Source organism: Alnus glutinosa, chromosome 11 (genome assembly GCF_958979055.1).
Source record: "Alnus glutinosa chromosome 11, dhAlnGlut1.1, whole genome shotgun sequence".
Lineage (NCBI taxonomy): Eukaryota > Viridiplantae > Streptophyta > Magnoliopsida > Fagales > Betulaceae > Alnus > Alnus glutinosa.
The window spans coordinates 15,474,644-15,618,822 of NC_084896.1; the positions used below are offsets into that span (position 1 = coordinate 15,474,644).

General features: G+C 39.1%; 3 protein-coding genes and 1 long non-coding RNA gene across 9 annotated transcripts in view; 2 read left to right on the forward strand and 2 right to left on the reverse strand.

Moving 5' to 3' along the window:
- The first annotated feature begins 16,891 nt into the window (after positions 1-16,891).
- Positions 16,892-88,807, forward strand: LOC133881687 (copper-transporting ATPase PAA1, chloroplastic). Its single transcript, XM_062320687.1, has 17 exons — positions 16,892-17,363; positions 17,462-17,515; positions 18,407-18,560; positions 33,103-33,177; positions 33,322-33,599; positions 35,574-35,807; positions 36,023-36,121; positions 36,319-36,468; positions 38,536-38,682; positions 47,774-47,824; positions 47,923-48,095; positions 53,713-53,845; positions 66,820-66,917; positions 74,550-74,790; positions 84,208-84,411; positions 85,731-85,811; positions 88,345-88,807. Exons 1-17 carry the CDS (start codon positions 16,977-16,979, stop codon positions 88,570-88,572), a joined length of 2,787 nt encoding a protein of 928 aa, XP_062176671.1. The 5' UTR covers positions 16,892-16,976; the 3' UTR covers positions 88,573-88,807.
- Positions 88,808-99,201: 10,394 nt separating this feature from the next.
- Positions 99,202-99,682, reverse strand: LOC133882604 (uncharacterized). The gene is made up of 2 exons (XR_009902693.1): positions 99,625-99,682; positions 99,202-99,535 (listed from the first exon to the last, which is right to left on the reverse strand). It is a non-coding gene; the product is annotated as an uncharacterized LOC133882604 (long non-coding RNA).
- A 2,114-nt stretch (positions 99,683-101,796) lies between these two features.
- LOC133881881 (potassium transporter 7-like) lies at positions 101,797-135,616 on the reverse strand. Of its 6 annotated transcripts, none has more exons than XM_062320940.1 (10): positions 135,118-135,616; positions 134,072-134,300; positions 133,664-133,912; positions 133,419-133,469; positions 112,799-113,059; positions 111,209-111,261; positions 110,934-111,048; positions 110,455-110,709; positions 102,942-103,464; positions 101,797-102,755 (listed from the first exon to the last, which is right to left on the reverse strand). In XM_062320940.1, the coding sequence occupies exons 1-10, from the start codon at positions 135,385-135,387 to the stop codon at positions 102,215-102,217; spliced, it is 2,547 nt and encodes an 848-aa protein (XP_062176924.1). In that variant the 5' UTR covers positions 135,388-135,616; the 3' UTR covers positions 101,797-102,214. The 6 variants fall into 6 exon arrangements, with proteins under 6 accessions (XP_062176924.1, XP_062176929.1, XP_062176926.1 ...); XM_062320945.1 differs by having other exon boundaries at positions 102,942-103,323; positions 110,455-110,511; positions 135,112-135,616; XM_062320942.1 differs by having other exon boundaries at positions 110,455-110,511; positions 135,112-135,616.
- A 7,929-nt stretch (positions 135,617-143,545) lies between these two features.
- Positions 143,546-144,179, forward strand: part of LOC133881135 (uncharacterized) — a 1,562-nt gene continuing 928 nt past the window's right edge. Inside the window, exons 1-3 of the mRNA XM_062320090.1 lie at positions 143,546-143,646; positions 143,748-143,846; positions 143,929-144,163. Coding sequence (XP_062176074.1) covers positions 143,546-143,646; positions 143,748-143,846; positions 143,929-144,163 — 435 coding nt within the window. The remainder of the gene's footprint in view (positions 143,647-143,747; positions 143,847-143,928; positions 144,164-144,179) is intronic.

Genomic DNA, 144,179 nt, shown 5'->3' on the forward strand with positions numbered 1-144,179 from the left:
CTTTGCCTGAGCGTTTCAGGATCAAGGTGACTACTATTGAAGAAAGCAAAGATCTAGAAGAAATGAAGATTGAAGAGTTGGTGGGATCTCTTCAAACTTATGAGCTATCCCTGCCCCCGGTCAAGAAACTGAAGACCATTGCTCTGAAAGCTTCCAAGAAAAGGGTAGAAGCTTCATCTGAAGATGACTCTGAGGAGGAAGAGAAAGTTGTGGCTATGTTGGCCAAAAATTTTAGAAAACTTATGAGAGATGACAGATTCAAGAAGAAGTTTTCTGAAAAGATGAAGAATGCTCCCAAAGAAGCTGAACCTGAGGAAAAAGAAAATAAGGATCCCAGAGGCCCCAGATGTTATGAATGCTCAGGTTTTGGGCATATCCGAGCTGATTGTGGGAACCTCAAGAAGGACAAGGGAAAGGCTTACAATGTGACTCTTAGTGACGAGTCAGAAGAAGAAGAAGCTCCTGAGTCAGAGAAATTTCTTGCCTTCGTGGCACCACATGTTGAAGAAGAAGACTCGTATTACTCAGAGCATAGTGATGATAGGGAATAACTTAAGGAGGCATACAAAACTCTCTATGTAAAGTATGAAAAACTGAGGGAAGGTCACAAGCAGCATATTCATGATCTGAACAGTTTACAAACTGAAAAGAGTTCCCTACTGCAGAAAATACAAGAGCTAGAAGAGAAGCTGCTAGAGACTCAGCTTCAATTAGAAAGAGTCACTGATGAAAAGTTGACTCGCATGCTGTCTATACAGAAGAGCCTATCCAACAAGATTGGTCTCGGGTATGTAGCTCCTCTTTCTGATACTCCCTCTACCTCCAGACTGTATTTGTTAAGCCTACAATCCCAGAGCCTCACCCACTATTGAAGATAAAGGGAAGGACAAGATTGATGGAGATGCTCAAGGCACCCAGAAGCCCTCGTCCACAAGAAGATCTCCTATATGCCATCACTGCGGCCTAAGTGGGCATGTTAGACCCCAGTGCTCCCTTTTGAAAGCACAAAAGGCAAAGGCCAAGAAAGAAGTGCCCAGACAAGCTCATCATGGCACTAGACCACTGACCCAGCACCAGACTCCATGGTATTAGGCTCCTTATCATCAAGCACCAAGATATCAAGCTCCTTGGTCTCATACACCACGATACCAGGCATCTCAGCATCAGTGACCTCAGCAGTAATTTGTACCTGCCAATCACAGTGGCAAATCCAAGATCAAATACAAGCACACTAAAAGGTCGCAGAAGGTGGAAGATGATCAATACTACAGAGAGCCGCCTGTTTGGATGCAGAGTATGATGGAGTGGATGGGTCAGCAAATGAAGTCCTGCCAGCAGTCACCCACAGAAAGGCAGGCTTGGGTCAAGAAGAAGAACAACATCCACCCCATAAGGGGGAATGGACGCATCTAGCAGGAGAAGGTGTTCATGCCTAGGATTCGGTTCCTAATCCTAAGGCATCAGGTTTGATTGCTTGCACTTTTACTTGTTATATTTTGTGCTTACTATGCAATCTAGGAACCAGTTTTGTTTGCCCCATATTTCTCTTTAGAGAATATTGTAGGTACTATAAGGGGAAGATAGAAAAAGCAGGTCGAGCGACTGTTTTTCTGTATTGGCATCATCGCGCTTACACAAGTTTGATCATGCCTTGCATATGATGTCATTTCCATATAGCATTTTTTTAAAAATTAAAAAAAAAAAAAAAAAAAAAAAAATAGGGAAGAAATTGCAAGAATTTTTTCTTTTCTTGGCAAATCAGATATTGCATGTATTTTCATCTGATATCTCAATTCGTTATGCATCAATCTACTTTGCTTAGATATGATTGAGAGTTTATGACTAGATCTGCCAAGTGTTTTCCTGTATATGCAAAAGTTGGATAGCCTCTTTCCTCATGTGATGAAAATGTACACTATCCAAGATTTTCTTAAAGGTACATCTTTCCTTCTCTAATTTTTTGTTTCTAGAGATTTTTGATAAGATGGTCAAATTGACCAAATGCTAGTTGAACCTAGAACCTAAAAATTCTAGCATTTTCTCTAGGTTGCAGCATCAAAAGAATCAAGCAGTTACCTTCATGAATTCTGTGTTATATATGCATATTTTCTGCTTATGTGCTAAATTGCCTTGTCCTTCATGGTGCAAGTAAAATATTTACCTTGTCCTTCATGGTACAAGTAAAACAATTGGATGCTGCATCTTAGGGGGAGTGTATCAGATGAGGGTGGCTAGGCCCTAGTAAGTTATAAGGTTTGACTTTTGACTAATCTTTCACTGATTTTCTCTCTTGTCTAGAAAAATCTGGTTGCTCTTTGTCATATCATTGAAAGTCATACCTTGTGGGAAAAGTCTTCACACACACACGCATTGCATGAGTTGAGTTGTCAATTTAAATTTTCTGTTTACAGGAAAATCTTTGTGCTGGTTGAACTCTCAACTCTCTTTTATATCTCTGCTTAGTTTTGAGATGCTATCTGATTGTTTTATCAGTTGATTATACATGCGTGTTCTGAAGCTAACTTGAGAAAAATTCATTTCTGCCATTTTTTTTCCTCAGTTTTATGTCTTTTCAGTGTGAAGAGTCCGGACGGCTACTCTTTGCGTCCGGACAAGTGCAGCTCAGACGGCCGGACGGTTGTGTTACACGTCCGGACGCGCGCAGGTCAAACGGTCGGATGGTAAGGTTACACGTCCAGACACGCACGACCTGTCCGCTGGTTTCTGAGGCAGCGTGATGTGTGTTTTAATGAGTACTCGCAAGCGCACGAATCGTTTGCAATATAGTGTGTGCAAGTGCGAGGTCGAATCCACAAAGAAATGGTCAAATGTTGGTGTCTTGTTTAATCAACCTCATTTTAACCTAGTTCCAAAGGTTTGAGGATTGATTCAAGAGCAAAAGACTAAATAAAAGAGATGGAATGAAATATGCAAATTAAAAGGAACTAAGGCTAAGGAATCTACCAAACCAAATCCAACAACTCACACTCTTGGTTTCCACTTGAACACCCAAAGAACATTAAGCTTAGGGTGTCATTCAAGTTTCTCAACCACATACTCTAGAACCATTAAATGAATCCAACTCAAAGATAAATCACAAAGAGTACCCATTTGAAATCAAATCATCCAATGTATCCATTCAATGAACAAATCACAATGGATATCATCATTCAAACTGATAAAACAATGTATCCATCGGTTGAAACACATTAAATGTCCTATATCTACCAACAACCACATTCATTGCAAAAGATAAAGCATTTAAATGAATGGAACTTGAATAACAAATATGATATATAATCAAATGTGCAAGTATTATAACAAGAGTCTGAGTGTCATCAATGTAAAGGTTTCATCCTCAACCTTAGTTGAGGTTACTAGCCTTCCATGACTAAGAACACCACAAGAAAATGAAGAACAACCATGGAAATAAAAGGAAAGCTTTACAAAAAGAAAGTGTCTAAGAACAAAAGCTACTGGAATACACTACAAAATGCACGAAATCAAAACCTATCTACTGTTCTCTGAACTCTCTCAACAAGGAGGTATGGCTATGGCTTTTATAGAGGGAAATTAGGGCTAGAAACCCATGTAAAATGACTCCTCTAACCCCCTCTAGGGTTCCTCTCTTGCTAGAGACAACCAAGGTCATGTAACCAGCGTGTTCTGCTGCGAAAATCAGAGGGAGAACTGCTTTTTGTCATGGAGAAGCTCCTGATTGGGTGTCCTGGCGCGCTTCTGCAAAAGTAAGTTCTGGGAAATTTCAATCGATCGACTTTTATTCGATCGATCGACTTCGGGCAAAATTCGATCGATCTACTTTTAAGTTCGATCGATCGAGTTCTTCATAACTTCCGAATTTTCCAAGCAATTCCACATGAATTTTGCCATTCCTCACTTATTAACCTACAAAACATAAAAACACAAAAACTAACTAAAGCATCAGAAAATAACAAGGCTAAAGGTCTAACTTATGTAAATCAAGGGGTCCAAATAGACAATATTTGGCACTCATCACAGCGCGCGTTCGGACGAGATTAATGAGCCGTCCAGACGAGGACACCCCACAGCTTCTATAAAAGCTCCTGCCCGCCGCATTTTCTTCCTACCCCACACAAAATCTCTCTTTTGTCTTCTAATGAGTGATTTCTCACGAGATTTTGCCTTTTCTCGTCCTCTTGTGTCTTTTTGTGCATTAATCTCTCATTCCAGGTATTTTTCTAGCCTATTTCTTTTCAGTTTTTTTTTAACTATTAGGAAATTGAGTTTTTTTTTGGAATGTTGTTGAGATTATAAGCTGCATATTTGTGATATCTACTGTGTTGGGATTATTTGGTTTGATATTATTGTAGACTGCATTGAGATGTTTTTTATCTGTATGTTTGGAACAGTCTCTTTAACTGCCGTTATAATGCCGAATTTTTTATGTGACCTAACAAGAATCTTTTTGGATTATATTTTTGGCAAATCTTATTGGTCTCTTTTGCAGAATCATGTCTGCAAGCAGTCCCCAATGTAATACCCCGTATTTTAAGATATTGAATAAAATATCTTAAAATATGATTTAAGACCTAATAATAATGAAAAAGAATAAATATGAATATTTATAGAAATAAATATTCATTTAAAAGCCTTTATAGTTTTAATTTGATAAAAACTCAAATGGACCTTAAACTTTGGAATAACGAAAATAGGGTCAAATGAACTCCGTTTTCATCGATTCAAAAGCCAGAACGCTCGTCTCATAGTCCTCTAGCTACCCTCCAAATTTAATAATTTTTGGACTCCATTTACAACCCGAAAACATCCACGAAAAATTATACCTCTGAATAGGACGAAAATTCAGTTTTATTATTAATGGGCTCATTTTAATTTTCCTTAAACCCGGCCCATGAACCCAGCACCCAGCCGCCCAGTCCACGTCGCTTATCCAGTTCACATGCACTTTCAGTTAGTAGCTTATCCAGTTAGAAACCAAGTTTCTTAATTAGTTAGAAATGAACTAAGTAGTTCGTTAGGGATGATGAATATTAGCATATAATGATTATCTTATCCCTTTGCTGCGATGACTCATCGAATAGGTTAGATGAATTATCCCCCAGCCGTAGATCAGTTTAGCCCACATGTGTTAAAAAGAAAACAAATTCTAGTTCATAATTCATATACACGTTCAGATGAAACTGTGGTAGATTGTAGATATTTTCTCCTCACTTGCCAAGACTTTCACATCCATTGCCCGCCGTCCACATGCGTGCTTCCCACGTTTTATGCTCAACCTTTGATCAAGATTCCTCTCAAGCAATCCCAACCATCCAAGCTCTTATAAATAGAGGAGAACAGCCCCCTTCAGACCACACTTCTCCTTCTCTAAGCTTTCAAAACTCCCTCGGTCTGCTTTGTTTTTCTGCAACTTTTGTCTCTGTTTCCTGCAACTTTCCTTCCTTCTATTTTTCTGTTTTGTCCATTGCAGCAAACAGCCCATCTCTTCCTATTTTGCAGAAAAACAGCAAGACAAAACCAGAGGAATACTCTCCCCCTCTCCTCTGTATTTTCTGCAGAAGTTTACCCAAGTTTTCTCTCTCAATTCTCCCTCTCTGTTTCGAGTTTCGGTAAGAAAAGGGAGAAAAAGAGAAGCAGCTTCTTCTCTCCTTCCTTCTTCTTTCTTCTCTGTTCTCCTTCTTTCCCGTTCTTCCCTTTACTCTCTCTTGCCGAGAGAGACACAGGGAGACTGAACGAGAGAGTGAGAGACCGTGAGATGGAGAGAAGAAACTGAGTGGGAGACCCAAAACCGACCCTCCCTTCTCTTTCGGTCACTGCTTAACCAAAATAAGAACAGAAAATCTGCAGCATCACTTCTTTTAAAAGCTGCAGAAATTCCCTCATCTTCCCCTCCCTTTGATTCTTTCGGCTCATGTGAGTTGCTGCAAGAGAGAATTCTCTTGTATCTCTCACGGTTCAGAATCAGAAAAAGAGAAAAAGATTCTCTTGGTAAGTCTTCTTCTCTCTCAAACTCTCTCTTCTAGTGGCCGTGGGAGTGTCTTTAGAAAGAACAAAAAAAATAAAAGAAATAGAAGCTCTCTTTCTCACTGTCTATAATCTCTCCCAACCGGGTATCTATACAAAATATATAACCTAGTGATACATTTGGTAAGTCATTTATAAGGTTTTGTTTTAATGTTTTATAAGTGTCGTTAAAGAAATCTAACGTTATAAGTTGTGTTTTAAATAGGGCTTTTTAGGTGGCGCAAATGATTTATAAATCACGTTGTTATAATGTCCAAATAAAATATGTATTAGAATAAATAACCTATTTTATGCCATTATAATATTTAAGCGGCATTATAAATCGGGTTAAGTGGTTTAAAAGTCGAAAATGATAAAAACGTCAAAATAAGTTCTTAGTATTTTATACTAATATATTATCAAATGTATATAACTGTGCAGTCATTATTCCTGTGGATCTTTATTTGTAGCAGAAAACGGTGAGTATTTCTTACTCACTGAGGGTGATGCTGAATTTCCATAATGTTGTGGTTTCTGTTTTATTTAATTGTTTGCGCATGTGGATTTTGCATATTTTGTTATTTTAATTAATGAATTTAATTATAACAAAGTTGGGAGTGACGTCTGCCAACGGATCAGGGAGTGACGTCTGCCTGAGCCAAAAATATTTAATAAAAAACAGAGTAGGGAGTTACGTCTGCCTACGGAACAGGGAGTGACGTCTGCCTGTGCCAAAAAGATAATAATTATTAGAGGAGTGACGTCTACTTAGACAAATTGTTAGAGGAGTGACGTCTCCTTAGAACGCGCTAAATGGGAGTTACGTCTGCTATCATTCGCTAAACGGGAGTAACGTCTCCTATAACACGCTTGACAGGAATTACGTTTCCTAGACTTTATTAAATGGAATTACGTTTCCTTGAATCTATGTGTTAGAGTTACGTCTCTAAAGATTGAACGCAAGAAGCTCATGATTTATTTTATAATAAGACTGTGCATATAAAACTGTCATTTTATTATGTCATTGCATTGTGATATTTATTTCTAATAAATCAGCAATTATAATATTATTGAAAACAGTGGACTCACTAGGTATTTTTGTATTATTATTTCTCTCTATATTATATATTAATACAGGATATGAGGATGAAGAATATCAGGACTATCCAGATGCTTAGATGGATATGAGTAGCAGTCTTTTTTTTAGGCTAGGTTACATTGTGTTGTGGTCTCTTGGATGTGATGGACTACCCTGCTTAGTTTATCCTTTCATGTACATATGTCAAACTCTTTTTATGTTCCTGATGCTATAATATTTTGGTATTACTGATACTTTATTAAGTGCCGCTTGTGGCACATATGTTATTATTTTGGATGTAATTATTATATCAGAACAAAAGGTTATTATTTTTATATATTGAGGTTATTAGTCAGCTCTGATGTGTCATTGTTAAAGAAAAATTATATTCCGCTGCTAATTTATAACTCTGATGAGTTAGTAATGTCACGTGAAAATCGGAAAAATTTCACTTACGCTTTTTATAAAAGGCGGGACGTTACACCCAACGCAAAGTTCGCCAGAGGACAGAGGGAGATAGGGCAGCCCTCAGAACCAAAATCATGGATCGGCTAGTCATTGCCGAGAGAAATGTGGTCCGCTCCGACATTATGGTGGCTCCTCTGGATAGTATCCATGACACTATTCAGACATATCATTGGGGATATCTTCACAGTTGCACATGTGTTGTATACACCAGGCTGGTCAGACTCTTCTATGCCACCCTCGAAGTAGTTCAGGATGATGATCGAGGGATGGTACTTCAGTCCACTGTTGGAGGGCATACTATTACTATTGATCCTTAGATCATTGGTCAGTTCATAGGAGTTCCTATCCTCCAGATGCCTAGCAGCCCTTATAATGAGGTGGTTATTCCTCCCTCTCTAGATGATCTCAGAGAGTTTTTCCATGCAGTTCCACAGGGAGAGGAGCGTGCCACCACCATCAGGATTAGTGCATTATCTGTCCCTCACCGCATGCTAGCCAAGATTGTCCAGCACAATCTTTGGCTCGTTGTCAGGCGCAGTGACCTAATTTTGAAGAGGGCCCAGTTCGTCTACGCTATCCATCTTTGCTTGCCTTTCTGCCTATACAAGCACATTTTGGGCGTTATTCTGGAGGCCATGATGAGGGCAATACCGGTCTTCTGTTCGACTGTCTGCTCACACAAATCATCCTACTATCAGGCATCAATATTGTCGACGAGCCCAAGATGAAGATCCAGGATCCAATCAGCAAGCAAACACTGTTGAAGTCCAATGCCCAGTTGCGACGAGATGATCCAGATGACGATGCTATGCCCCCACCTCCTCCTATTCCTGTAGGCATACCGTGTGTGGCGTCTTCCTCCTAGACTACTCCGCCATCACAGCCGGATGTCAGTTATTCTCAGATTATGGAGGCCCTGGCGGCTATTCAGGGAGGCATGAGCATTATGCAGCTCTCCATGTCATCTATGCAGCTCTCCATTTTGGCCATGCCGCAGGAGGTTCACTCCATTAACCTCCGAGTAGAGCAGAACCAACTGGATCTCCGGGAGTTTCTCAAGTTCCACCACCCTTCCAGCAGTGACGATGAGGATGATGCGCCGATGACAGAGGATGCTTGAGCTTATTTTGTTTTGTTGTTTTAGTACTGTTTTGAGACATTTATGTTTATATTTTGCTACTCTTGTCAAACTCCTGGATTATATTACTCTGTTTACCCTGGTCCTTCTGAGACCTTTAGGGGGAGTAATTTTTTATGTGTTTGGTTTTTATTACTCTATTTTTCCCTTTGTCCCTTTGTGACAAGAAGGGTGAGTAATTTTTATTTTTGGACCGGGATTGTATTTTTAACCGGTCAAGTGATTTTTGTCCCATAATGGCCAAAGGGGAGTTTGTTAGTTTGTAATTGGCTACATTCTGTTGGACAAAATCACTTCGTTGTAATGATGCTTTTTAACAGGGATTCCGCTATTCAGAAGTGCTTCCAGAAGATTCTGCACAGTTTGCAAGTCAGAAAATTCGGTTCCTTGCCAGCCGTCCGAACGACGTGTCATACCGTCAAAACGCCCAGCTCTCCATAGCATCATCGGTCCAGACGACATGGATTTCCGTCCGGACCTTCCCCTGTGTTGAGAAGCTTCGAACTGCTCCAGCTTGCATCCGTCCGGACGTTTCAGCAGCCCGTCCGGACGACACTCAGTGTTCAACCAAGCTTCAAGATTTCTTTCCAAAACACAAATATGGGAAGATTGTTGCAACCGTCCAAACGACGTGGATTCCCGTCCGGACGTGCTAAATCCATAAGGCAAGTATCGCATTCAAAATCCAGACGTCCGGACGCCAGTCATCATGGTCCGGACGCACGAGCATCAGATATGGAAATTGCGTGCATCAGATCAACCGTCCGGACGACCATCCTCCTGGTCCGGACGCGCGAAGCCTCTTTATGGAAATTACTTGCAGCGGACGGTGGGACAGGGCAACACCGTTCGAACGCGGCTCTCAAACAGAAAAGATTTTCAGCGAAATTTTTGGAATTTCGGTCGCACAGTTGTTCGTCCGAACGGCCTATGACTACCATCCGGACGACACCCAGTTTTATCAAGCCAAACGCTCATTTGAACCCTCTACCTATAAATAGAGGCCCCTACACTTGAGAACTGCAGGAATTCGGTATTGAATTCCATTAGTGCTTAGAGAGCTATATTGTGAAGTTATTGAGCTTAGTTGATCTCTCTTAAGTCGTTGCTGTGTGTGCTGTTCCTGCGCTTAATCTGAAGTCTATCTTAGGGGTTGGCCATAAGGTAAAGGATTCCATTGAAGACCCATTCAGGTAGGAGACCTGGTTGGGAGGCGTTCGTGTTAGGCTACACGTTAGAGTGTAAGGTACGATCACTGCATCAGGGGTATGTGAGTGTTACATCTTGTAACTAGTCTTGTCTTCTGAATAGTGGATATCCTGGGTTTGGCTGTCCCGGAGTGGTTTTTCTCATCTTGAGTTTCCACTTCGTTAACAAAAATCTTGTGTTATTTTATTTTCTGCATTATTTTGTTAACACGTTGTGCACACACACACTTGCTATTTATTAGAAGTCAATTTACATTTTTCACAATGGTTTGATTGTATTTTAATTTGGGATTTCTATATACATGATGGTTGTATAACTGTGAGAATTGATCTTAATGTTTATATTCAATCATTATAAAATTTCTTATCTTGTCTTATAAAGTCTTTTATATTGATTGAACTCAATCCTTCATATTTTCTGTGATTATGTGAATGATTGTTATACAACGGTTTTAATTGACATATGATCAAGAGGGTTAGATAGACCATGCCTAGGGAAGACACATTGTACTACACTCTAGTTTAGTGTAATTTAGGTAAACAGTTCGTAATAACCGAAGATGGGTTTACTTTTCCATTGATTGTGTGTATCCTATTAAAGACGTAGCTAATCCATACCTAGGGAAGACAGGTCGTACCGCATCTTAGTGGTTAGGTGGACGGTTCGTGCCAACCGAAGATGGATTATACTTATTCTGTAGAAGTAATTTCTTGACTACTCGAGTGAGACGAGCCCTATAGCATGCATAGTATGAATTTCCCTTGTTAATTTATGATTGACCATTGTTATGCGGTGAGTGGTGAAATCAATCCCCTATTCTTTCTCTCATTACTACTTCTTTATTTTTATGTTTTTACTTTTATGTATTTATTTTTAGAAAACAAAATCAATCAAACATCTTCTAAATTAAGTTATATTTAATCTCGAAAAACTTGATAACAATACCCTTGCAGTCCTTGAGGTTTAACACCCTCTCTATAGCCTTATCCTACAAGGATTCGTTCTATTGCGAGTGGTTAATTTTATTATTGATATAATTTGGTAAACAAGACGACCACATCAATTTTTGGCGCCGTTGCCAGGGATTCTTGAGATAAATGTCTCCTATGGGGCGGGACATATTTATCAGAAGAAGGTTTTGCGATATTTCTTTTTTAGGAGCAACCTGCTTATTCCAAGGCCTGTGAGATTTCAACAAATAACAATTTGGTCTAATATGACCAATCTTCCCACAATAATGTCAAATAGGAACAAACTTACCTTGTGTTCCTGATTCCTTGGACTTAGGCTTCACATCATCAATTAAGCAAGAATTTTCAAAATTATCTAAACAAGTTGTATCTACTATTACAAGCTTAATAACAATAGAATCTAATTCAGAATTAGAAGCATGTGAAGTAGAAGAACTCAAATCATCAATAATTAAGTCAGGCTTGTTAGAAATATCTGTATGAATACAAAGCATGCTTTTTAAATTATCACTAGAGAATTTTTTTCAAGAGATCTTCATATTCTTTTAATTTATTCTCAAGTGTATCAATAGTGTTAAACATCATGGTATTCTCAGATTTCAATGAGTCAATCAAAGCATGTGATTCAGACAATTTAATGATTAAAGACTATTTTTCTTGCTTAACATTTTTGAGCTCTTTATTGGAATTTTTAAAAAAATTACTCAATTTAAGAAAATCCTCAAGTAGCTCATGATCAAAATTCTCTTAAGATAACATAAAAGAATTCATGATAAAAGAAGTCAACAAAAATATGGATCACACTTAGGAAATTAATCCAAACACAAGTGTACCCGCTCTGATACCAATTGAAATATAAAGAGACTTCTAATTTACCCCGTGTGTGTGTAAACAATGTGTAACAAAATATCAAAGTGTGGAATTTAAATGAGAGAGATATTTTGTTAACGAAGTGGAAACTCAATTAAGAGAAAAACCACTCCGAGGCAGCCAAACCCAGGAATTCCACTATTCAGAATATAAAGCTAGTAACAAAGCAGTAACACTCACATACCCCGATGCAACGATCATACCTTGCACCCTAACACATAACTCAACATGAATGCTTCCCAACCAAGTCTCCTTTTTTAGAAGGATATACAAATAAAGCTTTTACAACACTATCTCTCTCACTATAACTCTTGTATGAATTGAACTTGAATGGCTCAAATGAACTTGAATATATGAAAGAAAGAATGCTTTGAGTTCTAAGCTTGTTTGTTTCTCACTTGATTGATCGATATAAAAATGAGAACCAAGGTCATGTATTTATAGGTCTAGCAAGAATATGACCGTTGGAGAGAATTTGAATTTTGCTAGCTAATTTTCCAAGTTGCAATCACATTTTCAAAGTCAGAAATTGTTGCTAGCTAACTTTTCAAATTTGTAATAAGATTTTCAAAGTCAGAAATTGTTGCTAGCTAACTTTTCAAATTTGCAACTAGATTTTCAAAGTCAGAAATTGTTGCTAGCTAATTTTTCAAAGATGAAATCCGATTTTCAAAGACAAGAATTATTGTTAGCTAATTTTCCAAAGATGAAATCTGATTTTCAAAGACAAGAATTATTGTTAGCTAATTTTCCAAAAATGAAATCTGATTTTCAAAGACAAGAATTATTGTTAGCTAATTTTCCAAAGATGAAATCTGATTTTCAAAGACAAGAATTATTGTTAGCTAATTTTCCAAAGATGAAATCTGATTTTCAAAGACAAGAATTATTATTAGCTAATTTTCCAAAGAATGAAATCAGATTTTCAAAAACTCATGTATGCAATGTATGAAGGGTCCTAAGGTCATTCTAGGGTAAGGAGCCTTAGGAGTTCAATCATATAGGAGCTTTACAAGAATACCTTAATAAAATACGGATTCTTCAATCTTGAGTTCTTCAGTGCTTAAGGGCTTCTTGCTTTGAATTCCAAATGCCTTTGATTCTTTTTGGTCCTTTGAGAATGTGTGCTCGAATGTTTCTTGCAACTATCATACTTGAAGTAAATACATTAGAGCAACAAGATATAATTTGTTATCATCAAAATATTTGCAATATAATCGGATTGACGCCATAGGGCTAACAGGTCCCAGAGCAAGTGTATACCAAGACTATCAGGAGGTGACCAAGACATAGGATATGCGGGACCTTTATCCCAATATACTAGGAGGGATTCGCGGGGAGAATCCGCCCTAAGATCACCAGGAGGGTTACAACGAGGTCTCAATCCCGAATTCTCCGGGATGAGCCCTTACCCCACACAATTTGGGATAAGAGTCAATTTGAATTCAAATAGAGAATAATTCAATTTGAATCAGACTCCAAGTCGATTAGGACTCTCTACCTATAAATAAGCTCATACCCTAAGTATAAAAACAACTATGATTATTGTGCTTTCACTACTCCATACAAATTGTCTTTAAGATACTGATTTAGGCATAAAAGTGAGACCCCGCCGTCACACTCGGCAAACTCTTTTCTTGGATTTCTTTGTCTTCCAGCACATGGAGAAAGCATCAAGAAAGGCGTATATCACTAAACCAGAAATTGTCCCAACACTTTTTTTTAATTGCAAGAACAAATTTGAGTTTTCTTTTAATTAAAAATGCATGTGCTTTTCACATCATATTTAAAAGACATATATTTCTTACATACAAATAGACATATAATACTTTTATAGATTAGGTTGGAGTAGTTTCTCTGATACGTATTTGTTTGCATTTTCCTTCGTATTTTTTTTTTGGATAATTGCACCATTGGTCCCTGTGGTATGCCATAATTATTTTTCACTCCCTATGGTTTAAAAAGTTCATGGGAGGTCCTTGTGGTAAGCAATAATTACAAATCGATCCCTGACGTTGAATTCTATTAAATTTTTTGACAGATTCTGTTAAAAGCCACGTCAGCACCATGTGTCACCAATAAGATGGCAACACGTGTCCATCTTAATAAAAAAAATAAATTTATTAAAAAATAAATAAATAAACTTATTTTTTTAAAAAAAACAAACAAAAAAAAAAAGAAAAGAAAAAAGGGAAGGCAACGGGTGGCCCAGCCACCCCTTGGCCACCCTCGGCCAATGGGGGTGGCCGCGCGACACCCCCAGCCTCTGGGGAGGCCGCGGGCCACCCATAGGCCATTGGGGGTGGCCCGATGGCCACCCATGGCCATTGGGGGTGGCCGCGCGCCACCCCTGGCGGCCACTGGGGGTGGCCCAGCCACCCCTTGCTTTTTTTTTTTTTTTGAATTTTAATTCTTTTTAAAAAATAAGTATATTTATTTTATTTTTATTAAAATGGACACGTGTCGCATTTTTATTGGTTTGACGTGGCGTTGACGTGACATTTAACAAAATTTGTCAAAAAATTTAACAGAATTTGACACCAGGGATCGATTTGTAATTATTGCTTACCACAAGGACATTTCATGAACTTTTTAAACTATAGAGAGTGAAAAATAATTATGGCATACCACAGGGACCAATAGTGCAATTATCCTTTTTGTTTTTTTTTTTAATGGTTAAGGTGAAAGTGTCAGAGAAAAGAAAAAGGAGAAACTTCACAAAAAGATATCGAACTATAGGCCGTTTTGACGGAAGGATACTAAACTTCAAAAACTGTCTAACCCGAGCATTTAATTATCTGAAACCCTCACTTTAGGGTATTCCGTCTGGTTTCAGTGTTTAAACCAGACAGAATCTCAATCATGTGCACGCACATGATTTACTTAAGTTACAATACCCGTTATCCCCTTCAAAAAATACATAAAAAGGACAATAAATAATAAAATGCGGGCTCCACTCATAATGCAACTGGTGTGGACGATTGGACAACGACCATGCGCTTCTTTACCACCGTCTTAAACAACAATACCCGTAAATCACGTGCAACCTTATGCCGCCTCCAGCCAGTAGTCCACGACCCAACGCCTCTCTCAAAGACTCCGATGGTCTCTCTCATGCATGTCCAAGCTGCTGCACCTTGAGGAGCTGTGTGCCGGACTTGACGCTCTGCATGAGCACCACCTTCAAATGATTTTATAGATGTCACCTTAGTTCATGAACATCGCGGTGTGCCAGATGTGAACGAGCGTCCATAGCACTTGTCAAAGAAGCTAGTGAAACAAAAGATATACATATATTTTCATCAAACAGATTCATATATATTATCTTTGACAACGGATTAATTCATGATATTTTTCTTCATGTTTATGTTTGATTTCCAAAGATGGAGAAGAGGATAAAAAATTAAGAGAAAGTGACCTAGAATAAAGCATCATTTGGGCCAAAGCTGACACCTAAATTTTGGTTCTCCATCCTCACAGCATACATGATCTTCAAGCTGTCAGTTGGAAAATCCTGAGCTTCCCATCTTCAGCCTTTCTCAATCAAGCATACCTTTATTCCCGCCATTGACATCCGACAAGCAGCAACAAAACCACCATATCCAGACCCCACGACAACAGCATCATAACCACCTTCTTCTCCATCACCAAGCAGCCTTCTCATTAACTCTCCTTGTTTCATGATTTTCTTTGAAATAATCCCGACCAAGTTATTGTGTATGGTCAACTCTAGTATCCCATTACAAAGAGTGCTACGGTAATATAATGTTATCCAACACTGATGCTCATATGTCAACGCATCATGCTTCTACTTTCTTTAGACAACATGCACGCATTGGACTTCTAGGAACTTCTACTTCCAGCAAAATCTTCTATTTCCTTCTAATATCTACTTCCAGCCAACAGCTTGGCCTCGCTGTCCTCATAAAACTCCTCCAAAGCACCTTCTCCGATCTGATCTCTCCTCTCTCTTCAAAGCTTTAGTCCCTCACCGTCAAAGTCCCAACACAAAGATTCGCCTAAAACTCTCTCCTCTAATCCCATTGGTCGATTATTTTATTTTCCAAATTTCTAACATTAAAGAAAAAATAAAATAAAAAGTAAAACTAAAAGGGAAAACACACAGGTCTCCTTTCTTTGGACTTCAACAACACTCATAATCTAGCTATCTGTGAAAATCTGCCAGATTTTGCAGATATGGTCGAAATAACTGGTACAATATGGGTACATGAATATACATGAGATGGAGCACACGAGGAGGTTCAAACTTCAACCTCAGTTCTCTCTGGCTCGATTGTCTCTTTGCGATTTTACGTAAAACTGAAGCATGTAAAATAGTAAATATATACTGAGCTCTAGCATTTTGTTTAAGACAGTGAGGACTGAGGAGTGGCCATTTTTTACTGTATTTTGTAGATTAAATGAACGTTTCTATAGTGTGCCATCTGACGGTGGAGCAGAGCCCAAGCCTAAGCCTTCGTCTCGTGGTGCTTTGGCGACGATGGCGACAGAGCCCAAGCCTAAGCCTCCGGTGGCCAAGAAGGTGGAGTACGTGATGGAAATGTTCGGGGACGAGAGGATCGACAACTACTACTGGCTCCGCGATGACTCCCGCACCAATCGGTCATGGCTCCTGTTCTTCTTCTTTTTGCAGAGAGAGAGTTTCATTGAGACGCGTGGAGAGCATTTTGCATGGAAGTGAGGGATATAATGGTAAGATTTGTATGTACAGAAATGGCCGCAGTGGTTAGAGAAACAGCAGGAACAGAGAAACAAGATAAAGGAGGAGGTTGTTGGGTGGAAGGGAAAGACATGCAAAGATGTCAATGAGAGAACGGCGTCGTTTTTATTTATCAGATGGGCAAAACAGGTAGTGTGGCTTAAGTAAGTCACGTGTATGTCACGTAATGCAATTCCGTCTGGTTTTAATGCCTAAACCAGACGGAATACCCTAAAGTGATGGTTTATGATAATTGAATACTCGGGTTCGACAGTTTTTGAAGTTTAGTGTCCTTCCATCAAAACGGCCTATAATTCGATATCCTTTTGTGAAGTTTCCCCGAAGAAAAAAGAAAATAGAAAAAAAGAAAGGATATTCTTGGTAAATGAGTCAAACAAGCAAGAGTCAATTTTGACCATGCTCCCGCTTCAGTCCTGCTTAAAGGCGCAGAAAAGATAAGCGGAAACAAAGTCAGAACCGAGAGGGAGTTAGCCTAATCGTTTTCTCTCATTCGCTCCAATGGAGTCCGCATTGCCCTTATCAGGGACCACGATAGCGCTCTTCACGGTCTCCGGAGCCCTAAGCCGCCACCGCCTGTGTACGGCTCCTCTGACTCAACTCCTAACTCGCCGACTCAGATGCACTAGCGCTTTCGCTTTCTCGTCAACTCCGAGGAGTCTGTGCGCCGCGGCGGCGGTGCCTCATGTACGACGCCGTCCGCAGTGCTTGTCGAGCTCCGCTGCTTCCTTCGGGTCTGGCGGTGGCGGGTTCGGCGGAGAGAGCGGAGGCGGAGGTGGTGGTGGTGAGAATGGATCGGACGGTGGGAATGCAAAGGGGAATTTGGTCGCCGGAGGGCCTGAGGAGGCCTCGGCGCTCTCGTCTGATGTGATAATGCTCGATGTTGGAGTATGAACTCTCTGTCTCCTCTCTATGGCTTAATTTAATTTTTCATTTTCTGCTATATATTTTGGTTAATTGATTTTGTTTCTGTGCGTGTATGGTAGGGAATGACTTGTGGAGGATGTGCAGCGAGTGTGAAAAGAATTCTAGAGAGTCAAGTAAGTTATTCCTTTTTTTGTTTTTGTTGAATTTGGTTTTATTTTATTTTAATTTTTTAAAATTTTTACGTGAAATATTGACATCGTTTTGGGGAGTTTTGCCAAGTTGAAGAGCTGAAAAATGTCCATATATTGTTTTTGATTTTTTGAGGATTTTAAATATGTTTCGTATAAACGGAATTTCTTGTCCTGGATGGACGCTTTTTTGTTCATGCGAAAATAGATGAAAGAAGACTTATTAAAAAGCTGCATTTTTTTGGCATTGGAGCGAAATTGAATTCGATTTCAAATTTTGAAATCTGTTGAATTTGAAAATATATTACTTCGAGTGTGGAATTATTTTTATTTTTTGAGTATTTTAAATATGTTTCGTATAAACGAAATTTCTTGTCCTGGATGGACGCTCTTTTGTTCATGCGAAAATAGATGAAAGAAGACTTATTAAAAGGCTGCATTTTTTGGCATTGGAACGAAATTGAATTCGATTTCAATTTTTGAAATCTGTGGAATCTGAAAATATATTACTTTGAGTGTGGAATTATATTGTGGATTTCGAGTCGATAGGAGCTGAAGGCTGAAAGTCCTGTGGTGCTGGGAACGCAAGATAGCAAGAAAATATGGAGAACATAAAAGAATTAAACAGCCATGGGATGAATAAATAACTATAATTTAGTGGAGGAAAACCGCCCAAGTAGTGAGATCAATTTAAACCTTGCAATCCAATTCCATGTAATCAAACACAATTTAAGTAGCCCTCTCTCTCTCTCTCTCTCTCTCTCTCTCTCTCTCTCTCTCTCTCTTTTCTTTTGTTCAAGTTATTTGCATGTGAGAAATTTACTTTCTTCTTCAAACTAATTCTGTGTGCTTCATTTTGATTTTGATCTGGTACAGCCACAAGTGTCGTCTGCTAGTGTGAATCTGACGACAGAGACAGCTATAGTATGGCCTGTATCTGAAGCCAAGGTTACACCGAATTGGCAAAAACAGTTAGGAGAGGCACTGGCAAAGCATTTGACTAGCTGTGGTTTTAAGTCCAACCTTCGAGGTAAGCATATCAGTATATCATCACCACCATCAATATTGTTATTGTCGTTCATGTTGTTGTAATTGTGATAACTAATATTGTGATTGTTATTATTATCATTGTCATTGTTGTCATTGTCATCATTGTCAGCATCATCGTTATTATAATTATAACATTAATCTGAACAACTCATGGTTCTTGTAAGAAAAGAAAATTGTAGGCTGGCATGGTTAAGTTTATTTAATTGTTTGTATTGTGCCTTACTTTTTATCAGGCAAGATTTGAACCTAAATCACTAGCTGACCGCATCCCATGTTTGTACCTTTTGAGCCAACTTTCATGGGCGTGTCTGCTTATGCTTTATTAAGAACAATATTTGAGTTTATTGAATTGTTTGTATTGTGCCTTACTTTTTATCAGGCAAGATTTGAACCTAAATCACTAGCTGACCGCATCCCATGTTTGTATTTTTGAGCCAATTTTCATGGGCGTGTCTGCCTATGCTTTATTAAGAACAATATTTGCCTTACTCATAAAAAAAAAATAGAACAATATTTGAGTAAAAGGGCTGTCAAGAATTGGTGATTTTTTACGATGACATTTGGGATGGCTGTTCAAATCATTTGGAGACACGACGAGTCTTGTATCATCAGGAATGTTGCAAGTTCTTGAAAACCTTGAGACTTTAACATGGCATTGTTGAGATTCAACCACTAGTAGTATTGCCTACAGTGAGATTTTCAGTAATAGTTGGCTTGATGTTGGGCATTCTGTTAAATATTTCTTAGTTATTTTCTATGGTCAGTTGCACCACTTCTAGATGAGTATTGGGATACATGCCTCATCTATCTATGGTAGCTCTAAGAGTTCTTGTGAACCGTTCTTATGGACCTTCTTGTTTCTTCAAGTAACTTTCCTGGGTTATAATGTAAAGACCCATGAAAAAGCTCTAGCCACATCTGCTCTATCACCTTAAAAGGACTAGTTTATTGTTTTGGAGATTTTCTGAAATCCCTTATAAAGTCCAGTTTCACCTAATAACTAGGCAATGTGTGACTTAGCACTCATGATTATTGAAAAATAAAATTGACTTCTAATTTACCAAGTGTGTGATGGTATGCAACAAAATATTTAAATTGCGGAATTTAAAAGAGACATATTTTGTTGACGAAGTGGAAACCCAGTTAAGAGAAAAAACACTCTAGGGCAGCCAAACTCAGGATTTTTGTAGCGCCCCAGATTTTAAGACATAAGGTTTAATGTCTTAAATTAGGTTAAGAGGTCTCGGCTACTTCTAAACGTGGCACAAAAGGCAAAAGGGAACTCAAAAACTTTTGGTCGATTCAAAAGCCAGAACGCTTGTCTAGAAGTCCTCTAGCTACCCTCCAAATTTCATAATTTTTGGACATTGTTAAGGCCACAAAAACAGCCGTGAATCATACTGCCCTTAACTAGGACGAGAATTCAGATATATATAACATTTGTGGACCAATTTCTATTTCTTAAAGGACCATGTGTAGAACCCTTATTCATGTTCTCTACTCTTTGTGCTTTAGGGAAAGGCTAATGATTAAGGTGACTTGGTGTTCCTCTTTGCTGTTCTTATTTTATTAATAACAAAATGATATTTGGTGCTTCTCCTTGCTAGAAAGTGATGTGCATGTGCTGCCATGTTTATTTTGATGCTTGTTGTCTTCAAAACAAGTGGGACACATTCCTTCAATTAAGTGGACAGCAGCTCCTTCACGCATGGCTCCTTCTTTCTACTCATCACACCCCACCATCACAACTCATCACCTAGATGCAGAGAACCCACCCCAGCCATTAGATCATTTCCAACTCAAATGGATCCAAGCCATTCGAATACTCTATAAAAAGGAGAAGCCCTCTTCAAGTCTCACACTCAATTTCTCTCCTTCCTCTCTGTTTTTCTGCATCTCCCTCTAGCTCTCCCTCTCTATTGCAGCAACGAAATTAAGCTACAAAAGCTTTTCCCCTTCCTCGTCTCTCTTTTAAAACTAGAAACTTTGACTGACTAGAACTGAACCATAACGAACTCGGATTGAGTCGAACCAAAAAGAGAAAGTGTTTGTCTTGAAGTCTTCTATCTACCCTCAAAATTTCACGTCAATCGGAGTAGGTTTGACCATCGAAAAGTAGGTCGGAGTAAGCTGCCCTCCATTTGGACGGAAATCCTGAATTCAAATAGATAGGACTTTTTGGTAAGTTGTTAAATAAGACTTTAATTTATTTTATATATAATTTCCATGTTACTTGTCTTATGAGTTGTGTAAAGACCCAATAAGTTTAAGAGATAAAAAGAATTAAAATAAAAAGTAATATAAACAGCTTTTACATTTTATGTCCTCATGACTTCATGAGTTGATCGTATTTACTCTTATTGTCTTTATAATATATTTTAATCCTTCAAGTTCATATTTGGTGGTATTGGTCATATAGCCTCGTCATCAAATCATGAACTAAGGTTTTAAGATTCTTATAAATGATCGTCTCAAACATAATGAAGTGATTGATAATAATAAATATAAAGAGATGAGGGTCTATAAACAATGATTTGTTTGTTAGATAATTAATATATATATATATATATATATATATATATATATATATATATATATATATATATATATATATATATATATATATATATATATATATATGGATGGATTTATATGCAGAAAAGAAGGCTAAGAAACTACACTAAGGAGAGTAAGTATCTTTATACTTACTGAGGACGAAGCTGGTGGATTTTTCCATAATATTGTGTTTACTACGTTATTTAATTTGTTTGTGCATGTGAATTTACATGTTTTATATTTTAATTAAGCTGATTAATAACAAAGCTGGTGTATATAGCGGTGGGGTTGAAGGTATTGCCAGTGGGACTGTAAGGTCCCTTAAAGTTAATAATTGAATGCTGTAACCGTAGGTTTACAGGCCAGCTGTGACCTAAGGTTCCTAGCCCAATTAATTAAGCTTTAAGTCTCGGGACCGTAGGTTCCCACAACACGTTGATACGGACCGTAGATTCCATCACGAGAGGAGTGCTAAAGATGATAATTAAACCTTGCATACAAAACTGTCATATCATTGTTTTATGGTTATGTATATATTCAATCTTTGACTGTGATTAGCTACCATGGATCATATATTGCATATACACGTGATTATAAAGCCATATATGCATTATGTTGCATTTATTAAATAAATCAGCATTCATTATATTATTGGAAACAGTGGACTCACTTAGGTATTTTGTATTGCTGTTTTCCTCTTTATATTACATATTATTACAGGGTATGAGGAAGAGGAGTATCAGGATTGTCCAGATCTTTAGGTGATCTTGATAGCACTGTTTGAGGCTAGGATGCCTCCCACTTTTTGTGGACTACTATGTCTAGTCCATTATTATTATCATATTTGGAAAACGATATTTACATATTTATTGATTTGTAATAATGATACTCTGAGTGATTGGATTGTAAATTATTTGTGCCATTCATGGCACAAATAATATTTTTTTATGTGTAATTATTCAATTACACTCTTTCTATATATATTGGAGTATTTTTGTTAGAAGCTCTGTTGTGTTATTTAATTTCAAGTTTTTGGATATATTATATTCCGTTGCCAAATCTTAACTCTGATGATATTGTGGTAATGTCTCGTGGAAATTGAAAAATTTTCACTTATGCTTTTTTTTGTAAAAGGCGGGGCGTTACAATTTTCACTATTCAGAAGACAAAGCTAGTATATAGAAAGTAACACTCACATACCCCGATGCAGCGATTGTTCCTATTACTCTGACACGAAACCCATCGTGAATACTTTCCAATCAAGTCTCCTACTTGAAGGAGTTTTCAATGGAATCATTTACCTTAGGACTCCTCCCTAAGATAGACTTCACACGAACAGTTGAGCACACACTGGCAACGGTTAGAAAGCTACGATTCTTTAGATCTCCCTAAACACCCTCTCTAAGCACTATGGAATTCTATATTAAATTCTTACAAATACAAGCCTAGAGCCATCTATTTATAGGCTTACAGAAAACCTAATTCTGATCAATTTCGGACTCTGGCAAGTAGCGTCCGGACGGTCTTCTGTGATCGCGTTTCCAGAATAGCACAATTCTTCCCAAAACAGGACCGCGTCCGGACGGCTTGACCGAGTGTCCGGATGGTCAACGCTGTCACTCCTTTCTGCATCCGTAAAGGAGACCCGAAATATTCTGGAATACTGGGTAGCGTCCGGATGTCTAGCAGAACCTTCCCAATTAGTGTCTTCTAAAATTCAAATCCGTATAGAACTCGGAGTAGCTTGACCTAGCGTCCGGACGGTGTAGCTCGATCGTCCGGACAGCTGCAACGGCTGAAGCTTCTAGACAGTGAGGGATGTCCAGACGCCTTCAAATGCCAGTCTGGACGGTTGCACATGAACTGACTGTTTCTTATTTGGAAATAGCATGGAATCTTATAGACATTTTCTAAAAGCTTGTGAATGACACATGGCATGAATTGAGACACTGCCCATATTACTTGAAGACTCTGAATTGAACCAATATTCCTATTAAAAAGCAATATTTACATAAAGTGTTTTTGTCAATCTAAATGTTGCTAATATAAAATACTAACAAACTCACCCTTTGGCCATTATGGGATAAAAATCATTTGACTGGTTTGGAAATACATTCCCGGTCCAAAAGTAAAAAATACTCCCCCTTTTTGTCTCAAAAGAATAAAGGGTAAACAGAGTATTAGAGAAAAACTATAATTACTAAAATTCAAAACAACAAGAATAATAGTAAAGTGTCTCATCAAAAAACTATAATTACTAAAATTCAAAACAACAAGAATAATAGTAAAGTGTCTCATCAAAAGCTGAAATCAACATAAGAGAAAACCAAAACCTCAAGATATTACATCTCCTGAATTTGAGCCACTTCGGCTTCTTGCTCCTGAAGCTGGGAAACCATAGACTGAAAATCTTCAGTCACTTGAGTCTTCTAGCTCGAAACCGGTCATTTGTAGAATGAAATCCTCTAAACAAGTGGTCTGCAAGACGATAAAGAAGATTCACCACTGAATTTCTAGTTGGTGCAGATCTAGAGGAAGAAGTTACGGAAGACTCTATATTGACAAAATATTATGTGAATGGCTTTGAATGCATACTCATCTAGTGAGCGTCTATTCAGTATATAAAGAGATTACATAGAGTACAACATAACTTCTAACTTCTAGCTTCTAGCTTCCTGATCTAATTCTATCTCTTCGAGATAAACTTATCTAATACAAAACTGTAATCAGTAATCTAAACTAACTTAAATACAATACAAGTAAAACTCTTTCACTCAATACAAGTAGGACTCTTATCGACTCTTATCTCTAGGAGTTGTGAACAATTATGGACAGCACAGCTGTCTATTGACAGCCCCCCTCAAATTGATGCAGGGTGATCAACAAGCATCAATTTGCCACTTAGGAAGCAATGTCGATGACGAGTGAGAGCCTTGGTGAAAATATCCGCAATTTGGAGATCAGTGGAAATATGTGGAAGAGTGATAATCCTAGCTTCAAAGGCTTCCCGGATAGAGTGACAGTCCACTTCAATATGCTTGGTGCGCTCATGATAGACAGGATTGGCCGTGATCTGAATAGCACTGGTATTATCGGCATGTAGAGGTGTAGGGTCGGTCTCAAAAAAATCTAACTCAGCAAGCAAACCACGAAGCCAAATAATTTCTGAGCAAGCAAGAGACATAGCGCGGTACTCAGATTCCGTAGATGACTTAGAGACTCTGTCTTGCTTCTTACTTTTCCAGGAGATCAAGGCATCACTTAAGAACACACACCAACCAGTGATGGAATGTCGAGTATCCGCACAACCAGCCCAATCAGCATCACTATAAGCGGCAAGGCGAGGAGAATTGCTGGCAGGAAAGAATAAGCCACGGGCAGAAGTACCGCGAACATAGCGTATGATTCTTCGGACAGCAGTCAAATGTAGATGACGAGGAGTCTGAAGAAACTGGCTGACTTGCTGAATAGCAAAGGCAATGTTCGGTCTAGTAATGGTGAGATAAACGAGGCTTCCCACCAACTGCCGGTATAGGCTGGGATCAGCAAGTAAGTCACCCTCCTCTTTGCGAAGCTTGATATTTAATTCCATGGGAGTATCAACAGAAGAAGCCTCTTGAAGACCAGCTGTAGCCACCAAGTCACTAGCATACTTATGTTGATTGAGGGCAATACCGGAGGGACCACGATGCACCTCAAGACCAAGAAAATATGTGAGAGACCCAAGATCTTTCATATGAAAGGACCCCAAGAGATGAGTTTTGAGCTGGTCAAGTAAAAGAGAATCAGAACCAGTGATCACTATATCATCAACATAAACCAATAGAAGAACAATACCCATGTCCGATTTCCGAAGAAACAAAGAGGTGTCATACTTGCCCTGCTTGAATGAAAATTGTAATAAAGTGGTGCGAAATTTATCAAACCAAGCCCTCGGAGCCTGTTTGAGACCATAAAGGGAGCGACGAAGCTTACACACATGTGAAGTCGGAGATGAAACCAAGCCTGGAGGTGGCTTCATGTAAATACATTCTTTCAGATCCCCATGGAGAAAAGCATTCTTGACATGTATGAGCGGTGGAAATGAGCTCATTTGAAATCTGAGACCTTTGGAATTTTGAACATACAACTTCAACACTAGTCAGTTTTCCAAAGAGTCCTCTGTCTGATACTATGCTGGAAGCCGTAGAACGACATATTCCTAACAAGATTAGACAGAAATACCAATTGTTTTCCTTTGTCCACAAGAAAATATTAGATCTTGTTAGTTCAAAAAGTATGTGGTATAAAGACGGCTATCAATTGGATGCACAAATGAATGCAAAAATAGAGCAATCCAAAAGACACAGATATATCAATATCCATCCAGTACAAAGACAAAAATAATCATGCACAATATCTCAAATCAACATCCCAAACAAAGATTATTCCAATTTTCTAAAAAGGACCAAAGCTTAAAAGAATAAGAGAAGTTAAAGAAAATACCTGGGAATGAGAAGAGATGTGCAGAGAATGCCAAAATCTCGGGATAAAATCACGAGAAAAACACAACATGAAAAAAATAAACGAACAATGCAATGTTGTGCTAAAGGCAAGAAGTAAAAGGGACACGAATATTACTCAGAAAAGATCCCGTCCGGACGAAACACTAGCTTGTCCGGATGCCTACTGTAAGAACAACATTCGAGAAAAAAATGCGTGTGTCCGGACATAGCAAAACATCGTCCGGACGTGAAAGCCATACGCGTCTGGACACAGAAGAAGGTCTGTCCGGATGTTTCACATAGGAAAGCTGAAACTAGAGGAAAATTTGCAGAAAAATAATTTTCCTAACTTTTGCTTCAGAACACACATGTATAAATAACTGATAAAATAGTTCAATGGCATTTCAAAAATATACCAAGATATAATTGAGAGTTAAGAATCAATAAGCACAAAAATTTCCCTGCAGATAGAAAATTTTCAATAGTAAACTTAACTCATGCTATGCATGTGTATGTGAAAGCTTTTTCAATAAGGTATGATCTTCGCTGATATGAATTAAAGAAACTGAATTTTCTAATTAAGAGAGAAATTCATAGTTAGATCAGTCAAAAGTCAAACCTTATTTTACTAGGGCCTAGTTATCCTCATCTGATACTCTCCCTTTGAGAAGCAACACTATTTTAGAGAGCTCAATATCATAATTTTCTTCAGATAACTGAGAGAAATCCATGATAAAAGGTGTAATAAAAAAATAGAAGTCACAAAGAGATAAGGATCGCACTAAGGAATTAAATTCTTTAAACGGAATGTACCTGCTCTGATATCAATTTAAAAATAAAATTGATTTGTAATTTATCAAGTGTGTGACAGTGTGCAACAAAATATTTAAATTGCAGAAAACTCAGTTAAGAAAAAAATCACTTCGAGGCAGCCAAACCCAAGATTTTCACTATTTAGAAGACAAAGTTAGTACATAGAAAGTAACACTCACATACCCCGATGCAGCGATCGTTCCTATTACTCTGATACGAAACCCATCGTGAACGCTTCCCAACCAAGTCTCCTACTTAAAGGGGTCTTCAATGGAATCATTTACCTTTGGGCTCTTCCCTAAGATAGACTTCACACGAACAATTGAGCACACACTGGCAACGGTTGGAGAGCTAGCGGATCTTCAAATCTCCCTAAACACCCTCTCTAAGCACTATAGAATTCTATATTGAATTCTTACGAAATACAAGCCTAGAGCTATCTATTTATAGGCTTACAGAAAACCTAATTCTGATCAATTTCAGACTCTGGCAATTAGCGTCCGGACAGTCTTCTGCGACCGCCTTTCCAGAATAGCACAATTCTTTCCAAAACAGGACTGTGTCCGGACGATCAACGCTGTCACTCCTTTCCGCATCCGTAAAGTAGACCCGAAATATTTTGGAACATTGGGTAGCGTTCGGACGTGTTGCTACGTCGTCCGGACGTCTGGTAGAACTTTCCCAATTAGTGTCTTCTGAAATCCAAATTCGTATAGAACTCGGAGTAACTTGACCTAGCGTCCGGACGGTGTAGCTCGGTTGTCCGGACAGCTGCAACGGCTGAAGCTTCTAGACAGTGAGGGGCGTCTGGACGCCTTCAAAGGCCCGTCCGGACGGTTGCACAGGAACTGGCTGTTTCTGATTTGGAAATAGCATGGAATCTTAATGGACATCTTCTAGAAGCTTGTGAACAGACACATGGCATGAATTGAGACATTGTCCATATTACTTGAAGACTCTGAATTAAACCAATATTCCTGTTAAAAAGCAACTTTTACATAAAGTGTTTTTGTCAACTAGAATGTTGCCAATATAAAATACTAACAATTATCTCTATTTTTATAAACCACTTACTGTATGTGGGCTGCTCATCTTCCCAGTGTGGTACAGGGGTGTTACAAACTCACCCCTTAAACCCCTTACGTCCTCGTCAGGGCTCTATTATGTGGTACTCTAGACCACATGTCTTAGCGTTACTAGGTGACTTTGATATTATTTGTAACGACTTAGAGAAAAGAGCTAGCCACATTTGTGCTAGGGTTGGCAATTTTTGACACGATCCGCGAACCCGGCACGAACACGATACGAAAATACGAGGTTTGGGTTTATGGTAATCGGGTTGACCCAATTATGACCTGGTTATAACCGTGTCTAGCGGGTCAACCCGCAGGTTGACCTGCTAACACGATTATAACCCGTTTCTTCAAAAAAAAAAAAAAAAAAAGACTTACAAACCTAGCCACACCCGCATGCCCGGTAACCCGCATCACTTTTCTAAGTTTTCTTTTTAGTATTCACGTCTCCTTCACACTGAAAATGGACAAATCATTGCTTTGTCGATGCCGACGATCTCGCGGCCGACGATCCTTACAAAAGTGACATGGGTTTCTGTTGTATGATAGGTTGAATGTTCTTAGCTTCGTCGCTGACATGTTCTTTTCTGCCCTCGATTTCGCTTTCAAGCCCTTTTGATTCTCGAATTAGGTCGGACTTCAACCTCCTTTTGCGTCGGGTATCCATGAAAAACTGAATGTTTGGGCTAAATTGGTGGTTTCACGAGTAGAAGGTCCTTTTTTCTGCGTGAAATTTTCAAAGCCAGAATCAGAGTTTGCATGACTTCCTCTGTTTTTGCTTCAAACTGAATAAAGAGATTGATGGATTTATTTCACGGGTTCCCTTATGAAGCTTTTGCGGAAAACCCACTTTAATTGCTAAACATCAAAACATGGGTTCTGTGAAAGGAGTTTTCTACCCAAAGATGGTTCTTTTTGCCGGCTTTTTCTTTGCCTCTGTTTCTAGCTTGTTACTCACTCTGTTTGGTTTTCTAAACAGAGCCGTCCTCAAGTATATGCTTTGAATTATAACCCTTTTGGTGGCAGCCATTAGCTTGGATCTGGTTGTTGTGGTCATTTTGACATGGGTTTCTGTTGGGTCATCAAGACGAAGACGAAAACGAACCCAGATTCAGCTTCAGCTTCATCTTCTTCTTTAGACAAAGACGATCTTTTTTTGGATGGAGCTTCTTCTTCTTCAGAGGAAATAAACGTGTCAATCGGGTTCGTGTCGGGTAACCTGATTTATAATCGGGTCGTGTTCGGGTCAGAGGTTCCAACCCGATTAATAATCGGGTTGGGTTCGTGTTATACCTGTTTATGTAATCGGGTTAATCGGGTTGACTCGAATTCGACTCGTTTACCTGAATTACCAACCCTAATCTGTGCTATCACTCCAAAAGAAGTAATCAATTTTTGGAGCTTCCCTGTAATTCCTTATAAAGCTTAGTTTCACCTAGTAACTAGGCAATGTCAGACTTAACACTCATGAAGACTTTCAATTGTGCTCTTCTAGGCAAATGGCTATGGCGTTATGGGTTTGAGCGAGATGCATGGTGGAGAGTTGTGATGGATTCTAAATATGGCAGCCTAAGGGGTGGTTGGTGCTCTCTCGAGCCGACAATAGCCTTTGGGGTGGGGGTATGGAAAAACATCAGGAAAGGCTGGGATTCGTTCTCTCGTTACACTAGATTCGTCGTGGGGGATGGCTCCAAGATTAGTTTTTGACTTGATTTGTGGTGTGGTGACACAGCCCTCAAAGCAGCCTTTCCAACTTTATTTGACATTGCTCAGTAAGGACGCTGTTGTTGCGGATAATCTGGAGCGGTTGGGTGACTCATTCCAGTGGAATGTGAGCTTCGTTAGGGAGGCTCACGATTGGGAGGTGGATGTCTTTGCCTCTTTTCCAATTGCTACATTCAGTTAAAGTAAACAGAGACAATAAAGATAGTTTGTGGTGGGTCCCCTCCAAAAAAGGAGTTTTCAAAGTCAAGTCCTTCTTTTACTCCTTAACTAGTGCTGGTGGCAGACGCTTTCCCTGGAAAAGTGTTTGGCGTACTCAAGCTCCTCCTAGAGCTGCTTTCTTCGTGTGGATTGTGACTCTTGTTAAGATCCTCACCCAGGACAACCTTAGGAAACGGCATGTTATTGTGATCAACCGTTGCTGCATGTGTAAGAAGACCGAGGAAACTGTGGATCATCTCCTTCTCCACTGCGATGTGACTTCTGTTGTGTGGAATTCTCTCTTTAGCCGTTTCGGTGTGTCTTAGGTTATGCCTAGACAGGTTATTGACTTGCTTGCATGTTAGTGGTCATCTAGCAGATCAAGGAGTGCTGTTGTTTGGAAAATGACACCTATTTGTATCTTCTAGTGCCTTTGGTGGGAAAGAAACAATAGAAGTTTAGAAGACTTGGAAAGAACCTTGGAAGTGACTCTTTCTTTGTTCTATTATTCTTTGTATTGTTGGACTTCGGCTTATGTCCATCATTTGTTTATTTCTTTTTCTGACTTTCTCTCTCGCTTTTCTATTTCTAGTTAGGTGTTTTCCTTGTATACTTCCAGTGTACCAAGGGGCGCCTTATGCTTTTCTAATAAATTTGATCTCTTACCTATCAAAAAAGATCTTTATAAACCATCCACTCGATGTGGGTTACTCCTTATCTTTCGAATTTGGGACATGGCTGTTACATATAATGCGGAAGAACCTGTTTCTTTACTAGAATACACTATATATGCGTGCGTGTCCGAAAAGTTCTGCATCCTTTCTATGATCAGATATGCTTGTTTTCCCTGTGAGATATTTGATGTCCATTGAGTTCATTGCAGATATATGTGGTTAGTGTCTCAAACCTTGACGATGAACTTCATGTTAAGCTTAAGCCTCTTTTGAGTTTAAGTGTAATTAATTTGTGGAAGTTGTGACCATCCTTGTCACCAAGCTTCATCTTTGGATGATGGAAGAAATACTTGTAGGAATTATGATACTTTTGCGTATGATGATTGTTGCTTTGTTTGTTCAAATGAAAATAGAAACGTAAGTGTGCATATTTAATCTTCAAAGAGATGAATTAATGCAGCATTATCTAGTTGTCTGTTAAGCACCTCTAACTGTAAATCAGAATAGACATGGTCATATTCAGGTTCATGTAATTTATGTGAAGGTTGGTGGGTTAAGTGGCAGGTCAGGAAGCTATTGAAGGAGATATGTCACCATAAAATTGCAAATGATTTCTTGTAAGGAGCAACCATAATTCTTTATGGTATGTCTGTAAATTTTTCGGTTTTTAATTCCAGTGACTTGTCTTTATGAACAGAACCTTTTAAATATCATCTCCACTATATTTGATATGAAAGGAAAAGGCTTAAAAGTCATTATTGACGTTGTAATATATCACTTCAATAGGTGAGTCTCAGCGGCTACTTATGGTGGATTAGTCAGACAGCCATTTCTGTTACTGGGGAGCCCATTCGTTTTGGAGAATTTGCTGTTGCACATTCTGAGCTTTGCAGTTTTTTAATTAGTCAGAAAACTGAGGACTTCCTGTCTTATAAGTTGTATTTAATGTGTACGATAGTTGAGAACTGCATTTTGTGTATCGCTTTGGGCATTGTTGTTATCGGGATATTCTTGCTACACCTAAGGAGCATTCTGTAGGTTCTCTTCATTCTGAGGTTTTATACTGTGCTTGTTCTTGTGAGGGCTTTGTCACAAGAATTAGTTGTATAACAAGGAGTCATATCAGTTCTTGATGTACTTGGGTTGTGCCCTTTGGTTTTTTATTTTTTTTAAAAGAAAAATAATTGTTTTATTTATCAAGAAAAAAAAAAAGAAGTCATATCAGTTCTTGATTTAAGCATTTTAGTTCTTTGTTCTGAGGCTTATGTGGATAAGTTCTATAACTTTAAAAGTGTTATTTTCTATTTAGCTTGGCCTTGTGAATTACTCATATTGAATGGTTTTCATATTCTTGCCCCTTGTTATTCTACTAACTAAACCTGTATGTTTTGGGATGCTGGTTTTCTGGAGGTCTCCTAACAATTTCTTGATATAAGAGTAAGACAAATATAAAGAGAGTTCATTTGAAGTGTTGTAGAATGTAAAGAGAGTTCATCTGGGATGTTAGATAAACATAAAGAGAGATCATTTAAGAGTGTTGTCAAACTGAACCATGTTCATGATAATCAATGTAAATTTCAAAAGTGGATACATCCTTGCAAGAAAATTTTCAGTTCATGCTCAGCAGTCTCATGGATCTCCACCATATTCCAATTTGGAAATTGCAAAGCTTTGCTTAAGATTCAGTCTACCAAAGTTAGCATCAATGGCCAAAGTTGAGTATCAATACAACTTCTTGTTCTGCCTCCATCCTGCCAAAGGAAAAAGGGGGAAAGAAAGAAAGCGATTTCAGTTGACATACCTCTGTGCATATGGCTGAAGGCATGTATCATGATGGAAATTTGAATGATCCTTACCCTTTTCTTTTTAATCACCTACTTACAGAACAGCTAGTAATTTACTATCATTTTGTTGATTCTCCAGTCCTGTTTATTAATACTTGTCACTTGTCATGCCTGTATGTTGTGGAACTTTGTGCTTTTCTTGACCTTTTTTGGTTTTCTTTGCTCCAGTGATTTAGCGTGTAAAGATGGCTTAGATATTTTCATAATTGGAGATCATCTGATACACCAAATGAAGTTTACTGTGTTTGTGTCTCAGAGGATGAGATTCAAGAATACACTTTCTTGAACTTTAAAAATGTAGTAAATAGGATAGCTAAAGCATGGAGTATGGATTCTGACTAAGAATAGTCTTTGTTGTCTCTGACTCAATTTTGGATAGGGATAATATATACATGTTTGTGAACAAGTATTTCTTTTTTTATTTATCTGCAAAGTGCTTCTGTTAATGGATGTCTCATTTTACATTTAATTTTGCTCTTTTATGCGTCTTCTTCACTCATGAAAACAACGCTAATGATTCCATCTCTTGCTTGTCTTCATTGCTTTGAATTTATAATCTTCTTTATTTTCCTGTTGTATACCTTAACTCCCCAAGATAGAAAATGCACCATCCAATTGTGAGCCAAAAGTTTGTGTCTCATTTGAAGGAGTAGGTTTTCATATATGTTCTGCCTTGTGTAATGGAGACATGGTTTTCTAGTTCCTAATACTGAAATAAGTGTCCTTAGGTTAATTCTACTTAAGCTGCCTTCTTCCAGAAATTACTTGCATTTTTTTTGGAGTCACCAAAAGTTACAAAGTCAAAGCTTAAATCTGTGACATCTCGGTCTCATATTTTGGGAAGATAAGTAGCTTACATAGGGAGTTTGTAGTTTATAAGAAATGGCAATGGGTGCTAAGTCCCACATTGCTTACTTACTAGGTGAAACTGAGTTTTATAAGTGATTATAGGGAAGCTCCAGATTGACTAGTCCTTTTGGGGTAATAGCGCAGACTAGCGCTTTTCTCTAGGTCGTTACAAAATCATAGATTGAGCTTAAGTCATTTGATCTGCCTTTAATCTCAACTGCAAGTGGTCTTAAATTGTAAATATTTGCAGTCTTATGTACCAATCTACATGATGGCTTGATTACTTGGCTGCTCCTATATGTGCAGATTCAGGAAGAGACAATTTCTTCAGAGTATTTGAAAAGAAAATGGAAGAAAAGCGTAATCGCTTAAAAGAAAGTGGTATACATCTTTTTATGACTTTTTATAAAATGTTAGAAGTTGTGAATTCTTAGTTTGTTACATTTCTATTGGGTATTTGAAATTTGCATGTGCTGATGGTTCATTTGCTGTGAAATGTGAGTCTGATTACTTATGCTTCCTTAGGTCGTGAGCTTGCTGTTTCCTGGGCTTTATGTGCTGTCTGCCTCTTTGGCCATCTCTCTCATTTCTTTGGAGCTAAGGCTTCATGGATACATGCATTTCATTCCACTGGTTTCCATCTCTCCTTGTCTTTGTTTACGTTGCTTGGTCCTGGGCGTCAACTTATCATTGATGGTGTTAAAAGCCTTTTCAGAGGGGCTCCAAACATGAACACATTAGTTGGTCTTGGGGCTTTATCATCATTTACAGTTAGTTCGTTAGCTTCCTTAATGCCTAAACTGGTAGGCTTTGATCCTTATCTCTGATATGGCTATTCTTCCATCTATAAATTATACTGCATTTCAGTGGATGAAGATATAGTTTCTACTAAATTGTATGTCTTGGTTTTAGATACCAGATTGTTTAATTGTGTTATGGATACTTTGTATTTTTGGATGTCAATGAAAAGTTATAATCTACGCTCCTCTAGTGGCGAGGTTTGCTTGTAAGATAGAGTGCTGCATATATTTTTTTTCCTTGTTTTGCCTAATATCGACTGCATATTTCCTAGGAAGGGGCTGATAATTCTATTAACGCCATGCATATTCCTCAGAGTAGTCTTTTTATTTTTCTTCGTTTTGTTGAAATTGTAATTTGACTTATCTTTGTTGAGGAATACTGGAAACACTACTTTCAAAAGCCTTTTAATTCCATTTTGGGGTCCTCAAAAGTATAAAAGAGATGGAAGAGATAACTCTTTGTAATCCTCTAAACTGAAAGGAATCAGTCTTTCATTAACCTTACCTGATACCTACAAGGAATTGATTTCGACTGATGAAACCCTTTTTTCATAAGTAATGCATATCATTAATAAGCGTATAGGGGCACAACCCTACTACACTAGTACATTCTCTTTCCCGTTAATGGCTAAAAGAAGACCAGAAATCCTCAAATTCAGAAAAGTTAGAAACATGAGAAATATTATACATCCTTGTCCAAAAATAAAGCGATTTGACCAAATATGTTCTTGAGCTCTTCCATTGACTTCTCATGATCTTCAAAACATCTTGCATTCTGCTTTCTCCATATGCTCCACATTAAGCACAACAGGGATATCCTCCAGGCGGCTAAAACTAAATGACTTCCCACCTGACTCGCCAACGAGAAGAAGATGATCTATAAATTCCCTCACTCTTACACATACAACACCATTCCATCACTATTACTTGGTATCTACAAATAGGTTTGATTGGCCCATTATCTATTCCAACTCTCCTACATAATCGTATCATATTCCAAATGTCCTATATTACTTCGGAGAAATTGTGATTGTTTTTGTTAATTTGTGAAGTTAGATAAGTGCTACTTCACACATTTTGATTTAGGTGATGAAGTCATGACCCATTCTCTACCATATATACTTTTGATTTCTTATTTTTGACTCTTTGGGGTGAAGGTGTCCAGCTATGGAGTCGGTTTCTTGAACACCACTGAAGTCTATGAATGTTTGCATTCACAATCCTAGAGTAGGTCTTTGATGCTATGTTGTATTGATATTAGGTTGCTCAAGTGTATTACCACTAGGACTGAGAATTGCGAGTCTGGACTGCTAGTACCAATTATGACGCTGTTGTGTTTGACTGATTCTTGTCATGTGTTTTCGATTCGCCTAATAGTTTCTTTGAGTGAGGTGTCTGGCCAAAAAAAGAAAACATTTAAGTGAGTTTCCATTTCTATTAATTTCAATAAGATAGGTGAGATAAAATTTAAATATGCAAATATCTAAGTCCATGATAAACATTTTGTGCTTCCTCTATCATGTGTATCTAAATTTTGTAACATTTTTTTTTTAAAAAAAAAAAACTTAAATATGTCATGATTTCTTTGATTACTTACTGCCCGTGACATATGATTGAACATAATATTATCCTGTATGGTCATGTTATCATTGTGGAGTATTTTTGTGCCGGTACATTATTGTTTTATAAGTGAAAACTATAACCAGTCTTGATGAATTGAACTCTTTAAATAAAAGATATCACCTTCAATCTGGAATTGCAAACACTCAGATCAAAGTATTTTTTTATGCTTGGTTAAAGTCGATTTCCTCATCTCATTCTTTAAGATATAAGTACTTCTTTTGCCTTTTCTTTCAAGAAATTATTATTCATAAAAAAAAGGATATAGGGTACTTCTTGCTGTCATACTAAGAAACTAGGCATGTGGATGATTACTAATGGATTTCTTAGCCTGTTTAATAGATGCTTTATGTGCAGGGTTGGAAGGCTTTCTTTGAAGAACCGATTATGTTAATAGCATTTGTCTTGTTAGGAAGGAATCTTGAGCAGAGAGCCAAAATTAAAGCAACCAGTGATATGACTGGACTTCTCAGTATTTTACCATCAAAAGCTCGTCTTCTGGTCAATGATGATGCAGACGGGTTGGGCTCAACAGTTGAAGTTCCTTGTAACAGTCTCTCTGTTGGAGACCAAATTGTTGTACTTCCTGGAGTAAGTAAAATGGACTCTTGGTTCCATAGATTTGATTTTTAGTTCTTGCATCTTTTGTCATGAATCATTGTTTATTTCCAACTAGTGGTGCAAAAGTTAATACAACTGGTTTTCAACCACATCCAGTTAATTTTTTAAAACATAGTTAACATTTATCATTTGCCCCCTCCAGCTATCATGTGAAGCATTTAATACATATTCTTCCCTTATTTTAGGATCGTGTTCCAGCAGATGGAGTAGTCAGAGCTGGTAGAAGTACCATTGACGAGTCTAGTTTCACAGGGGAGCCACTGCCAGTGACCAAATTACCTGGGGTATAACTATTTGTTGACACATAAATATTTCTTGTTCTCAAGATTCAATTCCCATCTAGTAGTTATGTTACAAACTAGCATGCTTATTCCTAAGCAATAGGTGTGTTTTTTGCTGTGTGGATCATTCTCACTTCAGTAATGTAGAAGTTGTCTACTTTCATATTGTCGAGCTATAGTGAATCTTATGTCTGTTCTAGAGTCAAGTTGCAGCTGGAAGCATAAATCTTAATGGAACTCTTACAGTTGAAGTGCGGAGGCCAGGTGGTGTGACCGCAATGGGAGACATTGTTCGTTTGGTAGAAGAAGCACAAAGTAGGGAAGCTCCTGTACAGCGGTTGGCTGACAAGGTTCTTTCTGATTCTTATAATGGTTCCAAAAAGGGATTTCTGGTCAGATATTAAGTACCTTTATTTATTTATTTTTTTCATAAGTAGAAATATATAAGAGCGAAATGGCGCAACCCAAGTACAGAGGAAATATACAAGATAAACACCTAACTAGAAGAAGGCAAAAGATCAAGAAAATTTGGAAAATTAGAAATTTGTAAACAATCATATACAACTGTCCATTGGATAAAAACTAAAATGCTTTCTGTGCATTATTATATATTAGATTGCTAAGCAACCATCACTTTCAACTTCAGGTTCCCTTCTTTTTCAAATATTTTACATAGGTGTTAAGAAAAATTTTGCAATCTTAGCAATCTTTGCAAGAAAATTTACAAATATCAATACAAAGACACTAACCCATGAGACTAACAGTAGGATCAATTTACACAAAATTGAAAACAATCTTGTTGCCATGCTTCTTACCAATAAACAGCATATCCAAGAAATTGTCAATGCTATTTGGAATCGGCTTTGACAACAGAGAAAATAACTGTGCAATCCACCTCCTGGCACTGATAGCAATTGATCGAGTTCCTAGGCCATTCCATTTTCAAATACAGTTGGGAGACTAGATAGAACATGACAATAAGTTAATTCAACCTTCAGTCTTTGCAAGCTTGGCATCATCTTGCTTGATCTGGTAGGAAGTTGATGAGCACAGTGGAGTAAAAAAGTGTTCACTGGAGATGAGACGGCGGATGATGTCTGCAGGTAAGGAAAAAAGATTGACAGAAGAAGAGGGGGAGGACAAAGAGGTTTGGTTTTTTTTTTTTTTTTTTGATAGGTAAGTTAAACATGCACTGTGTAGCTTATGATAGCTACACCCTCATCCTCCATCATATTCTTATGAGAGGAGGAAGGTTGGTTTGATCTAAAGCTTATTGGCTATATAGAGAGGCTTAGATTCTAATAGGTGGAGATTGTAATTGACTTAAATGCCATTGGGTTTGCAAGCCTATGAGCCGAACCAACCTTTGGGCTCAATTGCTACATGAGCTTGCACTCTGCTTGAGTTTGGCTTGTTTGTTTCACAAGCAAGCCAAAGACAGATTGCTACTGGACCCGAACTCACAGAGCTTAGAGCGGATCAACTCTTTTGCAGCCCTCAACTCAACTAAGTTTTGGCTTTCCTTTGAAGTCTCTTGAGCAAACTATTGCCACAATCAACTATTACCTTAGCATTCCTAATGTGGTATTATTGTGCCATGGTTTAGCAAAGCTAAATCCCTTATTTTCCCTTCTTAGAAGACAATATGAAAGATATTGGATGGAAATAAAATAGGATATGAAGTTTTGAAGCAAGAAGGGGAATGACCAAATCACATCAGAAATCCTATGTAAATAGACCACGAAAGGAAACTTCAGTGGTGCATTTGAAACTTCCATGTTATAGTTACTGAAAAATCTATATGAGCTATATAAGCTTACCCCCTGCTGTGTTCTAGTGTGGGGCATGCGGTGTGGTGTGTAACTGTACGTGATCTGTATGTTATGATGGCCACATTTTAGATAGCATATATTGAGCATATATGATCAGTTTTACTTGGTTAATATTATTTTTAAAATTTTTCCTCACAAGTTGCAGTTGGAGGGAAGTTGATGTATGTGTCAATCAAGCAACTAGGAAGTTTGAAGGCTTGGTTGAACTCGCTGGTTCTTCCAAAAACATTCAATGCATAATTTGAATAGGCATGTGTAGCTTAATTGTCATTTAAGCGTAATATAGGTGACCTTGCAAATATTTGAGGAACAAATAGCAAATAGAGTTGTCATGTGTCACTCTTGCGTCCTTATAACAAATATATTTCACCTTATTCTTATCCATCTCATAATTTATTGCTGGTAGTTTTCTGTGTAGTCATAGTGTTCTTTTTTTATTTTTTATTTTTATCTTTTTCCCCTCATGGTCTCTAAAATAATGGTCATAAAGCTAATTGCTGTCTGCACTGGTAGTAGTGGTCAATCACATTAAAGAGAAGGGCTACTTAGCCTTTTTTTTTTTTTTTTTTGGGTTGGTTTCAACAGGTTTCTGGGCATTTTACTTATGGAGTAATGGCACTCTCTGCCTCTACATTCGTGTTTTGGAATATGTTTGGTGCACACATTCTACCTGCTGCGTTTTATAAAGGAAGTTTGGTCTCATTGGCATTGCAGCTCTCTTGTAGTGTTCTGGTATGATGGTTGAAAGTTGTATTTGAACCTCAAGTATTCTATAAATTTTTCTTTGGTATTGATTAAGCTCTAATACGTACTTGCTGCTGACATTCTCCATATGGCTATTTTGATTTATTACTCTTCAAAACATGAAGCACATATAATTTTCTAATGATTTAGGAAAAACACTAGTCACATCTGCACTATTACCCCAAAAGTACTAGTCAATTTGGAGCTTCCATAAATTCACTTATAAAGCCCAATTTCACTAAGTAATGTGGGACTTAGCACCCATGAGTATTTTTTATAAACTATTTTTTTGATAAGTCGAGAATTTTATAAAAGGCGCCCCTAAGCATACAGGAAGTATACAAAAGGACACCAAAATAGGAAAGAGAGGGGAAGGGGAAAAACACCCGAAAAACCCAAACAGAAGGAAACCCAGAAAACCCCTACAAAACCAGCCCACAAAACCCCGAGACTAATACATCACATTAGGTCGCTTAGCCTTGCACCTACTAGAACCAAAATCTCAAGCATCATAATTAATCGAGCACTCTAAATTCTTCACTTCACGACTCCCTTTAAACTTAGAAGAGGAAACTGAAGTCTCTAGACGATGCTCTGCATCAATAAGAGTCATGAAGTCTAAAAAGCCCTTCACATTCCCCTCGTGGGAGACCCCTAAAGTATTAACACAGAAGCTAAGATCAATCGCTGCCTTGGGAGGATCACCAATCGCTTCAAAACCACCTCCCCGTGAAGATTTGCCCACCTCTGAGAAAGACATTAAAGGCGGGCACCCAAGCACAGACTGGACCGAAGAGAGTGGAACCACTCCCCCTTTTGACAGAGGAAGAGCCGCGCCGCTTGGGAGAAGGAAGCCACACTGAAGGATAGGCTGATAGCCCTCGTCTTGAGCAGCTGTAGACTTTGCAGGAGCTGACAAGGGCTTGGAGACAACCCCACAAACTGGCCTGGAAAGCTCCTTGGGAGCACTAAAATTCTTAAGAGCCTCTGCAATTTGCCAACCTTGTTCTTCCGAGAGTATGAAAGCATCGACTTGGATTCCGACGGGTAAATAGGCGCACCAGACTCTAACATCACAGGGAGGGAGTAACGCAGCCTTTCACCTAGAGCCTCCGCTCCTGAAGAGCAAACGCCGAGAGCTGGATCATACCCAAAGAGAGCCGGAGAAGGAGCCATCTCAGACGAAGGGGACAAAGGAGGATCCCCACCCAGAGCCGACCTCACCAAAGCAGAGACACCAACGCCATCGGAAACAAAAGTAACGGCCGATGACGACACGTTAGAAGCTTCAAAACTGGACGGAGTAGAGGACTTTTCCCCGAGAATCTCTGTGGCAGAAGAAACCGGAGGAAAGGGAGAGGAACGCTCTTTTAACTCCGGAAGAGAGGCTGAAGAAAAACCCACAACTTCCGGCGTTGGGGCACCCAAGCCCAAAGGAAAAGAACCCATACCCGCGTTAGATCCATGAACCGGAGCTAACCCGCATTTCTTAGCCTTCTTAAAGTAATCCACTCTTCTTAGACCCAACTTCCTGGTCTTTTTAGAAAAAGACCTACATCCCACCCTTCTTGACCTAGCCCTAAAACGCATTCTGCCCAACCCAAGGCAACACTTAGTCCTGCCCATGCTCCGCTTCAGCCCATCAGAGGAAACCCAGCCCAAATGAGACCTATGCGCACAAGCCCAAAGAAGCCACTTTTCAAAAATATCAAGAAGCTTCCTGAATATCCCCAACTCCTGCACTGCGACGTCACCTGCAGCCTCAGCAGCATCGATTGCATCCCGCTTCTTGGAACACGCAAGAAGGTCCTTACCCAGAGGACTGGGAGAGGAACACTCCAGAGCGTAGCAGTCGACCGCAAGGCCTTTACCCAGAGGACCGAAGGAGGACCTTTCCAAATCGAAACAATCCACCGCCTGCCGGAAGGGCTCCCGCTCCCGATCCAACGAAAAGATCTTCTCCGCCTCGCACCAGACCACCGCCGCCTTCTGAACCAGAGGCTCGCCAACAACCGGCCAGCCCACCACCTCTACGAACGAGAAAACACCCGTGGCCTTGCCCACACTCTTCCCCACCGGGACGCCACTAAAAGAAGACGACGCCACCGAGGTACCAAAGAAAACCAACACTTTGCTCAACTCCCCAGAAACTCGCCCCCAACCCCGCCCGTCACGGCCTTCAGGAAATACAATCATCCCTCTCCGACCCCCCACAGCGTACACCGCCACCTCCAAGAACCGGCCGGAGCTATTCCCACCTCTCCAAACGATGGTCACCTTCGAGCCCTCTCTGAAAGATTTAACAAAATTTTCGAAGCTTGGATTTTGCAACACCTCTTCCACCATCGACAGTAACCAAGCAACGCATCCCGAGCCCAGCCAAATCCACCCTGAGAATCCTTTCCTCTTCTCCGCCACCCTCAACTCAAAAGACCCTTCCACCACCGAGAAGATGAAGGACTTAGCCTCCACAAAGAATCGGTTCTCCATGCCCTACCTCACACGACAACCCCCGAAGGGGTTCGCAATAGCCCACCGCCACGCCTCACATGGCTGAAATCCAGAGAAACGCAAGCTTCCTAGAAAAAGATCTCTTATGGATGCAGAACCTCTCTTTATGTCCAAACTGTGAGGTTGCTTTGCCAAAACTTGCAAGAGACTTTTACCCACAAACACCTGACGCTCTCAAGCACCTAACTCTGGCGAGGCGAGAGAGGAGCGTTTCCGGAGAAAATGGAGAACTTTTCTGGCAAAAACGCATATAATCAATAAACTCTTTCTCAGATCGACCAAATTTTTCTTATAAACTATCCACTCTCTATATGGGCTACTTATTTTTTCAATATGGGACTTGGGTTTTACAAACTCCCCTTCTTAAACCCCTAACGTCTTCGTCAGGGCCACAACATGTGGTGCTGATAGTATTGCATGGCATTACTGGGTGGCTTTGATACCATTTGTAACGATCCAGAAAAAAACGCTAGCCACATCTGCGTTATCATCTCAAAAGGACTAGTCAATTTGGAACTTTCCTTTGTTTTGTGGGTTCTAGGCTTCCCGTAGTTACCATCCCACACTTGTTCGTAGATGATACATTGGTCTTTTTTGAGGCTAACCCTAGCCACCTCCGCTACCTGCGTGTTCTCTTATTATGTTTCGAAGCTGTCTCTGGCTTAAAGGTCAATCTGGCCAAATCCTTCTTGGTCCCTGTTGGCAATGTGGATAATGCTGCTGAGTTGGCTGTCATCTTGGGCTACAGGACTTCCTCTCTGCCCCTGAAGTACCTTGGTATGCTGCTTAGGGCATTTTACAAGGCTAAGTCTATCTAGGATGGTGTCGTGGTTAAGATGGAGTGTCGCTTGGCCAGTTGAAAAATGTTGTATTTGTTCAAGGGTGGCTGTGTTACCCTTATCAAGAGTACTCTCTCCAACCTTCCTACGTATTTCTTGTCTCTCTTTCCCATTCTTGCTTGTGTGACCAATTGCATTGAGAAGCTCTAAAGAGACATTTTATGGGGTGGGATAGGCGATGTATTTAAATATCACTTGGTTAGCTGGGATAAGGTCTGCTCTCCGGTCTCTTTGGGAGGGCTGAGGATCAGAAATTTGAGGGCGTTCAATTGCGCCCGGCTAGGCAAACGGCTATGGCGTTTTGGGTCTGAGAGAGATGCGGGTTTTCACCAAGTGGTTGCATGACATGGACCCCCTTCGTTGAGTGGTACAATTTATCGGAGAATAAGAGGCTCAGGTTTGCTAAGATGAGACTTATTGGGAATGCCCAACTATTTTGGGAGAGTGTCGAGGAACTCATCATTAGGGGGAATGGGCCTCCTATTACCAACTGGGTTGATGTGAAGCTTAAACTTAAAGAGAAGTACTTACATTGGCCATATCGAGTTAACCTTTTGGACCAATGGAACAATTTGAGGCAAGGAAATAGACCTGTCATTGACTACGTTGCACAATTTATGAGTATAAGATGAGGAGTGTTGTAGTCAAGGATGAAGCTATGACCCTGATTAGGTTTAGGAGAGGCCTCAATGACGACCTTAGGAGGAAACTTGTTCTCTTAGGTATTACCACCCTTGACAAAATGTATACCTTATTCCAAGTTATGGACTTTTAGATGCCCCTAAGGTTGTCCAATTATCTAGTCTTCCCAATCTACCTTATGACCACATCAATTGCTCTATAGGTGTGAGTCTATTTGAAGTTGTTCATTGTTATAAGCCTAGGAGACCTTTAAACCTCTTGATGTCCCTGCTTGCTAGAGTTTCCGAGTCAGTTGACGCAGTTGCACAACATGTTCATGACTTGCATAATGAGATCAGTAAACAAACTCAAGTAATTAGTGCCCAATATAAAATTGAAGTTGATTTATGTAAGCATCTTTTTTTTTTTTATAAGTAAGAGAATTTTTATTAAAAAGCGTAAGGCACTTATAAGTTCAACATAGGGTGATAGAACTAATATATTAGGTTGTTAAACCGTGCTCTATAGATAAGCTTTCATTGAATATATATAGGAGAATTACAAGAGATTGTCATAAAAAAGAACTCCTATACATAATTGATCTAGGACTTCTTTAGCTCTCAACTAGCTAGAATACAATTGATCTTAGAACTCTAACTTCAGACTATGACTCCGGATAGAATTAGGACTCTTCTCAATAGTCTTCAAATTGTATTGTGCCGCACAAGACTCATAGTTGGAATTTGAGTCTTGTGGAGTTGTGTTAATACCCTCCTTCAAGATCAACAGGGGAGATCGCACGTTGAGCTTGTAACAAAAGTGATGAAACTTGGCAGAAACGAGCTGCTTTGTAAGAACATCTGCAATTTGATCTAAATTGGGAACAAAACGAACAACCAAAGATTTATCAGCCACACGGTCTCGGACAAAGTAGAAGTCAATTTCCACATGTTTCGTATGGGCATGAAAGACTGGATTAACCGCCATGTAGGTGGCACCAATATTGCACACCAAAGAGTTGGTGGATATTGTTTCTAATAGTTTTCTTGCCTTTGGCTACATAGCATGCTATATATCTCTTAGAAGATACTGTAAACCCCTCTCTCTCTCTCTCTCTCTCTCTCACACTGCCCTAGCGGCGGCGCGTTACTCTAGGGGTTTGCCTTGTTTCGCCTACTAGACGTCCGGTTGCTGTGCGGGGATAGTGCTTTGAGCATCAGGTGTCTGTGGGTTGCGCTAGTAGCTCGCGTAGGGGCGTCAGCCGGTGGGTCTCGCGCCTGTGTGGCTCTTTTCCGTCGAAAATGTGAACATCCTCTGGGTCGGCAGCTTGGGTTCTGGGTGTTTTTTGAGATGGAGATAAGTTTTATCGTGGAGTCGAAGACCTTTGTCTTCTCGGTTCTGGATGGGGCGTTGACGCTGAGGGTGGGGGAGAAGAGAAAAAGCTTCTCCGGTGAAATTTGCATTAGTTCTTCGTGTTTTGAGTGGTTGGCTTCGACGTTGGAGAATCTCGTGGGTTATCCGGAAGATCAAGTCTTCATCAAATCTTTCAGGAAAGGATCGAGAGTCTTGATTGCTCGAAGAGGGTGTAACCAAGCCGGCCGTTTCTTAGAGGCAGCATCATTCGGAATGGGTGGCCGGAAAGGGTTTATACTGATCCCTGAGGGACATGGAGGGTGGGGTTGGATCAAATTCTCCTATGAGCTGAGAAAGGCCGCAGCTTTCTTCTCTGCTTCAGTGGGCTGGGGGTCTGGGTCCTTGCATGAGTCAGTGGAGAATAAGGGGAAGGAAGTAGAGGCATGGTTGGGTTTGGTTCCTTTCACGAAGGGGCCCTCCTTTGTGGAGGTTTTGAAGGCTGGCTCGGCCGCTTTCGTGAAGAAGGTGCCTATCGTGGGGGATCGTTTTTCCAAGAGAAAGGTTACGCCGGTGGAACAGTGTGATCTTGACCTTCTACCGGCGGTGAGGGTGTTAGATGCAGATCTGAGGTCGGCGTTGGACTGTTCTACCTTGGAGTCTTCTTCGTTTGATCTGTTGGGTAAGGACCAGCCTCTCCGTCTGCTGGGTAAGACATATCTTCCACATGCAAGTTTGAAATTTGTAATTTCAAAGTTGCGCACGTGGAGTAAGCGGGTCATAGGGTTCAATAGCTTCTGGGCTGGCTTGCAAGGTACGGACTGAGACGAAAGGGCTTGCGTTTGGGTCGTCTCATGCCAAAACCCAGTTCCTCCCGTTTGTCGAGTTTCATGCCGGAGATGACGCTGGTGGCCTCTTCTGGGCTGTGCGAAGACATTCTGCCAGAGTCGATGATGGAGTTTCCCTATGGGGATCCTTTGTGCGAAGACAAACCTAGGGGTGGGTCGCCTCTGGTTAAGTCGGCTCCTTCGTTCGTCTTCTCACCTCTGCCGACTGTGGAGATGCTGTCTCCGGCGACCTTGGTTGCTCCTCCGGCGTTGACTGGGCTTTTGTGTGGTGTAGAGCTCTCCATCTCAACTATTCCTTCTCCTACAATGGCCTCTGAGTTGGGGAAGAAGATTCGTTCTTCTCCCTCCCCCTTGCAGCAAAGTAGCCCTTTTTAGCATTATTACAGGAGGGCTAGGGAGCTCAGGGTAGGGCATTCTGTGGTTTGGAATGATGGGTTTTTATCAGACTCTTTGGAAGCCTCGAAGCTATCTGCAGGACCTGCTCTTTTTAAGGATACGGGTGGAGAGTGTCATGCGAAAAAGAAGACAGAGACTCCAGCAAAATAGGGTCTATTTAGGAAGGGATTTCTCAATCTTCCCCTGATTGTTTCTGTCCCTCCCGTTTTGCCGCGGGAGGTCAAGGACGTTGGGGTAGCAGGTCCTCCTTCTCCTCCGAGTGGTTGCATCATTCCTTGTTCCGTTGAGGGTAATGGTTTCTCCCAATCTCGGAATTGGCCTGTCGGTTTTGATCATAACAGGGAGATCGTAGTTTGGGAGGGATTGCCCTTGGATTGGGCATTGGAAGGGGCTTTTGGGGAGGAGGCCTTGGCAATTAGGGATGCCATGGAAGAAGATTTTCAGTGGGAGAAGATGATTGCGCGCCAAAAGTCTAAAGGAAAAAGGGAGCTACTTAATTTGCATAGTTCCATCAATTATGGTGTTGCGAAAGATCCTTCTAGGAGTTGGAAAGGCAAGGCACACATGATATAGGTTTGTGTGCTTTGGTGCGTGGTGGGTTGTTTAGTGTCTTTCTTGGGTTCTATTGTAGTTTGTTTTGGGGTTTTTCTTCGGTTTCGAGGGTTTGGGTTTTTGCGGGTTAGCTTTGGTTGTTCCTGTGTACGTAGGGCGCCTTACGCTTTCATTAATAAAGTCTTTTTACTTATAAAAAAAAAAAAAGAGTTGGTGGAGTTGAGTGAGGGATTCCAAGTTCGTGAAGAAGTGCACGAATCCAAAGTAGTTCGGCTGTAGTATTGGCAACAACTTTATATTCGGCTTCAGTAGATGATCTTGAAATAGTCGGTTGTTTGCGTGAGCTCCAAGAGATTAAATTAGAACCAAAATAAACACAGTAGGCACTTGTAGAGCGACGATCATCGAGACATCCAACCCAGTCTGCATTGGAGTATGCTTGTAATGTATTAGAAGAGTTGTGATGAAGGAGACCTTGAGAAACTGTATGCTTCAAGCATCGAAGAATTCTTTTAACTGCTTGCCAATGAGGTTTGAGAGGACGGTGCATGAATTGACACACAAGGTTGACTGTATAACTGAGATCTGGCTGAGTGAGAGAGAGATACTGTAAGGATCCGATTGTACTACGGTAGAGAGACGGATCTTCCATTAGATCACCTATAAAAGCCGAGAGAGATGAGGAAGAAGCCATTGGAGAGGTGATCGGTTTTGCTTCATGCATATTTGGTTTCTTCAAGAGGTTCATGACATAACGACGTTGAGAAAGTAGAAGTCCAGAGTCTAGCTTGAGTACTTCCACACCAAAAAAATAATGAAGATCGCCTAAGTCTTATTAAACAATGTAATTTGTAATAAAAAGGTAATGTAAAATAAAGATAATTTTTTATTTGAATGCATAGCCCAATTAGCTTGAGTTGACTATGCCTCGTCCAGTCAGATATTGCAAGTTATTAACTTCCTTAGGCCTGAACCTGGCATTGTCAAATATTCAATGGAAATCTCGTTGCAATTCACTTCACATCTGCTGTTGTAAATGAGGATTTCTAGAAACAAATTTCCTTTAATATTTCTGCCATATCACTTTTCATCATTGTGATTGGTTTTCATATGTGCTTAAATCTCGTAGCTTCTCTATCTCGTAAATTTGTGTTAGAGTGGCACATGATTAAGAGTTGGAATTCTTTGCTTCGTTCTTCAATAAACTAAATTCCTATAGATTGAGATAGGATGGTGTAGACATGCTTTATTGGATCCCTTCGAAGAGAGGGCGGTTTGAGGTTAGTTCGTTCTATAATGGCTTAATCCCCCCATGATAGCACTCATTTCCTGTGGAGGTGTATTTGGTAGAGTAAGTCTCCTTTGAGAGTGGCTTTTTTCGCTTGGTCAGCCACTTTAGGTAAGATCCTTTGGATAACTTAAAGAAGCGGCGTATCCTTTTGGTTGATGGGTGCTGCTTATGTAAAAAGAGTGGAGAAACCGTTGACCATCTTTTACTCCATTGCGAGTTACCTAGTGTTATGGAACTCTATCTTCGGCTTGTTTGGCTTAGCGTGGGTCATGCCTCGTCGAGTGAGAGATCTCTTCGCATGTTGGAGAGGGAAGTTTGGTAGCCCTCAAAGTAAAGTTGTTTGGAAGATGATTCCGCTATGCTTGATGTGGTGTGTTTGGAGAGAAAGAATTGACCGAAGCTTTGAAGATAGAGAGAGGATGGTGGCAAAGTCAAAGGCTTTTTTCAACCACCATTTTCATTGGATGGCTGCCAACGATTGTTTTCATATTTCTAGTTTCCGTTGACTTTTTTTGTTTTTGTTTTTTTGTTTTTTGTTTTTTGTTTTTGTTTTTCTGGTTAGGTGTTTCTCTTGTATACGTCATGTGTACATGAGTGCACCATTTGGTTTTTAATGAAATTCGATCACTGATAAAAAAAAGAAAAAGTAATTCTCTATTTTCTTAACACAGGTAGTTGCTTGCCCTTGTGCACTAGGCTTAGCCACACCGACTGCTGTGCTGGTAATGTCTCTGCAAATGCTGTACTTCCTTATTTGATAAGAGATTTGGTTGAACTTATATGTGATATCACATTTTGTCTGACATGGAACGTTTTCCAGGTTGGAACATCATTAGGAGCAACAAGAGGACTGCTTTGGCGTGGTGGTAATATATTAGAGAAGTTTTCAATGGTCGACACTATTGTATTTGACAAAACAGGGACCCTTACAATTGGCAGACCTGTTGTGACAAAGGTTGTGACTCCTGGACATGTTGGAAGCACAGATGCAAAGTTGAGTATTGATTTTTTGTTTAAAATACAATAAAATATTGGACCATTTAAGTGGAGAACTGCTCTTTTTAACATTATGTGCGTGATGTTTGACTTAATTATCAATTTTTGAAGAAACAAAGCATATATATATATTTGTGAGTATGAATTTGATTTTTAGAATGAAAAGTTAGTTTGAAGAAATTGAAGCTACGCAGGATCAAGCAATAGCTGAAACTATGGCTATGACTACTGCAGTATCAAGGGTGAAAGGCCAACGGGAGATAAAGCGGTTGGATTGGTCCATCAACTATGATAAGAAGGGGGATCAATCAAATAGAAGGAGAGGAAAGGGTAGGGGCTTTTCTTGTCTTAATGAAGCCTAAAATACTAATTTGGAATGTAAGAGGGCTCAATGAACTGAATAAAAGATTGCGTATTAAAAGGCTCATTAGAGAATGGAAGGTAGATCTTGTGTGCTTGCTGGAGACAAAAATGGAATTCATTACTAGGGCGGTGGTTTGAAGTTTATGGGGATGTCAACATGTGGATTGGTGTTATATGGGGGCTTGTGGGGCCTCAGGTGGGATTTTGATTATGTGGGATAGGAGGGTAGTGGAGAAGATGGATGAGTGTGGGTAGATATACTATAGCTTGTTCCTTGCGTAACACCGATGACAATTTTATGTGGGCGTTTGGGGGGATGTATGGGCCTAATGATATGGGGAGAGGAGTATTTTGTGGGATGAGATGGCTGGGTTGATGAGTTGGTGGGATATGCTGTGGTGTTTTAGGGGAGATTTCAACGTGGTGCGGTTTCCTAGTGAGCGATCGGGTGCGATTGGATTCTTAGCAGCTATGGAGGAATTTTCGGAGTTCATCTTTGTGCAGAGACTGGTGGATATTCCTCTTCAAGGAGGTCAGTTCACTTGATCCAATAATTAGGTATGGTCTAAGATTGATAGATTTCTTTTATCTCCGGAGTGAGAAGAACATTACCCTGAGGTGTCACAATGAAGATTGCCTAGAATTTTATCACATTTTCCGTTGCTGTTGGATTGTGGGACGCGAAGAGGGAACATGTATTTTAAATTTGAAAATATGTGGCTCAAATCTGATGGTTTTGTGGAACAAGTACAACGTTGGTGGGAGACATATGAGTTTCATGGCTTGCCGAGTTATGTGTTGGCAAACAAGTTGAAAGCTTTAAAGGTGGATTTGAAGAAATGGAATGCGGAGGTGTTCGATGATGTGGGGAAGAAGAAGAAAGAATTATTGGAAGGTATTTGAGAATTGGAGTGTATTGATGAAGATCAGGGGTTAGTGGAGGAGGAGCGGGTGAGGAAGATAGACATGATTAGGGAACTGGAAAAAACGCTCCTCTTTGAGGAGGTAAATTGGTGACAGAAATCTCGGGCTTTGTGGTTGAAGGAAGGGGACAATAACACTAAATTTTTGCATAGGGTGGCTAACTTGCATTGCAGATACAATCACGTGGGAGCATCGAGGATAAATGGGGCTATTTCTAGTGATCCGGTGGAAATCAAGGAACATACTATAAAGATAAACTATACATCGAGTAGAGTACGTGGCGGCCAAGGGTGGATGGGCTCTCTTTCTCTTCCATTGATGCAGAGGAGCATATCTGGTTAGAACGTGATTTTGAGGAGCAGGAGGTGTGGGAGGTGGTGCGGGATTTGAATGGTGATAAGGCACCAGGTGCAGATGGGGTTCACTATGGCATTTTTTCAAAAGTGTTGGGGGGTTCTGAAACAAGATGTTATGGCTGTGTTTTTAGAATTCCATAATAGTTGCCAATTTGAGAAGAGTTTTAATGCAACATTTGTTTCCCTTATTCCTAAGAAGGCAGTCGCTGTGGATGTAAATGATTTCAAGCCTATTAGCTTGGTGGGAGGGGTCTATAAACTCATTTCTAAAGTCCTTGCTAACAGGTTCAAATCAGTGTTGGAGAAAATTATTTCTAGCTCTCAGAATGCTTTCGTTGGTGGACAACAAATATTGGATTTAGTTCTCATAGCTAATGAATGCCTGGATAGCCGAATGCAGTCGGGGGAGGCTGGGTTGTTGTGTAAATTGGATTTGGAGAAAGCGTATGATCATGTTAATTGGCATTTTTTGCTCTATATGCTTCAGAGGTGTGGATTTGGGGAGAGGTGGAGGGATTGGATAAAATTTTGCATTTCTACAGTAAAATTTCCCATTTTGGTGAATGGCACCCCATCTGGCTTCTTTCAGAGTTCTCAGGGGATTAGGCAAGGTGATCCGCTTTCGCCTTTGTTGTTTGTGGTGGTTATGGAATTGCTAAGCCGGATGTTGAATGCGTCTATGCTCCAAGGTTTGTTGAGAGTCTTTTCTGTGGGAACCAGGGATAATGAAGAATTATTGGTGAATCATTTGCTGTTTGCGGATGATACTTTGATTTTTTGTGGCGCACAGGAAGAACATGTTTGCAATTTGAGGTGTACTTTCTTATGTTTTGAGGCCGCTTCAGGGTTGAGGATCAATTTAGGTAAATCCGAAATTGTTCCCATAGGGTAGGTGGAAGATGTTGATTTTTTGGCACATATTTTGGGGTGTAGACTTGGGTCGTTGCGGATGACTTATTTGGGTTTGCCGTTGGGGGCTTCTTTTAAATCTATTTCTATTTGGAACGGAGTTATCGAGAAAGTGGAACGAAGGTTGGCTAGTTGGAAGAAACTTTATTTATCCAAGGGTGGTAGGGTGACATTGATTCATAGTACTCTTTCTAGTATTCCTACTTATTATTTATCTTTGTTCCCCATTTCTGTGAGTGTAGCCAAGAGACTGGAGCGTCTTCAACGGAAGTTTTTGTGGAGTGGCATGGGGGATGAGGCTAAGTTTCACCTAGTAAATTGGCATAGAGTTTGTACTCCAATCAAGGCAGGTGGCTTAGGAGTTCAAAATGTTATTAAATTTAATCAAGCTTTATTGGGGAAGTGGTTTGTGGAGGTTTGTTCAGGAGCGCAAGGCTTTGTTGAGATTGGTGATTAATGTGAAGTATGGGAGTGTGAGGGGAGGGTGTTCTTTACTGGCGGCAGGGTCTTATGGTGTGAGTGTTTGAAAGTATATTCGAAGGGGGTGGGATACTTTTGCTCAGTATATGCGGTTGGAGGTGGGAGCTGGGCATCATGTTCGTTTTTGGCATGATTTGTGGTGTGGAAATAGGCCTCTCAAGCTATGTTATCCAGTTTTGTACACTCTTGCTAGTTTTCCAGATGCTTTGGTGGCTGATAATTTGTCTATGGTAGCCGGAGTAGCTCATTGGAATGTTGTCTTTACTCGGTATGCTTAGGATTTGAAGGTGGAAATGGTTCTTTCCTTTTATGAGCAGTTATATTCTACTCGGATTCGGCATGGGGAGGTTGATAGGTTGGTGTGTAATCTTTCTAAGAGGAGCTTTGAAGTAAAGACTTTCTATAGAGCCCTAGCTTGTCAAGAGGTGGTCTCTTTTCCTTGGAAGGGTATTTGGCGTGTTAAGACTCCGAAGCGGATGGTGTTTTTTGTGTGGACAGCGGCATTAGGAAAGATTTTGACACATGACAATTTGCGTAGGCGTCATATAGTGGTGGTAGAGTGATGTTGTATGTGTAAGAAGAATGGGGAATCCATTGATCACCTCCTTCATTGTGACGTGGCACGGGTTGTTTGGTACTCTTTCTATAGTGTTCGGGGTGGAGTGGGTCATGCCAAGAAGCGTGCTGGATTTGTTGAGTGGTTGGGGCACATTGCTGGGTCGTGGTCATGTTACGTGTCTTTGGAAGCAGGTTCCCTTGTGTGTAATGTGGGGTCTTTGGCGTGAGAGAAATGCAAGGCTATTTGAAGATGTGGTATTACCAGTTGTGGACTTGTGTCGAAATGTGCTTAATATGTTTTGTGTTTGGGTCTCGATGCATAACTTGAGTCGTATTATGTTCATTGAGTTTTTACATTCATATTCTTTTGTTTCCTCTGAATATGGGCACTTTTGTATACTTCCTATGTATTAGGATTGCGCCCCTCTGCGTTTTTTTATTGAATTTTAGTACTTATCAAAAAAAAAAAAAAGGGGGAAAAACAATTCGTATTTTTTCTGATTCTTTTCAAAATATATCAAGAATGTAATCAAGCAAGATATGGAAATTGCAAAAATGTGTATAAGGGGTTCAACGAAATGAGGATGACCACCTCTTCGTTGCTAGGGGAGGTGAAACTGATAGGTCCTAAGAACGCCCTATCACTCTCACCTGTGAAAGGAGACAAAGAAATCTCATATCTCTCTGTTTTATGATCCACTTGTATTAGTACTTCAGAATATAGTATCATATTAATTCATTTCATGTTTGGAATCTAACTAATCACGATGGGTCTAGTGTCAAAGGAACAGCCAGTGCAGTAAATTTCAATTAAGCATGAATACATTGTTTATTCCTTTGTAAATGATAAATTACCATTGTACCAAGGCTAAGCTGATGGGAAGGGAGAGATTTGATTACTTTATTGTTTTAACACTCCCTCATAAGTGTGTTTAGAATTTCCTTTGACGAGTTAGGTCCAACGGTCCAATACGTGGGACTTTTAACTTAAATGAAAGGTAAGTAGAGATGAGCAAGGTTTAACACAGGACCTCCTGTTATGATACTATGATAGATTACCACTATTCCAAAAAGTTCAAGCTATTAGGCAAGGGTAAATTTAGTTGTTTTAACTGTAAAGTAAAATGAAAAGGTACCTAGGTGGATTGAATCACTCTTCTGCTTTTATTGTAGATAAAATCTATTATATTATTATTATTATTTATTTTTGGTGATCTGCTTATGTTATTACTTAACTAATTATGATATAGTACCGGCAAAAAGGATTGAGACTCGTTTGTGCACTCAAAAAAGGTGATGTGTATATAATCAGCTCAACTAAGTCTTTGTCATTTGTTTCTATCTATTATATTGCTCAAGAAACTAGTTTCTCGATTTCTATAATTTATGGTTACATTTCACTAAAACGTGATGAGAAAAGTAAATTTTATATGCTTTTTTGAGGCATAAACCTTGAATACGTTCTTTTAGGATTATTTTCTTCAAATAAATCTTATTATACAATGTTAATTCATTATCACTTTTCGTTTTACATTTTCCTGTACCCAATCATAAGCTTTAGAACCATTTGACGGTTGATTTTAATTTATGAATTAATAAATAAGTTATGATGTGCTTATGGTCACTTGTCTTGTGGCGGTGAGTATTTTACTGTTTCAGTTAGGCGTCCAAATAGCGATAATGATCGAGTATTTCCAACCTGTTTGGTCAATTTTCTTTGATGCTAGCATATTACACAAGGACCAACTGAACTCCATAGTGAATACGTCTTTAGAAGTTTCTGGGGCTAAGAATCACTGAAAGGTAAAAGAAAACTGCTAGGCTTGTTTAAAATATAAGTGCATTCTATAGATACATATGGAGTCACTTAATATCGCTAAGAAATAGCTTACCTCTCTATAGATGAGAAGCTCAAGCGCTAAATGTTCATTGAAGAGAGATGATACATCTGAAAGTAAGGAGAATGTCATTGATCACTAGGTTTTACCAATTTAGATAACAATGAGCTACTTGTTCTGATACAGAGAAAATTCCCATCATACCTGGTCCGAAGTTGAGGTTCTGAAGTTAGCAGCTGGTGTAGAGTCAAATACAGTTCATCCAGTTGGGAAAGCAATTGTGGATGCTGCTCGGGCTGTTAATTGTCAGAATGCAAAGGTACATTCTTATGTGGCTTGACGAACGTGTGTTTCCATTTATCTTTCTTTTTAACTTCTTTCTAATTGTAGACCTTATACAGTCCAGCTTGATTAAATTCTTTTTAAATGTGTATCATATGTAGACCGTGCAACTGTTGTTTAATCTTTCAAATTCACTTAGTTTGGAATATTATGACGTGAACCATAAATTGCTAGACTTGATCTTCTTTTAAGTTTATCTATTGGCAGCAGTGGACAATATTATAACATCTTGTTAAAGCACACGGACTCTTATCAAAGAGTGAGTGCTAAAGATCTCTTATCCTCAACCAAAGATAAGAGATAGCTTCGAGTTTTTAATTATAAACAAACCGGTTAGACTTAGAGTAGAACTCTAACCGGTTGTATTTGTTTAGATCAGAATAGGTTTAAATTAATCCTATCCTATAGTGTAATTCTATCTCTGTAAACTCTTCTCGATAGAAACCTTCTCTATCTCAAACTCTTGTAACCGATTCTCTATATATACAAGTGCAAGCAACCAGTGAACAACACGGTTGAAATACAATTCAGATAAATCTTTTATGGTATCAGAGCTACTAAAAGACTAAACGTCTATCCTTTTTTTTTTTTCTTCTCTTTTCTCCGTCATTGTTCAATGGTCGAATCTAGTGTTACCACTGATTCCAACTCTGCTCAACCCGCTCCGATTTTCAATATTCCGCACATGAATCACTCTCCCCAATCAAACTAGCCGAAGGCAACTATATGGCCTGGCAGTTTTATCTTCTGGCGTATCTTCGCGGTCAAGATGTTTATGGTTTCATTGATGGCACGATTCCTGCTCCTGCTCAATTGATTGTCAATCCCACTACAGCTCCTGGCTCTCCTGCCATGATTGCCAACCCAGATTATCTCTCATGGTACCAAAAGGACCAGCTTATCATCAGCATCCTGGTTTCAACATTATCCGATTCTTATGTATCTCATGATGTTGGCTGCACCACTTCTCGTGCACTTTGGGAATCACTGGAGAAGATGTTTGCTTCTCAAGCTCATGCACGCATCATGCAGGTGCATTTCCAGCTAGCTACCTTGAAGAAAGGTAATTCTTTTGTCACCGACTATTTTCATAAACTGAAAACTCTCAATGACTCTCTTGCTGCTTGTGGCCAATTCCTCAATGATTTTGAGGCTGTTTCCTTCATGCTGGCCGGTCTTGGATCTGAGTTTGATCCCCTGGTTACCTCCGTAACTACTCGCATAGACCCCATGTCTCGTGATGATATTTACGGCCTTCTCCTGGCCTATGAGATGCAACTCGAGCAACAAATGGCCACCATGGATCTCTCCAACGCTACTGCTCGTGTCACTACTCGCAATACTAGCCATTCTGGCCAGTGTGACCGTAGCTTCAATGCTGCCCGTGGTCGTGGTTTCCCCAATGGCCATGGCTACCGTAGTACCTTCCCTGGTGGACGTGGTCCTCCTCTGGCCGACGTGGCTATGGCTAGCATTTTCATGATGCCAATTCCTCTAGACCCATCTGCCAGATTTGCAACAAACTTGGCCATTGCCAGCACATGCTACCAACGATTTGACCAAACTTCTTAGCATGATTCTCAGTCTCCACTGCAGGCTTTTTACTCATCTCCCAGTCTACCTACTGATGATAGTTGGTACCCGGATTCAGGTGCTACTCACCACCTCACTCATGACTTAAACAACCTCACCATCTCCTCAGATGCATACACGGGTTCTGACCAGATTCGCGTGGGAAACGGTACAGGTTTGTCTATAAATCATATAGGTTCTGCACGTATCTCTTGTCCACGTCGTCCCTTTGTTCTTAAAAATTTACTTCATGTTCCTTCTATATGCAAAAATTTACTCTCTGTCAGTAAATTTGCTTATGACAATTCTGTATTTTTTGAGTTTCATTCTTCCTTTTTTGTTATCAAGGACTACCGAACCAAGTCCATCCTCCACCAGGGTCCTCTTAAGCATGGCCTATATCAGCTGCTGCCCTCACTCACCAATTCCACATCTCCTACTACTCTTCTTGGTGAAAGGACCTCTGTTGAACAATGGCACAAACGCTTGGGTCATCCTGCTCTCCGCACTATGAAGCACGTGATATCCAAGTTTTCCCTTCCGATGTCATCCAATAAGTCGGCTGCTTCCTGTGCTTCCTGCCAGCAAGCCAAATCTCATCAGCTTCCATTTCTAACATCTAGTTCAAGTTTTACTCGTCCTTCAGAACTTTTATTTTCTGATGTTTGGGGTCCTTCCCCCATTGTTTCATCAAATGGAAATAAATACAATGTTACATTTATTGATGCTTTGAGCAAATTCACTTGGTTATTTCCCATTCAATGCAAATCTGACGTTTTCTCAGTTTTCAATAAATTTCTTCTTATGGTTGAACGTCTATTCAATACTAAAATTCAACAAGTTCAAACCGATTGGGGTGGGGAATTTCGTTCTCTCAACACCTTTTTTTCATAAACTTGGCATCATTCATCGTGTGTCATATCCTCACACACATCAACAACAAGGTTGTGTCAAACGCAAACATCGACATATCATCGATACAACACTTGCTCTTCTTGCTGAAAGTCATGTTCCCAAACCTTACTGGGATGAGGCTTGCCAAACTCCATGTTATCTCATTAATAGACTTCCTACCACAACTTTGCAAAACAAATCTCCTTTTCAATAACTTTTTAATCGCAGTCCCGATTACAAGTTTTTAAAAATCTTTGGTTGTGCATGTTTTCCCAACCTTCATCCTTATAATCAACATAATTTGACTTCTGGTCTCAGCAATGTGTTTTCTTAGGATACAGCCACAATCGTAAAGGATATAAATGCCTTCATCCTCCAACTGGCCGTATCTATATCTCTCGTGATGTTGTATTCCATAAATCAATCTTTCCCTTTTCTTCTCCTTCCTCAGTGTCTAATCCTAACTTGCAGCCCTCCTGTACCGTCTTACCATCTTCATTAACTTTGCCAAAGCATTCTGTCCGACTTCCGTATACTGAATCCACTTCTGCTTCTAGTGTTGTATCTCCTACTTCCGGTTCTTCTTCTTCTCCATCCAGTGTTGCCTCTAGCTCCTCAGCCTCTCCTTCAGTCTCTAGTTCACCTATTTCCCTATCTCCCTCTCCCTGTCCTGCTATTCACCCTATTGTCACCTGTGCACAGAATCAAGTTGTGCTCCCAAGAGTTTTCACAGATGGCAGAATAAGATATCCTATCTCTCGGGCTTTACTGGCTGTACAAGATTCTGAATTTGTAGAACCTACTTGCTATTCCAATGCTGTCAAAATACCCGAGTGGAGACAAGCTATGCAGACAGACTTGGACTCTAGTTCCTCCTCAACAAGCTACAAACCTAGTGGGCTGCAAGTGGGTGTTCAAAGTTAAGAGAAAGGCGGATGGATCTGTTGAACGGCATAAAGCTCACCTTGTAGCTAAAGGTTTTCATCAACTGGCTGGCCTAGACTATGGAGAGACCTTCAGCCCGGTTGTTAAACCTACAACCATTCGGACAGTGTTGTCTTTGGCTTATTCTCATGGCTGGGACATGCGTCAAATTGACATTCAAAACGCTTTTCTACATGGTTTTCTCGATGAAGAAGTCTATATGTCTTGAAACAAGCCCCACATGCCTGGTTTGCCCAACTGAGCACCAAACTATATGATCTGGGTTTTACTAGTTCTAAGGCAGATTCATCTCTTTCTATTTTTCGGATGTCCTTTGCAGTCAAGGATCTTGGCAAGCTCAACTACTTCCTCGGTGTGGAAGTTGTTCCACTAAAATCTGGTCTCTTACCCTCCCAGAAACGCTACATACTTAATCTCCTCAAGCGTACAAATATGCTGGAAGCTAAGCCAATTTCATCTCCAATGTCTTCTTCAAGTTCTCTCTCAGCATTTGATGGTGAGTCTATGGACGATCCTTTGCTCTATCGTAGCACCATGGGATCTTTGCAATATTTATCTCTCACGCGCCCAGACTTGGCCTTTGCAGTAAACCGAGTATGTCAATTTATGCACAAGCCCACTAAACTTCATTGGCAAGCTGTCAAAAGGATACTATGCTATCTAAAGCACACGGTCTCTCATGGTCTTCTACTCACTCGATCAAATACATCTACACTTGAAGTCTTTTCCGATGCGGATTGGGCCGGATGCCCCGATGATTGAAAGTCTACTGGCAGATATTGTGGATATTGTGTTTTTCTGGGATCCAATCTGATTTCTTGGAGTTCTAAGAAACACCCGACGGTGTCCAGATCGAGTACAGAAGCTGAGTATAAATCGGTTGCCAATGCCACTGCCGAACTGCTATGGATTCAGTACCTTCTTCGAGATCTTGATGTCCATCTTCCTTCTCCTCCAAAGTTATGGTGATATAACATTGGAGCCACATACTTGGCAGCCAATCTAGTTTTCCATGCTAGAACCAAACATGTGGAAATTGATTTCCACTTTTTTCGGGATCATGTTGCTGCAAAGACTCTACAAATTCTGTTCATCCCCAGCAAAGAGCAAATCGCTGATGTTCTAACCAAACCGGTTGCTTCAAATCTGTTTGCATGGTTTTGCTCCAAGCTCAACGTACAAGCTTCCCCGTTGACCTTGAGGGGGGATGTTAAAGCACACGGACTCTTATCAAAGAGTCCGAGTGCTAAAGATCTCTTATCCTCAACCAAAGATAAGAGATAGCTTCTAGGTTTGAATTATAAACAAACCGGGTAGACTTAGAGTGGAACTCTAACCGGTTGTATTTGTTTAGATCAGAATAGGTTTAAATTAAGCCTATCCTATAGTGTAATTTTATCTCTCTGTAAACTCTTCTAGATAGAAACCTTCTCTGTCTCAAACTCTTGTAACCAATTCTCTATATATACAATTGCAAGCAACCAGTGAACAACACGGTTGAAATACAATTCAGATAAATCTTTTACATCTCAACTTCTATAATTTTGAAATTGTTTTGAGGTAAACTTATAAATGATTTTGAGAAATTCATATAAGTTGTTTCGGCTGTATTTGGAGAATGCTTGTAAAATTATTCTTCCGGATTGGGGGAGCAGTTATTTTTATTTTTTATTTTTTTCTTTATTTATGTAATGTGTGTGTGCATGTCTTTAATGATGTAGACTACAAGAAGCCTACCAGGCTTGGGACCATATGATTGTAAAACCAAGAAGGAAAAGGTTTTATGACCCGACACATTAGGCAAACATATGAAACGACAGAAACCCCATCTAGCGACAATTAGAACCCAAGTATACTTTCTTGTTCGTTCATTTCCTCTAATTAGGGGCTCTTTTTGTATACTTCCTGTGTACTAGGGTGCCCAAGTAAAATCAAGAAATAACAGAACTAAATCCAGAATTTACAAAATGGACAGAAATCTTTCACGATATGCGCTATCGACCCTTTCTTTTTGCTGTCTTCTTTTTGTTTGTTTTCTTCTAAGCGCTCTTAGCTATATCATTTATCTTCTTATTCATAGTCATTTTCTTTGATAAAGTCATCTTCCTTATTATGCTATGCTGTGTCTTTGTTCTCTTCTCTACTGGTCTCTTCTTTTTTAACCTCAGTATTATTTTCTTCAAAAAGGAGGAACTTGATTAGGCTACACCCAATTAATTGCCCTTCCACTGCATTTTTGGTGTCCTTCAGAAGTAACTTCTCTGATGATTGAACCTCATCTATTTCTATATGTGCCATTATTTTCTCTCAAACCTATTTTTAATGACCTTTTGTATTTTATCTGTGATATGTGTCCGTGCACACTTTGAGCAGTATATTTTTTAGGCTTCCAAAATACTTCCGTTGGGATTTAACCTGAACATTGTCCCTGACAATCAGATCTGAAAACCTTCAGGCAGCTACTACCAACCTTAATCTCCACTTGAAAAATATAATCTTATTTTCTTTCCTGAAGGTTTATCCACCCACAAAGTCATTGCAATTGCACCATCTGGCCACCACCAGGATCCAACATTCCTGTTGAGTATCAAATGATTTTAATTTATGAATTAATAGATAATTTATGATGTTCTTATGGGTAAGCTGAAAGCTTTTTTTGAAGCCTCGGTTGGGTTTGGGCGTGTTCCTTCTTCTCCAGCGAAGAAGAAGTCTGGGAAGAAAGGTGGGCCAGGGGTGGGTTTGCTGCACTTACTGGAGGGATTGGGACTATCGGTGAAGCTGGTGCGCCATCTTATGCGTAGGTGATGAGGTCGGAGGAGGCACCCACGGTATGGCTAGGGGACCCGTTGGGCAAGGATCTTATGGACACTGATTATCTGCTGGGTCTGCCTCATTTTAATGCCAAGCTTAGTTCCTTTGCTCGAGGCAAGTTAGCTTGCCATTCTAGTGTTGAAAACGTGGGGGAGGGCAGGTTGATTGGAAAGGGGAAGCTACAATCTCTCCTTTGGACGTGGAAGGGACAACTCATGAGTTTAGAGACTGAGGTGGATCGAGCTATGCTGAGTATTCTAGAAGGGCTAGAGAAGTTTGGGCTTGCCAATAAGCCCAATTGTGCTGGGCGTAAGAGCATTCACAGCAGCTTCCCAACCATTTTTCCTAAATATAGTGAACATAACCACTTTTTGATTCCCTATCAAAATACACCCTACAACAGATTCCCTTTACATTTCTCTATCTCATTAAATTTATTATTATTATTATTTTAATTTATTCCATAAACTAATTTTTTTTTTTTTTTTTTTTTAATTTTCTCTCTTTACTGTCTTCATCTTTTTCTTCTTCTTCTTCTTCTTCTTCTTCTTCTCTCTCTCTCTCTCTCTCTCTCTCTCTCTCTCCTCGGCCTTCTCTTGTCTTTGTCCCTCAAGCCTCTTTCTTTCTCTAGCTTTTTTATTTACAGAGTCACAGAGCTCCCAGCTAAAAATCCCACACGCTCCAACCCCACCCATCGTTTTTATATCAGCTCTTCCTTGTCTCTCAAAATATACCCCACCGAATCTGATCCCCTGCTCTCCCCCCTGTCATACCGGGATCTCAAAAACCCTAGCGGCCCGACGAAGAGCTCGTATATCGAGCCGTCGGCTTATGCCAACGTGATCTTCAGTCCGTTCGACGATGATCACTTTAGGGATGTTAACGGCGTCAAGAGCCCTAGCTAGAATTCGGACAATTCCCGGAGGTTTTCGAGATCGCTGGGCTCCTCGTCCTCGGCGGCGTCAAGCTTGGAGTACATTAAAATCACGGTGTCGAATCCACAAAAAGAGCAGGAGGCTTCAAATTCGATCGTGTCGGGTGGTGGTATGTACGTGACGTACTTGATCACGACGAGAACAAATGTGCCAGAGTTCGGAGGATCCGAATTCAATGTTCTCACAAGAAGAGTAAGGAAAATGGTGGGTTTGGACGAAGAAGAGTAACGGACGACCATGGTGGGTTTGGACGAAGAAAAAAAAAGAATGAAGAAGAAGAAAGGAGATGAGGCAGAGTGAGAGGAGAGAGAATTTTTTTATGAATTTAATCAAGGATGGGAATGCTACAATGCTTCCCAATGCATTGGGAAGCACTGTTGCATTCCCAAGGAACAAAAAAATATAGGGAAGCTGCTATGGGTAGCTTTTTGTAACTTTCTTAAAATTTTTCCTAAAATTTAGAGAACAGAACCCTTATAGGAAAGCTGCTGTGAATGCTCTAAGAAGGTAGGGAAGAGATAGGTCTCAAGAGTGAATCTAGGCCCTTGTGTAATCCCAAACCCAATACTGAGCTTGTGTCCTTGCTGAGTATGGGCGTGAGTTGCGGGGTCACTAGCTCTCCCAATTATTGTTCTGTTCCGCTGGAATTTCCGCCGGAGGTGGTTCTTGTCCCAAAGACTGTTTGGTGATGTTTAGCTTGATGGGTCTTCTCTGGCAAGGCCAGAGGGTGCCAGTGGCCCTATTTTGGTTATGCCGTGTGTTAAGCCCGTAGTTAGCCATTGCAGAGGGTAGTGGTTGTCTCGGCGACTATGAATCTCAATGTCTGGCAGGCTAGGTCTTCTTCGGTGAGGACATATATCGCTAGTGGTCCTTTCTTGCTTTTGCCGAATGGTCTGCTCGGAGCCCATACCTTGCCAGAGGGAGTCCTAGTCACTACGATCGCCAGTGTTAATGTTCAGCAGGCTGGGTCTCCTTTGCCAAGGTATGTTCCCGCTGGTGGTCCTATAGCACAGTCATTCCAGCCGTGGGTTCCTCTTTGGGTATTACTCGGGTAACGGGGCATGATTCTTTCAAGGGTTTCTGGGCTGAGTTTGAGTTGGTGGAGTCCTCTTCAACCTCTATGGTGCCAGACAGTGGGGATTAGCTAGGCTCGCAAGATAAGATGGGTTTTGAAGAGGGCTCTTCAACCTCTATGCTGACTTGAAGCGTTTCCCCGGCAACGGCGCCAAAAACTTGTTGGACCACAAATGGTGCAAACCCAAGTGTAGGTTTTCGCAAGTAATAATTCTCGGTAAGTACGAGGTCGATCCACAGGGAATGGTAGATACTAAGTAAAATTCCTATTATTGTGCAGAAAAGTAAATTGACTTGATTTTTCCACTAAAAAGTGAAGCAATGGATAAATGATAAACTAAACTAAATTAATAAAAAGAAAAATTAAAAGAAAACACTAAGGTTTCAGGGATCCACCTAGGAATTTATTACATATTCTTGAGACATAAAATAAAATAGATCAAACATGGGTTGGTTGAGAATTTGATTTCATAAACATGACACAAAAAATTAAGCATTCAATATATTTTTGAATCATAACAAATCAAACAAAGTAAGCATTTGATATAAACAAAAATCATAATGAATCAAAATAAACTTGTTTCATTAAATTACTCTCAAATAAAAATCAACCCCAAATTTAATCAATAATATAAGAGTATCAAGAATACATAATAAAAATACTAGGCTTCACCCCTAGCCTTAGCTAGAGATTTAGCCGCTCAAACAATAAAATCGGTTTAGAGCCTCCATAACTGCACTCTCCTCTGGCTTCTCCCCCCTTCGCTTCTTCGCTTCCTCCTTCGCTTCTCTCCTTTTTTCTAAGACCAAAACATGGTATTTATAGTGCTTGCGAGGTCTTTTAGGTACTTTCTTGGTAGTCCAGCTAAGGAAAGAATTAAGTCTTGCTTTAATTGCACAGCAGCCCGAGTATGGAAATAAATCAGATCTTGAATATGTGTGACTTGGTAAAAATTATGGAAAGATATCATGTAAAGTCATTCTAATTTGTGCTCCACCACGTCCATCACCAGGTATATATGGAAAGAATATGAACTTGTGCATGGAAGGCAATTGGTTTGGAAAGAAATCTGCTTGATATGGTCCCCTTGTTGTACAAATCCTTTGAAATTCCAATCCAAGTAGGAAAAAAACACCAAATTCGCACAGATTTGCGCTCTTTTATTGCGGGGCAATTTGGGCATAGTAAAAGTCCGAAATAGGAAAAACCTATTTCAGACTTATTTGTTGCATTTTTCATTAGCTTTCCAACGCCACCAAATTCAACGCAATCCAATATTTGAGCTGAAAGTTATGATGAAAATAAAGTGACGTACTCAATCTGGATTTTTTTCCTAAATAAAAGATTTTGTCGACTTCTCTTTTCTTAAAGTCAAATTTGATTTAGACTTTAAATCTTTCCAAAGTGAGAATGCCGACTTCATTAAAATCTTGGAATTTGAAGGATTTTCTTCCAAAACCTTTTGCCAATAATGTGTAGAGCTGCTGCCTCAATCTTATTTTCCAGCTTCTTTGTCAATTCCACCAAGTGGTCCAGTCGCTTGAAATCTACAACAATTCCTACAAAAAAGAAATACAATTCATTGCATTTATATCAATTTAAGCTCAAATTTAATAATTAAACATTATTCCACAATTAAGTATTAAATGCAAGAATTATGACAAAACATGGTATGATAATGCTTATTTTAATAGAGAAAATATGCACTTTTAAGCACTTATCACTCATGATCCCTGTATCGTGTCTCTTGGGCTGCTCTTTGTATTGGCTTCATCTAAAGAGGGTGATCAAATTCTTGAAGAGGAAGGTAGCACTGGTACTTTGTGCCTTGGGGATGAGTCTGACAGGGATGGAGAGGAAGGTAAAGTTGGTACTTTGTGCCTTGGGGATGAGTTTGATAGGGACGGAGAAGGCTATCTACTTTTTCTTTTGGGTTCTTATTCTCCATATTTAGTGGGTGAATCGGGAAACTCTGATTGGGGTGTGTAGTGTGTGAAGGTGGGGATCTTGTGTGAGGTACATGAGGATCAGCTTTTGGCCCTCTTGACCTTTCTTGAAGAGGAATGCTGGCTCGAGGTAATTGCTGCCCTCTCCAAACGTTGTTCGAAAGCTAGAAGGGAGCTCAAGAATTTGGAGTCTTCAGTTAACTACGATGCTTTTGGTAGGTGCTCTAGTTGTGGTAAAGGCAATGTGAGGGTATGTCCTGTGTTTTTATCAAGTTAAGGATTCTTTCCTGGAATGTTAGAGGTTGAATGAGGGGAGTAAATGTCTGAAAGTTAGAAATTTGCTCAAAAATTAGAAGGTGGGCATTGTTTGCCTTCAAGAAACCAAGCTTGATGCTATGTCACTTAGTATTGTACGCAGTTTATGGGGTTGTACTCATGTGGATTGGTGCTGTTTGGATTCCAGTTGGGGCTTCAGGGGTATCATGATCATGTGCGAAAAAGGGTGGTGGAGAAGGTTGTTGAGTGTGTGGGGGTCTACTCCCTGGCTATTTCCTTCAGGAACGTTGCTGGTCATTCCACCTGGGCCTTTGCAGGTGTTTATAGCCCTAATTTGGATAAGGGATAGAAGGCTTTTATGGGATGAACTAGCTGGCTTGCTCTATTGGTGGAACTTGCCTTGGTGTATTGTCACTCGCTTTCCAAGTGAAAGGTCAAGTGCGGCTCGTTTATGTTTTGCCATGATGGAGTTCCTTGATTTTATTTCTGATCAGGGTCTGATGGACCTTCCTCTTGGTGGTGGTGCCTATACATGGCCGATTTCATGTGATCTCCCCGTGTGGTCCAGGATTGATAGATTCCTTATCTCTCCAGAGTGGGAAGTTTTGTTTATGAGTTTAAGGTTTGTTCTCTGATCTCTGAGGGAGGGTTGGGTATCAGGAATTTGATGGTGTTTTATCGTGCTCTCTTAGGTAAATGGTTGTGGCACGATGGGCTTGAGAGAGAGGCTTGGTGGAGAGTAGTGTAGGACTCTAAATTTGGCAGTTTATGGGGAGGGTGGTGCTCTCTTGAGCCTGCATGAGTCTTTGGGGTGGGGTTGTGGAAGAATATCAAGAAAGGGTGGGAAATATTTTCCAACTTTACTAGATTTGAGGTGGGGGATGGGTTCATGATTAGCTTTTGGCATGACCAGTGGTGTGGGGAAGCGGCTCTAAACGTAGCTTTCCCGGTTTTATATGGTCTTGCTTGTGCGAAGGATGCCTCTATTGTGGCTAATTTGGAGTTTTTGGGTGGTTCCAACGAATGGAACATGGGCTTCACTAGAGCAGCACATGGTTGGGAGGTAGGTGTCTTTGCCTCTTTTTTTTCAGGTGTTGCATTCCATTAAAGTGAGAAGAGGATGTGAAGATAAGCTATGGTGGAATCCTTCCAAAAGAGGATTGTTCAAGGTTAAATCCTTCTACTGCTCTCCGGCTTCGTATGAAGGTAGCAGCTTTCCCTGGAATAGTGTTTGGCAGACTCAGGCTCCTTGGAGGGCAACCTTTTTTGTTTGGTCGGCGGTTCTAGGCAAGATCCTTACCTTGGATAATCTTAGGCCGCAACACGTCATCGTGATGGACAGATGTTGCATGTGCAAGAGGAATGAGGAATCTTTGGACCACCTTCTTCTTCATAGCAATGTGGCTTCCGCTATTTAGAGTTTTTTTTCCAATTGCTATGCCTTGAGGTGTTATTGATCAGTATGACTGCTGGTGGTCCTTTGGCAAGCCAATGAGTGTTATGGTGTGGAAAGTTGCGCATACGTGCCTCTTTTTGTGTTTATGGAGGGAAATGAATGATAGAAACTTTCAGGACAGGGAGAGGACTATGGGGGAAATTATTTCTATGTTTTTTGTATCTTTGGATGTCAGCGTATGTGTCTCATTTCTCGATTTGTTTTAGTGACTCTTTTTTGTTTTGCCCTTTCTAGTTAGGTAGTTCCTTTGTATACTTCCTATGTACTTAGGGGCGTCTTACGCTTTCAATGAGATTTTTTTTTTACTTATCAAAAAAAGATTGGGAGGTAGGATATAATATGCTTTATAGATGAGTTGAGTTGGGAGCATACTTTGAGGTACTGGAAGTTGAGCAGCATTGTAGGTTTTTTATGTTCAATTTTGCAAGAGAATAATTTTCTGTAGAAGAGCATTTGGTGTGCAAGAACTCGCTCTATGATCTCTTTCCTTGGGACACAATTTGACGGATGATAATTTGCATTACACGAAGAGTTGTATTCTTAGTTGGTGTTACACATGCAAGGATGATCGAACTGATGATCATTTGCTCCTCCATTGTGCTGTTACTTGTGACTTTGGTCTTTGGTTTTTAAACTATTTTGGATGCATTCGCTTATGCCTAAATCAATGCTGAATTAGCAGAAGTTCAAGGGTGGGTGGAGCCAAGTGACAAGCAGAGAAACCTCTTCATGTCTTATGTAGTGCATTTGTTGAGGGAAACAAAAGGGCTCTTGAAGGTTTAGAGAAGGCCATGGGAGAAATCAAGTCGATTTTTCAAAAAAGTTCTTCTCAGATGGGTTTCAGTCCACCTTTCATTCAGCTGTTTGGTATCTTTGTTTTGTCTCTTTTTTTTCTTTTGGCTAATTGTCACTACAGGGTTCTAGAACAGATTTACGTGGTTTATAGGACATGCATTGTTGGGTTTTAAGCTTTAGTCGGTCATCATTTTATTTTATGAAATCATGCTTGTTTATTTATTGTCTAAGAAGCTATTTTTGTAGGTGGTGGATGGAACATTCATGGAAGAACCTGGGTCTGGTACAGTAGCCATTATTGGAAACAAAAAGGTCTCTGTTGGCACATTGGACTGGATTCGAAGGTAGTGTAGTCATTTGTCCTTTCTATTACATGTGGCAGTGCTTCGCTGTAGAAAATACCGCAATCCTTTTCATTGCATTCTGGTTTATAGCAATGGATATTCATGTATGACATATGTCCTAGCCCTGTATGGATTCTGCACTGCGTGCCATCTGCTATTCTGCATCTACTGATTGCTTTGTGACGTTTGTTTCTTCTTTTCTTCTTCTTTCTCTCTCCCTCTCTTTCATTTTTTTTTTCTTTGCCTTGCAAATACTACTATTCTGTCACATTTTGTTTGTCCATCTTTTAGATCCAGACTATTTTACAAGACCATTCTATTATTGCATTCAAATGACACTGTTAAAGTTCTTTTTTAAAGATTTCTTAACCTGTTCAAGTTCAAATAAATTTTCTATTCCTTCTTAAATATAATGGGGAGCTTGGTAAGTTGTCCTGGACTCGTCCTCTCTCGTCTCTCCCTTCTTCACTCTCTCTCTCTCTCTAGTGGCGGCACGTGAAGTCGCGTTCAGCTACGTCTCAACGCCGGTTCGCCTCCTTTCAATGCGTAAGGCACTGGCAGTCAGGGATCTATTCATCGTCTCCTTTCTTGCGGACTGGCTCTACTCGCCGGTGTTGATGTAAGCGGAAGCCCCTCCATTTAGAGAGCGGCAGGCTCTGGTCCTCAGTTCTTGGTTCGGTTCTTGGCGTGAAGGGTAGGCTTCTGTTGGTGTTCTCACGGTTTCGTCCTTATCACCGACATCGATGTGAGCGGCGTTGAAGAAGCGCTTGGAGCGTCTGGGTTTTCTGTGTGAAGGGGTTATGGAGTGGTGGTTTTTTGTGGAGGCAAAGACCTTTGTCTTCTCAATGAAGGAAGTTGATGTGGTGGTCCGGTTGGAAGAAAGAAGAAAGGGCTTCACCGGAGTAGTGCTTTTGGGCGTCCAGTGCACTATTTGGCTGGTAGAGATGGTGGAATTAGCACTGCGAAATCCTGGGGTGCAGAACTTCGTTAAATCTTTCTGCGAGGGTCTGCAGGTCTTGATCGTGAGGTGAGGTGGTAATAGGGCTGGTCGTTTTTTGAGTTGGCGGTATTTGCAGAGGGTGGCCGGAAATGGTTCATTCTCCTGCCCAAGGGGAGGGGTTGGAGCTGGGTTGCATGGGAGCTGACCAAGGCGGTGGCCTTTCTTGAAGCCATTATTGCTCCCTCGGTTACGTTTGTATCTCCTACGGCGGTGAAGAAGTCTGGGGCTGAAGGTTTGGCCTGAGTTGGGTGGGGGGAGCTCTGTCGTTTGCGGTTGTGCTGTGAGCTGAAGCTAGGATTAGGATTACTGAGATTGAAACTTCAACGGCAGGAATTGTTAGTCCGCTGGGTATTAAGCAGTCCTTTGATGGAGTTCTGTGGGGTAATCTGTTTGTTTCTTGTTTGGGGTTTGCTGAGGGTTACGTTGCTGTTGCAGATTTTGGCGTGTCTTGCTCTCTCGAAGCTGAAAATGCAGGGGCTGGCAGTGCTTCTGGAAACAGGAAGAAATTCCTTCCTTTTAGGGCTAGAAAGGCCAGAATTTTGGACTTGAGGTTGGAGGTGGAGCAGGCTGTGCTTAATGTTTTGTGTGGGCTGGAGGAGTTGGGCAGCTTCCGTTGTGGGCCTCCTCGCAAGCCAAAAGGCCGGGTTTTCCCTCTTAAGCCTAGATTGGTTTTTAAAGCCAAACCCAAGTCGGTTTTGGTCTCTGCAATTCCGGAGATGGGTCTTGATTCTGCAGTTCTGCGTGTGTCCTTTGCAGGATTGTTAGCTCTCTTCACTGGAGACGTCTCTGAGTTAGGCATTTTCCGGTGGTTCTTCTTCTGGGGAGGCAGAGCTTGGTAATAGACTTCGCCTCTCTCTCCCAGTGATGTCGGAGTCCAGGGTGACTACATACCCATGGGAATCCAAGCCGCTTCTGAGGTATCAAAAGCTGAAAGGTACGCAGCTGAACATGTCCTTATTCGCAGAGTCTGTGGCAGCGATTAGCGTCCCTCCTTCGTCTATGGGTCAACGTTTTCCCCCGTAGGCTGGGGCCATGTCTGCGCCAGTGCATCTTTGAGTTGCGATAAGAAAGCCTCTTCTTCGATGTGGCTTCCTTCTCCCAAGCGGTGTGGCCCTTCCTACGACCGGTCAGTCTTCGCTTGGTGACGTCGTTGGTCCTCTATCTTCACCTGGATTGGGGAGGTCTCCCCAGCCCCATATGAGGATGTGAAGATGATGGGTTTAGGTGCCCCTCTTCATCTGTCGCTTTCTTTTGAGGTAGGTGAATCCTCGAGTGGAGTTAATTCTAAAGGAGTGGCTTGTTTTCCCGGGGCTGAGATAGATGCTAGGTTCTGCTATCAAACTCTGGGCGTCTCCCACAAGGGGAATGAGAAGGGTTTTTTTGAAATTCATGGCTTAAGTTGATGAGGAGCAGCGTCAAAAGGTTTTAATTTCCATTCCTAAGGTTAAAGGGAGAAGGGAGTTGAATAACTTAGAGTGTTAGGTCAATTTTGATGCTAGGGGCTATGCTTCTAGCTGGGGTATAGGCAAGAGGGCCCGTGCCATGTTGTAATGTTGTCTGGGTTGACGGTTGCTCCCTGTTGGGGTGTTTGGGTTTCCTCTCTTTTTGGGTTTTGCGAGTGTTCCTCTTTTTCTTCTCTTTTTTTTTTTTTATTTTTTCTTTTCTTTTCTTTTCTGTTTTGGTGTCATTTTTGTATACTTTTTGTATGCTCAGGGACACCTTTACGCTTTTTATAAAATTTTCTGATTACCTATCAAAAAGCAAATATAATGGTGCTTTTGGATCTATAACAAACTTTGCACAGTTGACAAGCACTCTGAGACATCCAAAAAAGCAATGGTGAACAAACAAAATGGGACGGAGGGAATTTTGGAAGTTCTATTTGAAGCTCATTCTAACTTAATCTTTACAACTTTTTCTTGATTTGCTACCTGAAGAGTGGATGTTCTTCAAACAGCAACAAACTTGGATGGCCAGTTTTAGGTTCTTCGATTTGTTTGGTGTCGGGATAGTGAAATGCAGTGATTTCACGGAATAAATTCTTTGTTGTGTGGTATAATCATTGAGTTACCCATTTAATTAACTCAAGCTATGGGGAGTTGGGGAGCGGCAATGGGGAGTGGTCAAGCTATAGAGGCTTGGCGTTTAGCTCCTTTGTGCTTGCTTTGGTGTATTTGGAGGGAGCGGAATGCTCGTCTGTTTGAAGATGTAGAGACATCTATGGTGGAGCTTCGGAAGCGGCTGATCGATACTTTATATTTTTGGATAGTGCCACACCATAGTTTGAGTGTATTTACTTATGTAGATTTCTTAAATTTATTTTCTGTTCGACCCTGTTAGGGGCTCTCTTGTATACTTCCCGTGTATAAGGGTTGCGCCCCTCTGCGCTTTTTAATAAATTGCTATTACTTATCAAAAAAAAAAAAATAATAATGTTAAATTAATCGGTTTCATTATGTATGAGAGTGATCCAGATCCTTTGTCATCCTATTAGTGAGCAAACTTTTATTATGCTCGTCATGAGTTGGATCTATATGAAACTCTTTTTTGAGTTCCATGCGTGTGCTAAGTTCGAGAAAAGTTTGAATGAGACTATTTATCTTATTCTTTAGACAGTAGGGGTTGTTGAGGTTAAAAAATTTCTCCCTATTAGTCTAGTTAGTGGCATCTATAAAATTATATCAAAGGGTCATGCTAATAGATTGAAAATTGTTTTGGAGAACATCATCTCAAAGTCCATGCGCATGCTAAGTTCGAGAAAAGTTTGAATGCAACTGTCATTTATCTTATTCTTAAGAAAGTAGGGGCTATTGAGGTTAAAAAATTTCTCCCTATTAGTCTAGTTAGTGGCATCTATAAAATTATATCGAAGGGTCTGGCTAATAGATTGAAAATTGTTTTGGAGAACATCTCAAAATCTCAGAATGTGTTTATTAGAAGTCGTCAAATCCTAGATTTCATTCTCATCGCCAACGAATGCTTTCATAGTCGTCTCAAATTTGGAGAGCCGGGAGTGTTAATGCAAATTGGATTTAGAGAAGGCCTACGACCACCTTAGTTGGGGTTTCTTGTTATATATGTTAAGGAGAAGTGGATTTGGGGAGAAATGGCGGAGATGGATTGCACACTGCATATCCACTGTTCGGTTCTCTATTCTGATTAATGATACTCCCAATGGCTTTTTCAATTGCTCACGTGGTCTAAGACAATGTAACCCCTCTGTCCCCCATCCTTTTTGTGATTGTTATGGAAGCTCTAAGTCAGTTGATGTTTGTTGCTATGAATGGGGACTTCATTTCAGGTTTTTCGATGGGGGCTAGGAATGATGACTCTTTATCAGTCTTTCATCTTCTATTTGCGGACGATTTCCTTTTCTTCTGTAGGATTGCACTAGATAATTGTTGGTACCTAAGATGTGTTCTCCTTTGTTTTGAAGCTGCTTCCGGACTTAAGATCATTTGGCTAAATCTGAATTGGTCCTGGTTGGTATTGTGCTGAATGTGAATGGCTTGACTTGTCTTTTGGGTTGTAGGGTTTCGTCTTTGCCCCTGAAATATTTGGGTCACCCTCTAAGTGCTCCTTTTCAGGTCAAATTTATTTGGGATACAATTATTGAGAAAATGGAGAGAAGATTAGCGGGGTGGAAAAGGATCTATTTGTCTAAGGGTAGTTGGTTAACGTGATCAAAAGAACACTTTCCAACCTTTCCACGTATTTCATTTCTCTTTTCCCTATCCTGGTAAGTGTTGCTAATCAATTGGAAAAATTACAGAAGGATTTCTTGTGGGGTGGATTGGATAATGATTTAATGCTCTGTTTGTTTCGACGTAAAATATTTTCCATTAAAAAAAAAATTTCTTGATAATATTTTTCGGTGTTTGGCTCGTACAAAAAAATTACCAATGGCGAAAAACCGTTGGTGACGAAGTTCCAACAATTGTGGTCGACATCTGGCAGCACTAGCCAAATTCCGGCCAATTTCACCGGAATCTGGCTACTATTGCCAAATTTCAGCGACAGGGCCTGAATTCGACGCAAATGGCCAGATTTCGGCCACTTTCATCGGAATTTGGCGCAGTATAGCTGGATTCGCTGGATTCTGACGACAGTGAGCGGAATCCGGCAAAAGTTGCTGGATTTCGGGGACAATGGCCAGAATCCGACATTCTATGTCACCGAATTTCGGTGCCCGGATCCCAAAATCCGGAAACCTTTGGAGCAAATTCAGGCCACCAACAAACTCCAATGTCTGGCGGCAGCAAATTCTCACGAACTTACATGCAAGAATGGAGAATTTGAATTCAGAAAACGATTTATGGTTTTTAACCGTAAATCGTTTTCCAAAAGTTAAAGAACGGAAAATACTGAAAATGATTTTTATTGACCATCATTTTTAGTTGCACCAAATACCGGAAAATACTGAAATTATTTTCCGCCCAAACAAATGAAGCATAAGTATCATCTTGTTCATTGGAAAAATGGTATGTACTCCCTTTCATCTTGGAGGATTGGGAATAAGGAGTTTGCTCCCTTTTAATCAGGCTTCCTTTGCAAAGTGGCTGTGGAGAGTGGAGACTTAGTGGAGATAGATAGTGGATAAAAAAAAATATGGTCGTCAGGCAGGTGGTTGGTGTTTTCTAATGTTGTTTCCGGGCCATATGGGGTGAGTCTTTGAAAACATATTAGGAGAGGTTGGGATGCCTTTTCTAGTTTTGTTAGGATCTAGGTGGGTAATGACACGCTCGGACTAGGTTTTGAAATGATGTTTGGTGTGGGGATCGTTCTCTAACGAAAACCTTACCGGAGTTATTTTATATTGCAAGGGACATGGATGTTTTGGTGGCTAACCACATGGTTAGGCTTGGGAATTTTTGACACGACCCGTGAACCCGGCACGAACCCGACACGAAAAAAAAAAAAACCGGGCTTGGATTTAACATAATCAGGTTGACCCGATTATGACCCAGTTACTTCAAAAAAAAAAAAGGAAAAGAAAAAAAGAAAGTGAAATGTAAACAGAGAAGTGAGAACCCTAGCCGCACAAGTTTTGAGTTTTGGCCCTTTCCCTTTTCCTCATTTCTGCCTTCATAGAATCACAGCTTCATTCGTTCACCGTTCACGCAGCCGGCAGCGGCAGTCACGGCCCACGACACCTCACCGGCTTCAGCCTTCACGCGGCGCCCTTCACGTTTCAGTTCACCAGTTCACAGTCATGGCTTGGATGCGATCGCGATGGGCTTCACAGTTCACGCTCGTCTTCTTCAGATGAAGACAAAGCTTCTTCAGAGCTTCTTCAGCTTTGTGGGTTTAATTGGAGGGTTTGGTGCGAAGGACGCCAAGGAGACGGTGCAAGAGTGCATCTCTGAGTTCATAAGATTCATACCCAGCGAGTACGAGATCGATATTCATTTTTGGTTTTATTTTTAGTTTTCTTGTTTTGTGGGTTTAATTGGAGGGTTTGAACTTTGAAGACTACATCGATCCACTGGGTGCTGAGAGAGAACAATGAAATGCTTATCCTAAATCATCTTTCAGTTTCTGGGTTGTTTGGACATTTGATTTGTGATGTAAATTCTTCAAAGTTCTTCTTCTTCAGAGCTTCTTTAGTTCTTCTTCTTCAGACGGGTTACCCGGGTCGTGTTCGGGTAACTCGGTTAGCAATCTGGTCGTGCTCAGGTTTAAGGATTCAACCCGATTAATAATCGGGTTGGGTTCGTGTTGGACCCGATTGTGTAATCGGATCAGTCGGGTCGACACGAACCCGACCCGTTGACCCGAATTACCAAGCTTACACATGGTCGCTCACAATTACAGAGTGCATTGGGACATGATTTTTTTTTTTCCTATTGGATTATGATTGGGAGTTGAATTTTGTTTCCTCACTATTCAATGCTCGGTATTCCGTTAGGCAAAGGAAGATAAGGTCTTCACTTGGACAACATCCATAGAAAAAAAATCTCACTATGGATAATCTTCACAAGCGTCACATGATAGTGATGTATTGGGGTTGTGTGTAAAAAAAGTTGAGAAATTCGGGATCATCTTTTTCTTCATTGTGATATTGTGAGAGAGTTGTGGAATATGGTGTTTCAAATGTTTGGAGTAGAGTGGGTAAGCCTGGATGGCTGGTAGAGCTCTTGATGTACTGGAAATGAAGATTTTGTGGGAGTGTTCTAAACATTGTATGGAATGTGATCCCTTCTTGCTTGATAGAAGATGAGTTTGGAGCTACAACTTTGTTTTCTGAAATCACTCTTTGAGTGGATCTGTGTTAATGTCCTTCTCAATATTTCTAACTTTGTAGATTAATGTGCTCTCTTTCATTGTTCTTGATCTAATTTGGGTGTTCTCCTCTTGCATACGTCGTATGTACTTGGGTTGCACTACTTGTGCTTTTAATGAATTTGCTAATGTTAATAAAAAATAATGTGTGCCTGAAATCTAGGATTTTATAATTAGAATGAAGATACTATTTAGCCATGATCATGATCCAGGTGTTGCTACAAGAACATGATATGAGATATGGAATCAACTTAACTTTGTCATCCTTGGTATCTTATGTGTATAGAGAGACACCCTCACAGTTTGACTTTTTTTGGATTTTGAATCACGTAATATTTTTTCTCCTGCAGGCAAGGAGCTAATGAGAATCCATTTCAAGAAGTGGAAGAGCCTAAGAATCAGTCCTCCGTCTTTGTTGGAGTAGATAACTCTGTTGTTGGTCTTATTTATTTTGAGGATCAAATCAGGGAAGATGCTGGATTTGTGGTTGAATCTTTGTCTAGGCAGGGAATTGACACGTACATGCTGTCTGGGGACAAGAGAAGTACTGCCGAATATGTTGCATCTGTTATTGGTATTCCAAAAGAAAAGGTAAGAATATTCAGTTATCCTTCTTAACAACTTTCCATGACCGAGTACCTCGGTGTACAGGTTGAGATTCTGGCAATAACTTCTACCTGTTAGGATGAATGTTGATTTCATAGTCTAGATGGAGGCGGATTATTGAGCCTTATTTATGAGAAGATACCACTCAAAGAGCTAAATGACATATGGGAGCAATAATTAATGAAATATAATGAGATTGCATCATAAGGTGAAAGTTGGAATTTTATGCTATCTCGCAACAAAAAGGTCTGGGGTTCAATCTCATATGTATGAGTTATATATGCCTATGAGAAAAAGAAAGGAAAAAAGAAAAGAAAGCCCACAAAATTGCTTAGTCATTAAGGAAACCAGCTCCCTAGCTGGAATAATTAATCTCATAAGTATTAACTGCTAGATGAGACAGAAAACATACCTGCTTGATCATTTTCATGTTAGAGATAATGTTGTCCCATCTGACTATTAAGTGCTAGATGAGCCAGAAAACCTTCCTGCATGATCATTTGTCATGTTAGAGATAATGTTGTGCCATATAACACAACCTTGTAAGTCCCACGAGGATATTACCCTTTTTTTATGAGTGAGTTTAAAGCAACAAAAAGAATAACACAACCTGCAAAACAATCCCAACAGAAGGCAGGCAATCACACTTGAACCAATCAAACAGGAAAAAAGGGGACATAAATAATTCACATCTTGAGAGGCAACAAACAACCAAACTAGAGGTTGAGCCATGATGTGGGAGGCAGAGAAAGAAATAAAAGTCCACAAAAGTTCAACAAGGAAAAGGCTAGTTTCTATCAATTTCCACAGCGGGAACATATCCACAAACACCTGATCTTCAATGACCCCGGATGTTGAGAAATCCTTTAGAACTACGGGACTCTAAAGGGAGTTTTTGTTTTAGAGTAATGTAGGAGATATACCCATGCCATTGCCAAGGTAGGTGGAAGTATCCAATTGTCCTTAAGGCATGACCGCAGGGATTTGAGAACCATATTGATTTGACACATTCAAGACTAGCCCACAAGTTTGCAATATTAGCCATTAGAGAGGAAATACCTAAATTATCCCCTTCTTGACTTTCTTTGGAAAAGCCTAGTAAATTGGCTTCTCTGTTGTGTCAACTTTCACTAAGCACCCTGGTGGATGGCACTTCATGAATACTCAGACTAAACTATGTTGTGACAATTCACCCATTAGGTACATATAATTTGTTATAAATAAGGAAATGTCAAAAGATCTTAACATTAGATATATTGATTTGAATAAAAGGGCATCATAACTAGGATTTATTAGTAGTCTCTGAATTCATTGTTAAAGTTATGAATAATATATTAGGTATTTGAATGCAATGCTGGAAACTCCTAAGAAGATGGTGACAGGACTGAAAGCCATTATGCTCAAATTCTTTATGTTTGGACGGCTGCCTACAACTGTTCTTGTTTCTCTAATTTCTTAGAATTTCTTGATTTGTGTTCTCTCTTTTTTAATTGGGTGTTTCTCTTGAATATTTTCCGTGTACATGGGTTGCGCCCCTCTGCGCTTCTTAATGAGATTGGATTACTTATCAAAAATAATATATTAGGTATTTGAGTGATGTCTTCCAGCATATTTACATCCTGAGAGCTTATTTTGTCTCATCTCCTATTTGTAGACGACACCTTCATCTTCTGTGAGGCAAACCCGAATCACTTTATTTGTGTTGTCTTTTCTTATGCTTTGAAGCTGTGTCAAGTTTGAAAATTAATTTGGCTAAATCATTAGTCCCGCTTAGCGTTGTGGAAGATGTTGAAGGTCTGGCTTGTATCCTTGGTTGTAGGATTTCTTGTTTGTCTATGAAATACTTGGGTCTTCCGTTGGGGCTTCTTTCAAGGAAAAATCAATTTGGGATGGTATTATTAAGGAACAACGTTTGGCTGGTTGGAAACGACTTTATTTGTCTAAGGGTGGTAGAATCACTTTGATTAAAAGCACTCTATCTAGTTTTCCTATTTATTTTTTGTCCCTTTTCCCCCTCCCTCTTGGTGTTGCTATTCGTATGGAGAAACTACAATGAGATTTTTTCTGGGGCAAAGTTTGTTATGAATTCAAATTCCATCTAGTAATTTCCTCAAAGATTTGCACTCTGATTTCCTTAGGTGGTTAGGCATTAGAAATTTGCTTCTTTTTAACCTTCTTTTGGAGAACTGGTTAATGCTTTATGCCGTAGAGAGAGGCTCTGTGGAAAATTATTGTGGAAATTAAATATGACAGCATGTGGGGTGTGGGGTGTTCAAATGCTGTTAATGGGTCTTATGGGGTTGGTGTGTGGGAAAATATTAGGAGGGTCTGGGATGAATTCTCTTGAGAGTTTTGACACTGGGATTAGAGGCTAATCAGGGTGTAGGTTGAACTGATTTTTTAATTTTAATTTTTATGTCTTATAATTTAATGCAAGTTAAGTGCGTGAGGTAAGATTGGTGGGGCTTTAGGCTGGAGTGGGTGGAAGCTAGTTTTCAGCAGCCGTTCTACTCGGGTAATCATGGTTTTTCCTAGAAGATGGTCAGTGGAATCCAAGGATTTTGAACTGGTAGTCGTTGGAGGTGAAATAGGGGTCCGCCTTCGTGAGATTTGCAAAGGAAAATTTAGGTCTATTCTCATGGATAGAGATGAGATAGCGTGGTTGGATCGTATCTTTGAGGAGTTGGTGGTAGTAGAAGACTCTCGGGTATTTTGGAATCAAGCCCAAGCAGGGTTCCTAAGGATCATTGTCCAGCGTTGCTTTAACAGGCATGGTATTTTGTAGTGCTCATTCTTCTCATTTTCGTCATTTGTGGAGTCTCTTCCTCTTGTTTGAAGCTACTTCGGGTTTGAAGGTTAATTTGACAAAGTCAATTTAATTCCTGTGGGCAATGTTGATCAAGTGGAAAGGCTAACCGACATTATAGGGTGTGGGATTGCTTCTTTGCCGGTGAAGTATCTTGGTCTTCCTTTGGGGGCTTCCTATAAGTCCACTCATATTTGGGACGGGGTTATCGATGTTAAAGTGTTCCACATCGCTAAGATTTCTTTCACCTGAGCACTTTATAAGCCATGATGTTCTCTCTTCTCTCAAGGCATCTTTTGAGAGTGTCAATGGGCCCATGAACTTTTATCATGGTATCAGAGCTTCAGGGCCTTGGACAATGTTGGGTCTTTTCTCCAATTATACACGTGTTTGGACAATAGTACCACATGTGAGGGGGCGTGTTAAGAGTCTCACATTACTAAAATATACCTGGGTTGTGGGCTTTATAAGTGTTGAACAAACCTCTTCCCTTAAGGTGCCTTTTATGGAAGAGTAAGGCTCAATGAACTTTCATGTTAAAGATACAATAGTAAACTCACACCACACCCGGATCCTACTCAACAGCCGCCACTACAGTTGACAAACCCTACACTACAGACTCAACATCACTCGATGATAGCAGACAAGCCCTAGAACAACTAGCCGTGATTCAAGGGGATCCTCCTAAACAAGAATAGATTCTGATTTCCTCACCATATCAAACCTATAGCTAGCTATCTCTCATTATTCTCTCATCCCTTTCCTATTGTACACTCAAAGGCTATATTGCCATTATTACTTCCCTAGGATAGAATATCACTTACCTTAGTTAGCCTATGATATTAAACTAGATGCTTAGGTTTAGTATTGATACAATATTTATAGAGATTTACAATGTGCCGTGTATATGGCATGGTATAATATCATAGGCTAAATAAGGTAAGTGATATTCTATCCTAGGAGTTAAATGTAAATATGTGGGTTGAATTCTTCATCTTTTGCACTTCACTAGAAAAAGCATGATCTCTCTCTCTCTCTCTCTCTCTCTCTCTCTCTCTCTCTGTGTCCTAGTGACGGCGCATGAGAGCGCGTCCAGCTAGGTGTTCGATTTCTGTTCCGTCCTCTCACTTTCTCTATCTCTCTTAGCCTCCTGCTTGGTCCTCTAGCTTTGTGATTCGGTCATCTGTTTCGTTGGATGGTTCTTTGTTCGGCGATGTAGCTTTTTTGGGTTGCGGGTGTGTCGTAGATGGATAAGAACTTCTTAGTGGAGTCGAAGTCCTTTACCTTTTCGGTTTTGGGTGGGGCGTCGACAATGAGGGTGGAGGAGAAGAGGAAAAATTTCTTGGGTGTGGTCATTTTGAATGCTCAGAGCTCCGAGTGGCTTGCGTCGTCGTTGGAAGTGGTGTTGGGTCTCCCAGCAGAGCAAGATTTTGTTAAGTCGTTCAGAGAAGGTTCGAAGGTCCTAATTGCTCGGAGAGATGGGAATAAAGCTGGGCGCTTTTTAGAGGCGACAACGTTCGGGTTGGGCGGTCGGAAAGGGTCCATTGTTATCCCCGAGGGCCATGGAGGGTGGGGATGGCATAAATTCTTCGACGAGCTGAGAAACGTTGTAGACTTTTTCTCAGCCTCGGTTGGTGGCGGGCCCGGTTCCTCTTCTACATCGGAGAAGAAGGTTGTGAAGGATGATCGGCCGACTCTGGGATTGGCTCCAAAGTGGACGGGGCTTTCTTTTGCGGAGGTTTTGAGGTCGGATTCGACCACTGCTGCGAAGACGATACCCATAGTGGGTGATGGTCGTTCCTGGTCAAGGGCTTCGTTGGCGACACCTTGCAAGCTTGATCTTTTTCCGGCGGTGTGGCATGCAGAAGCTGGTACGAGATTGGCGGTGGATTGCTTTTCCTTGGAGTCCCACCCGCTGGATCTGTTGCACAAAGACCAGTTTGTACGTCCACAGGGTAAGCACTATCGTTTGAATTTTGAAAATTCGAGATTGCGGACGTGGCGTAAGTTGGGTCCCGGTTTTTATTTGGCATTGGGCCGGGCTGTGTGGAGAGTTCTGATTCGGTTTGCTGGGTCGGGGCTGTTTCGAAAATTAGGTTTTCGCGTGGCCCGACTCAAGCAGAAACCTAAAGTTTCCTGCCTGCCGCCTTCGTTGCCGGTGACGACAACAGAGGTGTCCTCTGGGTTGGTTCTGAATCGGCTTCCTCAAGGGGGTTTGGAGGCTACAGCGTTGGGAGCCAAAGAGGGCGCGAGTCTAGCTTCATCGGCTTTTGTTGGGGACTCCTCTAGGTCGGAGCACTCGTCGGCGGTAGACACAGGGACAGTTACAGGGACGGAGTCTTCTTCCGGGGGTGAGTCGAGCAGTTCCCAGGTGTTTCCAGCGGTTTCTAGTCGGACTCCAGCCTCTAATCTGTTCGGTTTCCCCCCTCCTCCGGCACCGGATCTGACTTTTCCGGCAGATCCTGCTCCTTTTTCTTTTAAGTTCACTCCATTGGGGAAGCTTCAGACTCCTAAAGCCCTTTCTGCCGCTGTCTCTCGCTGGAGCAGTTATTTTAGGAGAGAAGCTGCGTTCTCTCCTCCCGGTGGTGGTTTCTAAGCCTTTTCAGTGTTACTACAGGAGGGCGAAAAATCTGAGGGAAGGGCATTCTGTGAAGTGGAATGATGGGCTACTTTCTGACTCACTGGAAGCCGTGAAGATGTCAATTGGCGACGTTGTTAAGAGGGTTTCAGGTGCAGAGCCGTCAGCTGAGAAGGTGGCAAAGCCTCCTGCAATGAAGAAGTCAGTGACGTCAGTGAATCAGGGCCTTTTTAGGAAGGGGTTTCTCAACCTTCCCCCAATATCAGTCCTTCCCATGGCGCTTCAGGAGGTCAACAATGGAGGGGTGGTAGGCCCCTCTTCCCCTTCGAGTGGTTGCTTTAATGGTTTCTCCCAATCTCGGAATTGGCCAGTTGGTTTTGATCATAACGGGGAGATTGTGGTGTGGGAGGAGGATGAAGATGATTATTGGGATGGTTTGCCATTAGATTGGGCGATGGGTGGAGATTTTGGGGAGGAGCCATTGGCTATTCGGGATGCCATGGAAGAGGAGTTCCAATTTTTTGCGCGTCAGAAGTCTAAAGGGAAAAGGGAGCTTCTAAATTTGCATAGTTCCATTAACTATGGTGATGCGAACTATCCCTCTAGGCGTAGGAAAGGCAAGGCACACATGTTGTAGGTTTGTTGTGCCTTGAAGGGTAGTGGGTAGTTCTGTTCTTAGTTGGGTTCTTTTGTGTTCTAGGGCCTTGGTGTTGCGGGTTTTTTTTGGGTTAGCTTTGGTTGTTCCTGTGTATACTTCCCATGTACTTAGGGGCGCCTTACACTTTCTTTAATAAAGTTCTTACTTATAAAAAAAAAAATATTCTATCCTAGGGAAGTAATAATGGCAATATAGCCTTTGAGTGTACAATAGGAAAGGGATGAGAGAATAATGAGAGATAGCTAGCTATAGGTTTGATATGGTGAGGAAATCAGAATCTATTCTTATTTAGGAGGATCCCCTTGAATCACGACTGGTTGTTCTAGGGCTTGTCTGCTGTCATCGAGTGATGTTGAGGCTGTCGTGTAGGGTTTGTCAACTGTAGTGGCGGCTGCTGAGTAGGATTCGTGTTAAGAGCCCCACATTGCCAAGGTATACCTGGGTTGTGAGCTTTATAAGACTTGAGCAAACCTCTTTCCTTAAGGTGCATTTTATAGAAGAGTAAGGCTCAATGGACTTTCACATGGTATCAGAGTCACAGGTTTCCTGCGATGATGGGCCTTTCCCTTCCATTGTTGTCCACGTCTTTTGCCATTAGTTGCCACACGTGAGGGGGTGTGTTAAAGTGTTCCGCATCGCTAAGATTTCCTTCACCTGGGCACTTTATAAGCCATGGTGTCCCCTCCTCTCTCAAAGCATCTTTTGAGAGTGTCAATGGGTCCATAGACTTTTCGCAATCGAGAAGATAGAGCATCAACTGGGTAGTTGGCAAAGTTTATACCTCTCCAAGGGTAGTAGAGTAACCCTTATTAAGAGTACTCTTGCCAATGTGCCTACTTATTATTTGTCTTTGTTCCCTGTCTTGGGGAGTGTTGCTACTAGCTTAGAGAAGTTACAACAGGATTTTCTTTGGGGTGGGATGGGTAAAGAGTTAAAATTTCACTTGGTAAGTTGGTCGAAGGTTTGTACCCTAATTTCAGAAGGGGGCTGGGTATTCGGAATTTGTTGATGTTCAACCGCGCTTTGTCAGGCAAATGGTTGTGGCGGTATGGAATTGGGAAAGATGCTAGGTGGAGAGTTGTGGTGGATTCTAAGTTTGGCAGTTTGTGGGGTGGGTGATACTCCCGTGAGCCTGTAGATCCCTTTGGGGTGGGACAAAATTTTGGCATGATCTGTGGTGTGGGGTACGATGTTGAAGGAAGTGTTTCCTGTTCTTTTTGGTATTGCTTGGGGGAAGGATGCTTCCGTTGTGGATAATATGGAGGATTTGGGCGGCTCTATTCAATGGAATATGAGCTTTGTTAAAGAGGCGCATGATTGGGAAGTGGATGTCTTTGCTTCCTTCTTTCAGGTGCTACATTCAGCCACGGTGAGTCGAGATCGTGCAGATAGGCTCTGGTGGGTCCCTTCCAAGAAAGGTGTGTTCAAGGTCAAGTCCTACTTCACCTCCTTAGTTGGCTCTGAAGGTAGACACTTTCCTTGGAAGAGTGTGTGGCGGACTCAAGCTCCTTCGAGGGCTGCTTTTTTTGAGTGGACGGCAGTCCTAGGCAAGATTCTTACAGTGGACAATCTCAGGAAGCGGAAGATCATCATTGTGGATAGATGCTACTTGTGCAAAAGAGATGGAGAATCTATGGACCACCTTCTTCTTCATTGTAATGTGGCTTCTACTTTGTGGAATCTTGTTTTTTCTCGGTTTGGTATGCCTTGGGTTATGCCTAGAAGAATTATTGACTTATTTGCCTGTTGGTGGAAGGCTGGAAGGCCAAAGAGTGCTGCGGTTTGGAAGATGGTGAAGGAGTGAAATCTTAGGTGTTTTGAAGACTTGGAGAATTCCTTGGAGGATATTGTTGCCTCGTTCCTTCATATGCTGTATCTTTGGACGGTAGCTTTTTTGTCACCCTTGTCAATTAGCTATTCTGATTTTCTTCTTCATTTTTCTTTGCCTTTTTAGGTGTTTCCTTGTGTATACTTCCAACGTACTTAGGGACGCCTTACGCTTTCAATAAAGCTTTATTTACTTATCAAAAAAATGAATTCTCTTGATTTATTAGATTTGAGGTGGGTGATGTTTCTAAGATCGGATGCATGATGTGTGGTGTGGGGATAAATTTTAAAGGCAGCTTTCCTGAAGTTTAGTGTAACTCACTTCAAGGAGGCTTCATGACAGATCGCTTACAGTTTTCTAAGGGCACTTTATAGTGGAACATCACTTTTATCAAAACAGTGCATGACTGGGAGGTGGATTCGATTCACCAAAGACTTGTGGGAATCGTTCTTCTATCTATTCGGGATAAAGTAGGTCATGCATCAATGGGTGGTGGAGCTATTGGCTTGTTGGAGAGGACAGTTTAGAAGACATTTCAATATAGCAATTTGGAAGATGATTCCACTGTACTTAATGTGATGCATTTGGAGAGAATGCTATGCTTGAAACTTCGAAGACTGTGAGAGGATGATGACAGACTTAAAAGTCTTTATGTTCAACTCTTTTAATGATTGGATGGATGCTAATAATTATTTTTGTTTTCTAATTTTTTAGAATTTCTTAATATTTGTACTTTTTTTTAATTGAGTGTTTTGCTTGTATATTTTCCGCGTACTTGGATTGTGCCCCTCTGCGCTTCGTTATGAGATTAGATTACTTTTATATATATAAATTTACATCCTGTATTTTTGGTTTGAGAAACCCACAATGGTCTTTGGGGACTTGGTATGGTATGGGTTTACATGTCAGTTGTGCCTCTCTACTTAATAGGTCAAGCTTTGGAGTCGGATACTTTAACACAGTACCAGACGCTGGTTTGATTGTTTTGGACTGCGTGTGAAAGACACATTTGTCTTTGTTTTGGTTTTCGGTTGAGTTGTCAGGCCATTTGTCTTTGTTTCAGATAAGGTTGGTTCATTAGTCCCCTTTTTCTCAGTTAAGTTTCGGTTTTGGTTGGGCCTGGATGAGAATGGGGTGTTAAGGAACCACATTGGTTGACTCTCGTCACTTAATAGCTTAAGCTCTTGGGTTGGATCCTTTAACAATATGTTAAAATCCTTATCATTATCATAAGTGCTGATTTTTTAGATAGATGGACATTTGCATTAGGTTTATAACAAGCGTGGAACCTTCAGTCAATCTCGAAGGAACCGGTTGGTTTGCAATTGCCTTTTAACACTGCAAGTGTAGGTTTTCTTATTGTTAATTCTTCTTCTTTATCTTTTTTCCTTTTTGTCTTTCTGGAACTGCCATTGTAGTGTTTGATTGTCGCAAAGTGATTAACTTGTAGAATATCCAAAATTATTCAACAATGGATGTTATCATAAAAAGATTTTATGTAATAAAATGTCATAAACATGCTGCAACTGCAGGTAGTATCTGGAGTTAAACCAGATGACAAGCAGAAGTTCATAACTGAACTTCAGAAGGGTCAGAGCATTGTAGCCATGGTTGGTGATGGAATTAATGATGCTGCTGCCTTGGCTTCATCAGATATTGGAATTGCCATGGGTGGGGGTGTTGGAGCTGCTAGTGAGGTGTCTTCTATTGTGCTGATGGGCAATAGGCTCTCACAGGTATCTTTGGAGCAACATGTCATTTTTATTTTGCGTAACTCCCTCTATATATGTTTATTTGGAGATACTTATTTAGTTTCTTTAATTAGCCAGGAATCCAATTTTTTTTTTTTTTTTTTTTTTTTGGTCTCGGACCTCTGTGCTCTTTGCAGCATTAAATAGAATTGCCATTTTCAATTATTGAAATTTAAGTTTTTTCCTTTCTTCGGCAGTAATGTATCTCTTTGTTTCTATGTGCAACAAATAATAAGTTGAAGATGTATAACCAGCATTACTGAAGGTGCACCTAAGCACAAAACGAACAAAGGCCCAAGCCAAAACAAAAGTGCCTTCCCCTGAAAAAAAATGTCTCCTTTTATTAGATGGGCTGAGAGTTGGTATGCCTTAAGGCACATGGCTCACAGAAAGCATGCCTATATTAATTTTTCATAACGTATCCCACTAGTAATGCCTTTTTCCTTTCCATTTGTTTTATTTCAAGGGAAAAATGCATCATCAGTCCCTGTAATTGGCCTAATTTACAATTCGCTCTATGTGCTATCAAAGTAAATTCAGATGTTCCTGTGGTTGTTCGAATTTACAAATTGCTCCTTGGAGTGAAATTCTATTAAAAAATTTGATAGATTCTATTAGGTGCCTCGTTAGCACCAATAAGATGACGACACGTAGCATTCTTAATAAAAAATAAATACATAAAAATATGAAAAACTATAACTAAACAATTATTTTTAAAAAAATAAATAAATAAAAGGGGGGCAGTCACCCCCAGCCAATGGGGGTGGCACGCAGCCAGCCCCAAGGGCCAGGGGTGGCACGCGGCCAGCCCCAAATGGTGGCTGCCCAACCGACAACCACCCATTTTCTTTTCTTTTCTTTTTTAAAATATATATATATATATTCTTTAGTTTTTAATATTTTTATTAAGAATGCTACGTGTTGTCATCTTATTAGCACTAACGTGGCATCTAATGGAATCTGTCAATTTTTTTAACGGAATTTGTCTCCAAGTAACGATTTGTAAATTAGGCCAAGCACAAGGACTTTTGAATTCACTTTGATACCGCTATGATCGATTTGTATATTAGGCCAACCACAATGACTGATGATGCATTTTCCCTTATTTCAAGCTGGTTTATGTATCTACTTCTTTAACCATCTAATGTCTACAAGTTCCGGAACAAAAGTGCCTCTCCTATATTATGTATTTTTGGAAAGTTGTATCAACTAGTTTTATCTGATTTTCATCTTATGAACAATCCTCTATGTTGATTTGGGATCCGTATTACATTGGTTGGTTGACCTAGATCACCTCCATGCAGTTGCTCGATGCTTTGGAGCTCAGCAGGCTAACCATGAAGACTGTCAAGCAAAATCTCTGGTGGGCTTTTGCATACAATATTGTAAGTTTGTGCATCATATATGCAGATTTTTTTTCATTTCTTTTCTTTTCTTTTCTTTTTTGCTTTTTTTCTCTTCTAATTAGTTTCGGAAGTGAAAGTGCATATGAAATAAGCACCTAGGAAGGGAAGGTCATATGCCTTTGTTTGGAGGATTTTCCCCAGGTGAAAATAAAATTTAAGGCAAATATCAGTTTCTTCCTCTTGATGGTATGAGATGATTATGGAGTTGGGTGTGAAACTTTATTTCCTATATGACAAATTGGAAAGGAGAGATTCTTAGGCTAATATTGTGTTTCAGCCCTCAGATATTTTAACCTAAAAGGGTCTAGTATCCCACCTCCAAGTTGCTAATACTGCTTTCAACTTCTTGAACATATTTGAAGTTAATTTCCTAATAATGCAAATTTGATCCAGGAGCATCCAATAAGCCTAGCAACACCACCAATAGACCCACTAGTCCACTTGGATCAGCCCACTACCTTGATGAGTGAAGTCTTTATTTTGTGTTGATGTGTCTGCTGTCTAAATTTTTGTTATTCTATAAATTGTAGTCATGTTTTAGTCAATGGCTAGATTGTAAGGTCGCTATAGGCTTGTATATAACTGAATATAAGATTTTAGTGGTGTCATCTTTTGCAGCTTTTGCCTAATTTTCAGAAATTAAGGCTTCTGATATTTATTGGGTCTCTTGTACTCAGATCTAATTCCTAGTCTAATCATTTCATAATCTTTAGCTATTTCCTAGAACTTGAGTAGGGGGTTTCTTTGTTTTTCTCTAAAATAGGCTTTGAGAGATTATGGTATCGTGGTCTCAACTGCATCAAAGAAGCTGGTTATTGTGATCATGTTTCCCGTGCTTAGTCTCTAGAGGTGTATTGTCGTTTGCATACCACTATGAACATGTGGTTCTGTCAATTCTTGTCTTGCTTTGTTTCTCCGTTTTTCTTTTCTTTTCTTTATTTCTTTCCTTCTTTGTTGGCATACATAAGAACAATAGAAAGTTACAGCTTTTAGAAGGCCTGCTTTTTAACTTGAGGTCACATGTGAAGCCTCTAGTATTGAGCTACAACATGCTTTAGATTCATTTTTCGTCCTGTTTTATTTTTCTTCATCAGCTTCCTTTTTGCAGCCTTTTTTTAATTCCAAAACATGTGTGAATACATGATGCAGATCTTCTCGTGATTAGGAATAATACACTTGGAGTTACTCCCAACCTTTTTTGCATCCTTCTTAATCTCTTTTCATGGGAATTCCATTGTCTTTTCTTGTAGGAGAGATTCTCTGTTCCCAAACTTGTTTAAGTGGAAACCCATGCTCATAGCAACGTTTTCCTATATGATGTGATTCAGGACTTGATTCTTTGGTTCTGCCAAAATGCATGATCCAAAAAGTGAAGCAATTGGATACACACATTTCTGTCAATGAGATATTACTAAAGAAGCCATGATTTATGTGTTTTTCCTCTTCCTATGCTCTCATTTAGGCCCCCAAGCCACCTTTCTTTCTGAGTCTTGCAAATTAGGGGCAAATTAGAAACCCTGTAGATTTTATTTCAGGTATAAATGTATTTTTTGTCCTTTTGGTTTCAGGGTTTGACAAATAGCTCTTCTAGGTTTTTAAAATTGATTAATCACTCCCTAAGGTAAGCAAAATATATATATATATATATATATATATATATATATATATATATATATATATATATATATATATAAAAAGTTGGTCCCTACCGATAGAAAAGTTGACAGAATCTGTTAATGTGCCACGAGCACCAATCATACTGTGACATATATCAAAATAAAAAATTAAAAACAAAATTATTAAAAATGTTTATTCTAAAAAAATATATATATTAAAAAAAAAATACAAAAAACATGAGGTGGCCAGGCCACCTCCTTTGGCCAAATGGGGGTGGCCGAACCACCCCAATGTCCAAGGGTGGTTTGGCCAACCCCTCCAAGCATATCTTGGGGTGGTTCGGCCACCCCCTATTTGGCTTATAGGGTCATCCTTTTGAGTTCTATATCAGCTATCTAGCTATCTTTCGAGTCTATGGAAGTCTTATTATCTCTAGTATCGTGCATGGAGTGAATACGGTGGAATATAGGAGAATTTCAGACCATTATGATATTATCCTTTATCTTTTCCTCAAAATTAACTATGTATTTTTAGGAGAAAATACCGAAGGCACTTTCTAAAATTTGAAAATTGTAAGTGGTAGGGCAGCTTCTCAGATCTTTAAATGAAGTGACCACTTATGGTAGATTTATATTTACCATAAACTTTTCTCAAATTCTTCCACTCTTATTTTCCACTTATATTATTGTCCTATTTTTATGGGAAAAATGAAGTGACCACTGTTATTTACTTTTTTTTTGTTTTTGGAATTTGATATTTTTCTTTATGTTCAGTTAATTAGTTTTGTTGGTCTTGATTGTACGATTGTTGTAGAATAGAGCAAGTTGAGAAGCTCCCTAGTATTAATTAAAATTCGATGAAAAATGGGTCTTATGCCATTAGTACTTTTGTACAGGTTGGAATTCCAATTGCTGCCGGAATGTTGCTGCCAGTAACTGGGACCATGTTGACTCCATCAATTGCGGGAGCCCTCATGGGTTTGAGTTCTATTGGAGTGATGACCAATTCATTGCTTTTGAGATACAAATTTTCCAAAAAACGAAAACAGGTGTACGGTTCATATGCAAATTCCAAAATTCATTCGGATTCTGATCTTCTCGCTGACCAGAAAGAGAAGAAATAGAGGCACCATGATTCTGATTCTAGATGGAGAGAGAGAGATGATTACAGAAGAATAACATGGAAGAAATTAGAGGGATTCTTTGAAATGAGCATTTGCATATGAATGGTTAGGGGGTGTAAACGAGCTGAGCTACTCGTGAGCTTACTCGAGATCGGCTCGTATAAACTCGACTCGTGCTCGAATTGATTATTAAATGAACTATTCGTGAACACGAAATTAAACTCGATTATTAAACGATCCAAACTCGTATAAACTCGGCTCGATTCGATTAAAGCTCGTGAACCCACTCGTATAAGGATCGACTCGTTTATTAAGACTCGATTCGTATATATATATATATGACTTATTTTTATAATATAGTATATTGATGAACAATATATTATATGTAAGCACTAATTAAATAACAAATAACATTGGTCATTAGTTAGTATATTAAATTTTTAATTAGTACCAAATAAGCTCACGTGTAATTGGTTATAATTCAAGGTGAATAATATCAATACTTAATTGTTATTCATATGATATAATGTCAATTTAAATACTTAATCATATTATTCATGTAATATAACAGGACTATATGATCATATAATAATATAACATTGTGGAATATGACATGTTATCACTTTATTATATGTTATAAGTATTATCATTAGATATTTAATAATCATTACTTCATGTTATCCAAGATATGAGATCATACGAATTGTTAGATCATGTTAATATGTTGTCATATGATAATACTTAGATCAATAGTCATATGATATTAGTATTATTAGTAGATAATTATGAATTATGATTTATTGATTTATGACTCACAATGATCATACTTATCATAGATTCATTGATAATCTCATAAATTAATTGATATGATATGAATCATAGGATTCATAATCATAAATATATATACATATATAATTATAAATTAAGTTATAAATATAAATTATAGCAACATAATGTCATATAAGTATTTAGATACTTAGATACACTCATACACTGATTAAGTATGATTTAATATTTTAAGTATTTAATAAATATTAGTAATATTTAGATACAATGACTAAATATATTACATACGTAAGTATGAATTCACAGTAATTATATGATATAATGACACTCTTAAAACTTAATGATTATTCATATATAATGACAATGTGATTTATATAATCCAAAGTTAAGTTACTAGGATTGGAATTATCAAATATGTTAATTATAATCATAATTTAGATATTATTATTAAATTTTAGATCATATGAACTAACATTGTTGTATATAACCGTTAGATATGATCTAATTAGTATTATCAATAGACTTTAAAAAAAAAAAAATTAAAGTATTATCATTTTATATATAGGACCATATGAATCATATGATAATATAATTATTATTATTTTTAACTTTTTAACTTAATATAAGTTAGTTAGTATTTATATTGACTATTATTTTATGTTTTTTAGTGACAAAAATCAAATGATAATACTTTTTTGTTCGAGAATATACTAACATCTAAATTAATAATATTAATGTTAGTTTTTTTTTTTAATTTTTTTTTAAGCATATATTAATGTTAGTTAACTTACCTTTTAAGTTTTTAGATTTTCTCAAGGTTAGTTTTTTTTTTTTTTTTTCCTAAGCATATATTAATGTTAGTTAACCAACCTTTTAAAAACTTAGTTAGCTATTTTATATAAAAATTTACATAAGTCATTAAGAGTGCTCTTAGTCACTTAGACAAGTATCACCTACTCATAATTTCCAATTTAACCTAACATAAGTCTTAGTCGGCTAAGGCTTTTTTTTTTTTCTTTTTCTTTTATTATTATTTTTTAAAAAAAAAAATCCCAAAGAGAAGAAAGAGGTGTGTTGTACTACCTTTCTCCTTGTCTTAGTTGTAAAAGAAATATTAGAAGTACAAAATTTTTTTACTAAGAGATGGTTACTAAAATGGTGTGGAGCTTATTCATTTGTATTCATAGCATTTATTTTTATTAATTATTTTGATCATCTCTAATGAATAAGCTCCACATCATTTTAATATTTATCTCTTAGTAAAAAATTTAGTACCTTTAGTATTTCTCTAGTCGTAAAAGGTGTATATATGATTGTGTACACCAATGTTGTACCACTATATATACTATGTTCACCCATGATACTATCATATCTCCTTGTGTTACTTATCTGACTCAAATCCCATCCTTCAACCAATATATATAAAAACAAGAAGGGAAATTTAAAAAAAAAAAAAAAAAAAAAAAAAAAAAAAAGTCACATCCGATGTCTACACATTAATGAGAATGACACATTAATGTGTAGACTTTGAAACAAGAGTGAGAATAATTCAAGAGATAAGATTTGTAAGAATTTAAGAGTTATAAAACGATTTGTGTACATAAAATTTATTATTGTTAACATAAAAGTAGAAAAAATGTGTAATGTTTAGACTGTTTCTCTATAAATAAAGCCTTTTATATAATTAAATTATCAATAAAAAAATGTAGCAAAAAAATTTTATATTTGATTAATAGTTAAAAGGGTTAAGGGTGCATTGATGGCATTTTCTCTCCATTCGTCACTTAGATTGTATACTATATATTGCGTACAGTATTCCTTGTTTTTGGTCCATTGCTTTAAGTTTTAAATGGAATTGTTGCCAAAATGCAATGAACATGAGTAAGACAGGCAAATCTTGCAAAATAAAATATGGGAAACGCTACTCTTACAACACCAACATAATTTAGACACAACACTCCTTCGTATCGGGGTAGAATTCATACACTGAGGTGTGTGGGGTGTAGTGCAGCAATCGGCCTCCATAAAATATTATCTTAATTTGTGGCTAAGCGTGCGAAGGGAATAATTTTCGTTCTCAAGTAATCGGAAGACCAAACTTTTCCCAAAATTAGAAGAGAAAACCCCTCAAGGATTAAACCAAGTCACAGCTTTTTATCACTCAGGAAAAAAATATATATATATATGAGAAGGACACGTTGACTTGATTGTCGACACATTTTCCTTTAAAGCTGTACATGTGCTTTAACATAATCGTGCGCGTGACAGGAAAAAAGGTGAAGAAATGTCTTTGAGCTGTGCGCCCATCACTTGCAATAATGATGCCTATTAACGTAAACATGTTTCTCAAAAAATTATAGCCACTTTTTTTATTTCAAATCTATCCTCTACAAATAGGGGTGTAAACGAGCTGAGCTACTCGCGAGCTTACTAAAGATTGGCTCGAATAAACTCGACTCGTACTCGAATCGATTATTAAATGAGCTACTCGTGAACACGAAAATCAAACTCGATTATTAAACGATACAAACTCGTATAAACTCGGCTCGACTCGATTAAAGCTCGTGAACCCGCTCGTATAAGGATCGACTCGTTCATTAAGGCTTTACTCGTGTATATATATATATATATTAAAAATAAGTTTTAATTTGTTAATATATAACTTATTTGTATGATATACTATATGTAAGCATGAATTAAGTAACAAATAAAAATGGTCAATAAATATTAATTGGTTATATCAATATGTATATAAAATAGTAAAAGTGAATAATATCAATACTTAATTGTTAATCATATAATCATATGATATAATGACATTCAGATACTTAATCATATGATTCATATTATATTATTCATGTAATATAATATGACTATATAACATTGTAGCATATGACATGTAATTATTAATTCCCGTCCTTTCTCTTTCCCTCCTTCGTTGGTTGCTCAAACTTCTTCGGCGAATCCCCTTGTTGGGTCTGGTTTTTTCGGTGGACATGGTCTTGATGCTACCACCATGCCTTGTTGCTCTGGGTTTGTCCCTCCTCTCACAGGGGCGGCCAAGATGGGTGAGAGAATTCGCTCTTCTCTCCCTGTGTCGCAGCCTTTTAAGCCTTTCCAGCGTTATTACCGAAAAGTTAGGGATTTCAGGGAAGGTCAAGTGAAGTGGAACGATGGGCTTCTTGCTGATTCCATGGAAGCTTTGAAGAAGACTGGCGGCTTTTGTAATAAGGCTTCGGTTGTAGAGCCTTATTCTAAGGAAGATTCTGCAGCTCCCCCTTTGAAGTCTTCTGCAGATACGACGAGCAATGAGAAGAAGGTAGTGAGCAATGGAAAGAAGGGCTTCCTTCGGAAAGGATTTCTCAACCGGAGGCCGTCTGTGTTGGCCCCTTCTACCAATACCTCCTTGCCTTCTGAGTTGGCCTTGTCTTCGACTCCGGAGAACAAGGAAGTTGGTATTGTGAGGGACAGCAGCATTACCAAGTATCAACAGTGGCCGGTTGGGTTCGATCAGTCTGAGGAGGCCGTGGTGTGGGAGCAGGATGAAGAGTCTTGGGATGGGGTGCCAATGGTTTGGGAGATGGATGATGGTCTTGATGTGGAGTCGTTGGCAATTCACGATGCTATTTCAGAGGATTTTTTTCGAGATCGTTTGGTAGCTCGCAAAAAGACTAAAGGCAAGAGGGAGCTTTTGAATTTGAAAAGTTCTGTTAACTATGGAGATGTGAGCGCTCCCTCAAGACGCCGAAAGGATAGGATCCCTTGACGTAGGATTGTGTTCTCCTTGGTGGGTTTTGTGGTCTTGGGCTGTTCGGTTTGTAGGGTTTGTTTGATGGGTTTGTTTGGGCTCCTTTAGGTTCTTTTGGGCTCTTCTTTTGGCTAGCTTTTGGTTGCTTCTCTGTATACTTCCGGTGTACTCAAGGGCGCCTTACGCTTTTAAATAAAACTTTTATAATTATTAATTCACTATATCCAATGTTATAACTTATAAGTATTATTATTAGATACTTGTGAATCATTATATCACCGTCATCACATGATCCAAAATCTAAGATCATATGAGTATACAAATAAAATGATTAAGTATTTAGATACTTAGATACACTGATTAAGTATGATGTAAGATTTTAAGTATTTAATAATTATTGAGAAATACTAGGTGTACCAAATTTTTTTACCAAGAAATGGGTACCAAATGATGTGGAGCTTATTCATTAGAGATGATCAAAACAATTAATAAAAAGAAATGCTACAAGTACCAATGAATAAGCTCCAAATCATTTTGTACCCATCTTTTGGTAAAATAATTTGGTACCCCTATCATTTCTCATAATTATTAATAATACTTAGAGTCTTAGATACAATGATTAGGTATATAGATTTTTTTTTTTTTTTTTTTGAAACTGAATATATTCCACTATTGCATCTCTGAATAACATTACATCAATATTGATCCTAAACAAAAGGATCTTAGGGACATGGTTGTTCCCTAAAAACAATATTACTAACGCTCAGTGGAATGTCCTTCAGCCAACATAAATCCATAATAATAGAAGAAGCTTCTTTAATTATATACATAAGTATGAATTCATATTAATTATATGAATTATAATGACACTTTTTAAACTTAATCATATTATTCATATATAATGATAGTGTAATTCAAAATTCTAATTTACAGTTTTGAAACTTAAGTAAATATGATATAATTATATTGAATAAACAATGATAAACTAATTCATATAATCCAAAATTAAGTAATTACGATTATAATCACCAATATGTTAATTATAATCACAAATTAAGTATTATCATTACAATTTAGATCACCTGCTGATATGATCTAAAATTGTTCAATATAATCATTTGATATGATCATATGATTATATAATAATTATCATTGTTAATATTATTAACTCAATATATGATAGTTAATATTTATATTGATAATTGTTACAATTTTCTATCATTAGATACTCAAGAATCATTAGATCACATTTTATGATCAAAGATCAAATGATAATATTTTTTTGTTCGAGATCATATGATATGATCATTGGTTATATATATTAAGTATGTAAGTATATAGATTTCGTGTATAGATTATGATTAGGTATCTAAATATGAATTATTGTATCATAATTTATAAATGTATAATTAGAAAATAAGTTATAAGTTTGAGTTCATAATCACATTATTATAAGAATATGTTCATATAATTACAAATTAAGCTATGAATATTAAACAATTAAGTAGGTGCTCAAAGCAACCTAATCAAATACAATTCAACTAATTGGATCACTTGGGAAGGAAAAAAAATGTATTTTAGAATTAAAAGCCAAAGCTCATAAGATTATCAAATACAAATTTAATGTATTATTGATTTCAAATATTATTTAATATTAAATTGAAATCTTAGAATTACAAAGGATATTGACAAATGTAAATATGGGAATGTATTGACCAAATTCACCTAATAAAAAATTTATTTCTCTCTTAAAACTTCACTCAAGTCTCGCTCAAGATTCTCATATTTTTGGCCCTCCCTTAATTTTGCGAAAAACTTCCCTCTAAAAGTCACAGACCAATTGAAAATTGAACCAAAATTAGAATTTTGAAAATTTATTTCAAAAATTGCATTAATTAAAACCTAAATCCATATCCTTTAATCACATGAATTAAAGTTCCAAAATTAAAACCGTATTTTTTAATGTCATTAAAAACATTCATACATTCAGTAAAACTCACATTAACCAAATTAAATTATTATTGATTCCATAAAAATAAATACAATGTAATAATATCCTTCCTACCAAAGTGAGCTTATTTGGAAAAAAAGTTGTCCAATCACCTATATGTCAATACTGCCTTAGGGAAGAAGAAACCTTAGTCCACATTCTGTGGAATTGTCCCTCTTCAATTGCTGTCTGGCAAGAATGTCCAAGAAGTATCCAGAAATTAGCAATGGAACCTACTGATGGTCGAAGCATGGTTGAAGGATGGATGCAGAAGTTGAATGGGGATGATTTCAAATTTGCTATAGTAGTAGCGAGACAAATATGGTTGAGGCGAAATGATTTTATTTTTGAGCACCTGTTCATGCCTCCCATGCAGGTCATCCTTGCGGTGAAATCCTCTCTAGAGGACTATGAGGAAGCGGTTGCAACATTGGAAATTTCATGTGAAAATTATTGTAGTGGAAGGGTGAGATGGGAAAAGCCACCTCTGGGTGTTTTGAAGCTTAATTGGGATGCCGCTTTGCATAAAGAAACACAAACAATGGGCGTTGGAGTTGTAATCCGGGATGATCGAGGTGATTGCGTGGCAGCTCTTGCAAGTGTTGTCCCGTATATTGCCGATCCCCTCATTGCTGAAACAGTTGCTGCGTGGCATGCAGCCTAGTTGATTTATGAGAAGGGCTATCAGAAGGTGCTTTTCGAAGGGGATTGTTTGAGCATCATCTCAGACTTGAAGAAAGAAGACCCAAGTGGGAATGGAGGTGGACTATTAATTTCAGATATAAAGTTTCTTCTGTCAACCATAGAAGTTATTAATTTTCAACATGTCAAAAGGGATGCAAATAAGGCGGTTCATTGCTTGGCAAAATTTGCTATTACTCATATGATTCATAAAGTCTGGGTGGAGCATTGCCCTCCGATCATCCAGCATGTTGTACTAGCGGAGCAAGTGGAAGGTTATTGATCAATGAAATTATCACTATTTTCTCAAAAAAAAAATGAACAAATAAATACAATGTACTATTATTATTATTATTATTATGAAAGTAAATACAATGTATTATTGATTTCAAATATTTGTTGATATTAAATTGAAATTTTAGAATTATAAAAGATCTTAGCAATTGTAAATATGAGAATTGTATTGACCAAATCCACCTAATAAAAAATTGAGATATGATTCATTGTCAACTTTTCACACAACTATCCTATGTAGTAAGGAATCATAGGCTCTTGGAAAAAAAAAAAAAAAAAAAAAAAAAAAAAGTCACAATTATCCTATGATTCCCTACCACATATGATAGTTGTGTTTTTAGTTTTGTGAAAAGTTGGCAAGAAATTATATCTCTAAAAAATTTAATTCTCTCTTAAAATTTCACTTAAATCTCTCTCAAGATTCTCCTATTTTTGGCAATCTCTTAATTTTGCGAAAATCCTCCCTCCAAAAGTCACGGATCCTTTGAAAATTGAACAAAAATTAGAATTTTGAAAATTTATTTAAAAAATTGCATTAATTAAAAACCTTAAACATAAATCCATATTCTTTAATCACATGAATTAAAGTCCCAAAATTAAAACCGTACTATTTAATTGCGTTAATAACATTCCTTAAAAATCCTATTAACCAAGTTAAATTATTGTTAAAATCGAGGTTGAATATAATCCAACGGAAGGTTAACTTGTTTTTAATCCAACTACTGATATTTGTTCTCCTTGAGGAAAGTCTATGCAACGGCTTGATTTACCTTTTCATTTGTATTAATTGCATCTGGTCTAATCTTCAAGTTCAATCTTAGCCATTTGTTTAAAAAAAAAAAAAATCCCATCACTTAGACACGCGTCCACCATTCACTTATCTTCGATATTTACGCAAATATTTACTAACCGTTGGATCATCAAAATTCATCCTGGCCATTGCTTGTTTCTCCTTTTACGCGTATTGACGCTGCCTTGGGAACTTGATTTTTTATTTTCCCGAAAACTGCAAAACATCACACTTAATCAACACTTTTTCCCAAAACATCAAATATCTCTTCTTTTGAAGATGCATGCATCGACTTTTCAGTTTTCTCCAGACCAATAATGAGGCTTTTAGATCTGATGGATTTCCCTTATTTTAACATTTCGTTTTCTCCCTTACCAAAAAACAAAAAAAAAAAAACATTTCCTTGACTCACTTCTTCAAATCTTCTTCTTCATTTTCTTTTATCACGCTCACGCAGAGCCTTTTCTTATTCATTTTCTTTTACCCGTCCTTCCCAAAACATCAGGCAAAGGTGTTGTTCTCAGTCGTTCCGTAGGCCGCCGTCTTTAGCCTTTGGGATGTTTCGGCGTTGGGTGCTGAAGGGGCGGTGCTAGGTGCGTCACTAGCCGTTGTGATAGTCTCCGGCCAGAGAGCACGTCGGGGAAGCCATCACACGCAGTTCCCGACCTTTGGGCGGTGGACTCGTACCGTTTGGGTGACAGCCGTTTACGATATTGGCTTCAGATCCGTTCCATCAGGCTTGCATTCTATTTTCCCGTCCTTTGCTTTTATGGATTGTGTATGGAATTTGTTCATTTGTTGGTTGGTTCTAGCCTTCTAGGTTCGGGCCGAGTACTCGAGCTCGGGATCTACCAAAAGGATCGAGCTCAAGCTCTAGCTCAGACAATATATTTCCCTACGCGAACCGGTCTCGCACAGGATTTTTCAGCTCGTCTTGAGCTCGAGCTTTACTGTTACTTAAACGAGCCGATCCCGGACAGGCAATACCCGCTTAGGATCGGCTCGTTTACACCCCTATCTACAAATCTCGCATCTTCTCCCTTCCCTCTTCGGCTCTTCCCATTTACCCCTCAAGCAAAATGTGTATCGTGGTCTGACACTGTCTCATCGTCTTTAAGCCTTCAAGGCCCATCTTCTTCGGCCTCCTTTGCCTGGTTTTTTGTTTTAAGTTTCAACGGCTTGACGAAACTCCCTGAAAAACTAACAAAATCTCGGTATGACTCATGAATCTCAGCCACAACGATCCACAACTCTGAAAAAGGACTTGCTCCAAAACCGTTTCTTTCCCAGCTTTCAGGATTAAGAATGGCGCTTCTGGCTTCAATTCCAGCAAGTTTGCATTCTATTTTCCTGTCCTTTGCTTTTCTTGATTTTGTGTGTTGGATTTGTTAGTTGATTCTAGGGTTCTCGATCTACTTGTTTGTACTAGGATTTTTTTACTCAGGCCGAGCTCGAGTCGAGCGGGATCGATCAAAATGATCGAGCTCGGGCTCGATCAGTAATTCTTCCTTAGCGAGCCGATCTCGCACACTAAATTTAGGCTCGTGTCGAGCTCGAGCTCGAGCTTCACTGTTACAGAAACGAGCCGATCTCGAACAGCCAATACCCGCTCAAGATCGGCTCGTTTACACCCCTAGGAGAATGGTTAACATGGAAGAAACGAGCATTTGCAAGCGATCCCATTTTGGAAGAATGAAAGGTTTGTTAACCTCATTGCTTCTTTGAACACAAATTTCAATTTTCAAGAGGACTGAATTTGTTTGCTTGACTTTTGACCCAAACTCAATTTCTCCTGGCTGATTGATGGCTAATAATGTGCTTACTAATGGTTTTCATGCATGGCTGACCTTTGTCCCTCTATCGGTGACTATTGAATTTTAAAAGAGGACAACTTTAGAGTGTTTCCAATTTAACTGTTTGGTATTATGAAGTAGCTGTTTCATACAAAAAGAACCACTTTTTTGTATTATTTTATTTTTTTAGCTTTTTAATTTTTTTAAATTTTTTTATTGTAAGTTACACGTGTGACATTGTGGTTGGTGCTAATGTGACACATTAACAGATTCTGTCAACTTTTTTTAACGTTAAAAACATTTTTTTTTTGCTTTGCTTACTCTAAGGAGTGTTTAATCAATTTTTAAAACTCATGAGTTATTTCTTCAAAAAAAAAAAAAAAAAAAAAAAAACTCATGATTTATTTATCAAAATCTCAAACCACAATGATTAATTTTGCGTTTATCCCTAAAATTAATTTGTAAGAATATTATGAAGCATTCATCCATATATTAAACTAACTACGTTATTGTAAAATGAAATATGAGAGCAACAATACAAGTACAATTCGAAGGGAAAACAATGAATATGCTTTTACCCAATTAGAACATAGGAAGACAATCGAGGCTGTAGGTCAATTGGCTAGCTAGGATATTAATTCTCAATGCAACCTGAGTTGCTGCATGAGTATTCCCCACCCCACCGAACCAACCCGATTACAAAGTCATGCAATGTTAGTAGCTGTACATGCTTTGCTATATAGTTGGGTATCCAAAAGAAAATGAGCCAGTTCACATTTTGCAGTATAGCCAGACTTAGATGTACAATATTTCCTATGTACGCCTGTGAGTTTTCCCGTTGCTGCCTTTTGGTGGAAACTGACCATAGTCTTGAGCAGTCTCTGTGAGCAAGCAATTAAAGCAACAAGCACCATTGATAAAAGTTCAGGTAAGAAACTCAAAATTCTAGCTAAGATGGCAAGAGACTCACTCTCACAATAGCTGACCTTCTGAGTAGCTAGTATGCCATTCACAAGTCCGTCTTCACTGCTTGAATCCATAAAGAGTACATGCATTGAGCAGTATAGAACGCAGCAGCTGCTAATAAAGAACGATGGAAACTCGAGCATTTCATACTCCACAATCGAAAGCTCAACGAAGAATGACAGTTGCTCAAGCTTTTTGTCCGATTGAGAAGTCTTGAGGGAGCTTTGCATGAAAACAAATGGGGTAGGAATTGACAAGTTGAGCTTCAAGCACGCCTGCAGGTTTATCAAGAGCTGAAGGTTAGTCAATATTGTTTGAAGGTAAGGGGTATGATGTTGGCATAATCACAACCAAAAAAAGTACCATTTCTAGAACATCCTTCTTTCTGTAAGCTTTATATGATATAAGAATCAAATCCCAACTACTGGAACAGAAACAGAAACCTCCTCATACTTCTTGCATGGTAAGAGCATTTCCAGGAGTTGTGGTTACTTTAGCTATTCAAAGTACATATATATATATATATATTTTTTTTTATTTTAGCTACTAGTTTTTCAATACAAAAAATCTAACAAATTATCTATCACACTCTACTTTCTTTAAATGTTATTTTTTAATGTATTTTTTATTGCAAAAGTTGAGGGAGAGAGAGAGAGGAGTGGAGATAAAATAAATAAATAAAAGACTAAAAAGGTATATGAAAGCTCACTCTAGCAAAATGGATGGAGATACTCTATTTTAAAGTATATGCTGGAAGAATAAAGTGTACGTAGCTCATAATAATTATATTTAACTATCATGAGCCATATAAAAGGGTTTGCTGGAAATGCTCTAAGAGGAGCATGTCAACCAAACCGACCACCTGAAGTTTCTTTATTCGCATGGGATAAAAAAATGCCTCCTTCATGAGTTCAAATCCCATCAAACAATTAGAAGAATGTTTTTTTTTCTAATTAAAAAGGGAGGTGGGGGAGACTAATTTTTTTCTCATTCCATTGTACGTAGTTGTAACTTGTACAGCTATCATATTAATGGTTTTTGTAAATTACATATTTTAAATTTCGAATTTGAAGCATGGTTTGCTGATGGGTAGCATTCAAATCTTAGAGCCCAACCAAAGTCTTTTGGCATGACCGCACGAGACGAAATCAATAGATAAAGGTTAAAAGATTATATGAAATTCATTTATTTTACACTTTATTTCTCAAAAAAATAAATACAAAAAACAAAATTGTTTTTATTAGGTTTGGGTGATGTGCAAGGTGATTCGACTTTTGGTAGCAACTTTGATATTATTGGAACTTTTAAAATTAAAGTAAGAAAGAAAGATCAAATCTGAATACTTACAGGATATGAGAGTCTGTAATAATACTGAAGAACTCAAGAATAATTAAAGGGTTGAGTTTCGCAGTGTGGGTTGGATGAATTAAAGAACCAGATAATTGAGAATGGAGAACGGAGGATGGCTGCTGAGTCCTGATATTGTAACGCCCACATACTATTAGGGCTAGGTTTGTCTATTTAATTATTCAGAGACGCAAAGAATTATGAGGCCTACTAGAGAATTTAACTAAGCATTCTGAATTATTAAAGTAAAATAAAACTATTTTAACCTTAGAATAATATAAAATTGTCGAAGTAAAAGCGAAAAATTCTAGATTGGAAGTGTTAGAACCAAGGAATTACTACCGACTCACATGGGGCCATGGTGGCCATTGGCTAAACCGGTGCAGGCCCCACCTATGCTCACACGCTCTCTTGGTCGGGACAATTCCATTGTATTTTTTGGAATTAGGTTTCAATTCCATTGCACTAGCACTACACTAACAACTTCCCTTATATTTTGGTTAAATTCAAAAAAATCAAACTACTTTTTCCTTCTCTATTCAAATAAATTTCACAATAACTTCATTATCATTTCCCTATACTATTTAAATACTCTTTAAATATTATTTCAAATATATATATATATATATATATATATATTTTTTTTTTAAAAAAAATGGTCATTTAAACATTTTTTTTAAAAAAATAAATACAATGAAAAAGAAAAAGCTTTTTCTTCTCCCTGCTAAAATAATAAAATATGTTGCCCTCTTAGAATTGTATTTAGTGGATCGCCAACTCCTAGAAAAGTACAATATCAATATATCATATCCAATTAGTTTACCGGCCATAAGAAAAGGGTATCATTTAGAAATTGTTACAAAAAGAACAAAATCTTGAGAGGAGGTCAAAGAAGTTTGATGTGAGGCGTACAACTATGGGAGTCCAACGTCATTTGAGGTCAAACAATTTGCAGTGGAATTATGCAATCGTAATTACACGAGTTGATTTTGTATGCATGACCCAAAATCAATAATACTACAAGGCAACCCAAGAAGAAATAACACTACAAAAGCTTTCTGATCGGCGAGCGAGATAGACAAAAAAATGTCTACGATTGGGTAGATCCAAAGGCCATGCCATAATCACGAGAAGAGTGCAAAAATGTGTTCATTTTAGGAACGTGGTTTGCATCAACATCAGAGCATGCCAGAAAACCCTTCCTTATGTCAACCCTTTTAAGTGTCCAATCAATTGAAAATCCACCGTCAAACCATGTATGTCATGCCAACCTGCATTAGGTTCGAGTGGGGCACACTCAAATTCGCAATTCCCCTTCTGCAGTTCTTTCTCAAGAAAGCATAGAAGTAATTTATGATTAGCTTCTTAATAAACCACGAATCTTTTCTCGCTCTAATATCTCCATGACCAAGAAGATAAACTACCCCGGATTCTTTAGCCTTGCGTATAAAAGACAGCTCTCTCTCAAGACTCTGCTCTGCATCAGGCATTGCTGGGTCTGCCGGAGGCACGACTGGTCTCACCTCCTCTGACGTGCTTGCTTCCGAGATGGGCTTGCTTGTATCCTTGAAGTCAGCTAGGAGAGGAACACCCAGCGAATAAACACTACCATTGGGAGCTATAAGAACCCTTGAGCAAGACAACCCGTCCTCAGAATCTGTATCACCATCCCCATCACTCTCCAATGATCGTTCCTGAGCTTCACGGCGAATGAACTTCTCAAGGCTCTCAATCAGCAGCTGCTCAAATGTCTGGTGATTTTCTTTGCGTGCATCTTTATAGCCATACCTGTTGAAGTGATGAATTTCACTTGTAAGACTATAGGGTGATCAAACATGTCTAAATAAAAATAAAATAAAACAAAATAGAATAGAATAAAGCATCATATGAAAATAATGTCAGTGACACTCATGATCTCACTCTCCCACAGATATAATCAAACAGCTCCTAACTAGCAGGAATTTGGCATTTCACCTGGCAATGCAACGGAATATATGGTAGCTCTTTGGGCAGACTCGCCGGAAAAGGAACCTTTCACTCTGAGGCACTACAGGAACAGGAACATACTTGATACAGACAAATATTATCATAGAGTGGATTGCTGGGAGAGTTGTCAAAAAATGGCCAAAAATTGCTGGTATTCCTTTCACCAGCTCATTATAGAGTAAACCGATGCCAGGAGCTCTTATTGTCCCGAGATTGCAACCCAATTGCCTCATCAAATCCATTGATAGTTTTTGCTTAACTTCAGTTTCATACTTAAGCTTGCTTCCATAATTCCAGATATACATAATAAAAAACATAACCACAGCAAAAACCAATATTATCCAACTTCCATCTGTAACACTCCACAAAACTGATGAGAAGAACGTCAATTCTAACCCCAAGAAAAATACCGCAAAAATAAGCACAATTACAATGTTTATCTGCCATATAAGCAGCATAACAATGGTTACTAAAATTGTTGTCATCATCATTACTCCTAACTCAGCAATGCCTGTAAAAAAGAATTAATCTCATAATGATTAAAGCTTGTACAAGTAACCACAAAGGAAGCAATACTAAGATCAAGTTAACAAAAATTCAATTTAATATACAACATTACCATACGCATTTCACAAACCTTCCCCTTCCATTTTCCTAAAGCTCTAATTCCTCGTTCACCACTTTCATAACAAAGTTCATTTAAAGAGCACTATAATGTCCAGTTATTAGACTAGATAAATCTTTATTACTTGATAAAGATTAATCTATCCAGATTCAAATGTTAGATTAGTTCTAGTTGATCTACATTATCTTGACAGTCACCTATAAGCAAGTTGAATAGCTTTAGGTTCCTACTTTGTTATATCTTTCCTACTTTGTTATATCTTTGATAAGCTTCACTCTTGTACAGTCCTACTAAAGGACTAACTCTATTATTGCTATATAAGAACATCACTGCCACACGGTTTAAGCAGGCAGAATCATCAAACAACTATAAAATCTATATGGTATTAGAGCCACTCAAGACAAACGTCTATGGCCACTCCCATCTCCGAAACCGATTCTACCCAAACAGCCCCTCCTGTTTCAACCCCACCTCCTATCATCTGTTTTGTAAACCCAATAGCACTTCAAAATGTGCATCATCATGTTTCTGAAAAGCTCAACCAAGATAACTACATCTTATGGCGATTCCTTATGGTTCCGTTCCTTGAGGGACAAAATCTCTTTGGCTATACTGATGGAACTAATCTACGACCACCTCAACTTCTTCCCAATCCCACTTCAAGCCTCCCACTTTTCAATCCGGAATATCAATCATGGTATCATCAAGACAAAATGATCTTCAGTGCCATCATCTCCACCCTCTCGGTTGAAGCCGGACCACATGTTATTGGTCTTTCCACTTCTCGGGAAGTCTGGCTCACCTTGGAGACGTTGTTCTCCGCTCAGTCTCAATCACGGATCATGCAGCTCAAACAGCAAGTTGCTACCTTGAAGAAAAGAGCTCTCTCAATCTTCGCTTACTATCAACAAGCGCAGGGATTCTCTCACCTTTTAGCTGCTGTTGGAAAACCCATTGAAGCATCAGAACTCATCTCCAACATCCTTGTTGGCCTTGGTCCAGAATATGATCCTCTTGTCACCTCTGTGACCACCCGCCAAGACTCCATCTCTCTCAACGAACTCTATGGTTTTATGCTCTCTTATGAGAGGGTTAGAAGTTATAAATCAAAAGGTTTTTATTCTTTTTCCCGTTTATGCTTTTTTTTTTTTTTTTTTTTTTTTAATTAAAGGATAAACCTTTCTTTGGATTTTTATTCATTATATCTATTCATTGAATAAGTGATGATCCACCGATTCTTACTCAGGGAATTTTTGGACTTAGTTTGAGGGTTTTATTGAATCATCGTGGTTGTAGTATGAATCTGAGGTTTTAATCGATTCATGTACCAATTGTACTCGAAATAGTGCTAATCGAAATGGTGCTAATAAGGAATCAATGAGTATTGGTATTTCCAGATATATTACTCAAAAGAATCGACATAATACGCCTAGTCGATTGGAATTGAGAAAATTCTGTCCCTTTTGTTACAAACATACAATTCATGGGGAGATACGTTTAGAGCAACACAAATCATCTATTGATTTGTCTATCTCCACTGCCAACGCTGCTCAGCGTCAGGGCCCATCTTATCCTCGATTCAACCGTGGTTTTTCCACCGGCCAGCACAACACCAAATTCTCCCGCGGCAAAGGCCGTGGCCGAGGACGAGTCCCATCTCAACAATTCTCCTTCTCTGGTCCAAGTTCTTCTCAACGCCGTACTTGTCAGGTTTGTCATAAACAAGGTGGCGCTGCATCAACTTGCTGGTTCCGTTTTGACCAAGGGTATCAAGCTGAAACGTCTTCACTGCATGCCAACCTTGCATCTGCCTCCTCTGCATCTAATTTTTCTTGGTATCCAGATACTGGCTCCAACGTCTATCTCACAAATGACCTCTCCAATCTCAACTTAAATGCTGAGGAATACACTGGAACTGACAAGATTCGAGTCGGCAATGGCCAAGGTTTGAAAATTTTACATTCTGGTCAAGGTATCTTGCCTACACCTTCACACAATTTTCATTTACCCTCACTATTCCATGTTCCAGAAATCCAGAAAAACGTTATATCTGTTCACCAATTTACACATGGCAATCAGGTTTTTTTATTGAATTTCATCCCACTTTTTTCTGTGTTAAGGACCTCCAAACCCGCCAGCTGCTCCTCAAAGGCCCAAGTAGATTCAATCTGTACCCATGGCCCTCCTCTCATGATCATTTTTTCCAAGTCTCTCGTTGCCCTCATTGGTGAGAAAGTCTCCTTGGATCAATGGCATCACCAGTTAGGCCATCCAGCATTTCCAATTGTCAGTCAAGTTATCAAGTCCAATAAATTGCCCGTAGTTCTTTCCAAGTTCAATTCCATTTGTTCTTCATGTCAATAGGGCAAGAGTCATCATCTTCATTTTAGTTTAAGTCCTTCTATTTCCAGTCTTCCTTTGCAATTACTTTTCATTGATGTATGGGGCCCGGCTCCACTCAAGGTTGTAAACAATAATCGGTTTTATCTAAGTATTGTAGATGATTTTAGTAAATATACTTGGATCTATCCTCTCCAACTAAAATCTGATGTACTTGCCACTTTTCTTTGTTTCAAACTACTTGTTGAAACATATTTTGGAACAAAAATAAATTTGTCCAAAGTGACAATGGGGGTGAATTTCGCCCTCTTCAAACCTCCCTCACAGCTTTGGGAGTTTCCTATCGTCTAAGTTGTCCACATACTCACCATCAAATGAGGACATATTGTTGAAACAGGACTTACACTCCTTGCCACTGCTAGTGTACCACTCTCCTTTTGGGATTCGGCTGTTGAGATTGTTGTTTATCTAATTAATCGACTCCCATCCAAAAAAACAAAACAAAAATCTCCCTTTGAAAACTTATTCAACATTTCACCTAATTATAAGTTTTTTAAAATCTTTGGCTGTGAATGTTGGCCATTCCTTCGTCCTTACAATTCCACCAAGCTTGCTTTCCGCTCTCAATCTTCTGTCTTCATTGGTTATAGCAAGAATCACCTAGGATATAAGTGTCTTCACATTCCTTCTGGAAGGGTTTACATTGCTCGGCATGTGGTCTTCAATGAACAAATTTTTCCTTTTTCAAAATATGTTACCACCTGGCCACCAACTCCTCTCATTCCTTCTACTGTCTCTGTCCCCTTTGTCATACCATCAAACAATCATGTTAATGACACATGTAGCTCCCCACCAGAAATTTCCCACAATACTTTACCAAATTACTCACCTCAACCTCTAATTCCTTCAACTCGCCAACCACTTCCTCATCAGCTACACAAACCGAAACTTCACCTACTCAGGCTCTAGTTCCTTTAGAACAACCCCCTCCTTCAAGAGTGCATGGCATGATCACCCCGTACCAGAACCAGATTTTCAAACCTACCAAGTTTACAGATGGCCGAATCAGATATCCACCTCCTCAAGCCCTCACGGCTCAACTCCAAGTTAGGAAATTGAGCCAACTTGCTACACTCAAGCAAGCAAGCATGCTGAATGGCAAGATGCAATGAATCAAGAGTTTGATACTCTACTCAAAACGGCACTTGGTCCCTTGTATCTCCTCCTTCTATGAACATAGTTGGGTGCAAATGGGTTTTTCGCATAAAGAGGAAGGCTGATGGATCTATTGAGCACTACAAGGCTCGTTCAGTAGCCAAAGGGTTCCATCAACAACCCGGAATTGATTTTTCAGAAATATATAGTCCTATATTCAAGCCTATAACTATTAGAACAATGCTCTCTCTTGCTATTTCTGTAGGTTGGCCTATCCAACAAGTTGATGTAAGCAACGCATTCCTCCATGGCAGCCTCCAAGAAACTGTATATATGGAACAACCTCCTAGATTTCAACATCCTACAGCCGTTTGCAAGTTGCACAAAGCCTTGTATGGCCTAAAACAGGCACCAAGAGCATGGTTTTCAAGGCTTAAGTGCTCGGCTTACAGGACTGAATTTCAAGAGCTCCAAGGCTGACTCATCTCTCTTCATCTACAAAGCTAATGGGATTCAAATCTTTGTGTTGATCTATGTTGATGATATAATCATCACTAGTTCACATACAGGAGCTATATCTACACTTATTCATGATCTAGAATCCTCTTTTGCTCTAAAAGACCTTGGACCTCTACAATTTTTTTAGGTGTTGAAGCTACTTGGCAATCTGATGGCCTTCACCTATCTCAGCAAAGATACATTTTGGATCTTCTCAAGAAGACCAATATGGAGCTTGCTAAGCCTGTCTCTACTCCGATATCCTCCTCTACAACTTTCAGCAGGTTTGAAGGATCAACTATTACAGACACTACACTCTATCGCAGCACTGTTGGATCTCTTCAATACCTGTCTTTCATTCGTCCAGACATAGGTTTTGCTGTCAACAAGGTATCTCAGTTTATGCAAGATCCAAGAGAACCTCATTAGACTGCTATCAAACGCATCATGCGTTACTTGAAGGCTACTACTCTATGCATCCACTAACTTTCATCTCATCAACTAATAGCCCTCTCAGATTCAGAGTGGGCTGACTGCCCAGATGATCACAAATCAACATCTGGGTATTGTGTCTTTTTGGGTAAAAATCTGATATCTTGGAGCTCCAAGAAGCAACACACTATGTCACGACATCAAACTATAATCTCTATACCAATGAAAACAATTATTTCTTTTAATGGGGCTCGGCCTGAGGAACCAACAATGAAGAGTCCAAAACAACATTTAAAATATTTTGGTTTATGGCAGCTGAAAAGAAAAAATCCCTTATAATGAATAAGAGAATCTTCCCATTGAGGACATTGCTTCGTGAAATTGACCTGACCAGTAAGAAGGTGGTTGTTGGCTAAACGGAGCTCCAACCCAAAACGCTCCCAACCTTCACCATATCTCCTTTCGGCACTTAGATGGAACCGCTTCTTCTCCTACCCTCGTATTCTTCTACTACCAGAAAATAGGCATGCCTATTGGAGCATTGCTGTGCAAGGATCCGGGGGAAGCCAGCTAGGGATTGATTCTAGAACACTCTTCAATCTTGTGCCGTTACCACTTTGTCAGACTTGTTGTAATCAAAAAAGGTTGGGATTCTTTCTCAAGATTCACTAGATTTGTTGTGGGGGATGGTTCCAAGATCAGTTTTTGGCATGATTTGTGGTGTGGGGACACAGCTCTTAAAGTATCTTTTCTAACATTATTTGGTATTGCCCGTGTAAAGGACGCCTATGTTGTGGATAATTTGGAGTTCTTGGGTGATTCCAACCAGTGGAATGTGAGTCTCATTAGGAAGGCTCACGATTGGGAGGTGGATGATTTTGTTTCTTTCTTCCAAGCATTGCACTCAGTCAAGGTGAGCAAAGGCAACGAAGACAAGTTGTGGTGGGTCTCCTCCAAAAAAGATTTGCTCAAGGTCAAGTCCTTTTACTCCTTAGCTTGCACTAGGAGTAGTCGCTTTCCCTGGAGAAGCGTTTGGCGCACTCAAGCTCCCTCAAGGGCTGCCTTTTCTGTGTGGTGCGCGTCTCTAAGCAAGATCCTTACCCTAGACAATCTTAGGAAATGGCATGTTATCGTAATAAACAGATGCTATATGTGTAAGAAGACTAGGGAGTTCGTGGATCTTCTTCTCCATTGTGATGTGGCTTCTGCTCTCTTCAGTCGTTTCAGGATGTCTTGGGTTATGCCCAGACGGATTGCCAACTTGCTTGGTTGTTAGTGGTCCTCTGGAAGGCCAAGGAGCGCTGCGGTTTGGAAAATGGGGCCTATTTACCTCTTTTGGTGCTTATGAAAGGAAAGAAACAACAGGAGTTTTGAGGATTTGGAAAATACCTTAAAAGAGATTCTATCCTCATTCTACCTTACTTTGTACTTTTGGACTACGGCTAATGTCCACCCTTTGTCTTTTACTCTTGCTAACTTTCTCGCTCGCTTTTCTCTTTCTAATTAGGTGTTTCCTTGTATACTTCTAGTATACTGAAAGGCACCTTACGCTTTTTTAATGAGATTGGTTTCTTATCAAAAAAAGAATCTTCCCATTCTCCAGAAAAAGTCATCAAACGGAGACCACTTGTATTTTGTTATGACTTCACCCATGGTGTCTCCAAACATAAAAAAACAGAACGGAAGCACTGCAGTTCCATGATAACAGAGTTCAATAAAACAGATTTGTCAAAAAAGAATTTATGGGATTTCAGAAACTAAAAAAAAGGAAGGCAAACTGCTAAATCTAGCACCAATGCCTAGCTACACAAAAGGGACAAATGTGTATACTAGGATTTCCCATGGAAACAATAATTAGCTTTGTATAGCATCCACATTTGCTTTTATAGCACTTGAAATAGATTCTTCGTTATTTAGTATTCCTAGAAAAGTCTTTTGGATTTGTATAATCCTTTTTGAACAGGAATCCACTTTTATATTGTAATGTCTCCATTCTAAATCCCTCGAAATGCTACAATAAACAGGAAAAAATAAATAAATAAATAAATGGAAAGAAAGAAAGATCACAATTCTATAGTAATGAAGTACAATAGGAAGGATTTGGGGAAAGAATGATGCAGATTTTAAAAACTAAATGGGAACAATTCAGACTGCCAAGTCTAGTACCAATACTTGCAAGAAAATGGAAAAATAAATGCAAAAAAGGATCAAGTAGATCCATTACTGGACATCTTGTGCTTCCTAAAATGCCCATTCGAAAGGAAACATTGTTTAGACTGTTTGCTTCACCTTAACTCAAACAAAAAACTACTACATCAGTGGGTGCAAAGCACTTATTCGGATATATAGGGACGCCTTACAAGGCAAATTAAGCCCAGAATTAATCTGTAAACAAAGAGCAAAATTTCACAAAAAAAAAAAAAAAAAAAAAAAGCAAGGAAGAACTATTACCATATGCATTTCCGATCTCATCAATGCTTGAGATACAGCAGACAAACACCACGCAAACTGCCAGCAAAAACCAGTTTATGATAGGGATATAAATCTGGCCCATGAATTTCCGAGAGGTATGAATGATTTTAAGACGAGGGAAACAACCAAGTGCTGTCGATTGTTTTATGCATGAAAATGTGGCTGTTGTCATTGCCCGACTGGCAATTAATGCAGCAATGTTAGCAATGATAAAGACTGGCCAGAAAAAACCACCTACACACAATACGATTTCTCAACAATTAATTTTTGTTTTAGTGTAAGCATGCAAATAAAATGTTCCAAATAGCAGATCCGGAGTTTAATCCAATTCTAGTACATAAGATTTACTGAACCAAGTAGTACACAAAAGTCCTGCAAATTACAAAGATAATCCACTTATGAAGAATTGTTTAGACCATATTGATTCCTTACTGATTGAGTTAAACAGTTAAGCTTACTTGGAATTGAAGAAAAGAAAGCTTGCTCGACATCAGCGTGATTGTTCAAAAGGTACGCAGCTTGACCCAAATAACCCAAAAGAAGGCAAGGCAAGACAAGAAATACGAATGTAAGCTGCAAACAACCACTATCAAGTAAATCAGAAGTAAAGGTAATTGGAACACCAGTAAACAGTAACAGAAAAGAGAACCACCAGAGATGCTGTCACTATTGCATATCAAAGGAAATATAAGATCTCTGATCCAGTAACCATAACTGAATCTCGTGTCTTTACCTGAACTGATCGCACAGAAAAATAGCAAAGATCTGCAAACATTGCTTCGGAACCTGAAACAAAATCCATCATCAGCAATATTTAAATAGACAAGACAATGGTAAAATTATGATAACCATTAATGTCGTATTGCACGTTCACCATGTTTAAATTAGGGCATATATATGATTTATATTATTTTATATTGTTTGCAAACTCCTCCATCAATATTTTGCTCCATGTATTGTTTACGAATGACACAAGATGTCCATAATTCACACTTCCAAATTTGTTTTGATGAGACAGAAGGTATGACCTACAGTTTGATTGCAAGAACAGTGGAAATTCAATCGTGTGTTTTGTTGTTACAAATGTGGAAGAAACAATTGCAGATGACTCCAGGTTCTACATCTTTCTTACAGCACACCTACCCAGTTGATTCCTAAAACCAAACTACGGAGTAAAAAATGCAAGTATTCACACATATAGAGTACATGGCTAAATCCTTGAGGCCTAGTCAATATAATTCTTATATTCCTTTCAATGCATGTGCTTGCTGAAGAAACGTGACGAAATTCCTATTCCAAAATTGTTTGTCCAAATTCATAAACCAAATAGCCTCTTCTATGACAAACTATGACTAGAATGATAAAGTTTTAATCAAAGACCAATGAATTCTTGATGACTATTGCTTTATATGAAGTTGCAGCTTTGAGTACCTCTCTTAGGTGTGTAGATTTCTCAGTTTCCAGCTTCTTTTATCCAGTCAAGATTCGTCTTTTTAAACCGTAGTCAATGTACAAACTCTAAAGCCCTTTCCTCCACAATGGCATCCTTCAAACCCAAAACCTCACACATAATCAGCAGTGGGTAGATTTCCAAATCTATCCCAACCCAAGGAAAGAATCGGTTACATCAAGTTAGACAACTAATATCTGTCTATCTACCAAAAATTACCACATGAAACGATTCTAACCCCCATTCATAAATAGTGGTGATGAATCTAATCAGCCTTCTCTCATAGATATATCTATTAAATTTCAGATCAACATGCCACCCATTTCCAGTAATAACTTTCCTTGAATCCCTTACATCTAAGAGTTATTTAACTAATCTCTTATAAACTTTACCATAAAATTATATTTTGATAAATTATTTGATTGAAGCAACCTATCAAAAGATCATCCAATGGACCTCAAAACCCAACTGTTTTGCACCTGAAGGTAAACAGACCTCAAAATAATTTGGATTTGTGTCAGCATGAATGCTATCAATCCATTATGTTCAAATCCCTTTACACATGGATGGCAGCATATAAAAGTTTTCACTTTTCTAGTTTTACTGAATTTTTGGACTTTTGTTCTTCTTTTTCTCCCTTATAGGGGATCTTTGCTGTGTACTTCCTGTGTACACAAGTTGCACTCCTTTGTGCTTTTTAATGAGATTGACTTATCAAAAAAAAAAAAAAAATCAGGCCAACAAAGAACGAGAAAATGGTTCAACCAAGTAAAAGAAGGGAGAAAAGTAATATTCAGGTAGAATCCAATTTATGCACATTTTTAAAAGACAGTTTCATTCTGGAATCCAATATTCCCAGACGGATGGGTTTACCTGTTGCACAGAGGAGACAACCTCCAAGAGCATACCAAGCCTTAGTTGAGTTCCTCTCAAAGAAATAATAGATGTGAACAGGATTAAATGCCTTCAAGACACTGCTGTCATATTTAACAAGATTGTAAATACCAAAGCCCGCGAGAGAACAAAACCAAATGAATAAAGCAGGGCCTACAACGAGTCCCACTTTACTTGTCCCAAACTTCTGCACGCTGAACAAAATCACAAGACAGGCAACCGAAATCATCATCACTTGATCTGCACAAGGAAAAGAAATGCATTACTCAAAACATGGGTAATTTGCCTCGATTACATACTGAAAATTTCAATGGCATTAGCTTATATGCATAAGTCAAAAGAAACTAAAGAATTTATAAAAGGCAAGGAGAAAAAAAACTCCCTAACCTCTAATTTCACTTCAAAAGATCCTTTTTTTTTTTTTTCCTTCCACAGATAAATACATCGTAAACACCAGTACGGTATTAAATCTACGACCTCATCCTGCACCGATATTATGAGCATTAAACCCCAAAGATCATTTGATATGCAACTTCAACATATTGTAGAAGTGACATGGGGAATGCATCTCTTAACCAAAAGGTAGGACCTATAATCTAATTTATTTAGAACAATCCGAGTGACATATAGACAACTTAAAGAGGGCAGTCTTAAATTATCTAGGGTACTTAAGGAGGAATGGTATGAGACACATGAACTAAAAGGTGGTGGAAAAATCATAATGAACAGCTGCAAGGATAAGAACAGAATACTCCATTAATAAGAGTACAACGATAATCATTATCTACGTCTGGACCGATGATCAGACTGGGGAACCATCAATCTAGTATGATAGCTGTACAAGAATTGGATCATGTGTGGTTCCCCATAACAGCAATAGACGTTGTGAGGATGTTGTGCGGTCATGTACTAAGTTCCACATTGGATGTGTATGATGTCGATCTATGCCATATAAAAGATATGGGAAACCCTAATTGTTACTAGTCTTTTTGAAATATCACACAAATGTGGTTAACGTCAATTGTGACGCATGAAAAATGGTATTCGAGACAACTTTTTTTTCTATTGAAAATTTAAAAAAATAAAAAATAAATCAATAAATAAATAAAGGTTGGTATTAGAGCCAACTTGATAACGATATATTGCTCATGTTGCAACTTCACACAGGTTCCCTTGAACAAGGACGTCAGTGATCTAATTCGGGGAAGATTGAGGTACCCCATCATCGCAATTGATGTCAAAGATTTGAATTATGAGGGCATTGTGTAGATGTGCGTTGAGTCTCACATTAAGTGTGTTTTAGGTCGATCTAGACTGTATAAATTTTTTCTTTTATGAATAATAATGTATTGAAAGATGAAGGCAAATCTCTCGCACACAAAAAGTATACAGGAGAGACAAACACCCTACAAGCATCTAAAATCTAAAAAGGAAACAAGATCTAAAAGACTCGAAGAAGAGAAATTTGTGCATAGGCTTTGGAGTCAAATCTTCAAGGAACATCAAGTATCTTGTCAAAAAAGAATGATTTCATATTATATATGCTTTTCAAGGCTATTACATAACAAAATTTTTTTTTATAAATAATGTCAATTCATTAATAAAGCGCAGAGGAGCACAACCCTAATACACAGGAAGTATATAAGAGTGCCCTTAATAGAAACGAACAAAAGAAAAAAAAAAATAATAATAATAATTTAAAATCTGCATAAGTAAAAACATTCAAGCTATATTGAGAAGCTATCCAAATATACAATGTGTTGGGCAAACACTTCCTTAGTTCCACCATCGATGTCTTTACAACTTCAAAGTATTGCACATTCCGCTCCTGCCAAATACACCACATTTGTACCACATTAAATACAAATGAACTAGCCGTCAAACTTCCTTTCCTAGACCATACCCAAAAGACGCACCCCAACTAGTCAACAACTCTAGCACCATTCGTGGCATAACCCATTCTACCCCAAATAAAGTAAGAATGTAACTCCATAGATCTCGGACAACTTCGCAATGAAGTAACAAATGTTCTATTGACTCCCCACTCTTTTTACACAAACAGCAACACTCTATCACCACAACATTCTGCTTTCGCAAATTGTCAAACGTTAAAATTTTACCTAAAGTTGCTGTCCATACAAAGAAACCACCCTTACCGGGTTTTTCATAACAAATCTTACAAAAAATCAAACCAATCTTGGGTTTTTCATGTCCAAGCACAACATCATATTCAATGAGCTAACAATAATAATAATAATAATAATAATAATAGTAATAATGGTCCTTACAATTATGATAACATTAATCACATATATTGTATAATAGCATAATCACAAGTTTAGCTTAAAATTTTGAAAAGTGGAGAGTTAAAATTGTGACAAGTGGCATTTTAGAGTTGTTGCGACATGACATTTTAGAGTTCCTAAATTACTGACAAGTGGTGTATTTTCTAGCATTAATTTAGACAGTGTAACGCCTCATGTCTGTTGGAACTCTAAGCCTCCTTAAAGTTTTTGAGGTTTGTGAGAGTTTATTTGGAGTTTGTACTTCTATCCCAGTCGTCCTCTCTCACTTGAGATAAGAGTTGTTAACCAATAGGCTCTTCCTCTCTCTCTCTCTCTTGATAATTAATCGAAATATCAATAAAAGCATACCACACCCCCAAGTACATAGGAAGTATATAAGAGAAGCCACCTAAAAAGTAGGGGCAAAAAGAGTAAGAAAATCATGACAACTAATTAATAAAGGAGAAATATAATCTGCTATCCAAAGATACAAGTGTTGAAGAAAAAAGATTTCAACCCTCCAAAGTCCTCTCGCAGTCCTCAAACCACCTATCATTCATTACCCTCCAAAGACACCACAAAAGCACTCCAAGTACTATCGACAGTCTACTAACAAGCAAACAAATCGACTACTCGTCTAGGCATAACCCAAAACAACTCGAAATGTTTGAAGAAGACATTCCAAATGGCTTAAGCAACCTCACAGACTCCCCATTCTTTTTGCACATAACACACCAATTAACCACAATGACATGTCGCTTCTGGAGATTGTCTATGATAAGCATCTTTCCTAGAGCCGACGACCCCACCAAAAAAAAATCCTTAATGGAACCTTAGTCCTCCAAACACTTTTCCAAGGGAAACAAAAACCATCATGACAACCCATGACATTGTAGAAGGATTTAACACCAAACAACCCTCTTTTGGAAGGGATCCACCACAACCTATCTTCCCCTTCCTGTCTCATTCTTTCTAACTATAACCTGTAGAACGAGGCAAAGGCATCTACCTCCTAATCCTAAGCCATTCTAGCAAAGTTCACGTTTTACTGAATGGCACATCCAAAAATTTCCCTATGCTCCTTAACAGGAGCATCCTTTGCGCGAGCAATAGCATATAAAACCGAAAAGGCATCCTTTAGGGCCATATCTTCACACTACAAATCATGTCAGAACCTAACCTTGGACCATCACCCACTTCAAATATGTTGTGATTACAAAACTTCCCCCAACCCCTCTTAATATTCTTCCATAAGCCTACCCCATACACCCCAATAGGCACACTAGAACACCACCCTCCCCAAGAACTTCCATATTTAGAGTCCACCACCACTCTCCACCAAGCCTCTCTCATGCCCATATCACCAAAGCTATTTACCCAAAAGATCGATGTACATACCTTCGGCCAACTCACTAGATAGTATTTGAACTCTTTGCCTATCCCACCCAATAAGAAATCAATTATGTTGGAGCTTCTCAAAATATTTGGAAACACTCAAAGGGAGAGGAAAGAGGGACATGAAATACGTAGGTAAGTTGGATAGGGTGATCTTGATAAGGGTAATCCTACCACCCTTGGACAAATACAACCGTTTCCAACTAGCCAAACAACGTTCTACCTTCTCGATAACACCATCCCAAATATGCTTGGCCTTATAGGAAGCCCCCAAAGGAAGACCAAGGTACTGCAAAGGCAGAGACGAAACCCCACAACCCAAAATCCAAGCCAGCCCAGTCACATCAACATTTCCCACCAGAACCTATTCCAGTCCCTCTTTCCTAGAAACCGCAGCCATGGGAAAATCTCCGCCCAATGAATTCCAATTTTCAGCATTTTTTTCAATCCTTATTGGTGTTCTCATCATGGTCAGTTCCCTTTCTTCTCATTTAAGACTTCTAAAATTAGGGCTTTTGGCAATCCGTTTCATCGTTCTTCTTATTCGCCCACAAACTCCATGGTTTCCCATTCAATCTCCATTGTTGAAGGAAAAGAGTACTAATATGTCACAAGTGAATGACTATATTGGAACCATTTGTTTGTGACAAATCTACTAAAAACCCTTCCCATCAGGGTATTCCTACGGTGCACGACAATGACTCCTGCATCTTCTCATGTCAGCCTAAGGCCAAATATGGTACAGCCAGTGATGCAACCACAACAAACTCGATTGGATCCTTCTGCGGAGGAAAGCAAATTTGGACCAAGGATTGTCCAACTTCTTGTTGAACATAGCCATAATTCATATCAGAGTTGGAACGAGGGTTGTCAATGATGTTTTAGGTGGACTAGTTCCAAGCCTTGAAACCCACATAATTTGTTTTTTTTTCTAATAAGTAATTAACCTGAAGGGGAGGGAGAAGGGGAGACCTCCAAACAAACATAATTACACTCTGTTACATTCTGTATATCCATTCCAACATCGTTTTCATCACCAACGTTTCAACTTCAGCTCTTCCTTTATATTTTAATCTCATAATTTCTACGATTTTTTAGATTCTCTTATAGTAGGTGCTGATTTTGGTTTCAATTGAGGGTAATTAACGATTTTTTTTCAATAGCATCATGTTTCATTTTGATATAGGTTAGTATCCCTAAGTATATGTTTATATGAGAAATGTGAGATTATGGCTGAAATAGAATGTTAGTGTATGCACCATTTAATATGAGCTGCCTAAATGAACGGAACAGTTTTTTTTTTTTGGCACATTTCTTTTAATTGAGCATTTTCGTTGAACACAAGTTGCCTATCTAAACCGAAAGGTCAAAGAAAACGTATGGATCGGCAATAATGATTTCAATAAGAGTTATGATCGTCTTTTCTGTTTTAACAGCCTTCCAAGTAAGATAGAAGTATCTTTGCAATACAATATCGTTTTATGGTGGCTATAGTTTAGCACAAAAGGAAAAATGTACTACTACATTGGGTTTATGGGAGTCTTTTTTTTTTTTTCCTTTTATTTGGTTGAACACAAGAACTCAATCTAAGACTAAACACAACATTTACATTAACTCACGCAAAGTGAAGTGGGTTACGTTTTTTAATTATGTTATTTAATATGCAAGTAAAATGAGAAATTCGAGAAGGGTTACAATACGATTCAAGAGTTCGGGGGGGGGAAAACTCTAGTGTCGATAAGCTAGTACTAAAAGAAAGACGGGAAAGGGCTTCCTATCTAAAGGTAGTCTCTTTTATTTTATATAGACTTGGTATTTTTGTTGCTCTTCTTCTTTTTTTCATGTTTATACCGCTTTTACATATTTTCTTAAGGCTTTTATCTGGGTTTTACGCCAGCGCACTTAGAATTATGAATTGTTGAATCATTGAAGAAGATTTTCTTTTCTTTTTTTTGATAAATGAATCATTGAAGAAGAATTAGGTAGTTTTGGTGGACAATGGGATGGTCAAGGTAATAAAGTTTTGAGCTTTCCTTATACTTTCATAATGCAGGTGTTTTTTTTTTTCTTTTTGATAAGTATAATGCAGGTGTTTTTAATCGCTTCAGAACAAATAATTGTGGTTTGTTGAATCATTGGAGAAGAATTGAGATAAATAGGATTTTGAGCTTGGTTATACTTATATGAATTATAAGAGATGTTTTCAATTCCTTACAAAGAAATAAGGGAAAAAAAAAAAAAAAAAAAAAACCCTGAACCAACAACCAATTTTAAAATAACCCCTTGAATTTTTAAGTGTACTAATGTGACCCATCAGACTATCAAAGTGTGTCAAAAATGTCATTTTTATCGAAATATTCCTATAATACCCCTACTCTTTTAAAAACTAAAAAAAAAAACATAAATGCAAAATCAATCCATGTGGTTGGCCAATATTACAAATTGCTCACTATGGAATAAAAAACAATTCAAATGTCTTTAAGGGAGGCAAAAAATAACAATTTGTCATTATAGTTAAATTCAGTCCAAATACTTGACGGATTCTATTAGTATCAACGTCAACACCAACAAAATGATGACATGTGTTACTCTTACTAAAAAAACAAAATATCATCAATATATTAAAAATAATCATTTATAAAACTTTTTTTTTTTTGATAGGTAAGAATACTTTATTAAAAAAAGCGTAAGGCGCCCCTAAGTACACAGGAAGTATACATAGAAACAACCAAAGCTAACCCGCTAAAACCCAATAGAAACAACCAAAGCTAACCCGCTAAAACCCAATAGAACCAACAAAACCCGAACCCCTCGAAAACGAAGAAAAAACCTCAGACTAAAAAACCAACTAAGAACAAAAAAACCCACCACCCACCCACCAAAGCACACAAACCTACATCATGTGTGCCTTGCCTTTCCTACTCCTAGAAGGAACTTTAGCATCACCATAATCAATTGAGCTATGCAAATTTAGTAGCTCTCTTTTCCTTTTAGACTTTTGGCGCGCCATCATCTTCTCCCGCTGAAAATCTTCTTCCATGGCTTCCCTAATTGCCAAGGCCTCCTCCCCAAAAGCCCCTTCCAATGCTCAATCCAATGACGATCCATCCCAAAAGTCATCTTCCTCCTTCTCCCAATCCACAATCTCTCCGTTGTGATCAAAACCGAAGAATCCAGTTCTTTCAATGGAGCAAGGGGAGAAGCAGCCACTCGAAGGAGAGGAAGGTCGTACCACCCCGACCTTCTTGACCTCCCGCAGCACAACGGGAGGGACAGGAACACTCGGGGGAAGATTAAGAAAACCCTTCCTAAACAGACCCTTTTTTGCTGGAAATTCTGTCTTCTTTTTCGCACAAGCCTCTCCACCCGTAACCTTAAGAAGGACAGGTTCTGCGGACAGCTTTGAGGCTTCCAAAGAGTCAGCAAGAAGCCCATCATTCCAGACCACTGAACGCCCTGCCCTGAGCTCCCTAGCCCTCCTGAAGTATTGCTGAAATGGTCGACTAGGCATCAAGGGGGAAGGGAAGGAACGAACCTTCTTCCCCAACGCAGAATCCCCTGAATGTGAAGGAACAGAAGGGTCGGAGAGTTCTGTCCCACGCAGAAGCCCAGTCGACGCCGGAGGCAAAGTCGCCGGCGACGGCGTCTTCACAGTCGGCAGAGGAGGGAAGACGAACAAAGGAACCGACTTAACCAGAGACAACCCACCCCCAGTTCTATCTTCGCACAAGGGAATCTCAACAGGAGACTCCGACGGAATGAGATCGCACGGCCCAGAGGAAGTCACCAGCGTCGTCTCCGGCAAGAAGCTCGACGTCCGTAAGGAAATAGGTTTACTCAGAGCAGACAGCAACAACGGAGCAAGTTTCAGGTTTGCTCTTTCCCTAGTGGTGGCGCGTGAAGGCGCGTCACGCTAGGGCTTTGAGGGATGGATAGAAGATTTCTGGTGGAGGCAAAAGCGTTTGTCTTCTCGGTTATTGAAGGGGCGTCAGTGCTAAGGGTGGAAGAAAAGCGGAAATTTTATTCCGGGGCGGTACTCCTTAGTAACCAGTGTATCGAATGGCTGGTATCGACTATGGAGGTGCTGAGGGGTGGTCATGATCTGTCCGATTCTGTCAAATCTTTCAGGGAGGGGGCGAAGGTGACGATAGTTCGTATTGGAGGTAACATTTATGGCCGGTTTGTGGAGGCAGCGGTCTATGGGGTGGGTGTTCAGAGAGGGTTTCTTCGTATTCCTGAGGGGCGGGGTGGATGGGGCTGGCTCAAGTTTATTAGTGAGTTGAATAAGGCTTTAGAATTTTTTGGTTCTTCGGTAGGGTGCGGGTTCGGTGTTTCCTCGCCGGAGGAGAAGTTAAGGGGGAAGATGGTGGGGGTTGGTTTGGGTAAGGCAGCGGGGCAGCTGTCTTTCGCGGAGGCGGTTCGCTCGACGCCAACCATCACTGCTTTTGGTGGCCGGAATCTAGTCTTGCAGGAGAAGGTGGCCTGGTGCGAGGAGGAGCAGTTCCCAATAAAGGAGCGGTCTTGCGCGATTGTCCGGCAGGCGGACTGTTCCGCCTGGGAGAAAAGCCTTTTGGATCCGGTGGGTATAGACCTCTGTGGCGATGGCTCCAATGTTCGAAAAGTCAGAGAGTGCAGTATAAGGGACAGCGACGTCTCAGTCTGCAGAAAGATTCTAGAACAGGTTGGAGTTTGGCTGGATTGGGTGAGTGGGTCTAACGTGGGCTGGGGCAGGATTTCTTCTGTTGGGCTGAAAATGGGCCGGTGCAGGATCTCTTCAGCTGTGCTTAGAAGGCCACGCTGTAGGGATGGTTCTAGGAAGTTGGGCTTTAAGCCCAACCCCAAGAAGGCTAAGAGGTTTTTCCCGGATCAGGTTTGTGGTCTCGACATAGCGAGGTTGGAATCTGGTATATCGGGTTTGGGCTCTTCGACGTCGGAAGCCGTGGATGGGTCGAATTCTACTCTTCCGGTGTTCAAGTCAGGCTCGTCGTTGATGGGGGGTTCTTCTCCGGTGGAGATTCCGGCTTTCTCCGCTCATCCTGTTTTGGTCCGGCAAGATGGGTCTAGGTCGGAGAAGACGACGACTGGCATGGGTGGAGGACTGTCGGATACTGGAGAGTTTCCAAGCGTGTGCACGGCGGTGATTGAAGATGCCTCAGTGTGTGCGGCGAAGCCCAACGTGCGATCAGAAGTGTCTGTGTGTGACTTAACCCCGTGTCTGCTTGGGGGGCTGGATTCGGGTTCTAAAGGATTTGAGTTTCCCTCTTTGGGGGCGGATGCGTTGGGAGAGAGGATTCGTTTGTCTCTTCCAGTGATGGCGGACAGTGGGGCTCCCATTTACCCATCCGAAACAAAATCGGTCATGAGGTATCAGCGGAAATCGAAGGCCAAAGCGAGTAAATTGGATATTTCCCTGATTGATGAGGCAGTGACAGCTTTGAGTTCGCCGATGACGCAGTGTTTGGGTATTTCCCAGGCTTTGGACGGGTCTGTGGTTCAGAATATGCCGATGCCAAGTGGGGGAGTGGGTCTTCGGCGCGGGTTCCTTCTCCCGAGAGTACCCTCCCCATTGAGCGATTGCAAATCGATGACCGTTGACAAGGGTGAGACTCCCAACTCGAATGGCTTGATCCAATCTCAGGAGTGGCCGGTAGGGTTTAGCCCATCTGGGGAGATTGTCTTGTGGGATTAGGGAGAGAATGGTGACTTTCCTCACCCCTTGGGCGTTATTCCTCCCGACTTACTTTTGGAGTGGGAGTCGAATGGTGCTGAGTATGAAGATTCGGCCCTGGTTGTGTTGGATGCCATTGAGGAAGATTTTCATCGGGATAGCATGGGGAAGCGGTCTAAGATCAAAGGAAGGAGAGAACTGCAGAATCTGAAGAGCTCCATAAACTACGACGGTGCGAGTGTGCGTTCTAGGAGTAGAAGAGGAAAGGCTCAGGTTCTGTAGTTTGTGGGTTGTGTGTGGGGTACGGGTGTTGTATTTTAGGGTGTTGGTTCCTGTGGGTTCTTGGGTGGGTTTATTGTGTGTTCATTGAGGGTTTGAGTTGGGGTTCTTTGTTCTTGTAGGTTCCGGCTCTCGTGGGTTGGTTTTGGTGGGCTTCTTTCTTTCTTTTTTTGGGCTGTTTTTTTTATTTCCAGCTTTGCGTTTTCTCTTGTATACTGCCGGTGTACTAAGGGGCGCCTGACACTTTTAATAAAGTCAGTTTATTACTTATCAAAAAAAATCCCTTTCGACTCCGTCCGATTCTTGCAAGCCGGCCCAGAATCTTCTTTACAGCCCGGCCCAAATCCAAGTTGAAACCTATGACCCGCTTACTCCACGTGCGCAACTTTGAAATTTCAAATTTCAAACTCGCATGTGGAAACAAGGTCTTACCCATCGAACGATGAGGCTGGTCCTTACCCAACAGATCTAACGAAGGAGACTCCAAGGTAGAACAGTCCAACGCCGACCTCCGATCTGCAACTATCACCCTCACCGTCGGAAGAAGGTCAAGCTCACACACTGGCGTAACCATTCTCCCAGACAAACGACCCCCCACGAAAGGCGCCTTCTTCATGCCAGCGGCCGAACCTGTCTTCAACACCTCCACAAAGGAGGGCCCCTTCGTGACAGGAACCAAACCTGGCCAAGCCTCTACTTTCTTCCCCTTAATCTCCACCGACTCCTGCAAGAACCCATCCCCCCCGCCCATTGAAGCAGAAACGGAAACAGCGATCTTCCTCAGCTCTTCGGAGAATTTGATCCAACCCCACCCTCCACGTCCCTCAGGGATCAGAATAAAACCTTTCCGGCCACCCATCCCGAAAGAAGCTGCCTCTAAGAAACGGCCGGCTTGGTTACACCCTCTTCGAGCAATCAAGACTCTCGAATCTTCCCTGAAAGATTTGATGAAATCTTGATCTTCCGGAAAATCCACAAGAAGCTCCAAAGTTGAAGCCAACCACTCAGAGCAAGGAGAACTAATGAAGATTTCGCCGGAGAAGCTTTTTCTCTTCTCCCCCACCCTCAGCATCGACGCCCCTTCCAGAACCGAGAAGACAAAAGTCTTCGACTCCACGATAAACCTTAACTCCATCTCATAAAACACCCAGAACCCAAACATCCGACCCAGAGAATGATCACATTTTTGACGAAATGTAGCCACACAGTAACGAACCCCACCGCCAGACACCCCTACGCGAGCAACTAGCGCGACCCACTAACACTTGATGCTCAACACTCTACCCACGAACAGCAACCGGGCCTCTGATAAGCGGATCACTGCAGCCACGAACGTAACGCGCTCTCACGCGCCGTCACTATGGCAGAGAGAGAGAGAGAGAGAGTCTAAACCAAATACTCTACTTCTATCCATTTATAAATTACTATAAATTTTTTTTATTTTTTTTTTTTATAAAACTAAATTACTCCCTGTGGTCAAATTTCGTCAAATTACTTGACGGATTCCGTTAGTGTACCACGTTAACATCAATAAAATGACAACGCGTGTCAATGTTAATATATATATATATATATATATATATATATAAACTAAAAAATTAAAGAAATTAAAAACTTAAAAAATTAAAATTTTTTAATTGGGGTGGCTGCCGAGCCACCCCTTTTGTTCTTGTTTTTTCTTTTCTTTTTTTAACTAAAAAATTTTAATTTTTTTAAGCTTCTTTTTTTTTTTTTTTGATAAGTTTAGTTTTATTGAAAGCGTAAGGCGCCCCTACGTACACTGGAAGTATACAACAGGAAACACCTAATTAGAACAGGAAAAAGAAGCAAGAAAATCAACAAAGCTGATGGATAAAGGGTACAAAAAAGCCATCGACTAGAGATACAATGTATGAAGAAACAACTCTAACACCTCCTCAAGGGAGCTTTATAGGTTCTCAAAACACCTAAGGTTCCTTTCTCTCCAAATACACCAAAATATGCATATAGGCACCATCTTCCACGTTGTAGCACTCCTTGATCTCCCAGACTTCCACCAACAAGCAACTAGGTCTAGCACACTCTTAGACATGACCCAAGAAATACCAAAGCGAGAGAAGATGTTGTTCCACAGAGCGGAGGCCACATCACAATGCAGAAGAATATGGTCCACTAATTCCCTATCTCGCTTGCATAGGCAGCATCTATCTACAATGATTATGTGCCTCTTCCTGAAATTCTCCAAAGTAAGAATTCTACCTAGAGCTGCAAACCATGTGAAGAAAGCTACCATCGAGGGTGCCTGAGACTGCCACACACTCTTCCAAGGAAACCGAGTTCCTCCAGAACACGTCAAGGAACCAAAATAATTCTCAACCCTGAACACACCTTTCTTGGAAGAAACCCAACTAAGGCAGTCTGCCCGATCTCTATTCACCCTGGTAGAGTGCAAAACCTAGAAGAAAAAGGCAAAAACATCTACTTCCCAATCATGCACCTCTCTAACAAAGCTCACGTTCCACTAAACGGACCCGCCCAAAATCTCCATATTGTCAGCCACTAACGCATCCTTCACTCGAGCAATACCAAAGAGATCAGGAAACACTTCTTTCAGAACCATATCTCTACACCACAAGTCATGCCAAAATCTAGTCCTACTCCCATCCCCCACCTCATATCTAAGAAATTTGGAAAAAGTCTCCCATCCTTTCCTTATGTACTTCCACAACCCTACTCCAAAAGCCCCTGCAAACTCTCGGGAGCACCACCCACCCCACAAACTACCATACTTGGAGTCCACTGCAACTCTCCACCAAGCATCTCTTTCCATGCTAAAGCGCCATAACCATTTTCCTAACAACACACGGTTGAACAACACCAAATTCCTAATGTCAAGCCCCCCTTTTGAAATTGGGGTACAAACCTTCGCCCAACTCACCAAATGGTATTTAAATTCTTCTCCCATTCCACCCCAAAGAAAATCTCGTTGTAGCTTCTCAATGCGAGAAGCAACACACACCGGAATAGGGAACAGAGACATGTAGAAGGTAGGTAAGTTGGAGAGAGTATTCTTGATAAGGGTCACCCTCCCTCCCTTGGAGAGGTATAACCTTTTTCCAACTAGCCAACCGATTTTCAGCCTTCTCGATAACTCCATCCCAAATACGAGTGGACTTGTAGGAAGCCCCCAAAGGAAGACCCAGATACTTCACTGGCAAAGAAGCAACTTCACACCCTAAAATGTCGGCTAACCCTCCCACTTGAACGACATTCCCCACTGGAATAAGACTGGATTTGGCCAAGTTGACCTTTAAACCGGAAACAGCCTCAAATAAGAGAAAGAGACTCCGCAAATACCGCAACTTTGAGGAGCTAGCATCACAGAAAATCAAAGTGTCATCAGCAAACAAAAGATGCGAGAAAGAAGCATTACGCACTCTGAAGCCATCCAACAAACCCCCACTAACCGCCGCTGTAATCATACGACTCAAAGCCTCCATAACAAACACAAACAAAAGAGGAGACAAAGGATCCCCTTGCCTCAAGCCTCGAGAACTACTGAAAAAGGCATTGGGCGAGCCATTAACTAGCACCAAAAACTTCGCAGAAGAAATACATCAAGCTATCCACAAACACCATTTACCCCCGAAGCCGCACCTCCTCAACACATACAGGAGAAAAAAAAATTAACATGATCATAAGCTTTTTCCAAGTCCATTTTGCAAATGACGTCCGGCTCCCTTGATCTAATTCGACTATCAAGGCATTCATTAGCAATAAGGATCGGATCAAGAATCTACCTCCCTTTAACGAAAGCACTCTGGGATTTGGAAATAACCTTTTCCAAAACCGTCTTCAATCTATTAGCCAACACTTTAGCAATAATCTTGTAGATACCTCCCACAAGGCTTATGGGCCGGAAATCTTTGAGAGAGATAGCTCTAGGAATCTTAGGAATAAGCGCAATAAAAGAAACATTCAGACTCTTCTCAAACACTTCTCTAGCATGAAAGTCAGAAAATACCTACATAATGTCCAAGCGCAAAATCTCCCAACAAGCTTGGAAGAAAGCTATAGTAAAACCATCAGGACCCGGCGCTTTGTCACCATTCATAGCGAACACTACCTTCCTAACCTCCTCCTCAAAGGCTCTCTCCAACCAACTTGCTTCTGACTCTAGAATAGCATCAAAGGAAAGATCATCCAACCGAGGCCTCCAACTATGCTTCTCAGAGAAGAGATCTTGATAGAACTGAACTACATGCTCACCTATCTCAGCTGGATCAGAAGAAATAGAATCTCCAATCAACAAGGAGTCAATAGAGTTGTACCTTCTATTAGAATTGGCTATGGAATGGAAGAATTTAGTACATTTATCTCCTCCTTTTAACCACTTCACCCTGGATTTTTGCCTCCAACTAACCTCCTCCAAAAGAGAGCATCTCTCTCTCTCACTGACAATCTCTAACTTCTTTAGGAGTTCCCCCTCAACCAAAGCCCTACAACCTTCAAAAGTATCGAACACCTGAAGCTCTTCGAAAAGCTTTCTCTTGTTTCTCTCTACGTTACCAAAAACCTTTTAGTTTTATATTAGTAGTTTTTTTAAATTTCTTTCTTTATAAAAAAAAATAGTTTTTTTTATATAATTTTTTATTTTAGGTTTTAAGATAATAAGGGTATTATAGGAATATTTCGACAAAAGTAGCCTTTTTGGCATACTTTAGTAGTTTGATGAGTCACATTAGTGCACTAAAAAATTCAAGGGGCCATTCTAAAATCGGTTGTTAGTTCAGAGGGCTTTTTTATATTTTTCCCAAGAAAGAAAGGATTTTGGTTATAGGGTTTGTTTTGTCATATGGGTCAACAGAAAAGGGGTTCAAGAAGAATTTAGAAAAATAAATAAATAAATAGGTTCACTCTACTAAATATGATTGGTTGCTGAGAAAATCTGAGAATGCTTTGGACAATTATTTGGAAATTTTCATGCTTGCTGAGAAAATAATGATTTGGACAATTATTTGGGAATTTTCATGCTTTTAATCTTCTATTTTATTTACAAACCATAACATGTTGGATCTTGGGTTTCTACTTTGTATATTTTATTTGCCATCAACGAAGTATTTGACTTATTTGGATAATGTTTCAATATGTGAAAAATATGAAATGTAACTCATTAGATGCAAAGTTTTATGCACTCCCCACCCCCCCGTTCTCAACAGCCAAAAGAAAGTTATGGTTGTTTGAGATTCAATTTATATTGTGTTTTATATATAGTTGTTTTATGCCTTAGTCATGACTTACAAAAAAAAAAAAAGTATTTATGCCTTAGTCATTATCTAATCCTTATATTGTCCTGATTGAAGGCGTAGGAGGGAAGGAAGACCATGTTGATGTAGGTGCTGGTGCTTATCTTGGCTGCCTTGATTTTGAAGTTAGGACTTTTGTTGTCTACGGATTTAGCAGTTTTGGTGGCCGTGATTATGAAGGTAGAAGTGATGAAAGTCGTCCTTCAAATGATAATTGTTCATCTGTTGTCCAATGGTGATAGCTTAAAAAACATTTTTTTTTTATATATAAATAATGTACATTCATTCAAAGCGCAGAGGGGCGCAACCCAAGTACATAGGATATATACAAAAGAACCTCTAACCCATAAAGAAAGAACATAAAGCTAAAAATTCAGAAAAAGTAGAAACAGACAAAGTATTCCAAGCCACTCTCCATGTATACAGGGCTTGTAGCACCAACTTCTTCAAATCGAGCAAACCATTCTCACAATCGTCAAAGCTATGTGCATTTCACTCTAGCTAGAGACACCACATCAAACACAATGGATCCATCCTTCATAAGTGCAATGCCATGCGGTTGCCCAACTATTCCCTTCAACTTCCGAACAACTCACTCATCCTTCGAGGCATAATCCACGCAACACCAAAAAGTTGAAAAAGTGCACTCCACATCTTTGTTGCAACCTCACAATGAAGGAATAAGTGATCGATGGACTCTCCACAAGTCTTACACATACAACGTTGCTCCATCACAATAATATTCCTCTTACGTAAGTTATCCAAGATTAAAATTTTTCCTAAAATTGCTGTCCACAAAAATAATGCCACTCTCGTGGGAACTTTAACTTTCCAAATACTCTTCCAAGGAGAAGTCGACCGTACAGGAGTAAACAATACATGATAGTAAGACTTCACTTCCAAGGACTTCCTTTTCAATGGGGTCCAACAAATTGTATCCTTACCTCCATACCTTACTTTTTTGACAGTACAACAACTCAAAAAATCGAGAGACCACTTCCACTTCCCAATCATACACAGGTCGAGTAAACAGAATATTCCAATGAAATATTACCATTTTGTATCTGCATATTCTCCTCTACCCACACATCCTTACCACATCCAATAGTGAACAACTCTGGAAAGAGGACCTTCAAAGGTAGTTCCCCACACCACACATCATGCCAAAACAACACTTTAGAACCATCACCTACCTTATATCGCACAATGATGCGCAAAACCAGCCCACCCCTGCTTATACATTTCCACACTCCCATTCCATAGGGTCCCCCTACCTCCTTGGAACACCAACCACCCCTCATACTACCATATTTGATGTCCACTACCTTCCTCCACAATGCATCCCTTTTCATAGCAAACCTCCATAAACACTTACATATCTTGTCATTAGAAACAAAACACAAGTGCTTATCATAAACGTTGGCTAGGGTGAAGAAGATAGTGAATTTCCTTTAGTCTTTTTCTTTATTAGTGAATCTTTTGTTTTCTTTTGATGCAACCAACAAGTTCCGATGGTGAGTGTCTATGTGTGTGTAGCTCTGGCTAGGAGTTATGTTAACAGACCAGCGATATTTTGACAAGATCTGTAAAATGGTCAACAAAGAAACTTCTTCCCCTTAGTTGTTAGCTATATGTTAGGTTTTCATTCGATTCATGTATATATGTAGAATTATAACCTACCATTCTATTTATTGATGTTTTCTTCCTCCAACACCAATATTATGTTTATGTAAGCGTGACGTACAATTATACTGACGAAGGTAGATAGTGTCTAGTGTTGTTTGATGTTCAATGTCATACTTGATCAAATCATCAAATTATTTTTTTTCACTTGAAAAGTTTTGTTTATATTTACACAAGCCTTTTTTAGGTATAATGGAAGTGCCATGGAGATGTGTTTAGGTTTGGTTCAATTTTCATATATGTAAATAGCTAAAGCTGTAACTTGAAAGTCTTAATGTTGTTTTAAAAAATTCTAAATGATTGCCATTTTCATCTTACACCTTTCTTTCCTTTACTTTTTCAATATTATAACTATTCTTTTACAATTCTTTCTCAAGACTTTTCTTAGAGGGGAAAAAAAAAAAAAAAAACTGCGCTTATAGACTAGTACTAATAATAGTAACAATAATAACAACAATAATAAATAATCATGTCTAATCTAAAAGCTTATATAAGAGGCCTAGTTCCCTTTGCAATTAGATTGGACAATCACGTCAACATCACTTGACCCCCTACAGCCAACCTTAGAAGAAACACTACTTTTAATGGATATTTTCTATGCACCAAAAAGTATATTGTTAAAATGAAGTCTATAAGGAACTGGCTGCACAATGTAGGTTAAAAAAAAACAAAACAAAACAAAACAAAACCTTATCTATAAAAGGCTATGAGCACAAAATTATATTTGAAATCAAAAATATTGAATATAAATTTGAAACCTTCAAAGTCTAGGAAGCTAGAGCACGACAGGAATCTGTACAGACTATATAACTTAACAAATTCCATCAATCTTACAATTCCACAAGGCATTTCGTATGTCCCTTACATATAAGATTCCAATGTACAGACTATTTGATACTAAATAGACAATGAAACTCTGCAACCTCCAGCCTAACCTTCCTAAGAACATGCCAGAGGAGTAAAGAGACTAGAATAGCCTTTTTTTGTTTTTTTTTTTTTTTTTTTTGAGTAAGAGAAATTTCATTAAAAGTGCAAAGTGCGATCAAGCATACAGGGAGTATACAAGAACGACAACTAAGAAGAGGAGGAAAACAATACAAGAAAATCATAATAACTAATCACTATAGGGGCAAGGAATGCAGCCGTCCAAGAGTACAAAGTATAAAAGAAAAAATAAATGAGCTCCTCAATGGTTCTTTCTTTGTCCTCGAATTGTCTATCATTGTGTTTCATCCACAAGCACCATAAGAGGCAGCAAGGGACTATCTTCCACACAACTGCACTCCGAGAGCGACCACCCGTCCACCAACAAGCGAATAGTTCTACCACCCGACGAGATATAACCCAAGACAGACTGAAGTGACTAAAAATGGCATTCCAAAGAACGCAAGCGACCTCACAATGAAGGAGTAGATGATCCATAGACTCCCCATTCTTTTTACACATACAACATCTATCAATCACAATGACTTGCCTCTTTCTAAGATTGTCCAAAGTAAGGATCATCTCTAGAGCTGCCACCCAAGCGGAAAAAAAAAATGCCACTTTTAAAGGAACATTGGTCCACCAAATACTTTTCCAGGGAAAATGAGTTGTCTCCTTGTAAGCAAGAATCTTATAGAAAGATCTAACATCAAACTTCTCTTTGCGAGAAAGAGACCACCATAGCTTGTATCCCCCATCACAATCAAATTTGATAGAATACAATAACGTGAAGAAGGAAGCCAAGACGTCCACCTCCCAATCGTGGGCCGCTCGAATCAACCCAACATCCCACTGAAAAGATCCGTTCTCCAGAATCAAATGGGCTACAACAAGCAAGTTCTTGTAGCAAGCAATGTCATACAAACCTGGGAAAGCTTCCTTAAGGGGCATCTCTCCGCACCACAAACCACCTTCTGAAATAGGAGAACAAACCGTGAACCAACTAACCAAATGATATTTGAAACCCTCACCTAGACCTCCCCACAAAAAATCTCGGTGAAGCTTCTTTAGACAACTAGAAACACTGGAAGGAATGGGGAAGAGAGAAAGGAAATATGTGGGGAGATTAGATAAAGTATTCTTTATAAGGGTAACCCTACCACCCTTTGACAAATACATCATCTGCCAACTAGCCAGCCGTCTTTCAATTTTGCCCACTACATCATCCCAAATGGACTTAGCTTTGAAAGGGGCCTCCAACGGAAGACCGAGATAATTTAAAGGAAGAGACTAGCATAGCCTTCCTAAGCGGCTATCTATTAGAATATTGAACTAAATGAATACATTAACCATTTCCCATTAATTCAAATTTTTAAGACTAGTGATAATGTATCATGGTATCGGGGCAGTAAATAGTAAAGAGATGGAATCCTTTCTTCAATCTATGCCTCTCTTTTCTTGTACTTTTTTGTACTCCTAGTTAGACATTTCTCTTGTAGACTTCCTATATACCTAGGTTACGCTTTGCGCTTTTAATGATATTTCGATTACTTATCAAAAATATAAAAATAAAAAACTATACCTCGTAGATTTAGGAATTCCATATGTCGACTCCAATCATTGAAAGGTATTCTGAGCTCACACGTGAAGGTGAATGTTAAAAGATTAATTAAATGATTAAATCCACAATTTCTCCGTCTGCTTAAGCTTTTGATTAAATTATTTTTTTTTATTTTTGATTAAATTATTATATTTACCATGTACAATCAGTTTAAAATTTTAAGAACAAATGGTAATTATAACCATCTGCCCCATCAATTGAACATTGCACTTCCATTATGCCCACACTCCAATACCCTATCCTCCCAATTTTGATTACACCAGGATACTCCCAAGCCATTTGAGGGGAGACTAACACATGAGAATGCAAACAATCACCAATAAATCACATGCATTGCATCATCCCACAGTGTAACAAGGCCTCCAAGTCTTACCAAGCAGTTTGCTACTACACAAAAAATTGGAGATTAGAACACATTTTTGCAGAGAATGTCAGGTGACATAAACTTTTTTTTTTATAAGAAAAAAAAAACGCAAGTTAAAGGGAGATGTGGGGAAGATGATTGTTGTGAACTTCAGAGTATGAGAATGGAAATGCATTGCATAATGAAAGATTTCCAAAAGAGATAACCTTGCAAAACAATCTCTGCCCACATCCTGATGCAAGAAAATTAATCAACCTAACTAGACGGAGGAATTTTGTGTTCCTAATCAATTCTCAAGAACCTTTTTCTACATTAAAGTTCCATTGTATTCAAAAAAAAAACAAAAAAAACAAAACAAAAAATCAGTAATGCAAAATTTTATTATTAAAGCGTAAGGCACCCCTAATTACACAAGCCATATACACAAGGAGCTCCCACAAGCCCAAAACCCAAGTAACAGTACAAACACTCACAACCTAATCGAAAGTTCCATTGTGGTCAAATTTACAGATTTATGTTCCCTACAAAACTGCTCCCATCACTCACGTGCAACAATCCAAAGAAAAATGACCTCATTGGAGGAATTTCTTGTTCCTAATCAAGTCTCAAGAACCTTTTTCTACATTAAAGTTCCATTGTAGTCAAATTTACACAGAAAAAACCAAGCAGCAGAATTATCAAAAGATTTTGTCTAAGGAAATCATCCAATTTGCATGGGATCCCTACCATATAAAAGTAACAACTGATCTCTCTAACTACATCAAAGAGATCAATACATTGAGGCATTTCAGAAACACTTCTTTTAAGCATCCAATTGTAATATTTTCAATTATGTTCTACAGGGCTTTGATGAGTAAAAAACTTTTGTTTTCTTCTACAGCCACCAATGGAGAGGGGAGAGGTATACAATTACTCACTACACAAAAAGAAGACCTTCACCAGCTAATGGGACCAAGCAGCTAACTGATTTAATCAAAAAGAAGAATACTTCACAAACTTATAATTATGTATTGGCATAACTTTATATCAAGGAACAGGGCATTGAATAATCAACAAATAAAGATTTACAGAGTTGATTACAGGTTGTAAGATTACCTTGCTCGATGGCATCTACTCCAACTTTTAGACCACCAACAGCTGAGGTTACTGCAGTAAGAAAAATAACTACATGAAAAATGGTCATAAGGTAACAACTAAAACTAAGGGATAATTTTGCAAACCCAGTCACAATAAAACTGAAAATATATTAAATGTACATCTAGACAGATTTTTTTCTTTTAACCACAGCATTAGTAAGTTTCCAAGAAGCAACAAGTGGCAAGAAGGAATAAAGTAAATACCTGACATCGCTGGTGTGACAACCCCATCAGCTATCACCATCGAAGTACCGGCAAGAACTAACATCAAAAGAAGCTTTTTCATAGCCAGTGAAGTCTCAAGTCTTTCCTTGATTTTTAGTGATCTCTCAAGCTCAGGCGATGGCACCTTTAGCCTGAAACTTGAAATACGGGCATCCGATGGAAGCTGATTTGGGAGAAGACTGACCTTAGCATGTCGACAAATCAACGAGTACAAAGCAAAGGTACCACCTAAAGCAGTTAAGTGACACAGTGGAATTATTTATTACTACAAAAAATTTATGTGAATGGCCATGCACACACAAATAACAAACAGACTACATCACTTGCTTAGAGAGAGAGAGAGAGACTGATGGAGTTCTGAAGTTTCGTTTCACAACATCAGCATACCTTCACCATCATCATTGGCCCAAAGAACAACAAGGACATACTTGACCAGAGGGATCAAGATTAAGGTGTATAGGACTAGTGATAATGCTCCAATAACATCTTCATCTCCATTGATTGGTGCCTTGCTGAACATCACACTGAAGGTATATAACGGACTTGTTCCAACATCACCAAAGACAACCCCAAGGGTCTGAAAAGCAAGTGTAATTCTCCTTCCCATACTGAAGTCCTGAAATTTCATTTACATAGTTAAGACAAGAAGTCCAAACACTTCTAATTGTGGCCTATGCAAAACAAATCAATTACTATATAATTAATCCATTCCTCCTTCACCAGCGTACAGTAAAATATCACAGAAAGCTTACCCTAATAATATTATCAATTTCCTTCCAACAAGAAATATTTCATGACGAGAGAAGAGTAGTGTAGAGGACAAGATATCGTACACCCAAGTACACATTGGGCATCCATCAAGCAAAATATATTTCATGATTCAAAAGTTAACAAAAACAAAAAGTAAAAGGGACCTTCTTCTTTATAAGTAAAAGGGAACCATCTCATATATTCTACAAAATATAATCACTGAATGAGAAGCAACTGGCCGACAGCCTAATGAAGATCAAACAAGCATTTTGTAACAGCACCCAGCACATGACCATAATCTTACCTATTTATCTGTTAGGTTCTGATGCAGAACACAAGCACACCCACACACCAGAAAACTAGTGCACAAATCGGTTGGCAAAATGTTCCATATAAATCATAAAAAGGCCTCAGTATATCTCTGGTGAACTGTCTATCACTTAACTTTCTCTCTTCTATGAATTCGCCTTACCTTAATTGAAGCAATGACTCATTCTAGTAAAATGAAGAAAGACAAGCAATAACCATACAATTCGAATCCAATTTTCTTTTCTCAACAACCAAACAGTCACTAAGAACAAAATAGACCTAAACAGAGTAAAATTAAACAGACAGATTTCATTCACAGTGCTCTCACAAAGCAAAAATGCGCATCGAACAAGAACCCCGGATGCTACCTCTACCTCGTAGTCATTTCTGAGCGCGCCAGGGACCTCGAGAGCCTCCACATCGAAAGAGTCGATGCGCGGCCCGGTGCGAATCAGTCTCTGCTCCGCATTATCGTCCTCGTCCTCCGAGTCCAATCCTCCAGCCGCCACAGAGCGCTGCGAAACGTCGTCGTCGTCGTCGATCTCCGAGTCGTCCTCGTCCTGGAACACCCAGCGCGATTCGGTGGAGTCAATAGAGGCCTGGCCCATCCCTACATTGATCTCCGATCCCCCCTCCTCCGCCATCACTCGCTAAACAACACTAGAGGACGGAGGTCTGATTACTCGGAGTCACACGGAATCAGTGAGGTTTTGGGGATTAGGGGGGAGTGTTTGGATAGGCAGAAAGTGAGGAAAACTCATGGAAAAAGATTCTTTTCTTACTTGTGCTAAATTTTGGGGGGATCGTTGTATGGTATATGGACTATAGAGTTCTCAGCTTCGGGATCGCGCTGTGAACAGAAAATAAGAAAATGGTCTTGTGGCCTCTGGGCGGCTTTCTATTTGTGTGTGTTTTTTCTTTTTTCTTTTTTCTTTTTTCTTTTTTCTTTTTTCTTTTTTCTTTATATAATACTACTTTACTGTGAAAAGGTATCGGCCTTTGAGAAAAAAGAAATGGCGTCATAAACTGTACGGTCGGTATCTCACTGTTTAGTTAACACTTAACCATAATGGGTCTACCAATCACTAAAAACGAGGGCCCAAAAAAAATTACTTTTTTTCTTTTCTTTTTTTTTTCTTTTGCTAACCATAGTTTGTCATTTTGAAAGACAATTTCTTGAAAAATGTACAAATTGCAAGGGTTGCTAGAAGAGTAGAAGTCTACGAAAAGTCTTTGAAAGCTTAGAGCATCTCTAGTAGTAAAAGCAGTTTAGCTCTTCAAAAAGCCCACTTCTCTATTTTACCTACTCATTTTTCAACATAAATTTTGAACGGAATTCTAGAATATTTGACTCTCTTTAGCAGGGAATACACGTTAAGAGGCTAAGGAGGAAATATTAGAGATTGTTGGGATCCAAGCTACAAGATTGAGAAGTACTTTGGATTACCGACATTGATTAGGAGATCTAGAACCAAAGCCTTTTGAAGTATCAAAGATGAAATATGGAAGAGGATGAGAGATGAAAGTTAAGTTTCTTTCGCAAGCATAGAAGGAAGTTCTCTTAAAGGCAATCAATTCGATCATATAGCGTAAGTGTTTGATACATTTGTTCGAAACCTTGCTATTTGAAAATTTTATGATTTTAATAATTATTAATTTAAGATGCACTATCAAAATGCGTAACACTTTTTAAAATTAACTAACTAGTAATTGACTCGACACACCTCCCAAGACCTATTTACCATCTCAATAAGCCCAAAGAGATCTCTTACTGTTAACTCTGAATTAAAATATGAAGCGAAAAATTAAATACTTACACAAGACAACCGTCTAAAATAAACAATAAACATTAAATTACCAGAACAAAATGCTAAGTTTCCAAAGTCTCACATAAATTAAACTCCAACACCAAAGTCATAACAAACTCCTTAAAAATAACATTAAATTAAACATCATAAAATAAGATAAGTCTCTGAAAATATTATAATAAAAATTAAACTATTCTTAAGAATATGAGCTCTTTGAATCATCCACGTCTGCAATAAGTCTTTCCTTGAGTACTCGTCTGGCATCGAGCAAGATAAAGCAAATATAGAACCTCAATAAGCTCCTTACACGAATTCTCATTCTCGTCCCACATGAGTTGCAACCAGACAGAATCTAGTTCCTAAAAAATAATCTTGTCTATGTCATCGACAATCACATACCTTCTTGTAGGGCTCGCCATCTAACTACTTTCTAACTATAAAACACATACATGTTTTACAGTTAGAAAGAAAATAGTATAAGTCTACAACTTAGTGAGTCAATAACACATGGAATGAAATTATCGGTTTAGTGAACTTAAGAGTTTGACAAAATGGTTCCCTATTAAAAACATCATTGTTTAAGATAGTTCATTGTCAAGATGTCTATGCAAGAATGCAATGCAAAATACATATAGATATATGATAAGCAATAAGTAACATCATCATAATTGAACTATATATGGTCTATCCAAGACCTTAACCGTTTCTTAGTAGGGTTGCGCGTTCTCATAAGAACCTTTGGTATAACATCGGTGCCCTCAATGCATACAATAGTGGCCATCGACTAGGTCCTAACTCGAATGACCCACGCTACTAATTATGCAATGTGGTCGTGACCACCATGCGTACATGGTTGTGCCGGCCACTTATCTGATCCCTTGGATCAAATGAAAAATACATAAACAATATTTGGACCATAGGGCCTTGCTCGTATAGCGGTAGCCAATGACTCATAGTCATGTCATATTGTCATTATTTACCATTTTTGACATGTACGATAAAAAGCACTTACATGAATATTAATCTCATTCCACTCTTTCAAGTATTTCGTATGTATAAAGAATGAGTCCACAAGTTTATAAGAAGTCTTTTCTTACAAGTAGAGATCATGCATGTTTTGTACACATCAAAATAATATGTCATAAAGATAAAATAGATAAAAGCATCAACGTGAGGTTTCACTCACATTGGTCATAGGAATAGTCCTTAAAACCGACCTCGAACTCACCAATAGGATCCTCTGCAAAAATCATGTTAGAAGATGTAAGGTTCGAGAAATTAATTAACAAGTTTATTATGGTTAAATAAAGTAAAATGGATTACGATTGTGAAATTTCACTTCAAGTTTAGTGGAAAAAGTATTATAGGTATTTTTTTCATGGCAGGATGATGGCGACGTGATGATGAAACCAATCAATGTTCTATGACCTTTCTGACCTTTTTCGTCATGACGGGTTAATGACGTGTTCTGACTAAAAGTTACCAAGACTTCAACACACTTCCTGGAATGATTTGGTCATGACAGGGAGTTCGTGACGAAATCTTACAGCAATTTTTTTTGTCATGACAGCTTCATGACAAGTTGATGACGAAAATCTCATAAATTGACTAACTGGGGTTGAATCATGATTTTCAACCATAAAACACATTTCTCTAGTCTCTACTCATGTTTTTTACTCTTCTCTCACCTAGGGTTTGTACCAAAACGATGAGTATTGATTCAAATGGATTTCTAAAGCTAAATCTAACACCAGAAACACGATTCTTGGTATTAGAACATCATTGTCACTAATCAATTTAAGGTAAACCACTAAACCCTAGTTTTTCCTAATGTTGGGTTGATTTTTGGAGGTTAATGCTCTATAATACCCCCAAACTTAAATAATTATATTTACTTAACTTTGAGTATTACTCATAGTGCCTTAAACCAATTAACTTGTAATTAGCTGAATTACTACAACTAACTAATTATCCGAATATAATATTGCAAAAAACAGAAATAAATGACTTGAGACAACTAACATAAATTCATAAGCAATAACATATATAATCAATATAGAGTTAGAGCTTCCAAGCAAACAATGCTAACAAAAAAACATCTATCTAATCAAACTTGACAATGCGAGCCATTCGCTCGACATCTTTATGCCAGCGAAGTTCTCACTCTACAGCCTAACAACTTGTTCAATTGCAAAACACCAAGATGTTTTTCTCAAGATTGATAACATAATTCCAGTAACAAATCACTTATATTTTAATGCAGGAAATTATGCAATACATATACAAGTATTAATATTCATAGTTTCCTTAATATAGGGCTTGTTTGTTAAGCAACATTACAATACAGGGTAGTGCGTCCGGGTCCCACTGTACTTTTGACTTCAGCCTTTTCATCACATTGTATCTCGATACCACGTGATCCCCTTCTTTTGAGATGCTCCTGCAACGGTCAACAAAATTGATTCCCATTTTGCCCCTCATTTCAAAAACGCACATCTTCATCTTCTCTTATCTACTGTCTTCTTACAAGTTTAGACTGAAAACACAAGGCTCTTCAGCCCGACTGATAGAAACTGATTCACCCAAGGGAGATCTTAGGCAGGCATGCAATCTCATCCGTACCTGGTAGACGTGACCAAGCTGTTGGAAGAACAGGGTAGACGCCTTAATGCCCCAACTACCAAGCCTTATCTCTATAAGTTGCCTTACCCATTCGGAGAAGACAGCAGACAAGAGGGAATGGTGTTTGGACGGTATCAAACAACTGGGGAGTCAGAGGAGGAGGCAGCGGGGTGCGCATGCGTCCTACAGGCCCAACTACTAGAACAACGCCGCCATACAGGTGCCGTGATTATTAACAATACATGAGTTTCCCGGTTGTTGTATACACTGGAAGTGGCATTTGTTTTTAGTTTTCCAGAACTGTTTCCTTTGCTTACTGGGTGTATTTTAGTATAAAAAAAAACTGGTAGTATTTATTTGCTTCTGAGAAAACTTTACAAGATTAAATTTGTTCGTATATTGTTGGTATGTGATGAAACTTTCCATGGCAGTAGTTTAGAAAACGAATTGATTTTAAAAGATTTTGGTCATTGTTGGTATGTGATAAAACTTGTTCCATTGTGTTTTCTGAATCTGGACATCAGTTCAAGGCCCTGAGATTTTTGGATTTACGTCTAACGTTTTCAAGCCTTTCCGACTTCAGAAGTGGTTTGAGATTTGGGACTTCGTTTTTATTTGCTTGGTTGTTTCTATTACTGAATGCACCAATTTTGCAGAACTCCATAGGTAAAGAGTTTGAACTTGTTTTTTCAGAATTTTTTTTGAATAAATTAGCTGAGATAGAAAGGATCTCTGAATTATATCTATTTGTGAATAGCAATTGAAAAATGTCAAAGAGGAACAAACAGAGAGCAGTCCCTTTAGGATTCGCTATCTTCAACTTTTGGTTAGAATAGGTAATAAACACGAAAAAGATACAAGAAGAAAAAGATAAACCAAATTGAAGAGACAAACGGTGTTTTGCCCCAGGAATTATAAACAAGAAGGCTATATTACAATAAACAATAGAAAAGGCAAGTTGGGGTAACTTACATAGGCACCGTCAGTGCAGTTGATACAAGTGAATCCACTTCCAGGCATCTTGTATTAAAGGAACTGATTGGCCATAGTGTCTTCTCGAGTATAAGTGAATCCACTTCTGAAATAAGGATGATTAGGGGATGTTAATAACTCAAAATCACAACCCCCCAACCCCCACCAAAAAGAAAAAAAGAAAGAGAAAAAAAGGAACATCAAAACTAAAAGGAAAGAAAAAAGTAAGCAATTCAGACTTAGTTGAAGACTTTATAAACAAGGATAGTTTTAAAGGGGCTTATGGATGCACAAATTTTTCAAAGCATCTAAAAGCAAATACTTGAACACACCGTACGTAGGAGGTGAATTTACAAAAGCCCAAGCATAGGGAGAAATATAGAAATATATAAATAAATATCATAGGTTCAAGTCCTACAATGAAATTCTTGAAATTTCTAGGTGATATTTAAACATGGTAGACATAGCTTGGTGCTGCTCAAGGCAATCCAGGCAGAAGGCACAAGTTGCTAAGGACACCTTGTAAAGCCATAGGAAGAAATCCATAACCTGTAATGGTAGAAGGACAAAATTTTGTCCTATTGGGAAGACTTCCTTTCGTAACTAATCAACCATATCCTGCTCATGACTTAACTTTACAATTATAAATCGAACTCATAGATTGACAAAATAAGCAACATTCTGTGAGTTAACTTAATATTAACTTAATATATATATATATACTAAAAATGATTGCTTCAGCCTTAATGGCAGCTTCTATATACAATGAATTGGCAAAACGTAAAATCATAATGAAGTTGCTTTTGCCTTTCATTCCCATTCTTTTTGGAAAACCTATGTATACTTCAATTTCAGAAAAAGATCATGTAAATTTGTATATAAATGTTGTACATCACTTTTTTAAATCATGCACATGTGTATATATGCTAACAAACATACTGTATGCCAATTTGGCAGCGCGGTCACCAATATATATATCTATATATATATAATTTGTTACTTTATGGCTTCTAACATGTCTCACCTCTAACCAAAAATTAAAAAAAAAAAAAACAAAAAAAAGGGAAAATCAAAAGAGAAATTAATCACAGAGTTATATAAGTATATTTGTTAGGAACTGATGAGCGAGTGAAGCTGTCAAGTAATGCGGAGGAAAAAAGTCACACCTGTTTCGAGTACAAAGAAAGAAATTAAAAAAAGTATATAAATAAATAAAGTACCACATACCAACAAGTTACTGCATAAATTTTCTTTTTCCACATACCAACAACATATGCTAATAACAACAACTAATTTGATGTCACTTTGCAGAAGCGTCGTCACCTATACAACCTTCGACCCCAATCTGCGAAACGAGAGGTATGTCGCTATCTCAATTAACGCCAAAATTATATTTGTATTCATATATACAAAATTATCATACAATACATACCTAGTACTTTATATATATATATAGGGGTGCTCATGTTACTATTTCATAGGTCCACTTATCTACTACGTTGTTTTATAACATTGATTTTCCTGAGAAAGATTAAAAAAAAAAAAAAAAAAAAAAAAAAAAAAAAAAAAAAAAAATTAATAATAATAATAAAAAAAAACAATGTTTAACTTTATGTGGCATAAAGTTATAATTGTTCCCATAGATGTCAACATCTAATCTTCCAAGAAGGTCTCCACGTAAGAATCCCCAACAACCACCATTGGTAGAGCAACCAGAGACACAAAATGCTTAGGTGAACTGGAAGCCTGCACATGAGAGAGTGTTACTAGATATTCTCATGAACCTGATCAAGGATGGTGTAGATGACTCATTTGGGCAACACCTCCATAAATTACCCCGAATCTCAATAGTCGTATTGACGACGACACAGTTTATCGAAAAGATCAAGTCAAAAGAAAGATCACTTACCTCAAGACGATGTATAAAGAGTACACTGACCTTATCAGCGGGGCAGTAACTACTGGATCGGGGTGGGACGCTGAGAGAAATATAATCGCACTTACCGCCGAGCAATGGATACAGTTGAGAGATGTAAGTATTTTTTCCCAATTTTTGGACAGACATGCAATGTTACAATTCATTGAACTTATGAAATGTATGGTTCTTTTATAGGTTCATGGACCCAACAAGTACTATAGATTCTGTGGTGAGCCGCCCGCACATTACGACGACTTGGTCTACATATTCAAGGGGACACACGCTACGGGGCAACTACGGTACGCTAGTACACAGTCCCCACCGGATAGTGGGGAGGAGCAGCCCGGTGTGAGCCTCAATCTCCCACTGGATGTCATTGATTTAACCGAGCAGGAACGCAATCCACCACAGAGGAAGATTGGTAAGTCAAAGAGGGCTACCTCTCCAATACGAAGCCAACCAGCAAGCAAACGTTCCGCAGAAGATGCCGTTGTTGTGGAGAAGATCACCAGCCAATTAGACTGCATGCGTGAGCATTTCGAGTCATTCTATGTCAATTCAGCAGGCTGTTCAAGCCGGAGCAACTCTGGATCTAGCCGTCCCTCACCCCAGCAGAATCCACTCACCCCCCTCTAGTCGCACAAGACCTTATAGCTATGGCCATGCCAATTATTAACAGAATGAAGGATCGACTTGGATTGGATGCGGTTTCATATGTAAGAGTGTGCAAATTCATTGTAGCCCAACCACCAATGGCTACCATGTTCATTCACATGGATGAAGACGGACAACGGCAATGGCTACTTGAATTTAAGGACTAGGGGGATGCATGGGTTCCACTATTTTAATTTAGGGATAAATATATTTTAGCCCCCCAAACTACCACCATTTCTTCGGATGGCCCCCCCAAACTACCAATGCTTAGATTCTGACCCCCCAAACTACCACTTTCTGATTTTTTGGCCCCATCCGTCTATTTATGCCGTCAATTCTAACAGAAATTGGCCAAAATCCCGAAAATACCCCTCCCTTAACTATGAGAATTTCAAAGTTTAGGAGGGGTATTTTCGGATTTCTGTTTACAATTGACGGCATAAATGGACGGATGGGGCCAAAAAATCAAAAAGTGGTAGTTTGGTTGGCCAGAATCTAAGCATTGGTAGTTTGGGGGGCCATCTGGAGAAATGGTGGTAGTTTGGGGAGCTAAAATATATTTATCCCTTTAATTTATTATGCAGTTATTATGTAGTATACTTATTATGCAAGTTTATAACACTGATCAACTTGCATGGACATCGTATCACTACTAACTGAACTTCCTAGTATATTTATTATTTGTATGATAAAATACTTGCTTGCCCTCATATTGGAAACCTTGTACGTCTAGAATTGTCTATAATTCTGTTACGGCCTACTGTGTGTATACCTTTTAATGTACTTTTTCCTATTTTCGAACATGTTTGCTACAAATCTTTGACAACGATGGAATCAGGCGGACCATCAGGGGAAGAGGATCAATGGGTACATTGGGAGGATCTCATAGATGGCCTGCTTGATCCGGACTCTGACGAGACAGACTCACAGTATGGAGAAAATAATGTAAGCATCGACAACGTTTGTAACTATTTAGACTCTGTTCTAGAGTAACTATTCGAGATGGCGCAACACTGCGAGATTGTTGCAGACCGATTACCACCAATGATGTGTATTCCTCAACGGACCTCAATTCTGAGGGGCCCAATGTGGATACAATGGGTGTTAATGAATCCAAATCTAAGAACGTGTAAGGAGCAATTCAGAATGTCGCCTACAACGTTTTGTCGTCTTTGTAATACTCTGAAAAATAATCATCTTCTGAAATCTAGTCGGTTTGTCAAGATTACCGAACAAGTGGCTACATTTTTACTTATCGTCTATCAAGGTCACACGATGAGGGTGGTGGCTGATAGGTTGCAAAGATCACTTGAAACAATTCATAAATATTGTCATCAGACATGCAGAGCACTTTGCAGGCTTGGGAAGACAGTCATACAGCCCACAGCAAAAGCCACGCCTCACCCACATGTCTCCAGCAATGGCAAATTCTACCCATGGTTTGGGGTAAGCCACATTCCAG

Excerpts from the sequence above, each read along its gene's own strand:
- LOC133881687 (XM_062320687.1), top strand. The coding sequence starts at position 16,977 with ATGGAGTCCGCATTGCCCTTATCAGGGACCACGATAGCGCTCTTCACG. Across the intron at positions 38,683-47,773 it reads AGCTCTCTTGTAGTGTTCTG|GTAGTTGCTTGCCCTTGTGC; the intron begins GTATGATGGTTG and ends TTCTTAACACAG. Across the intron at positions 47,825-47,922 it reads CCACACCGACTGCTGTGCTG|GTTGGAACATCATTAGGAGC; the intron begins GTAATGTCTCTG and ends AACGTTTTCCAG.
- LOC133881881 (XM_062320939.1), bottom strand. The coding sequence starts at position 135,387 with ATGGCGGAGGAGGGGGGATCGGAGATCAATGTAGGGATGGGCCAGGCC. Across the intron at positions 133,470-133,663 it reads TGTCACACCAGCGATGTCAG|TAACCTCAGCTGTTGGTGGT; the intron begins GTATTTACTTTA and ends TTCTTACTGCAG. Across the intron at positions 113,060-133,418 it reads AGTAGATGCCATCGAGCAAG|ATCAAGTGATGATGATTTCG; the intron begins GTAATCTTACAA and ends TTCCTTGTGCAG.